The sequence below is a fragment of the Gavia stellata genome, chromosome Z (genome assembly GCF_030936135.1).
Source record: "Gavia stellata isolate bGavSte3 chromosome Z, bGavSte3.hap2, whole genome shotgun sequence".
Taxonomy (NCBI): domain Eukaryota; kingdom Metazoa; phylum Chordata; class Aves; order Gaviiformes; family Gaviidae; genus Gavia; species Gavia stellata.
In genome coordinates, this window is record NC_082637.1 from 57,815,072 (window position 1) to 57,958,832 (window position 143,761).

Consider the following 143,761-nt stretch of genomic DNA (forward strand, 5'->3'; position numbering starts at 1 on the left):
GGATCACACGCAGTGCTGGCACATGAACAAGGGATCACCAATATGATGAGGGTGGAAATTAGCAGCTTTTTAGCAACTGTAAGGCATCTTTTCATAACACCCTAAGAAGCCTGAATAACAGCAAGATGGAGCGTGACAAGTTTATGGAAGACAGCTTATAAGATAATGGGAATGGGATGGTTTCAGTGTCTGAGGGGTGCCCTCTTCATCTACTTTCCTGTGCCATTTTGCTTGAAAAAAGATACATGATTTGTCATAATTAGTTCTTCCTTGTAGAGTTCTGTCAGACAGCTTTTTGGGACTGAGCTTAATCACTGTTACAAGTAAAAACACACACAAAACAGAGAGAAAAACAAAGAAAAAAATCTTGACCTCCTGTTGTAGCTATTATACTCTCTGGTTTTGGTGTTCTGCGTATGCTGATAATTAAACTTGCAGTTCAGTCTGCTGCAATTGAAAATGGAATAGGTAATGGAAGACTTCTGTTTCCATAAAAGAGAATACTCAGTTGCCTGTCTTAAGAGTAGAGGCATACAAGGAATGGAAAATGATTCTTACTAAGGGCTGTATAGAAATCTCATCCTCTTGACGGTTCTTGATTCCTAGTTACAGTAATTCTTGTGTTCATTGAAAGCTTTCAAAAGTCATTAAAATGGACACGAAATATTCCTAACTTTTTTTTCTGCTATCAGAAACACTGGTGATCTTTGAAAATCTTCCAAAACCTCAGCCAATTTCAGTGTTTCTGTGATCCAAGCCTCATTGTCCATCTACACTTCGAGAAACCAGGCACTGAGAATAGCTAAAATGAGGGAGAGAGATCTTGCTTAAGCCTCATTTCACTTGATGGATGTGCCTGAAGCTGTTTTGGAAATGAAAAGAACAAACAAGGAAACTGTCAGTTTACTAGTGCAGATAAGCTTAACAGCCTGCAATCGGACATAAGGGCTCCTGGCCTGATTTCCTCTAGAAAGAGGTCTTACAAGCTCATAGTGTCTCTGTATGTCAGTGTCAGTCCATCTTAATGTTTTAATCCCCTTGTCAAGTACAAAGAAACATGGCAGCGAAGCAGCAACACTGCATGTCTTGAGGAAACAGGTGGCTGAGTAAAGTGGGGAGGACCTTTGAAAGGCTGGAAGCAGTGAAGCAAACTTCTGTCTTATTAGACCTTAGGAATCCATGAGACTTCATAAATTCCTCAATGGCAGGGGAAGCAAGAGGACCAGCTATCTCAAGAAATGAAACTGTAGAAAACCTAGGTGGTTTTGATTTTCTGCTTGGCAAATCACCGTTTTCTTGGCCTGGCTGCAGTGGGCAGGTGCAAACACAGGGACAAAACCCAGGAAGTCTCCTTGCCCAGGTAACATGCTCAAAAACCCTACCTCCTGGGTCTTGGTCCCAGACAGTCTACATTTACATGTATTTTGATTTGTTCCCAAGTTCCCTCTGGAAGTGAAGCAGATGTGGTGATGCAGATAGTCTGTTTTGGGGACTAGCTTCCATTGGGTGCCACTGCACCAGGCTTGGCTCCCTGCAACCATCCAGGCAGGCTGGGTTCCCTCTGCTACCCTACGCTCCTTCCCAGGGCGTGCAACAACTGGCTCTCAGCTTCATCCCCCAGAAAACGCAGCGCTCTGCCACTGCAGAAGTAACCTGGGAAAACCCCCACAGCAATGTTCTTGGAGTTCTAGTTGATTCGGCGCAGGGAGGAGAATGGGCCCAGGTATGAGGCAGAACGACTGGCCCATGTAGCAGCAGCTAGCCCTTCCCCACAGGGGAGTAAGTGGGTACATCTGACTGGCAGGATGTTAATTGGTGACGAAGCTATCAAAGCAAGAAGTTCTACCTACAGGGTATTGGAAGCGATTTGTCCTGAAAATATAAGCACTTGAAAACCTCTTTGAGAACGTACTGATGCCACAGTTTGACGATGCTGATTCATTACCTTAGGTGACTAAAGACAGCTAAGTTACTGTTTTTTCCCCCGTCACAAACACTTTTGCTTTTAATAATTTGCCACCCCGACACGTTCTTCTTTCCTGTGCCTACACAGTAACAAGCAGTGTTTCCTGACCTCTCTGCAGCCGCTGACACAACTTATTGTGGACCCTTGTGTAGGTTCAGCTTCTCCCTTGGTGATGGCTTGGCTATTAGGCATCAGATTTGACAAAGTGCACACTTCAGTTAGCAAATGGGCAAAGAGCCTGCACTCTTAATGCCTGCTAGTCATTCGCATTTTCTTCTTTCTTAAGCTAAACAGTTGAATAGTGCCTGAGCATTAAGAGAAGCAGGTTTACGATGCTAGCTTGGTACAGTATGGCATTTGCCAGCAGTGAAAAGCAACACATAAAGACCTCTCTCTTGGAAACAAGTATTCGCGGTAAGAAGCATCAGAGAAGAAGCTGATTTCTAAAACAAGAAGTGCTTACATTACACGTTGGTGTTCTTAACATAAAGAATGTGGTGTTTAGCTATTAATAAATATCTAGGCTTAAAGTAAATCAAAGACACTGTTACTGAATATCTGGCACCTGCAGGTGAATTTTGAAGTTAGTTCATTTTAAAATGAAGACTTGGGCTCAGAGAAGGGAGAGATGTGGGGCAAGAAGACTATAAAGATTAAAAAAAAGCTTGGCTAGGATTTCTTGCTTAGGAAGGTTATTTCAGTAAATTCATACGTCATGGAAGACTGTAACTACATTTTCTACTTCAGCATTGTAATTGTTTATCACCATTGTTCATAGGGACCCAGGAAAAGAGGATTTCTGCACCATAAGAAATTCTCAGTAGGACAAAGACCATGTGACTAAAGAAAGCCCTATAGCACTAGGCAGATCAGGCAAAGAAGGAGGGCTGGAGGGGGCTGAAGTCATCACTTGCATGCTAAGGATAAATGTACTAATGTCATGGAGAGGGAGTAGCTAAGCAGGAAAAAGGGCAGTCCCGTTTCTTACAGCTGCGGGCTGCTGTTGTTGGATTCCCTGGTGACCAAGATGCAAACATTATTGTTGTTGTGTGCGTTCTGGTTGGGACATTTCATATCATGCCCCTTTTCTCCCACTGCACTGTGGATTCTTTGGCACCTGCTAAGCGGCCAGCTTACACCAGAGGGTTTTCTTGGTGGGGGCACTGGTAGAGTCTGTTTGCTATTTCCAGGTTCTCATTAAACCTGGAAGAACCTAGTATCACCGGGACCCCTGTTCACTGCCTCTCTAGAAATGAGCTAAGGCTGTCAGGAAGAGCAGGAGAGAGACTGGCAAACACAGAGCATGGCTGCACAAGTTTTTTCCTTAGGAATAGGAAGCAGAGTAGGAAAGGAAATGGGATTAAAAGAGGAGACAGTAAAGTAAGGGGGCAAAATTACAGGGAGGAGGGATTTCTGGTCAGTTTTCATGTGTAAAGCAAAGCTGTTTCTTCAGCTATGCCCTTATTTGGCTCCTTCTCTCAGTCGCTGCCCTGAAGGCTAGATGGCTGGCATTACTCCAGCTGGTGGAGTCTGCTGACGTTTGGGGGGTTTCAGACACTTATACCACCAGAATCAGTCCATCTACTTAAGCGGTTTTGGAAGTTTTCCTTGGGGACTTACTTTTTAATTCGTGTTTTATCACGCCAATTTAGACTGAATGAAAAACTAACATTGGGTCAGAGCATCCTGAGATCTGTTCTAATGAGCAGCACATGTGGGCATCAGGCTCAGCGATCCCAGCCTATGCTCGCAGCTCTCAAAGAAGCTGCCTGGATGGGAGCACAAATTCAGTTCTAAAGCCAGGCTTTTCCTAAGCAGGAATGACTTGTTTACATCTCTGTGCGACCCTGTGTAGAGAAAGGGGGATAGAGATATTGCTACTAAGCAGTATAAGCTTTCAGTGCAGGGCTCGGGGGGAAACTAACGAGCAGCCCCTTCTTCAATTAGTTCTTGCTCTGCAGCTTTGCTTCCCCTTTGAAAGCAAGTAATTTCATACTGCAGCAAGAAGCAAGTCTGCAGTCTACAGAAACAAAACAGAGTTTGACTTCCTGCAGATCACCACCTCAGGGGTTATTGGGGTTATCTTCTTCAGTGATTCCTGGCTGCCTCAATCTCAAATCCCATAAGCTCTGCAAGCATGGTCTCCAAAATATCTAAACCTGAAGGTAGACCCTGTGCTTGTGTGTGCACGTGCTTGTGTGTGAAGTTAGACAATCAATTATTTCATGTGGGTAAAGCTACTGAATTAATTTTTAATATATTTTTGCTGTTTAATTCTCCTGCATGTGCAGAAATTCTCATTTCGTCTCAGAGTTGAGAAGCAGGGTTTATAATGACAGTGCTTCTGCACTGTCTTTTGCCTCAGCAACTACAAACCTCTGGACACTTTGCAGTGGACCAGAATGGAGAAGAGAGATTCACACTTCAGTGGACAGTCTTTGATAACCTTTTCTGATGTTTTACCATGGTTTAAAACCAGCAGAGACATTACATCCATTCAAATTGCCAGGCACTGAAGAATGGAGAAATGATAGGAGAGAAAAAATTACTACGCATCTTTCTGGATTTCTAACTACGTAGTAGTGCTTTCAGAGTGTCAGATCACCTTGGAAAGTCTTTTTTTTTTTTTTTTTTATTATAGCTTCACTTAACTGATCGTTACACACCCCTTGTATGCAAAAACAGTGGCTTTTACTTAGGCCGGTCAACTTTGCCACTGTCCCCATTCCTGCTTCTCTTGTCTGTTCCCCAATACAGTATCAAATGTATTAGGGACAAGTTTAAGAAGTATCACTCTGACTACAGAAAAGGGATGCTTGTGTAAACCACCAGCATGAGATGTTCACATACCTGACCTTGTCAAGTCTGGAAGAAATGTGGTTTCACGTTTCACGTAAACACACGCTCACATGTGAAATCCTGTTAAATTAGGATCAGAGAGGGAGAATACCTGAGGCAGTTCAAAGAGCAAGGTGGTAAGCTGCAGATCCCCGGAAGTTATTAACTAAACAGCAGGTAAAGAGACCTGAAGGCAAGACTACAAGGGATTTGGTCAAAATAAGGTTGAGTAAGAGAAGGGGAAAGAAGAAAAAGAAACTGAGGAAACGGGCTGCATATTAGCTGTATTTGAAAGTAGAGAAGAGGGGAAGATTGGACCTTTTTTCCCAGTCAAAATGTGAAACGTTAAGAAGTGAAAGAATCAGGAGAAAAGGAGCTGGGGAAGCAGATATACTAGGTACTGACTAACTTGTGCAGCATTTCATTAAATGCTGGCAGAGGACATGGAGACTGTCGGAAGGTGGTGTGCTCCTCTCTCACGGGACACACCAACTTTTTGTCTTACCTGTTTTTAATTGTTGTCCTAGTAAAGAAAAGCCTTGAGGGATGCCAGAGAGATTAACATCACCCAGCTGCTTTAAGTGTTGGTTGCAAAGAGCTTCAACAAAATGTGTTCCTACTGGTTTAGAGGAAACAGTGGTAGCCCTGGTGTAAGACAAGGCTTGGTTGGCTTTCTGTCTGCTGATTTCTCAGCAGGTTTGGGGCAATGCCTCTAGTGAGAGCTGGGCGCAACGCCTTAAATTCCTTCTCTTCCTCAAGACACAGAGAGGCAAGTTTGCTTGAGTGTCTCTTCATGACAGCAGCAGTAGCAACATGCTGCTCCTGCAGAGAAAGATGCAGATTTTTCTCCCAGGTGGATCAGTTGCACTGTGCTCTAAAACACTTGCTGGCTCTGATGAAATGACAGCCTTCTGAGTGGCATGAATTGCACTTCACTGCACAACCTTTCCTGACACTCTGACATGAACGTTAAACCTTCTAAAGGCTATTTAAGTTAGTCAGTACACCTTGGCTAAATTGGTGCACACAATGCTGGTCATGTGCTTACAAACTGGGGAGCACACAAACATTTTCTCCAAATTCTCATGAAATGACCAACTGTCACAGGGCATAAATCTGTTATGCACAACAGCAGAGCTTACATCCAAAACCTTGGAAAATGGCCGCAGAAACGCACAGAAGCAATTGTGAGTATATTATGCTATACTATACTTGTTCATAGACAATTATGCAGTCAGATCTAAAGTCTTGTGCAGCACTCAAATTTTTTTCCGAGATATTTGATGCCTGCAGTTAAGGGCAAGAATAATGAACTTGAAGGTATGTTGCTGCAAGAACTTGCCAAATGGTGATGGAATGAAATGGTGATGCTACTCACTAAATGCTCAGAGGTAGGTCCTGGGGAGTGTAAACTGCATGTTAGCTAGTGTATTTATGTCTGTTGAGAAATCCTTTTGCATGAACACAGAAATTACGATCTTAGGTGGGAATTTGAAGGTATGAACCATGGAGAAATTTGCAGTGTTTGGGGAATTTCCACCTTGTTCCTGAAAGGGAGAATGCTGTAATATTTGCCCAGGAAATAAAAAGACGACAGACATTTCTTAGTTGCTGTTCTGTGATTTATAAACACTGCCTACATTAGGGTGCTTTATATTTGTAAGTGGAGTTAACCTTTCTTATTTTCTGCTTGGAGAGTCTCACTCATTAGTTCAAGGTTTAAAGTAGAAAATGCTCATAGAAAGTAACAAATACAGCTTTTTTAGACATACAAATAATGTAACTTCGAGGCATGTTACCTAAAGACATTTTAGTGCTTGAAGCACACATACAATGGCCTGGCGTAAAAGCCAGAAGTTTCCTTCTGCCCCTTCCTACTGATTTAAAGCCTCCATGTTCTCTCTGAATTTTATTGCACTGTCCATAGTCAGCTGTAGTTAATTATTGAATACTAACTTTCATGGGCCTTGAAAGCCATGCTTCTGGAAAAAAACAACTGAACCGTATCTACAAATATGCAATTTCTTTTTAACACAATGTCTTTGCATCTTCTTAGGAAATGGAAATGTGAGAAGCAGTCTGGGTAGAAGCATAAGGTGGTTAAGAGGGACCAGAAAAAGCACTTACTACGTGGCCTTAATGTAGCACAGTGCTCAGGGATGTATTACCCAATCTGCCATGTAAGCAGCATGGCACACGGCACAGGCTCCTTCATTTCTTCTCAGTATTTGGAGGCCCTAGGAAAGACTTGGAGGGATATGAAGTTATACAAAGCTTTTATCCCCAAACCACTCATACATGCCTTTCACATCAAGGCAGCTTTGTGTAGTGACAGCTGTTGCAAAGTCCAGTATGAACAGCTGGCCAGTAAAAACTGTCAGTAAAAGCACAAACTGACCAACGTAAGTGGGAAAACACTCTTAAAAGCATGATACAATGCATTTGGCCTGTCTTTACACAAAACAGATCTTACTTTGTGTCAAGGGAAATGGCCCATCAGGAAAACTGCTCTGGAGCGCAGTTATATCGTTCTTGTACAGTCACATGAACATATACATAGCTATAGGATGACGGCTGTAAGCAGGTGTAGTGCTGCACTGGCATCAGGCTGTTGCAGTGTAGCTTTGTCTGGTAACAGACCATGATGAGCTAAGCACAGGACAGTGACTGGCACAGGCAGTCTGTGGCTACTGGCGCACTGTACTTGTCCGATTAGGGAACATACGCCACTCACAGCTAAAGGTAGGGAGTTGTTATGTACGCTGCAAAAAAGTACCACATTCTTCTAGCAAAGAGGTGGGATATACGAGAAACAGTTTTGTTTGGGGGAATGAAATTTTGAGCTTTGAGGCTATCTTCCTATATCAAGGAGCATAGCGAGACCAGTATCAACTCTGCTTCACTTTGCAGAACATCTTTTATTTCCTTTTTCAGGGAAGTAAAGCCTTTTAAAATCTCGTTTCGACTCCTTCCTATGCCATGACGTGCCTGCTACAGTCTGCTTCCTTCCCAATGGAAAGTAAAGGTTAAAAGGCTACTACTATTCAGTATTATTAAAAAGTGTGTGTGTGTAAGATTCTGCTTGCTGAACACCTGCAAGTCACTAACCTTGGTTTCCTTCCTTACCTGCCATGCACCCTTTGTTGCAACTTTACATAAAATCTCCTTGTCATCAGAGCTCAAGCTTCAAACCTGTGTTTTAGAGCAAGCAGCTCACAGCACTGCTAGTTTCGGAAGCAAACATCATCTCTCAGCATAGGCTGCACGAGCAAGCTGCCACAGCACAGGTTACTCTTGGGAAGCTGAGGCCCTGACACCTTGGCACTTTCCTCTTCCTTCAGCATCGCGGCTCCGAGGCGAGACGGCCTCACCCCGCTGTCGCAGGGCCGCAGAAGACCCGCACGGCAGGACAGCTCGCCAGGGCCTCGCCGGCCCGACGTAGCCTGCTGCTGCCATCCCTTAACGCTACGACCTTTCGTCTCCTGCTCCAGCGGCTGCCCGCCCCCCGCCCAGGGAAGACGGGCCTCACCCTCCGGCCAAGCCCTGCCGACCCTACGGCACCACAGGGGCTGCTGGGAAACTTAGCTTGCCCTCCCCCCCAGCTTCCTATTGGTGCGAGTGCGGGGGCCTACTTCCGGCTCGGAGCCACACCTCTCGCAGAGGGGTTGGCTGGACGCTAGCCAATAGTAGGGCTCGGCGGACAGGTATGGTGGCCTCTGGTTGGTCGACGGCAGGGCAGGGGCGGGGAGAGGGGAAAGGGGCGGAGCGCCGCGGGTACCGAGCCGGAGAGCCGGAGGAGCGGGGCCCGGTGGGCTTGCGTGCCGTTGGGGGAGGATGCGGCTGCGCTCGGGTGTCTTTGCCTCCTCCTGCCTCCTGGTGGAGGCCCTGGGGGTCGCGCTGTTCTTCCGCGGCTTCTTCCCGGTGCCTGTCAGGTCCGTGCCTCGCAGAGAGGCCCGCGGGGACTCTCCCGCCGAACCGGCCCCGCCCGGGCCAGGTAAGCCGAGCAGCCCGCCTTTCCTCTTGTCGCCGAGGCAACCCCCCTCCCCCGCGGCCCAGCACGGGCGGCTCCTGGTCACCAGGGCAACCACTCCCCCCGCCCGCAGCCCCGGGCAACGATTGCCGCGGTAGCCGCCCTGCCCCGGCCCGGCCCGGCCCGGCGCTGCTAGCCCCGGCTGTGCCCCGCTCTTCGGCCAGAGCCCGGCGGGGTGAGGGACGGGGTGGCGGAGCCCCGGCGCGGCTGGGGGTCTTGCCGCTCACCATTGCATCAGCCGCCGTGGGTTTGCGTTGCGACTCTTGGGTTGTGAGATTGCAGGGCAGGAGCAGCGGGTGCGAGCCCTGTGCCGTGAGGCCCTGTGGCCCTGCCGGACAGCGTTCTGTAGCGCCATCGTGTTTCCCTACCTGTTTCCGAAATAGTTTAGAACTTAACTAGTTTTACACGTAGTTATCGATCACTGCCAGCAGTATCTCCTCACGATCGCAAAAAGGCTTAAGCGTCAGCTGTAACATTTTTGGAGGGTGGGCTTTTCTGTTGGTTTAGTCCCCTTGTGCTATCTCAGAGGCAGCCGTCATACCCATTCTCTTTAATAGTAAGTTTTTTCCATTAAATAATGCCATTTCAGTTATGCATTAAATAATGCCACTTCACGTGCTTGCTTTGTTAGCTTACTGGTTGTGTTGTGCTTGAGAATCATTGTTTCCTTGATGCTCACTATGGTGTGTGCGTGTCTCAATGCCATTTTAGTGAGACTAACACTTAAGTAGTGAGGAAAGCAACTGTAGTAATATGGGTCTCCTTCACAGTCCAGTCAGATTGCAAAATGCACAATATTACTGTCCATTACTGTTTCTCTGAAATCATGGTCTATACACGTCCTGCTGTATTCCTTAGCTGAAATTGTGAAACCAAAGTTTTCAAGCATCTTTTTAATGAAGAGTCAGTAGAGGATGTGCTGATATGCAGCTGTCTTATATGTCCAGTCACAAGTTGTATTAAAATAATGTGAAGAAGAGGAATGTGTGCTTGAAGGAGTGTTCTTCACCAGTGTTTGGAGCTTGTGGGGTGAAACTTAAGGTTCAGTGGACAGCTGAATTGGGTAGTATTTTGCTCATGCAAAGCTCTTGCTGGGGACATCTACTTAGGGTTAACTTGGTGGAACAGGACTGTAACTGCCAAACTGAGTCTTTAGCTTCTTGTTATTGTTAATTCTTCTAAAGTATATGACATTATGCATGTTGGGACAGGCTTACTTAAACTGCGAGAAACAGTGGAGGGAAGAGAAGGTTGTGTAATTTAGAGTGTGATGTGCTGGTATCAGTTAGGCAGGAACACTGAAAGAATCTAATCTGGTAACAGACCTGAGTGGATGCTGCCAAATAGCAGATTGGTTTTCAGCTGGAGGTTACAAAGACTGTCAGAGATGTTTGATAGGCTGCTGTGAGTGAAATGTTGCATTCAGATGTGACTGTTAGCAGGATACTAACATGGAGGGAGACTGTTTGGGTGGGAGGGAAGTGTCAGTCAATTGGGTTTTTAAAAGACTGGTTTGAGTTGGAGAGTATACATATGTACCACAGGGCTCTACAAACAGCTTAAATTCAGGCATGCCACTAGTAATCGTAGGTATAGGTAGGCAAAAATGGAATGACAGTGCAAGAATACTTCCTTTCTGTAGTTCTTGGGCTGCAGTTTGCTTGTGGAGTGATCTCTTGGTCTCAATGATAAGCTCTAAAGGCGTGGGATTGCTTACTAAACCATGACGCAGAAGGCTCTCAGCCTACTTTAGATCTGTTCAGAAAAGAATGTTTCTCCAGTGCTTCTGTATTTCCTGAGTGTTTCACTTTGTGAGCCCTGACTGCCATTGAATCCATGCTGTCTTGCCTGTGGGATGACTGATAAAATTGTGTAGTTGCTTGAATAATAGTGAATCCTTGCAGCACATAATTGTGGTAAGTTTTTGGTAGAACCTCTGGTTTTGTTCACTGCTTACAGAAGTTCAGCTTCAATTAAAGTAACTTTTCTAAATAACCATAGTAGGGATAAATAAGCATGCCACATTCCAAGAGTTGTACAATGTGTTGCTTTAGCTATTTTATAATAAGTATTTTCAGAGGGCTTGTAATCGACTCCTAATTCCTTTGCACTTCTCAATACTTTGACTTACTGATGAATAACACTTTAGGAGGAGGGAGTTGTGAGTAGGGTGTATGTGTTTGTGATCTGAACTTTCTTGGTGTCCAGCAAGTTTTGTTTCCCTAAGCAAGTGGATAGGGGTAAGTTATAAGAAAGATTTAACTAACAGTACGTTACATTCAGTTGTGCTTTCTTGTTTTTCATTGAGTGCCAAAGCATGCCTGCTAAGTTGATAATTCAAGTCCTGGAAAAACATTATCATTGTAATCAGGGTTGCTGGCAGTTAGGATTCTGTTGTTGTTGAGATTTCCTTCTTCCCCCTGCTATGCCCCCTTCCCCAATTTCCTTATCTGGAAAAATCACTACCGGTAAGGAGTCTGTGAATATAAATCTATTGATGCTTATCTATGTACCCAAAAATACAGTTTCTGAGGTGTTTTTTTGAGGTTCTCTCATTAGACACAACATTATCTGTGACCTTTCCAAATTGTCAACCACTTATTCAGAAACACATTTTACTCTAAAGGAGTGTCAAAACCCTAACTTTATATAATGCATGTGCTGAGAAGTTGATTCACCACAGTGTTGTCTGAATAAAGATCTGTGGGTAGAATCCATTCTGCTTCCATTTTGTCCTTCTGTGTTTTTTCCTGGTAGAGATATGGAACCTGTAGAGGCTGGGCCAAAAACTGCTGCTGTAAAAGCTAAATGTCGCCATGTGGACTAAGCTCAATGCAAACGAAGAGTTGCTGCAGCCAGCATTAAGTCCATACAAGAGATAGAGGTGGGCTTGAAGTTGTGGCACTGCCTGCTACCTGATGCACAGCAGCATTTTGCTGTTCAGGGGATTCTGGAATTGGATTTTTGCCCTGTAGCTGCCATCACTGAACTATCCTGGCATACAGTCTTCTACTTTGTGCGCGAGCGTGCACAAATCTTTTCCCTTCAAATTTCAGTGAAATTGTGTATTTCTTTGTAGTTTTCCTGTTCTTTTATGGTGGGATTTGATTGAGAGGGATTGCTTGAGATATGTTCTGATGTGCAAAATTGGGTATTAACACAGGTGAATGCTGCATCTTTTTTCTAACAGGAGTTGTCTGTCGCATGTACGTAGTTCAGCTTTACTAAATTAACCAGCGAGAAGGTAGCAGCTATCCCTTCTTATTCCTTTGAATGATCTCCATTTTGTAGCTTTTCCTTAGTTCTCCCAATTTCACGTCATACATTCCATTCATGTTTTGTTTTCTATTCTAGATGCTGTCTTGGATTTTTTTGTTGTTGTTGTGTCATTCCTGTGCTGGATGACCTGAAAACTGAGCTTCCTCTGATTACCTCTCATGTTTGCTATTGTTTGCAACTTCTTGCTTCTGAATGTAAAGTTAATGAAGAAGTTGGAAGGACTCATTTCTGTGGTGAAGTTGTCCTTTAACTTCTGTCTAGCCATTGTTAAAATTTCTTGATGACTTTATATACCCTTTTTTGGTTGTTTAGGAATGGTTTCTAACTGGACCAAGATTCCACCACCACTTTTCAAAAAAGTTGTCATTGTGCTGATAGATGCTTTGAGAGATGACTTTGTGTTTGGATCCAAAGGTAAACAGTTCATGCCATATACTACACAAGTTGTTGAAAAAGGGACATCCTACAGTTTCATTGCTGAAGCGAAGCCACCCACTGTGACTATGCCTCGAATTAAGGTAAGTGGTTTTTTTTCCACTTAGGGTTGTTTCATTTGAGAAAGCTTTGAAGGCCGGGTTGTTTCTTATGCTCCGAGGTGGCATAAAGAGCAGGTTTGCTGTGTTATTGCAATTTGTGGCTGAAACTCGCTTTGCTGTAGTAGTGTATGTGATAGAGTACTGATTTGCCATGGCCCAGAGTTGCTTCCTGCAGGAAAGGTCAGGTTGGGGTTTGAAGGAAAGTAGAGAGACTGAGTAAGAGGGAGGGTTGGCAGCTTCCACTTAAGTCACTTTGCCTTGCTTTGTTCCTCTAATTGGTTACTCTGTGGTAGGAAGGTCTGTGAGAATCAGTTAAAGGCAATTAAGGCCCTAGTGCAGGCTTAAATGATTGACATAATCTTTTCATTTGTAGTCATGGGAAGGCAGTAGCTTCTCAGTCATCAAATTTTTCAGTTGTCTTCTATCCAAGAACATTTTTGTTGGTATTTCTCTGTGTTCTTGTAACTTCTGATAGGAAATCCAGTTTAGTGTAAATTTGTCTTGTCATAGGGATGTTTTTGTAGAGCTGAAAAAGAAAATTGTGCCAAGTTCCAGGTAATTGAAAGATGAATTGTGGCTGTGTCATTGTGGCTTGATCATCCAGGCTTCTCAGTGAGAGATCTGAGTGACATCTCTTACATTGAAGAAGCTGAGAGAGTGAGCTTTGGTAGGTTAGCTAGAACGCCAGTGAGAGAGGGAGGGTGAGACAAGTCTGGTAACTCTTGATTGGTGGATTTCATTGCATTTTCCAGAAGATTCTTAATTACTCTTTTGAATGTACTACCATTGTTATTGTTGTGTTAAGTCAGTTTACTTAATCCTTCTAAACTGTCTTTTTGGTGATTTAATGACCAGTAAGTGAAGCGAATTTCAACTGGCATACAAAGTAATTTTGCTGTCCACTGGTTAAGAAAATACTATTTTTACCTTTCTGTAAAGCAGTTATTATCTCTGACATCACCTAGCACTGTGTTGTGGCAGGTGATGTGGTGTGGCATGGCAGCTCATGTGTTCTTTTACTTTATTATGTTTCTTTGTTGAAAGTATAATTTCTCTGCCTTCTGCTTCATTGCTTCCTCTTACACTAATGCTCTCTTCTGAGTACGGGAAACTTTTTTTGGTTTCTGTTAATATGTCTCTTTTCGTTTCTTGTTTTATGTAGGCTCTGATGACGGGTAGCATACCTGGTTTCATTGACGTTATTGTGAACCTCAATTCTCCTGCTCTGTTGGATGACAATCTGATATGGCAGGCAAAAACAGCTGGGAAAAGAATAATCTTCTATGGTGATGATACTTGGGTTAAATTGTTTCCAAAGCATTTCGTGGAATATGATGGAACAACATCCTTTTTTGTGTCAGACTTCACAGAGGTGAGAGGCTTTGTATAATCCCAAGTTAAATAATATGAGTACAAACACGTAGTGGCAGTTTCTAAGAATGAATGAGTAAAACTGTCCTTGTTCTGAAGTACGAACCTGGCAGTTAAATAGAAATTGCATTTATAAGCGTTTTCAGTATTGGCAATGTGGAGCTAAGCATTTCAGTCCCTCATGCATATGCTGTGGGAAATGTTTGGATGATACAGTAACAAACACTGTGTTTGGATGATACAGTAACAAACACTGTGTTACTGTATAACTTGCCGAAACATATGATATCCTCACAGAACTTGTTGTGGTAGGAAGTTGGATTGCTTGCTTTGTTTAAAAATTCTGCTATCCGTGTTTCCAGTTTGCTATCAGATTTGTATTAGTATGTGCCATCTTTAAGAGACCCATTAATATATAATCTTGGTCTCTTAGAGGCATGCTTTCTATAGTATTGTATCGCTTTTTTAGTTGCGACGTGAATAGCGTTTCAGTATGTTATCAAAGAGGAAGCACAGAAAGTAAATGAAACAAGTTGTGAAAGTTCTTATTCTGGGCACGCTAAAAGAGTAAATGGTTCGGCAATTTTAGTTCATATTTTGAACCTCTTTGATTTGTAAAACCTCAGGCCATTGTCTTACTGCTACTGAGGTAAGTGTTTTAATATCATGTTTAAGGAAGTTAGATAGGTCTAACATGTGGATTGGAAGATACTTTTAATGGGCTACACTAATAAGATTTGCAGAAGCTTCACAATGGAGTGGAAAAATGCAAACATGATGCTGGGTCTGCGATTATATGGCTCTCAAGCTCTTTATGCAGTTTGTATGCTTTCTGAAGATACTCCATTAAACAGAAAGCTTTTTGTAGTTTTTTAGATTGCTTTGTTGACTCTGGATATAACTGTGTTGCATGTGAAATTTTGTAAGGAGTTTTAATATCCAGGGAGAAATATATGCAACTAAAAACAGGTTGTCACCCTAAGCAGGAGAACATGTGAGTTAGGCCCCAAATAGCACTTTTAAAATATTTTTTCTTTCTTGCTATGTTATCAGTTCTTTTCTTTTTTTTTCCACAGCAAGTACAATCCTTTTGTGCTTGCACAGTAGCAAAAATTGAGTTGAAAGAGCAGGAGTGTGTTTTTTTCCCCTGTGCTTCCAAGCACCAAAGAGAGGCTTTTCCCTGTACCTACTTCTTGTGAAGTGATAAATCAGGAGTATGAAGGATGAAAGTGACTGAAAATTTGAAACACTTTGTAAAAGTATTTGTGGAAGCATGACAACCCATTTTCTCTGTTTGTATGTAATCTGATGCCTCATAACCAGAAAAGAGTGAAATGGGGTGAAGAATCTGTTTTGTAAGATAGATTTTTTTTTTTTTTTTTGACTGCCTGGCATTGAACTAATCAGTCTGATTTTTTTTTTTTTCTTTTTTTCCTTGTTAACGTTGTGAGTGACTGTAATTCTCATCAGCTTCTACAGAATTTTCATGGTTAGTGTGATCTAATTTTTCTATGCTCTTTACAGGAGGAAAATAATTTTTACTTTTTTAATTGTTTTCCTTTTATTTCTGAGGTTGATGATAATGTTACCAGGCATTTGGATAGAGTGTTAAAAAGAGAAGACTGGGATCTCCTAATACTACATTACCTGGGGTTGGACCATATTGGACATGTGACTGGGCCAAACAGCCCCTTAGTGGGACCAAAACTTCATGAAATGGATAACATCCTGAAGAAGATTCATATTTCTCTTCTTTCAAAGGTATATAGCCCCTTCTTGGATCAGTGTCTGTTAGCTGTGGACTAACTTTAAAATGCTTGCTTGTTTGTGTGTGGTAGCTTATTTATTCCTAGACCAAACTGGGTATTCTGTTCTTTTCCTTCCCTGGCCATTCCCTGGTTAACAATATAGTGTAGCAGTTTTAAGGATTTACTGGCTGACCTTAGTAACATCTGTTAACAGTCTCTTCTGAACAGCTGTGGGAAATAACTCTGCCGTGGTGTGCGGGAAGAGGAGAGGAACGCATGCCAAAATTCTCGTACTACTCATGAATTAAAATGGTGGTTGGTGTGCTTTCTAGTAATGAAATTCAGCAGAAGGAATAATTGGCGTGTATAGCTAATGGCTCTGATTTCTACAATTGTGAGGGCATACCTAATTCTTAGATATTGAAAAGATTCAAATGGAAATGGTGGTTGTAAACAGCATTTTTCTTATGCTAAATGTAGCACATAAATTACCAAATCTGAATCTGTTTTTAGATTCAGAAATATATCATGTCACTTATCTAAATATATTGTCTGGATGTTGAAATACGAAGTCCTAATTCCAAGTGGCCTGAAGCTTTCTTCTTGTTTGTTTTTTTTGGCAACTGCAATTCAGAATGGCTGCTGATAAAATGTCAATAGTATTTTTAGACAAATGGATACTATTGTATGAAAAGAGAGATTAAATTCTGCTTTTGGAAGTTATAATCTCGTGAATGTTGCGGTGGTTTTACCACAGTTTGTTAGTATGTTTTGCTTTTTCCAACTATACGCAAGCCTTCATCTCAGTTTTAGTATACAGAAATAATAAAAGCACTTCACTTTTGGATACAACAGTTACTGGTCATAACTAGAGATGACAAAAAGCTGCTTTGTTACGAAATGACAATATTTATTTTATGCTGTCTTTGATTTATTAGCTCAAAATCATCGGACAGGCCTCACTTTTATGCTTCTGTTTCTCTTTCTTCAGAAAAATAAACATTATGTCAGATTTCTACCCCAAAAGTGCTTGAGAGACTAGAGACTTAGAAATATGGTTATCTTTTACACTAAATTTTGATTATGTTAATATAAATGCTAAATTATTAATATTGTAAATATTACATTAAAAACTCAATGAAGCTGAAGAAACGGGGGCGGAATACTTCTCTGTTAACACTACAGCTCCTGGACTCCTCATTTTTGTCCCACAGTATGATGACCTTTATTCAGTCAGTTTCTTGTGAATCTGTAAATGAGGGAGTTTTTTAAAGCTTTTTTGTGCTTTTTGTAACATACTGACAAGTACATTAGATACATATGTGTGCCTTAACTGTTAAAAGTGAGTATTACTCCATAACACTTAGTTGCAGACATCTCTTGTAATCTACCTCAGGTTTTGTGATCCAATTTAAAAAATTAAATTTAATTTGAGAAATATTCATGTGTGAAAATGATAAAGATAATGAAGCATTATATATATGCATCTTGTTTGTACAGTAACTTAGATTTATGTCTGTGACTTGCAGGAAGAAGCTTCTCTGCCCAATTTGCTAGTTGTTTGTGGGGATCATGGGATGTCTGAAACAGGTAGTCATGGCGGTTCTTCAGAAGGAGAAGTGTACACACCACTGCTGTTTATCAGCTCTGCTTTTGAAAAGAGAAGTGGTAAGGATCGAAGAAGCTTGACCTTTTTAAGAACACATTGCCATCTCTAACTTCTGTTAGGTCTAGAATTCTTCCTGAAAAGTGCTTTGGTTTGTTCTGCAGATATCCGGCAAGGCCGATTCTGTGTGACCTAAAACTCTGGTTTTAGCTGGAGTTTGCATCTGAGTCATGGTGAAACAATGACTTAAGCTTTGTAACCGCTGAGAGAATTGGGTATTTCTCAGATGATCACCTTTTGCAGTGCTGTCCTACTTGAGTGTTGAGGGCTAATGAGATCTGTTGTCAGGATCCTGGGATACTAGTAAATAGATAGGATTAGAAGTAAAATCCTGTTTGAAGTCAGGTTTAAGTTTTGTCTTTCTTGGCCAGAATATTACCCTGGCCTGCATTCTTCCTTCTCAGACAGCTGGGATGGAGGAATGAATGACAATTTCTCATGCTGAGAGTAATAGGAAAGAGGAAGAATTGCTCTTGTGAAAAGGTGAGAGATGACAGCAGTGAAAACATCACTACTGATTGCTAAGCGTTAAGGAAAGAATATGGAGCATGAGTGTTTTTACTGTATTGGCCAGCCAGTTAATTTTAAATCATGGATGTGAGTTTTCTGTTTCTGAAACTCATTTTCTACTTGTGTAATATACATAACCTTAAGGTAAGAGGCAAGAAGGGAGTGGTGTGGTAGGGAATCTTTAAATTGTAGAGTCTTGCTTAAATAAACTCCTTGACTGAGTGAATTGGTGACATGTAGTTATACCAGGAATGAATATTTTGTTCAAAATAATACTCCTCTCTGACTTTCATTCTGTCTCTTGCTCACTTCCATCTGATTTCCGTGATTTTTAAAGCCTGTTTGCAGAACCTCGCCTTGTTTGTCACGCTGGAGGTTCCTGCAGCACAGTGGAAGTACATTTATCTGTCTGTAATTTATAAAGCTGTTATCCAGCTGCATTAGAAAACATTGCTTGAGGAGTCATTAAACTCTTTCCAGATATAAAAACAAAACAAAGTCAAGAGCTGACCAAAGCTCTCAGGTAAGTTTTTTTGCTGTATAAATTTCACTGGTGTGTGTTGACAACCAGTCCACATGAGTGTAGGTTCTGTAAATGCAATCTCTTGTTCTTTGGGATTAGTTTCTGTTAGGTTTAAACTGAATGTGCAGTTTTTACAATACAGTGAAATATATCTGTTCACCTCTCTTTTGGGATAGAGTTTGTGATTTCTAATGTTGTCCATGTAAATATCCAGCACCTTGCTTCTCACTGCTCCAGTAATCTGAATTCTAGTGACTGCTCCTTGTGATCCTACTGTAAACAAAATGTACTGTGGTTAATTTGGTAGACCTCAAAATAGTAATCCTGTGGGCTTTTGCATTTAGTATGCTGTCAGAATATTACTTGTTTAGCCTTCTACAGAGATGGTCACCCGTGATTGGCTAAATGCATTTCGTAGTTTGGCTTTTTTTAACTGGTTAAGAACTTGCCTTTAAAGATAAAATCTGAAAACTGCTGACATACAGGCCTGACACAAAGAGGCTTTAGGGTTTATAGATGGCATTCTGTACAAGTATGGGATTAATCAGAGCAAGATGAGAAATGAGAGAAGTTCTAATGCTCTTAAAGGGAGCCTTGAGAGCAATAAACATTGTATATAGAATTCTTTCTGTACTGTACTTAAGTCAAAACACACAATGCCTGGAGATACAAAGAGAATGAAGTAGAAGCATAATAGAAAAACTGTTGTGTAACTAGTAAAGCACACAAAGAAACAATTGGCAAGACAATCTTAAACAAAAGGTTACTTACATTAGTGAAATCATTAACGTGTGTAGATGCCTGTGGGACTGAGGGCTAATCTTCATAACTGCAGTAAGATAATGGGATCCTGCACAGAACCCTTTAAAAATCACTGGGTTTGCCTGCATGGAGCCATGGATTTGGGCCTCAACGATCTTTACCTGACCTCTAATTCTGTTTGCCTAGCAACTTGATGTTAATTGAATCTTGAGCTGTTGTCATTATATCGAGAAGCTTCTAGAATGCTGTCAGCAGTATTTTAGATTCTCATTTTTCATTCATGCATTAAATTAGTCTACTGTAGTGCTTTCTATTCTTTGTAATGTAAAAGTTATTAAACCCTCTTTGGATGTAGGCTGCAACTTGATATTAAGGTGATCTCCTGGACCATCTCTTTTCTTGCTTGTATGACATTCATGTTGTGTTTACAGTAGTCACTAGGATTGAAGAGTGATACTTGCTGAGAATTGAATAAATTTTGGTTTTACAACAGCAGAGAACAGCAGCTGAGAAAGATCACTCAGCTCTCTGTAGACCATTTGAAATAGCTGATGTAACACCAATGAAAAAATTTTGAAACTAACAAGATGCCAGCTGTCTCTGCAGAAATAGAATGGGCCTGTTATTGAAGTAGTTTTTCTGCTCTCTCTTTTTTTTTATCTTTTTTTCCTTTTTTGTTGATTTTAGGTCCTCTAACACAACCTGAAATTGTGCAACAAACTGATTTAGCTAGCACACTGGCAGTAGGTCTTGGTCTACCAATTTCAAGAAACAGTGTTGGGAATCTTATATTGCCAGTTGTGGGAGGCAAGACAATGAGAGAACAACTACGTTTTGTGCACTTGAATGGCTTCCAGCTTAGCAGATTGCTGCAAGAGAATACACCTGCATATGAAAAAGGTAAGTCAGAAAAAAAAAAGTTACATATACAAAAGGAGATTGTTTATAACACAGTTTGGGCTTTTAGGTTCAAGACTATATCGCATGGCACTGCAAATTAGCCATTCAGTTGAGAGCAGTGTTCAGAGAAATGATGCTGAGTTCAGATTTGCTGTAACCTACTCTGGCACACCGCCTCTGAATAAAGGTGTGGTGTTTTTTTTTTTTTTTTTTTTAATGACCAGTACTACTCCTAGTAGGCAAAAGAGCAGAAATAACGATGCAAGAGTAAGATGAAAGTAAAACTGTCGGTGTAGTTAAATCTCAGTGGTTTCGTATCTGCTGTTTGCGAGGTATCCTACATAGGGCACTGATTCTGAGCTATTTGCAGGAATAGCGCAATGGAGTGAATTTTCTAGTTTAAATAAAAAGATGGTTCAGGTAAAGCTGGGAAATAATTTAGAGTAAGTTATCTTTTTATTTCATTCTTATGTATGAATTTAGTTGGAGTGAGAACCTAAAGAACTGCAAAGTTGCTTATTAAAAATACACATAGGTGTGCATATATATATGTGTGTGTGTGTGCATTTGGAGGAAAGAATAAAAAACAAGCAGAAAAAATAAACCAAATGTAGCAAAATGATCTGCTGGAGGTTCGGAAGGCTCTGCAGAGGGATCTGGACAGGCTGGATCGATGGGCCCAGGCCAATTGGATGAAGTACAACAAGGCCAAGTGCCGGGTCCTGCACTTTGGCCACAACAGCCCCATTCAGCGCTACAGGCTTGGGGACGAGTGTCTGGGAAGCTGCCCTGCAGAAAAGGACCTGGGGGTGTTGATTGACACCTGCCTGAATATGAGCCAGCAGTGTGCCCAGGTGGCCAAGAAGGCCAATGGCATCCTGGCCTGTATCAGAAATAGTGTGGCCAGCAGGAGTAGGGAGGTGATCGTGCCCCTGTACTCGGTGCTGGTGAGGCCGCACCTCGAATACTGTGTTCAGTTTTGGGCCCCTCACTACAAGAAGGCCATTGAGGTGCTGGAGTGTGTCCAGAGAAGGGCGATGAAGCTGGTGAGGGGTGTGGAGCACAAGTCTTCTGAGGAGTGGCTGAGGGAACTGGGGTTGTTCAGTCTGGAGAAGAGGAGGCTGAAGGGAGACCTTATCGCTCTCTACAATTACCTGAAAGGAGGTTGCAGAGAGGTGGGTGTTGGTCTCTTCTCCCAAGTGACTAGGACAAGAGGAAATGGCCTCAAGTTGTGCCAGGAGAGATACAGACTGGATATTAGGAAAGATTTCTTTACTGAGAGAGTGGTGAGACACTGGAATAAGCTGCCCAGGGAGGTGGTGGAGTCACCCTCCCTGGAGGTATTCAAGGAATGTGTGGACGTGGCACTCCAGGACATGGTTTAATGGGCATGGTGGTGTTTTTTTGGTTGATGGTTGGACTTGATGATCTTACAGGTCTTTTCCAACCTTAGTGATTCTATGATTCTGTGAAAATGTAGTATTCCGTTAGGAAGCATAATACGAACTGCAATATAAGTAAGCAAGATAATATGATAATTATGTGGAAAAAGATTGAGTCAGAGAATGAATGAGAATATTTTACCACGGACATTAGAAGGTATTGTTGTCTTAAAGTGACTGTGAAGCTTGAAGTCCTTGTCACTTGTTTTATAATCTGTTGAATCATTAAAATAACTGATGAGAATACAGAGCTGTGTTACAGTTATGAATAATTAAAGTGGATAACAACGTAAAGTTTGGTAAGATGATCATTGTAGGTCAAGAATTAATTATCTTTCAACATCATGGCTTATAATTAAACCCTGTCATGGAGTCTAACAAAACAAATGCTGCTTATGATAGTAATATGTCAATAGCAGGACCCATGTTCCATCTATTCTGATACTTTCTTCCGCACAGATTTCCTCACTTAATCCGTTTGCGTTCAGTGGGCAAACTTGCCCTGTTGGTGGAGTTGGTGGCTGTGTTACTGAAGATTCCAACACGAAGTTCCATCTGACAGTATTTCTGCAGGCACTGGTGAAACAGAATGAAGTTTCTACCAGCTTCTGGTTTATATCTTCACTTTCATTTTATTTTTGTCTGGGAACAGCTTAAGTTCAACTTGTAGCTTTCACCTGAGAAATGAAATCACAATTGCTGAGGATGGACATCTGAGAAATTTTTATGCTACTTGCTTGTGACTGCAAACTGCTACTGGAAAGGGGTTGGGGGGCAAAGCATCCATGATGAGCTTCTCTCCCTTCAGTAATGGAGAGTCTCAGTAACATGAAACTAGATCCAAGTCATGGTAGCTTTTTTTAGGGTCTTAAGGTGAGTTCTCCCTGTTGCTGTAAACTTCTTAAAGGGTATTGTTTTTCTTAGTGTCCTAGATGTGCAAGGCTGTAGCTTATTGCTGTAGTCAGGATGATTAAGATTGGCAGGAAAAAGGGATGTGCTGTTTGTTTAGGGTGATTTGATTGATGTGGATACTTCAGGCCCTAGAAATACTAAAGAAAATGTCACTACCTCAGTGACTAATGCTGCATGTAGTTTAAAAGCATGCATGAATGGCCCTTTATTTTGGGTGGCTTCTAAGTGAAGATAAAGACACTCCCACCTATCCTACTACGCATGTATGCGTATCTGTTGTGATTCCTATCTTCCTATTATCTTGCAAAGAAGTCGGACTTGTTCAGTCTGGAGAAGAGGAGGCTGAGGGGAGACCTCATCACTCTCTACAATTACCTGAAAGGAGGTTGCAGAGAGGTGGGTGTTGGTCTCTTCTCCCAAGTGACGAGTGACAGGACAAGAAGAAATGGCCTCAAGTTGTGCCAGGGGAGATACAGACTGGATATTAGGAAAGATTTCTTTACTGAGGGAGTGGTGAGACACTGGAATAAGCTGCCCGGGGAAGTGGTGGAGTCACCATCCCTGGAGGTGTTCAAGGAATGTGTGGACATGGCATGGTGGGGCATGGTGGTGTTAGTTGATGGTTGGACTTGATGATCTTACAGGTCTTTTCCAACCTTAGTGATTCTGTGATTCTGTGATTCATAACATGGACAGAATGAGTTTGATGGGCAGTAGCATGGGAAGAGGTAGATGAGGGTGAAATAGAAATGCTCAAAGGAATGAAGAGGGAGACTGGTCAAAAAGCATGAAAAGGGAACAGAACAGCAGCAGGAGATGTGGAGAGAATTTATTTAGATGTCAAAATACAACTTGAACTCTTTTCAATGTTCTGTTTAATTAAATGGTGTCATGTCAAAACTCAGTTTGATTAAAGCTCATTTTAGGTGATCCTTTCTGGATTTCCTCAAAAGTATGAGTATTTAACTCTTATTTCAAATATGCTGGAAGAGGAACTTTCTAGGGAATTCCCTGTTCAAAGAACTATGATAGGGAAATGAAAGTCTCCATGCAGACTGGCAGCTGCCTCAATATACAAGCGTTTGCTGGTGGCTGAATTGTACTTTCTAGCATATATCTGCAAGCCTCCTGCATAGAAGGATCAGCATGCTTTGGAGTCTGCTGGAAGTCTTGGGAGACCAGACTGGATCTTCTGAGTTAAAAATTGCTTTCTAAAATTCTTGGTTTGAATTCAGCCTCTAGTAGATCACAAAGTGTCTTGTAGTGATAAGAGACTTACAAATGGTAATCACAATTCTTTCATAACTGTACAAGAATTGTGACTAGAAATAGTTCATTCATCTTCTTTCACTTGAAATACAATTAAAAATGTTCCTGAGCTTAATAATATACTTTTACTGAAAAGGCTTAACAAAGAACATGTTGGTTTTTTCCAAGTCTGATACACTGTTGATCTACCAGGAGTGAAAATGAGCCATAACTTCAGTCTTTGTGACACCAAACTTACTTCAGTCATTGCTTTAACCCTTGTCATCTGAAACTGTACAACAAATGTTTTGCCCTACTTTTAGCTGAGAAGGTAAGGATTGCAGGTTGGGTAGCTAATGATAGGCTTGTTATATAAAAATTTCCAAATTGGCCTTTTTGTCCTTAAGTTGTCATTAACTTTCAAGTGAATTCACAGGGAAATAGCAAGGATTGTTGATGTGAAGTGAAACAAAAAACCTTTCTTGCAAAAAATATAGATATATCTGACACATAGCATAATGTCCAGTGACATACGTGTAGACATGGCATTGTGGGACATGGTTTAGTGGGCATGGTGGTGTTGGGTTGATGGTTGGACTTGATGGTCTTACAGGTCTTTTCCAACCTTAATAATGATTCTGTTCAATGATTCTATATGAGTTTCTGAAAGTTATGCTCTTGCTTTCCGTGTATTGTCAACTGAATTTATGTTGTGATTGCATACTATACTCCATGATTGATGTTTTAAGTATCATATGTCATAGTGGAGTATGGGGCGATGCACCTATAAAATGAAGAGGGAAAACATGTCTTAAGTGTTTTCAGGAACAACACCATTTTCCACATTTACAATAAAACACAGAAACAGACCTAACTGTTCTATTTTAAATAAATGTTCTTGAAACTAAACTTACATGAAGTGCCTAGAATGCTCTTCAGGTGCAAGTAGGACCCACAGTAATAATTTGGGCAGAAATTGTTTTAATTTTTTTAGCTTTATGCTGGTAGTGAATGTTTACATTTTTTTCATGTGTGAACAAAATGATGCTCATCTGTTTTCACCTGCAGAATCTGGTTATTGTCACTGCTGAATATATCTTTTGGGGAAGTAAGAAGCCTATGAAGACTCAGCTTTTTGTGTAAATATTTAGTAATGGGAAAGTTGATGATGAAAATCAACAGTAGTTGATGGGAGAATAAAATCATAGAGTACTTTCACGTGTCCTTTGAATCGACTTGAATCATTGTCTCTCCACACCTACCCTTCGGCGTGTATCAACCAGAACAGCTGGTGTAAAGTAAGGGTTCTGTGGAATAACCAGTGAGGGTAAATACATGTAGGAGAAAAGCTACTGCTGCTGTACTTGCAAAGGGCTTCTAAAATGTAGGATTTGTCTGTTTGCTTCTTTCCTGTGTCTTCTGTTGTCCTCACTCAAGCTTTTAAAATAAATTTAGAGAGAATAGAGTAATGCGGACATGTTTCTACAGTATAAGAGAGAAAGAAAAGAAACTGTGATGTCTCTGTACCTATATTAAAAAGCACGCTCACATTAAAACCTGAACCCACAGAATTCATTATTTATGAAATGTAAGGAGTTGATTTAAAATTACTTCCTTCGGGGACATAGTCTTGTCCTCATCCCCAGTTCTGAAAGCAGACCACAGTCTTCATATGTGTTGTCAGTGTTCACCTGCGATCCCATTTACACATATATTTATCAGAAGACATAATCAATACTACATTTCTACAAGAAGATATTACCTCGGTATAGACAACAGATCTGTGTTGTGGAGGTTGATATATTTTTTTTTTTCCCAAGAACTTTTCTTAGATTATTATTTGTTTGGGGTTTTTTTTATTTATTTTTCTCCAGGTCAGAATTTTTTTAGATGTAGATAGGCCGTCATGAAATCACCCTCTGCCACAAGAGTCTTGCTTCCATAGGTTGGTGGCAGCATCAGGTTTTCTCTTTTTTTAATCGAGTTAGACTGTGGGCCATCCTTACACGATAACAGAATTACTAAGTTTCATTGCCGAGGATTGCTTTACAGCAGCTTCATGGTCCAAATGCCTGAAGCCAAACTGTGCGCTTCAGCCATTAACTTTTCTATTACTGCTTCAAAATCTCACATCTTGTGTGTTTAACTTCGTATTACCAACTGACTCTCATTAGCTTTGCAGCAAAATCAAGGTCCCTAATACGGTGTGTGTGTCCTTTGATGTTTCCTCCAGAGATCAGCTATTTGATCACTTTCCCCGTGGCTTATACAATATGGCGTGGGTAATGAGTGGCTCCAGTGGAAAACACTACTTTTTTCAGGATTTAAAGCTTTTGAATAAGTTTGTCCTGGAAACCTTTTGTAAGAGTAAATGGATGTTTTAATATGTTTGTCACTTTTAGAGGTCTTGACATTTTATCAGGTTAGGGATTAATTGCTTTTATTCTCAGTAACTGGCTCATTATGGTCTTACTGCAGGAAGATAGTGTAGCTTTCTGGGTGTGAAAAAAGTTTCAACCCCCATAGCAATTTTTTTATACAAGCAAATATAAAACTATGATCACATCGCTAATCCTCCTTTGTTCATGGATCCTCTTACCTCTGATCTTTTTTTTTTCTTCCTTAGATCCTGGATATGAACATTTTAAGGTAGCAGAAAAGTCTCATGGTAATTGGATCAAACTGTATTTAGAGGGGAATAATTCAGAAATACTCTTAAATCTTGGAAAGAAGGTCCTGAAGCAATATTTGGAGGCCCTGAAGACTCTGAGTTCTTCACTAAGCAAACAAGTGGCGCAATATGACATGTATTCGATGATGGTGGGGACTGTGATCATTATGGAGGTACAAAAATACATCTTTCTATGAAAAAGCTAAGTGCACAAACATAAAAGTTTCCGGTTTTTTTGACTACTTAGTGTATACTCTTACTGGTCTTTAGAATTACCGAGTATGAACTCTTAGAGTTGGTTGACTTTTTGCTTGGCTGAGGCTAATATTCTTTTTTAAAGTATAACTTAGCCTTTAAAATGATTCAAGAGCTCTTTTGATATAAGCTACTTATGTTTTGGTGTAACTAGCTACAGTAAATAAGCAGATGTACTACAACTTAAATTACTCCCATATTAGTTAGCCTTCTACTTTTTGAGTATCCTTACTGCATTAAAAAAAACAGCCTGGCAAGTAAGTTCCTACATGTTCCTCTTTATCTAACAGTAAGTGTAGCTACTCAGAACAGGCAATACCTGTGTGGGCAATTTTCACAATTCCAAGAATTGTTCTTTGTACTGATGGGGCTAGAGCCCTGAAAGAAATACTTGCTGCGAGGTGCTAAGTTGCTACGTCATATCTCATGTAGGAATAAAGATAAGATATCCCATGTCTGGAATGTTAATTGGTTCTCTGCAGTTGGTATTCTGGGCAAATCTCAAATGCTGGAAATAGCCCCTGTGGTAATGCTTTGAGAACCATGCTGAAGGGATACTGTGCCTGGACACTGAACTTTTAAGTACAGAAGCTTGCGTTGAACTTTTAGATGACATGAGTGTCAACTTTTGTAAGAATAAATCATAGAATCACTAAGGTTGGAAAAGACCTGTAAGATCATCAAGTCCAACCATCAACCCAACACCACCATGCCCACTAAACCATGTCCCACCATGCCACGTCCACATGTTCCTTGAACATCTCCAGTGGTGGTGACTCCACCACCTCCCTGGGCAGCCTGTTCCAATGCTTCATCACTCTCTCAGTGAAGAAATTTTTCCTACTATCCAGCCTAAACCTCCCCTGGTACAACTTGAGGCCATTTCCTCTTATCCTATCACTTGTCACTTGGGAGAAAAGACCAACACCCACCTCTCTGCAACTCCCTTTCAGTAATTGTAGAGAGCGATGAGGTCTTCTCTCAGCCTCCTCTTCTCCAGGCTGAACAACCCCAGTTCCCTCAGCCATTCCTCATAAGACTTGTGCTCCAGACCCCTCACCAGCTTCGTTGCCCTTCTCTGGACATGCTCCAGCACCTCAATGTCTTTCTTGTGGTGAGGAGCCCAAAACCGAACACAGTATTCGACGTGTGGCCTCACCAGCACCGAGTACCGGGGCACGATCACTTCCCTAGGGTGGAAATACCTACTACCAGCTTAATTTAGTGCTTGCATGTGTGTGGTGCTGTACAAGACTGTGTAATTGCTGTAGCACTGGTCCTTTCAGTGCCTGGAATGGATAACAGCACCTGAGCAGCTATTCATTGTTTCAGTCTCCTTTGTCCTGGCTGGGCTCTATGCCTCGTCTTGTATGCACTGTTCTCTGTGTACAGAGTACATCTGAAATGTCTTTCTGGTAGACTGCTCAGTGGGGTTTATCACTCTGCTGACCACTTCACAGGAATTAGTTCCACAGTGCCCTTGGGAGCTGAAATGGTAGGTTCTGTTCCCACTCTACAGATGGCAGATCTGGAGGTGGACAAAACTCAGTGCAAAGCTGAAGTGCTTATATTTCTTTTTTGTTCCATTGTTTTGGGAACCTATGCTCTTGACGGTTACTTTGGACCTGAAGCATTGGATTTCTTTTTTTCTTTTTTTTTTTTTTTCCCCCCTGGAATGCAGTTGTAGGTGCTTACCGTTTCTACAAAACAGTTCTCAGGTATTTTACTCAATGGGCCTTCATGAAAAGAACCATGCATCTACTAACCATGTAAATTTTGGTTGACAAGAGCTTGCTCAGCATCACTGTAAGACTCTGTGCAAAACTGCTGGATTTTTTTCTTTTCTCCAGTGCAGTACTCAAGAAACTGCCTTGCTTTGCAAAATCTTTTTGTCTTGATAAGTATTTTCGACCCTCACTGCATAAATAAGGGTAGGGAATCTCACAGATGACTTCAAACTACACCATGCTGTAAATACCGTTTATCCTGTGTTTCAGATGAGGAGAATACCTCTGGGACACAAATTGCTAACAGTGCTAAATTTAGATTTGTACATAACTACAATTTGAGCATTTTCCTATCATGAGTGCTGTCTTTGTTTTAATTGTAAGTGCTGTGTTAAAAGGTAAGACCTAAGCCAGGCTGATGCTGTGAAACGTCATATTTTCATAACCACGTGAACTGTGTGAAGTAGAATATGAAGAAGAAGGAGGACTACTACAATACATTGGGTTTTTTGGTCTACTTTACTATGCATCACTGTATTGTGGGAAAAATTTTAGGCAGAGGTCTTCAAGTGACAGTGAAAGATTACAGGTTGGCAATGGTCTGATATAGTTGTTTTTATCTTCATTTGTTTTAGTCTTGCCCTAGCACAAGCTGATTGAGCTCAGTCGAGTCCTAGCTCCATCTGTGCCCCTTGCAAAACATTTTAGCATGTGGCTGGATTTTCCCTTTACTTGTAAAGGTTTGTACATGAGTAACAGAAATTATTCGTGATATTATTCATGTCCACTGCTACAGTTACCTGAGAGAAACCTTGGATTTCTGCCTGATCTGTGTGCAGGTTAGAGCAAAGTGAAAGGAAAACCAGTAAATCAAATTAAGATGAGGAGAGGTACAAAAAATAAATACCGTGAGAATTCATAAGCTTGAAATGCAGCATACACGTGTGTGATAGTATAAGAACTCTCCCTGGTCTGGGAAGCTATTTAACTCATCAGGATCTCTGTGTATGCATATCTCACACATTGTGAGATAAATGGCCTTTGGCAGAGTGTGTATGTAACTTCAGGCATTTACAGGTGACAAATAATGGGTGAAATCTGTTCACTTAGGAACTATCTTGATATTGGGAGTTAAAACTCCTACTTTTGCAGAGAATGAAGATCATGGATGTGATCAGTTACCACAGGTGAGGAGGCACATAGTAATTTATTAAACTGGTAACTTGTGTGTCTAAGCCCTTAATAGATGAAAACACAATTTTTGATTCTCCTATTTATATGGTAATATCTTACCGGGGTCAAAAAATCCAGCATAGTTCTTCACTATTTTTTTTAATAAACTATATATACTAGCAGAGTGACATGGATGACAACAGTATGATTTTTTTTGTGTGAATTCTCACTGTATGTTTTAGCTAACCCCAATTCTTTAAGTATTAATTCTCTTTTTTTTTCTAGGTTCTGCTGCTGCTTTTGCTCAGTGTTCCAAAAGCCCTGAGCAGCCGGGCAGAATTTGAAGTGCCCCTTTCCCCTCCACTATTCTCTTTGCTGTTTTACTTGATGTGTCTGATGCTGTGTGCAGTTCATGTCATTGTATGCACATCGACAGAAAGTTTATGCTATTTCTGCAGTATGTCCTGGTTAACAGCAGTTGGAGTGATGATGCTGATTTCCGCACTCATGTGCGGTATTTTGTCTGCCATTGCAAAGATCTTTGAGAATTCCAGGCTTCCGCTGAAGGTGAGAGCATGCATTAATTATGGCTCAAAATGTTTTGCTCTTTATGGCATACTTTCAGATAAAGTTTTATAGAAGTTTTCTCTGTGTGTATTTAAAGAAATTGTTATTTGTAATGTAATTTGAATAATTTAAAGTTGTAATTGAAATCTTGTGCGTTCACTGTGGCATGATACTGATTGCTATAATGAAGATCATAGAAGTGCTTATTTTCACATTACTTTAGGAAATGTTCTAATTAGTGCAAATTATTTTGCAGTTGATTTTATGAGATCAGAAACAGTTATGCTGTGTACTAATTTTGTGCTGTTACACAGCGATGTTTCACAATTGCAATTAAAGCCCCAACCCTGGAAGTGTTCAAGATCAGGTTGGATGGGTCTTTGAGCAGCCTGGTCTAGTGGAAGGTGTCCCTGCCTATGGCAGGGGGGTTGGAACTAGATGATCTTTAAGGTCCCTTCCAACCCAAACCATTCTAGGATTATAGAATTCAATGTATGATATTTTGCAACACATGCACTGGTGATGATCTGTCCTTTCCCAAATACCACAGACATTAATGCTTTGAGACTAATAAGAAAATACTTAGCCAGTACCCTTTCTTGCATTGGTATTCTTAATGCTTTTTTAAAAATAGTTTTGAAACTGTAACAGAGGGAGAAAATTAATCTGTCTCGTCCATTTTTTAGGTTAAACTTTTAAAGTTGTTTAAGTTTAAGAAATTGAGTTTGTTACAATCTTTGGAATGCTCAGAAATGTTCTCAGTTGTGCGAGTAGTTACCTTCTGTAAAGTACTTGATGAGTTTTATTGTTGTATTGAATAGAATTCAGGTAATTCCAAGGAAATAGAATTTTCAATGCCAGACTCTTCTTTCACTGTGAAAGTTAGTATGCCAATAACTGTCAGTCACACCATAAAATCAGCTTCTAACTGTTTTTTCTGATGCTCATTAGTCATATCTTTCACAGGTCTCTGAAATTCAGTAATGCTCATAGCTCTCTATTCAATGGTGCAACCTCTGTGCAGTACAGTCCTTTGTCAACCTGGGTTTCTTTGAATCACGTCTGGGGTTTTAGTACCTTTTTTTTGGTGTGTGACAAGTACATTGCTTTAATGATATGATGACATACTCCTTCAAGCTAAAAAGCAAACTTTCTGATTTAGAGAAACATTTAATAACTGCTATATTTCATATATTTCAGAAAATTCACTACTCCTGAGTGGAGATTAATACTGCACTCTGTGCAGCTATATGCTGTAATTCCTGAGCTTAATTATAAATTTAAATTTTTATAAGTAAGACTGCTGATTTTTATTATTCAAACTATACCAGTTTATAATTTTGTTTCTGTAATTTCTGAATTTGTGTTATTCTTTCTTGGAAATGCTGCTGTTCTGAGAGAAGCCTTGGACTAAATGTAATGCCCTTCTCTCCTGAAGACAGCTTTTTTTTTTTTACCTTTTCAGTTTTTTTCAGTGCGTTGAAAGATATTCAAAACTCACCTGGATGCATTGCTGTGCAATCTGCTCTAGGTGAACCTGCTCTGGCGGGGGGGTTGGACTAGATGATCTCCAGATGTCCCTTCCAACCCCTATCATTCTGTGATTCTGTGAAAAAGAGAATTGTTTATAGAACACAGTGTTTCATTCTTATGTTTATATTTATCAGCCACATAAGATTTAGGTGTGACTGTTGATTATTTAGATAGACTAAAACAGAGTAACAAGACAGCTAACGATGACTGCTTAATGAAATCAGGGAAAGAAGTTTCATCTCAGGTACAACTTCTAAGAGAACAGTCTTTGTAAGTATAAATCACAATTTGCTTTTGGTACTGAAAATTCTCGTGTCAAAGTAGTGTTTATGTTTTGGTGACAAAGCTAGTGATGCTTATGTGGGGTTTTTTTTAAAGGCAAATAAAAGAATAAAGTAAAATTAATGTGGAGAAATCTGCTGAATGACGTGTCTAGTTGTACAGTTTGTTAACACTGTTGGTACTTAGGGGCATGTTGGTCTTTAAAAGGACTTAGTTCACTTCTGCTGTTTCTGAGTTCTACTTAGGGCCTTTATTAGCTTTCTGTATTTTATTGTAAACGAGGTAGAAGTTCTTCTTAGAGAAAGTAAAAGAAAATGGTCTTGAAATAATAATTAATGATCCAGTGTGTTCTGTAGAAACTGTAAGTTTCTTTGCTGTGCAACAATAAACAAACACAACTATGGAAGACAAGCTCATTTTTCATCTTAATTGTTACCAGTTTTTCTAATTCTAGCTAACATTAAGAACCTAGAAATGATGACTGTCTAGACCTGTGTAAAATTTACAGACATTTCACTTCAGTAGAGTTGAGAGCAATGACAAAGGATTATAGATTTCTCCTCCAGGTTGATAGTCTCAAAGCAATTCACGCTGTCTGTGACCAGAAATCTTTGTTATGTGGCTAGAGATGAGTTAATTCCTTGTGACACCCGCTACTGTAGGAGTAACTGTAAAGTAACTTTATATGATTCAGGAAAAATGCTTTCCTACTAGATTAAAGACTGGAATCTAGAAATATGCTGCTATTCCTTGGCTATTACTAAATTTAGAATAGGCTGTTACCAGGAGTTGGTTGACGGGTACGAGCTCTGCCTTTTTAGTTTGGCCTGAGTCTTAGGGTTTCATTCCCATCTGTTCTTGGCATGTTTTCATCCTTGTTGGTGAGGGACAGCTGCTGGTGGACAGCTTCCTGCAGATGGCTTATATATTGCTAATACAGCTGCTCTGTCAATGATCACAGCAGCAATTGCAAAATATCTCTTCGCGTAGAAAACTTGAGTTGGGTGGAAAGGCTTTTATTATTATAAAGGAATGAATTGCTAGCTCCCTGGTGGAGGCAAATAATTCCTCAAGGAACACATAAAAAGAAGCACCCATATAATCCATGCTGTTCCACTTTTAGAATGAATCTTTCTGAGGAACTTTAGAGGAGGAAGTGCCATTTCCATACCCATAATCTGTTGGCCATTTCTCATTATTCCACCTAGTCAGTTATGCCTAGGGAGCATGGACAGGAGTATGTTTGAGAAGTCTTTATCTATCCCTTCTATTTCAGTTGTCTTCCTTCCCCACCTCTGCTTTGTCTGCACATCTGCCTTTGAGCACAAACTGAGCAAAACCAGACAAACTGATTAGAAATTATATCCAGGATACTGTATCCAGTTTCATGTCTTTGCCTCCAGCACCCCACATTCTGCCTATGAGAGACCACAGCAGCTTGAGCTTTCTCCCTGGTTGATGTTGAGGCTTCAGATTCAATCCCCTGTTGCTTGAAGAAGGATGTTTCAGCAGCAGCTTGTCTTCTTTTCCTCTTTGGTACCAATTATGAGACCATCTGGAATTCAGGAAGTGGAAAAAAACCCTTTTATTCACAAGTGAAATTTGGTGTCACTGGCAACACCACTTCTGTCATTTGAAGATGGGGGTCAGTTAGTGTCTCTTGGACATGAAGATGCTTATTTTCACGCCGCCTTTGAAAATATCTCCATTTGGCTGTAATGAAACGGTGATTGATTCAAGCATTTCCTGTTTGAACTAGAAAAGTGGGGGAATATCTGAAATTGTTGCATACATGTTTTCTGGAGTTTTACCTGGCTGGGACCTCAGGACATACCAACAGATTATCAGATCATCTGCTTCAAGTTGAGACATATCTGAAAATGTGGGAAGCTGAAGTATGTGTTATGAAGTGTAGACGATAGTAATTCTGGTTGAGGCAGACATGACTTTGTATCCAGACCTGTAGAAATCCTTTTTTGTCATCCCATCTTCAGTGCTATTCCATAGGTGACTGGATTGCTGGATATATATCTCATCTCATCAGTCAGATAGGCTGTGCTGTCTCGGTTCAAGTTCCAAAGCAAGCTTGAAATATTTTGTAGGTTTAGTTAGTAAGTTCCTCCATTCCAGACATGTATAAAAGCAGTGACCTGGATTTGATCTACATTTTTACCAGTCTCAGGGCTGTTGCAGAACAGTATTGGGGGGTTTTTTGTAGGTGGCTGCTTATATGAAGATAGAGCCTGGAGAATGTGAAAGAAGCAGTGGATAATCTGGTGTTGCTTGCAGTGTGGATGTGAGAGGTTATTTACTGGTAACTGGAGCACAAACACTATTATTCACAAACATTTATGTCCCACCTTCCATCCCCTTTTCCAATAGAATACCTAGACTTCGGGGGAGAAACTGGTTGTCTGTATATGCTGTATGTTGATCTTGAGGGGGCCTTCCATGTGAGTTAGGAGTATTACTTACGCTAAAATATCTCTGAATCCAAATGTCTGTGACCAGTGCATCTCCACAGTGCGAATCTGCTTATGGGCTCCGCTTCTGAAAGAGCTCTGAAACCCTGCTCTTCTGATGGCAGGAGTAGCATCCTGAATCAGCATCTTGCCAGTTAAAAAAGCTAAAAGCCTTTTTAAGCTTATGATACATGATAAAATGTAGGTATTTTAAAAGTAATGAAGATAAGTTCGCTTGCTAATGGCTTCAGAGCTTTTTTTCTTCAAATTGTTTCAGTTCACATCTAAAGATGTCTCTGAAGTGCTTCTCATTTGTAATGCTTTTTTCCCACTGTGGCTGAATATAGAAACTGATTACCAAGTTCATGAATTTTCTGAAGACCAGTCCAGGCAGTGTTAGCATCTGCTTCCTGACTGTTATTTATAGGATCTGATTACTATGTTTCTAGCAGCACCAGTCCCTTCTTTTAATGACACTTCAGGCTTTAAATAGTTCTGCAGCCCTTTACGAATTCCAGAAAATGGTCAAAAATTTTAGCTTCTTGTTCATCGCTTCACTCTTACTTGCTTGGTAGTTGATTTAAGTATGGTATTTACTACTACTACTAGTTGTGGGTTATTTCCTATTTCTGATAGAAATGAAAACCAATAGTTTTTTGAAAATGGAACACTAAAGTTAAAACCTGTCAAATACAGCTTTTGACAATTTTCATTGTGGAGAATTATAGTGTTTTTTTCATTACGTAAACAAAATGCCCCTGTTTCTGTTTATTTTAAAATACCCTGTTCATTTTAAAATATTTTTGTTTTTCCTTCTGTATGTGATTCTCTTTACTGAATTGAACGATAAAACATTTTTATGCAATTGTACCTAAATTTTTTTTGCATTTTTTGACTTGGGGGGGTGGGGGAAAGAAGTGTTTGGATGGTGCCTTTACTGGGTAGCTTTCAAAAATTATCCCAAACTGCTGTGAAAATGTAGGAGCAAGTGTGGTCTGTAGTACTCTGTCATAGGAAAGTTATCATCATTGGGAATCAAGACTGGGTGCAGGGAGCTCAAATATCGGAAGGGGACAGATGATAAGTATTTAAATTTTGGGCGATGATGAGCATGAAAAATAAAACATTTCTCATCTGAAAAGTGATTGTAAACTTCCTCAGGCATCAACTATGGATGGTTAATTTTTGTGAAAAAGAGTTTTATTCTCAACCATACAGAAGCCACATAACTGGAATGGGACCCAGAAGATAGGCTACAGGAGGTTTTGTTTCAAAGTGAAGAAAATATAAGTTTCGTGGGCAGAGATGCATATATTTTGTTGCTTATGTACCGGCACTTCTGCAAGCTGGCAAAATATGTTCAAATATAGGGCAAAGAGGTCAGCTTCTGTGTTACTTAATTACTAATGCTGATATATCAAATGTTAAAGCTACTTCGGCTTGGCACATTGTAGGCTTAAATCAAAAGCCTGCCATTTATAAATTTCTAAACCAAAGATTTTGTATTAAGTTTGCTTGCCGAGACATCGGTGCGAGTCATATGAGTCTTTTAGTATCTGGAGCGCCTACTGAGTTACTGAGGGTTGGAGGTGTTCAGCAGTGAGAAAGACAGCTGCGAATATCAGAGTAGGACCTACATTTCAGTGCCTGTAAACCAGATCTAAAAACTAAGTACAATCTAAGTAATCTAAGGTCAGGATGTATAAAAAAACCTGTAATGATGGCATTCCTACTATGGCACAGTTCATATATGAGGGATGACCAGTAAATTAAAAAAAACTTGATGAAGCTATTCAGTATTTCTTAGGTCATGAAGGCTCAGGAGATTATAATTTACTGGATAATTTTTCATTTTGCATAGTGACTAAGTCTGGTCTGAAATGTGGTTTATCAATAAATGCCATTGGACTTCAATCCTTTCATGTGAATATAGAGGCAAATTTTTTCTTTTTTCACTGGAGTTGTGAGAATGAGACAAGCAAGATGGATTTCTGACACCGGGACATTTCACACTAGTGCCATCATTTTCATGAAGCTTTTGAGTGTTCCCCATTGATAATACATTACTTCTTCAGTTTTCATATTAGTGCTGACAGCGACCAGATACAAGAAAGCAGTCCTTATATAGATTTTATGTTTTGTCTTATTAAGAAGACAAATGAACTGAAGACTGGTTCATTCTCATTTGTTGAAGATCTCAGATTCCTTTGTCTCTGCAAGCAGATGGTGCTTATGTTCTCACTCGTCATGTACTGGTTTTGTCTTGTACTGTTTTTCGTCTCAGCTTTGTGAATTCCATGGTCTTTGGTCTCTGCACGGACTCCATCTCTAACTTGTCTTTTCGTTACAGAATGTAGCTTATGGTATTTGATTTCCAGAGTGGAATACTAAACAAAAAGGAGTGATCTTTAGAGCACCAAAGAAATTTCAAATGCTAGTAAATTTAGATTGGGCCTGGGCAGTTTTTCAGATTATGACTGTTTTTATGCTAAATTTTTAGTGTTTTTTTCCCCCCATTATTGTTGTGTGTAACCTCATGGGGATTTTTTTGTTGGTTTTGTTTTTGTTCGTGTGAGGTTTTTTTAAGTGAAGTGACTTTGGTGTAATGTATTTCTTTAACAACACAAGAAATGGAGGTGATGTGAATAGGTGATAACTTTAACTATACCTCCTGCATTCTTCCACATACATCTTATAAAATCTTGCTTTTGCAAAAGTTGTTTTCCTCAAAGAAAAAATCCAGATAGTGTTAACTAGCTTCTTGCATCATGTGTTTGTTGTCCTCTGCATGCTATATGGTCTTGCTTATTGAACAAAAATACACACGCTGCTGCATGTAAATCTTAAGCATAAGGGAGAATTGCATCTAAGATGCTTAAGGATGTTTATATTGTTTATACCTACTTTCTTGTTACCTGCTCTAAGATTAGTGAGTTTCTATATTCTTCTAACAAATGATTTAAACAGTTTGGGAATCATAGTACACTGTGCATCTTTGAATGTGAGTATGTTCTCTGTGAGATTTATCTGTATGAATATTCAAGAGGGGTTTTTTTAAGTTCGTTCATAAGGTCAAATGTAGGAGGATGATGTGGTTGAAGTGTGTAGCTGAAGAAATTAACATGAAAGTGTGTTCAGAGATCTTTGTTCTGAGGTAAAAATGCCATGCAGTAGTTTTGATTTGGCTTTTAAGTTGTTGTTTATCAGGTCTTTAAAATACTGATACTCTTATATTCTCTAATAGAGGAAAAATTAATGAGAATATAAAATGGTAAAGGGTGATATTTTTTTTTTATTATTTATTTATTTATTTTTGACAGTGTCTTTCCCAAACTGCTTCACAAGTGTGTAAACCCATTTGTTAAGGTATGTTAGGAATCCCATGCTGGTTCTGGTGGCCTCCAGGGCTGGGGCATTTGTTCTGTCTTGCTGCGGGAGCCCAGCTATGCATGCCCAGCCCGGGGTCCTGTCCCCACCTCTGGCTCAGACTTTGACGAGAAGTTAAACAGAGAGAGGTCCCTCCAGCCTTTCACATGTAGGTGCACTCTCTGGGCCCTCTGGTTTCTGATGCAGATCTACAGGCTTGGTCATCCATGGTTGCTTTTCCTGTTGCTGACACCCTGACTGCTCCTGCATGCTGATCCCTCCAGCTGCTGGCACCTTGGGCACACAGCCCCAATGGCCTGTGGTCCCCACTCCGGTCTCTGGCAGGTGGACCCTCACACGCTGCAGTCACTGGCATTACAGGCGTACCAATGACCCATATTCCTGCTTGAGTTGCTGGCGTTTGCTTTTACTTGCTCTGGTCTCAAGTTGCTGGAATGCAGGCTTGTCCCTAGTTACTTGCAGTGAGACCTTGCAGCACCCACAGTTGGGACAGAGGGTGCAGCTGCACAGAAAGGTAGTTAGGAGAGGGTTTAATAAGATAGGATGGACTGGAGTGATCAGGCACAGGGCTCAGTCAGAGAAGCGTGCTGAGTGGTGCCTGCTTATATGTGACTCTGGCCCCTTTATCCTTCTTCCTCTCACTTTGCCCCTGCCTCCAGCCTGTTCTTCATCACCCCCTCCCCCCCCACCTTTGACACTTTCCTGAAGCATTGCTTAATGAGTTTGCGTAGATCCACAGGCGTCCTCAGGTATCCATAATACTCATGTTCTGTCACTTTCTCCTTATCTGTTACAAAGTCCAGGCTGGTGCTCTTCAGAGCTATGCCTGGGGTTTCTTAATGGACTGTCAATTAATGGCTGAAGAGTTTTAGTCGTTTTTATTATCTCCCTCAGTGCTTACTTACCAGGTTTGTGTCTCTGTGTGGCCTTTTTATGGCTTTCCCTGTTACTTTGTATTCCCTGTGAGCTGAAAAGGTCCTTTACCTGATAATGTCAATGAACCAGATGCTCTCACCTTCCACATGCTGTTACACTCTCTTTTTAGCCTTATCATTGAGGGCAGTGATGATAAGGCAATTCCAAGTAGCTGCCGTCAACAGGAAATCGAATTAATGGAGGCATTAGACAAAGAATATTATGGTTTTAGATAGGCACAGCATGTGAAGTAAGTAATAGATGGTAGGGTTTAAAGTAGATTTTATGATGAAAGATACATTTCAAGCTACGCAAGGTTAAGGGGTGTCACCAGACTGTCTGCAAGTAACTTTTGTTAATTTGAGTAGTGAAGGCTGTCACTGTACTGAGTTGAGGGTAGCACAGATATAAACTATTAGAAAATTACCTATTATCTGTATCTCAAGTTTGATTTCTGCAGTATTTCTATTTTTACTTCTACGAACATGCAACGGGGAGAGAGCTTGTTTCAAGCCTTCTGTCACAGGGTGGTAGGGAATCTCAATCTGTGCAGTTGTGGTGATTACGCATAGAGAAGTTTTTTCCCCCTAAACAGAATGTCATTTTAAACAGTATGATTATGTTGCAATGCTAGCTAAATAGGCTACATGAAAATGATCCTTTTATCGATTTTTGGGTTTTGTAAAGATAGAAATAACTTGTCTCACTGTTTATTTTGTTTTCTTAGAGGATATTGCTGTAAGCACACTTATGAATGCTTCAACAAGTGCAATTTCTATACACTTTCACCACTGCTGTATGTTTTTTTTTGTTTGCAGAATCCGGTTGTATCTAGTTCCAGCTGGTCAGAAGTAGATGTGCTGATTCTGGCTGGAACAATTGGCCATGTTTTGAGTTTGGGGGCAAGCAGTTTTATAGAAGAGGAACATCAAACCTGGTATTTTCTTATCACTACACTTTGCTTGGTGCTGTGTCAGGAACTTTGTAGAAATAATCTTCTTCTGAAAGACTGTGACCCTCAACATAGCACCACTGTGAAACAAAATTTTGATAGTACCGGGGAAGCCTCTGAGTGCAAGAATATAGACATTCCAGCAGCAGGTAATCAAAAAATGGGCAAGGCCACCTCTTCAGCTGAATTCGTAAAAGGATCAGATAAGTGGATAAGCTTAGCAAGTCCATGGATCATCCTTACTTGCTGTCGGCTACTTCGATCCTTGAATCAGACAGGCGTCCAGTGGGCTCATCGGCCAGACTTTGGACATTGGCTGACAAGGTGGGTATATGATTTATTGACATACTTTCTGTCTTATTTAAAAATTAATGTATGTTTTGTTTGGTGAAATAATTATACATTTCTATACAGTCACTCTTTAGAAAGTGCTGTAAATGTGCAAAGTGGGTAAATAGTGAAGCAACATAAGTTTTTCACTGCTGTTTCATGCAGGAGTAATTCCTTGTGTACTATCAATAGATTATAATCTTTGCCCTGCACCATGACTTATCTAATTAATGCCAATTATATACGATAGGTTTATCAGAGGCAAAAAGTAAATATTTTCCATGTGAAAGTCATCAGTGTCTGGTTTGGGAAATTAAAAATTGCTTAATAGAATTAAACCCTTGAAATTAAGGCAGAAGGTTCTGCTCAATTCCAAACTTCATGAAGTTGCAGGGTAAGATGCAGGGTAGAATTCTTGCTTGTCTGTCACAGACATTTAGTGTGCATGCAAAACTGAAGGAATTTTTCAAGTGAAGTATGATAAACAAGAAAGGGATTTTTTTTACAACTTGAAGTACACTGGAGAAGGGCTTCTACTTTTTGTACTACCTTTTAGTACTGTGAAGAACTACAGCCATAATTCAGTGATAAAAAGTACTTGATATTTGAACTGTCTTCTATACTTTAACTGGTGGATGGAGATGCAATACCTCGTGACTGACTAGTCAAGGTTTTGCAGACAGCAGATGGGGAGGCTGTGCTGTGTAAGAGAAAGAGATTTCTTTCCAGTATCTTACGACATGTAGATGAAATGCCATTCATCATTCACTAGTAGCAACATGAGCAAATGAACTAATATGAGACTTGTTACTTATTGGCAGCCTCACGGATAAAATGGTAATTGCTGTGACAGGCATGAGTGCTGAAAGACATGAGTTATGAGGGAATTTATCGCATTATAGCAGTTGTTCTATACCAAAGCTTTTGCCATGCATTCCTCCTCTTGAGATGAGGTGAGGGATTGAGGAAGGAATGTCGTATTCCCGACATTAAGTCCACATGACAGAGAACTCCTTCACTATGAGCTAAGACAGTGTGTGAGCAGGATTAGGTGTGATTTGGTGCGACTGGGAGGATTTTTATAATTAATCCTGAGCATCTTCCAAAGATTTATTTGCCCAATAACTTCCTGAGCCAGATGTCTTCTTCAGACTGTCAGCCCTTTTCTTTGGAGTGTACTAGTGCCACAATGTCATGAAACAAGGACTTGATATTCTTTCAGCTGAAAAATTGCATTTGTTTCAGAGGTGTGCTTTTGCTCATATTGTCCACCAGGAATGTTTACTGAAATTTGGAAATGTTACCAGCCTGTTAAAAATTGTGTGCGCATGCCTGGACTTAACTTCCACAGGTCCTGTCTTGGTTAAGTGTGCTCCCACCTCTGATTTCCTGGTGCTAGGTATGCCTACAGAGCATCAGAACCTGTTATAGCCTTGGGCTGTGGGGACTCAGGGAGATAGCACAGGTAGAACATAGTCTGCAGCTAGAGCAGGTGCTTCTAGGGCTTCCTGATTTATAGCAGAAGTTGGGAAATCCTGTATGCCCAGCTTTTAACACTATTGCCTGTCAGGAGCTTCCAAGCAACCCACTCAGGTAAACAAAGGTTGTTTACACCTGTTCTGGCTTAGTCTTTATTATTTTTTTTTCTGTTGTTGAGGGGGGAGAAGGGAGGAAGAAGGCTATTTTTGTGTTTCATTTTTTTTCTCCTGTGAATTGGAATTGGTGTATTTTGCAGAATTCCTATCCATCTTTGAAAACAACAGAATCACAGGATGGTTGAGGTTGGAGGGGACCTCTGGAAATGATTTGGTTCAATCCCCCTACTCAGAGCAGGGTGATCTGGAACAGATTGCTCGGATCCTTGTCCAGCTGGCTCTTCGACATCTCCAAGCATGGGGAGTCCACAACTATTCTGGGCAACCTGTTTTCTCCCCCCCACCCCCAATTTTCCTTCTGTTTAAACAGAATTTCCTTTACTTAAATTTGTGTCCATTGCTTCTTGTCCTTTGCTGGGCACCACTGAGAAGAATATGGCTTCATCTTTTTTAACACCCTCCACCTCCAGTCGGCCTGGTAAGATCCATGCTGAGTTGTCTCTTCTTGAACCTAAACAGTCCCAGTGCTTTGAGCTTCTCCTTCTATGACAGCAGATGATCCAATCCCATCATCATTTACCTAGTCCTTCACTGCACTTGCTCCAATATGTCCATATCTTTCTCTGTACTGGGTAACCTGTAACTGGACCCAGGGCTGAGCACAGGGCAAGAAACACCTTCCTCAACCTGCTGGTAACTTTTTTCATAATGCAGCCTCAAATGCTGTTGGTCATCTTTGCTGCAAGGGCACACTGCTGGCTGATGATCAACTCAGTGTCCACCGGGACGCTCAGAGCCATCTCTGTAAAGATGGTCAGCCCACAATCTGCCCTGATGTGTGTAGCTATTTATTCCAAGGTGCAGGACTTGCCTCTTCTCCTTGTTGAACTTCATAAGGTTCCTGTTAGGCCATTTCTCTAGCCTGTTGAGGTGCTTCTGAGTGGCAGCAGACCCATCTACTGTATCAACCACTCCTCCCAGTTGTGTATTGTGTGCAGACTTGCTGAGGGGGCACTCTGTCCCATTGCCCAGGTCATTAATGAAGATGTTAAACAGTACTGGCCGCAGTGTCAAGCCCTGGGGTTGATTGTTAGTGACTGGCCTGCAGGTGGACTTTGTGCTGCTGATCACAACCATGTGAGCCCAGCAGCTGAGCCAGCTTTCAGTCCACCTCACTGTCCACTTTCCTAGCCTGGACTGCATCAGTTTGCCTGTGAGGATGTTATGGGAGATGGTGTTAAAAGCCTTGTTAAAGCCATAAAGATAAAAAACATGGCCTGCTCTCCGCCCTTTCACCGAGCTAGTCATCTCATCACAGAAGTCTGTCAGGTTGATTAAGTATTACTTCCCCTTCATAAAGTCATCACAACCCTATTATTAAACCTGTCTGCCTCCCCCTTCAGTAAGGCTGAAGTACAGCAGCTAGATATCAAAACCAAAACTTCATAACTTTATAGATTAAGTGCTTCCCCAATGAATGATAGCCTCACATTGGATATATTTGTTTGAGGCTTGAAGCAAGTAGAAGAGAAAAGGTCCTACAGCTACAGTCTTAGGCTATGACTGCTGGTTTTGCTGTAATGGTGTATTAAAGGAGCTCTTGCCTTACAAGACAAGGTACCTGCTGCCTTGCTCCTCCCTTCACTGGCCCTGTATTCTACCAGCACAGCTGTTGCTTTGTCAGTATGGTGAACTGAATCACTGAATAGATGTGGCTGGAAAAGTAACCCAAGACGGAGTGGGAAACTCTTGGCTTTGAGATGGATCACTTCCCACTCTGATTTACCATCCAGCTTCACAGGCAAATGGGCTGGCTTAGTAACAGGAATGCGGGAAGACATGAGTGTGCAAGCCACCACTGCTGCTGTTGAAATTCCTGTAGAAACAAAATTTGGAAGTATCTGCATCTTTTGAAGTGCTGCAGACATAAGCAGTTTTTTCTTTCTGCCATTGTCAAACATTCCCTACAAAAACCCCCTTGCCTTTCAAATCTGATTGAGAAAGAAGCAGTGATTCTCAACCTTATACTTTTGGGGGCTTTAAAAAGATTGTGGAACAGTCAGGAGTGCCGTGCCATGGCAGGCTAAGAGGATGTGTCATTGGGGCTGCCACAGTTCTGCCTTCGCCCTTTCATTGGTGTAACTACTTCTAACGTGTTTAGGGAGCAGGAGAAAGAGCAGAACCCTGGCAGCCCTGGCACAGGTTGACTCAGACGGCTGTGGAGCTACATCCTGCCTTAAATCAATGGAGCAGTTTTTAGCCTAACAGGAGAATGCCCATATACGTCACCATGCTGACATATACTGCAGTTGCTTTATAGGATTAAAGGATTGCCCAAATAGCAGCATTTGAAGTGCTGCTAAGTTTTGGACTTGAGTGATGGGATGTAGGTGAGTTCTTGGGTCTGAAATGGTTTACTGGACAAGTTTCAGAAAGATCAGTCAACGATGCAACTAAATCTTTGCACATTCTGTGGTTTGTAGAGTATCTGTGAATTCCTATTTGGCAAGCATGCTTGCATTTTCTTTGGTTGGAGTTTTTAACTTCTTTGTTGCTTCTCCTTCACAAGAGAGCAGAGTGGTAGAGATGTCTGTTTCCCTAGTGTTTTGATCAGGATTGAGATGATGTGTTTTCCTTATACCATAGATTAAAAGTTGGTGATAAGCTGAGTTGCATAAAGCACTTATTCCTCTTCCCAAAATGCATTGCTAGTCTGTAAGGCTGATTGTTATTCTATTTTTAGTGTGTGTTTAATTTGCATAGTTATGTCTTAATAGCACATTTTTTAGTAATAAGAAATTAGAACCTTACTTAGATCATGTGTACCCTTGTTAGTTTGAGTTAAAGCTGCTCAGGCTTTTTCTAGCCAGCCTTCTATTTTGTCCAAGATAAACTAATGAACGAACTACCCTCTTATTTTTGCCCCTGTATTGACCTTTTAGACATCTGTGCTCATGCTCAAACTATTATTTTGCTTATCTGGACAGTGCTTAAGGGCCTTAGCATTTGAGACAGAGAGACTACTGTGCGGGTTTGTGCATGGAAAAACGTAAGCAGCAAAACACAGAAAATCTATCTACCTGTAGTGTGTTGAATTTAGCTGTTAGGGATGCATTCAAAAGTGCTTAAATAAGGAAAATGTTCTCTGTTATTTGTAGAGAGACTCTGTGAAACCTGCTACAAAGAGAAAAAAAAGACTTTGGTGGGGTAAAAGGGCAAAAGAAAATCAGACAGTAGATGAAGCAGGAGAGAACATGCAATCCCTCAATTTGCCTGGAAGTCAGGTTTTCTTTTTAATTAGTTGATATTCAGTTAGCTTCATTTGGCTGTTAATCTTGGTCAGAGCTGATACTTGGAAGGTGTCAGAGCTGCTACATGGCTCCCTGTGGAAGGGGTGAAGTTGTCAATGACAGCATCAGCTTGAAGAGAAGTTTTGAGAAGCAGCAGCATGGGAAGATGACAATAATTTCTTTTAATAATGTACTTAACCATCCCCACATGCCCTTCCCCCCAAAGCTAGCATACCATGTGACTCCTGTGTATTCTATTGTACATAGTAGAATGGAAGTAAACAATTAAAAAAGGCTTTATCCACATAAAATATGAATCATGCACATTTATAATTCCTTTCACTCTACTTGTATTTGCAGTGGTGAGGTGAGGTCAAAGCTGTGGAAGGAAATGTATTCAATCTTCATTCTGATATCAGAAGTATAAAAGTGTAGACCACAAGCTGTTACAGTGAGGATATATAACTGAAGCTCTCTTCCCTGCCTGCCCCCCCCCCCCCCCCCCCCCCCTTCTCCCCTCTCCAGGTTCTCTCTCAGAAACTACTGGTTCTTCACTTTCAATTCTGTGGTTTGGGCAAACAACCCCACTACATATCAGCTGAGATCAGAGTAGCACATTCATGCTTGTATTTCTGAGTAGAATATCAAAATCATTTAGAACTTTGCTAAATGGCTGGACTCTGTGTTGAGCAACTACAATCCCTTTTCAAAATACATGCTAATTTAATATGCACTTAGCTGCCTAACTAAGAACCTTGGCTGGAAAACCTTGAAACTGTAGATGATTTATGTTGACCTGACTTCACTTGCTACAAATCCTTTTATTGTTCAGCAAAATCTGTGAAACACTGGAGTAGGGGTTTTTTTTCAACAAATTTACATGGTTCAAAAAAATCCAAACCAGATACCACAGAAGACTGTTATCAGAAAACCTGGACATGAATTGGATACAAACCCCTGTGCTAGCAGTCAAGAATGCACCATTGGTGGCTGATGTGCACATAACTTTGAACATACCCTTTGTGCTGGTTTTGGCTGGGATGGGGTTAACTTTCTTCATAGCAGCTAGTATGGGGCTGTGTTTTGGATTGTATGGGGCTGTGTTTTGGATTTGGGCTGGAAACAATGTTGATAAAGCAGGAATGTTTTAGTTACTGCTGAGCAGGGCTCACACAGCACCAAGGCCTCTTCTGCTCCTCCACCACCCCACCAGCGAGTGGGCTGGGGGTGCACGGGAAGTTGGGAGGGAACACAGCCGGGACAGCTGACCCCAACTGACCAAAGGGATATTCCATACCATATGACATCATGCTCAGTATATAAAGCCGGGGGAGGAAGAAGGAAGGTGGGGACATTCGGAGTAATGGCGTTTGTCTTCCCGAGCAACCGCTACGCGTGATAGAGCCCTGCTTCCCTGCAGATAGCTGAACACCTGCCTGCCGACGGGAAGTGGTGAATTAATTCCTTCTTTCGCTTTGCTTCTCCGCGCAGTGTTCTTTTGCTCTACCTATTAAACTGTTTTTATCTCAGCCCACGAGTTTTCTCACTTTTACTCTTCTGGTTCTCTCCCCCACCCCACCTGGGGGGAGTGAGTGAGCGGCTGTGTGGTGCTTAGTTGCCAGCTGGGCTTAAACCACGACACCCCTTGCTGTCCACTGGGCCTTCTCTGAGAATTTTCTTTCTTTTAGGGGGAGTTAGAATATGATTTCAAATGTTCACTGTAGGAAATTGCAGCTGCTAGTGACTGTCTTGCTTTATATAGGACCAGCAATTAGTTCTTATACGTAGGAATGGGTTTTTTTTAATTTTTATGTATTGCTATGTTAGATTTACTTGCAAGAGTCTCTTAGCAGAAGTGCATTGACTTTTTTAGATAAAGAGACAATGATGATGACGATGATGTGCAGTTATTTATCCCTGATTTGTTTTATCTCACTCTCATACAATGAGCAGCCAAGGAGAATATAGCCTGAAAGCTTTTAGAATTTTCCACAAAGGTTCATTTGAAAGATGCAGTGTTCTTTGTGTTGATCATAAGAGTTGGTGCATGCACTATCTTCACAGGTTGCTTCAGCAATCCATTCACTGCTTCTACTGTCTCCTCCTGTAGAGGAAAAATAGTGAGAAGCATCAAGACTACATTTTCTCTCCCATATTGTTCTAGTTCTTATTCTTCTCCCTTTTCTCTACTGGCCTGCAGAGAGCAGTGCATCTCTTGAGAGTCTTGTTAAGTTGTATGAAGTGCTTGACTGGTTCCTGCAGGGAGGACTAACAGGGTAATTTTTCTGCCTCATATCCTTTCCTCTGTGACTTTCCAAGCACAAAAGCTGAAACAGCTATTGGTCAAATTCCTGATAAAGCATATACTAAAGAATAGGAAAGTAAACCTGTTTGAATTACTATAATTTTGATTAAATCAAAGATAAGACTGGAGTTTCCTAAGTGCAATCAGAGTTAATGGAGATAACAGCCCAGGCTCACTGTCAGTTTGCTCAAGTTAGTGATCTTTTATCATGGCATTTTGAAGTGTGGAAGACAGAAGATGGAGCCCTTGGCTCTCACACTCTCCATGATGTTCTTAACAGAAGGTAAATCTAACAAAATTAGCAGTTCTAGGTCATTTGGGAGACTGGAAATATTTGCAGTAGGCAAGTGTTAGCAATTCTTGGATTACAGTGGGCTTTCTGAAATTGCATGGCTAGCTATGGTAGGGGTTGAGTGCAGATCTTTACCTTACTCCATTACATTTTTGCAGTGCTAATTGATATCACTGTAGATTTAAATACATAACATTGACAGCATGCTCAATGAAATGCCCTTGATTCTGGAATGATTGTTACGTATTTAAGATGCAGGGGAACAAACAAACTGTATCTGTAATCTTCTTAGGCATGATGCATTTTTTGTGTCTTTATCGCTCATATGTATTGATCCAGTACAAGGTGCTGTAGTTGCATAAGGGAATCATATTGTGCTAATGTGTTTGCGTGTGTATGTTTTAAACTATGTAAATGTATTTCTGATAATTTTGGCTAGGTGATGTTTTGTATGTCTAAAATTAAACAAATCAAATACATGTACAGTTATTTAAAAAGGGAGAATAGTTCTAATTCCATATTGTAAAAATCTTTTCTGTCTTATGCTAGAAAATGAAATGCTGTAGTATAAGCAAAATGCGTGCTTGAATAGAAAACCTCATTAATAAAACCGCTTTTCTAAAAATACTGAACTATTTTACCATACCTCTTGGAAAGTCCATAACAGATGTCAGTGCAGTGATTAATTTGGAAATACAGTGCTGTACCTAAGGCTCTGTCAAACGTGTTAAGCAGTAATTACAGTGGTTTGAAGGGATTTTTTTGTTTGTGGTTTTTTTCTAGCTCTGAACATAAATCTGAACTCTCCTTCTTGGCTGCAGTCTCTCTACTTATGATCTTCTTTCTGGTTCAAAGAAGATGCTCCCTGGTTTCAAAAATTGCTATGGCACTTGGGCTCCTGGGAGTCTACAGTTACCGGGCAGCTATTGGAAATATCATATTTCCATGGAAACATGACAGCAAAGATATTTCAAAGTAAGTTAGTCAACAGATATGTAAATCTATTTCTAGAGAGGTGTTAAGACTTTGGATATCAGGGGATGAGGTGGGAGGGGACATTATGTCTAGGCTGGAATCACATTCTTGTGAATAAAACTATTTTGTAGGTGGCCAGCACTCAGTTTTTGTGGTGTGTGCATAATTTTGAGCACCATGAAGTGTCTTTCGACTATGACAGATCAAAAGCCAGTCAGATGAGAATTAGCATGAGGAAAATCTAATAGTCATACACTGTATTTTTGCTACAAAACCACTCCAAATGGTTTGCTACAAAACCACTCCTCTTGTTTTAGATGGACTTGCCACATTTAGCAGAACACATGCCAAGCTCATTTAGCTACTTCCTAGTTTTGAAAATGCTTAAGCGGTGATTGGGAGAGTTGCTTTTTCATATCTTTCTTTTGCAGGTGATCATTCTGTAGTGTATGACCTTTCAAGATGTAACCGAATCCTTCTTGAGGTCTAGGCTGTGCTGCACAGTGCATACTAAGAGTTTTTACGTAGATGTTAATTTTCTTATAGAACTAACCTGTAACTGTAATGAAGCTATTAGCTCTTTCACCAATAGTTACTTTTGGATTGTAGCTAAGTGGCTTTAGTTTTCTTATACTTTTGTAGGCTCTGTAGCGTCAAGTTTTTCAAAATGTCAAAGCGCTGTGGAAAACTTCCAGAGTCAGTTAGGACTTTTGATAAGTGGGAAGGGGTCATGTAAGAGAAGTCATAAAACAATTGTCTTCTGGATGTAACAGACTTTTTCTCACATTCATTTCGAATTCGATATGTATACAAATGGTTTCTGTTGGAGCTTCTTAATCAGGGGTCAGAGATTCACAAGATGTGCAGAGATGGAAAAAACCCTGCAGGAGAAGATCTTAGGACACATATATAAGATCAGATTTGCAAACTAGGCATGTTTTAGAACAAGTATTTTTTTGTATGTATATCTAGATATATTTACATGCATTCCATCTCTCCAGATCTTGAAGATAATTCTAGTTGTATACTAGTGTTAATGTTGTGTGCTAGTTCTGCTGGATGAGAAAGTAATGGTAATCTTTACTTAGTCTGCAGGATTTGTCTCTGTGTTTGAAACATGCCTGATTTCTCAGTGTGACGTCTAGTTTTGCTTTGTGTTTGAGTAAAATCCTTGGAGAAGAATACTGTCCTTGCAATAAGAAGAACAATATTGCAGTGTGGGACAGAACATTAAATACAGCAATTGAGCTGGAAATACAATGTGATTAGAGAAATAAATGGAGTACTTAAATACTAAAGGCAAAGCATTTACTGGGAACTTGTTCATTCTGTAGTCAGCATATTGATTGCAATTGTAACAAGAAAGAGATGGGCTTTTTGTGTTACTTCACCTTAAATAAATAGTGAGCATGGTGATTTGCTTAAATTATGTCAGACCATTATATATTTCTGATTATATACTGGTTTAAAAGTTACTATCATGTTTCAAAGCTTTAGATTGATTTAGATCCTCTGTAAGCTGTTTGGTGAAAGCTGGTAGGGTTAGCAGACACAGGCTCTGACCTTTGTGTCAGCATGTGTTCCGCAGCTGGGGCGGGAAGTGTGGTGCAGGGTTCTTTTCAGATCTCGGTAAGAAATGACCAACAACAAACGTGTAACAAAATAGCTGTTTTACTAAGATAAGTAAAAAGAGGAATATAGGTAGTGAGTGCTTTCAGATGCTGGGAACCCCGCTTTCATGTGGCATCAGACAAACCCCAGCTGAATCTTCCCATGGCATGCTGTGGCACATGGGTCCTGACTGTGGAGAGGTTGTGCCTCCCTCCTATAACATGCTGCCTTCTGTTTTGTGTAAAAAAAACCAACCAACCAAACACCACCACCACCACCCCCAAATAAACAAACAAAACCAACAAAAAACCAAACCAAAAACAAAACCCCAAAACCTGAAAAAAAAAAACCCAACCAAAAAATCCCAACAAAACAAAAAAAACCCAAACCAACCCATGTGTCTGCTCCTGTCAGGTCAGAAGTTTATCTCTGTCATAATGCCCACCAGTGTACAACACAGGCCAGCACAAGGGTTCCAGCATGGTCCCTTGCAGTGGCCACTCATGCTAACATGTGGGCTTCTCAAGCCTAAAGTACAAGGCCTGATAGAGCAGACATGGTTTGCCCAAGATCACTAACTCCCAGCATGTCAAAAAAGATTGTAGGCATATGGAAGTAGATTTCAGATGTTAGCTGATGTGTTGACATAGTTATCCTAGCTCATCTTTATTAGATGGCTGATGTGATAAATGGTGAAAGTCTATTTAAAATGCCACCAGGAACAAAACGAGGACTTTCTTTTAAATGTGTCTAGGGGTATTTTTAGTGTACTTATGACATGGATTACCTCCAGATCCAGGTGCAAGGTAGAGGTAGTTTTGTGTAACAAGAGAAAAAGTTGTAGGCAGCCACTGCACTTTTCATGCATAATGCTTTCTTCTGTAAGATGAAGCATCTTTGCTCTGAAACACCCGCTCTCTGTACCCTTTACTGAACATAAGTGTTTTCTCTGAATGTGACAACTGCTGGGAGGTAGATGAGCGAGAAGAAGCTGTTGAAGTGTGTCCCATCTTCTACGGCTTACACGAAGATAAACTCTAAATTAAAAAATGCAAGGAAGTAATTTGGCCTTCCATTTTCCATAGAGTTCTTTTTAAAAATGGTAGTTTGTGCAATGAAAAAGGTGAGTATATACCATACCGACACAAACAAAATAATAGTAGTGCATTTGCTGAGAAATTGGTTTTTTAGTTTGAATTTCCATCAGCTGGTTAATTTCAGTTTTCACTGAATGCATTTAATACTGACAAATATCCAAAGCTATTTCCTAAAGTTTTACTTCTAAGTCGCATGAATATATTTGAATATTTTATGGTAATAATTACATCAGAATTACCAGAGATACTGAAATAGGGCACTGAATTTCTGCATTAGCCAGAAACAGAGGAACTCTCTAAACTTTTTTTTTATTCCGCCCACCCCCCCCCCCCCACCCCCAGCCAAAGGAGAAAGCCAGTGGGCCTTACAGGAGATTTATGAAGGCTTGCTATTTAAAGGAATAAAACCAGTAAAGCCCCTTTGTATAGATCATTAGGTATGAGTTTGGACCTTTGAAAGGTAAGCCACAGAACAGAGCACTATATTCATGTTTAGGAAGGCCACATCACTATCATGTGGTGGTTTTGCCTTTTTTCTTGGTTCTGTGGGTGCAAAAAGAAAACCGAACATGTAAATACTCTTGCTTATTATTCCTCCTTGTACTTTTTGGTTCTTTCCTGCATGTGGAAAAGAAAGACTGAATTCAAGCTCATTCGTTAGTAACTGTTTGAGAAGGAAGGTGACCTTCCAAAGACTGAAAAAATATATAAATTTAAAAAGAGCAATTTATTTTTAGAAATTTTGCCAAGTGCTGTTTTCTGTGGTCAGCTAGTTACACTAGTTACACCAAGTGTAACTACGCTTTTAGTATTTTTTAGTGTCGTAGTCTAATCCTCCATAAGGAGGATAAGTAAGTCTATAAGTAAGTCCAGATGACTCAAGAATCCTCAGTTCTGAGTGAATTATATTAACTTTGTAGGAGACCATGTTCATTCACCACTCATGTATAAAGTGAGGTAATCACTAAGGATAGTGTATATTAAATTATGAATAAAGTGTGTAGATAATGTGTATTTTTATCTTTTGCAAAATGAAACAATAGATTTATAAGCACAAAATTTTTAATATGCTCATTTGGTGAGTTCATTGGATTATTATTATTACAACTTAGCTCACACTAATGTGATTTGTGACTTTTTTTGCCCAGTAAACATAAGAATATCAGTGCATTCTAATGGATATCTGCTTTCACTTTCTTTGTTCCTTGGGCCTTGCACTTCTAGAATAGCAGGTCATGGTTTTTAAGATTACTGGTTCTTGTCTTTGTCAGATTTATGGATGAGATGCTGTGCTTTCTTCAGAAGCCGACTTTCACTGGAAATGAAGAGGCCAATGAATTTATAGGTGTAATGAACATAGCAGTAGATGCTAATTACACTTACTACTTAAAACATTCATTTTTTTTTTTTTAATGGGATTGCTTAGGAATTTGAAAAATGTGTACTGTTACAAGGAAAAATGCGCTTGTATAAACCAGCATATCTGTGCAGCTGTGTAAGCTGAGAAAATGTCTGAAGAAGCAGAAATTTCAGACTGAAATAAGGATTTTCAAATACTATCACTGTCTTTTTGGTTGGCTAAAAAGAAATACATGTTTGTGTGAATGAGTTGTGAAAAAATCACTGAAGAGCTTAAAGGGAATAGTTCTTTTTAAGTCAATTTAATTCCTGAAATAAAGTTTCTGTATCACTCTAAGGAGTATTTTTGGGCAAATTCATTATGCTATATAAATGACATATTTATATGACTATATTTATGGATCTAGACCTTGAATAGTACTAACATTATTTTGGTTACATTAATTGGCATACAATTTTATTTTTATGTTTTAGGTTAGTTTAGTTTTTAGCACAGGCCATTTTCTTTGCTAAAGTTGATTTGGAGGTGTTGTAATTTGAGTATGAACCATTTTTAGAGGTTTTTGTCTTTCATGAAATTGATCAGCACTAGCCTTAGAATTTAACCTGTTTGGCAGAACTGCATTGGTCTTGCACCTCTCTTGAAAGACTTTTTGACCTGTGAAATAGATATTTGTAAGTAGCTCATATTTCTGTTTTCTTTATTTATTAATTATTATTACTTTTTTTTTAATTTCCTCTTTAGGGGGATTACTGAAGCTCGTTTTGTTTATGTCTTTGTTCTTGGCATAGTCTTCACTGGCACTAAAGATTTACTAAAGTCACAGGTTATTTCTGCAGACTCCAGCGTGAAGAGTACAGGATTATGGGAAGTGTATAGTGGATTGGTTCTACTAGCAGCCCTTCTATTTAGACCTCACAATTTACCAGTCTTGGTGTTTTGTCTGCTGATTCAGACAATGATGACAAAATATATCTGGAGACCTTTGAAATTTGATGCAGCACAGATTACTATCATGCACTACTGGTTTGGCCAAGCTTTCTTCTATTTTCAGGTAAGCTGAATACTCTCCTTGCTACAGGGGTGGGAAGGGGAATAGTTTTTGAAAGAAATATTGTCCATTGTGAGTAAAATGCCAATTAAATCTTAGAGAGGAAGAGTTTACTGAGTTCTCAGAAAGGTTTTGTTTCTAACTGTATTATTAATGTTTTGTTTTCAGAATCAGGGGAAGATGCATACCTTAATAACTTATCCTCAATATAGAATTCCAAAAGTGTTAAAAATACCTATACCAGGGGTGATTTTGGTCTGTTAGTGGGCCTCCTAAGTACTGTTCTGGTGATAACAAATACAAAAATTTCAGCTGAGTTGATTAATACCAATACAAGGCAGATGGCTTTTTGTCCCTGATTCTTGAGGCTTACAAAACCTTTGGTAGCATCACAATAGGTCTACGTACAGTTTAAGACTGAAGGAAAGTTCTGTGACAAATTAATGCCTCTTACGAGAATCAGAACTAGTTGCCGTTGTTGTTATATCAAATGTTATCTTTTTTCCTGGGGAGCCTTACTAATTTCAATAACATAGTTCTCTGCATTGCAAATAAGATTGCAATTCCACAAAAACTTTCCTTGGCTTTGAAGCTGGAGAGGTTCTTTCCACTTCTAATAATGCTGGAAACTTAGTGTAGCAGACTATCTTAAGAGGGTATTTGTTAAGCTGGGAATCAGGTTGTTTCTGGTTTAGGAGGAGAGGCTTGCTGATTTGTTTCAGAATTTCAAGGTGAGATCTGCATTGCCTTTACTTTTGAGGCATGGCTAAGGATGTTAAAACTGTGGTCAAGCTTAGGGTACTTCCTACTTCGTTTCTGATCCTGTTACTTCTGACTGAGGATTGGTTTGACTTTGCTCTGAGAGTACATGTTCAGGATAGGAAATTGCTGATGGGGACAAGATCGTCATGATTCATCCCTTCCTACCCAGTTTTCCTGCTCAGAGGAGGTAACGTTTCTTGGTTGAATGGTTTTTGCATGTCTTGAATGTTACTGTTCAGGCAGTAGACTCTGATGACAGCCTTCTGAGAGCAGCCTTTAGTGGGGTTGGCAAGCAGGTTGGCCCTGAAGACAGGGCCCTCTCGGTACTGAGGTACCAAGCAAAAGCAGCTGCCAGAAATTTAATGGTGGGTAGGCTGGCAAGAAAATCCTAGTTATGGAAAAGGTACTAATAAAGAATGCTTTGAATGTTTTCATGAAGCACCCATTTTCAGTGATGATGAATTCTTGGTACAGTTGGATGAGAATTTCACAGAACCAAATCACAGAAGAGCTGAGGTGGGAAGGTGCCTCTGGAGATCATTCAGTCCAACCTCCCTCTGTCCAATGGCAGATCAACCAGATCAGGTTGGTCTGGACTGTGTCCAGTGTGGTTTTAAATACCTGCAAGGTTGAAGACTCTGTGATGTCTCTGGGCAGTCGGTCCCAGTGTTTGGCCACCCTAGCCAGTAAAAAAGCTTTTTCTGATGTTTAAATAGAACTTGTATTTCAGTTCGTGTGCATTGCTTTTTATCCTTTTGCTAGTCACTACTAAGTGACTGAGAAGGTTGAAGTCTGGCTACGTCTTCTTTACTCCTCCTCATCAGGTATTTATACACATTGTTATGATCCCTGATGAGCTTTCTCCTCTTAAGAGTAAACAGACCCAGCTCTTTCAGATAGATGTTTGTATGACAGATGCTTTGTTCCCATCAGCATCTTTGTGGTGCTTCGGTGGACTTTCTCCAGCACACCCATGTCTTTCTTGTGCTGGGGAGCCCAGAACTGGACCCAGGAGCCCAGATGTGATCTCGCCACTGCTTCGTGGAGGAAACGGAGCATCTCCCTCAAATTGCTAGTGATGCTTTCCCTAATGCAGTCCCAGGTGCTGCTGGCCTTTGCACAAAGGGTAAATGGCTGGCTGATAGACAACATGGTGTCCACCACCACCCCCATGTTCATCTCTTCCAAGCTGCTTTCCATAGGGTTAGCCCCCAGCCTGCCCCAGGGCATGGATTTATTCCTCCCCAAGTGGTGGGTTTGACATTTCCCTTTGAAATTCATGAGTTTCTTGTCAGCCCATTTCTCTAGCCTGTTGTAGTGCCTCTGAATGGCAGCAGACCCATCTGCTGGGGTATCAGCCACTCCTCCCAGTTGTGTATTGTGTGCAGACTTGCTGAGGGGGCACTCTGTCCCATTGCCCAGGTCATTAATGAAGATGTTAAACAGTACTGGCCACAGTGTCAAGCCCTGGGGTTGATTGTTAGTGACTGGCCTGCAGGTGGACTTTGTGCTGCTGATCACAACCATGTGAGCCCAGCAGCTGAGCCAGCTTTCAGTCCACCTCACTGTCCACTTTCCTAGCCTGGACTGCATCAGTTTGCCTGTGAGGATGTTATGGGAGACAGTGTTAAAAGCCCGCTTGTGCGGTGAAAGTGCATTAGATACATGTAGCCCGTATATCTTTGGCCAATATGGTAAAATGGAATAGAAGATAAGGAAGTTTTGAAATAATACATTTGCTGTGGAAATGTAATTGGGCAGGTTAAATTTTGTGTCTTCTCTGGTCTGAGTGCTGCAAAAAATTGGGGAATAACTTTTCTGGAAAAATTTCCATGTACTTTGGAAAATGTGTTCAGCTGCTTCAGGAATAAGCTATCGGAGGCTATCAAGAGCATGATACCTCTTTCCGCTTGACTATGCTATGCCAAAGTTTTTTTTTCCTATACCAATAAAAATGTATTTATTCAAGACCAGTAAAAGGTAACAGTTAGATCTGATAGCATGTGTCAGGTTTTTCAGTGGTTTTATACTGGTGTTAGTGGGAAGATAGAAGTATGTTTTAATATTTTTCTTTTTAATGACCAATTTTTTGCACTTTCAACTACCCTTGCAGTTGAGAAGTTTTTTGGTTTTTAGAAGACTGGAGGAAGTGATTTCCATTTTAATTGGCTGCACATTGTGCTGTTGGATATCCTGCATTTTCAGGGCATCCACCCAGGCCCCATCACCCCACTGGCAATTTTGACATTTCTTTTAGATGTGCTTCCTTTGGAAGTAAAAACTTCGAGCATGATACAGATTTCAGCAAACTTGAGGATATTTTAAAAATTAGCTCTGACAAGGGAGTGTCTCGCCCATACACATGCTGCTGAATCACAGCATCCAAAGCTCAGAAGGGAGAAGTTCTCCATTGTTTCGCTGTGAGCCAGATTGATTGATTGGTCTTTGTGCATCTCCTGCCACTCTAAGATCTCTATCCTTCTCCTCCATCCTTCCGTTGGCAGGGAACAATGAGGGAAGAAACAGGAAGTGCCATCTGATCAATACCTGGCTCTGAGACTGGTGTAACCGCCAGGATTTTGGATTCTTTGATCATGGGTCGCTCTATACGGCACCAGGCCTGCTGGCAACAGGCGGGGAACACCTGCCTCTGAGGGGTGAAGGATCCTGGTGCAGGAGTTAGCAGGGCTCATCAAAAGAGCTTTAAACTAGATTTGAAGGGATAAAGGGGTAAAACCAGGCTCGCTGATGATAAGCCTGGGAGTGGCATGCCAGTGTTTGAGGAGAGGTGTGCTGGCAAGGATCTTTGGACTGCTGTCTCAGTGGAGGTAGGGGATGGGGACCTATGCGGCAGCAAAGGTGTTGTTGGCATGCTAGAAACCAGGGAATCACCTGAGATCAGTCACATAGGAATTGGGGCTTCTCCTCCCAAAAAGGTGGCAGGATCAATAGCCTAACTAAAGTGCATCTATACCAAAGCACGCAGCATGGGCAACAAACAGGAGGAGCTGGAAGCCATTGTCCAGCAGGAAAACTGTGATATAGTGGCCATCACAGAAACATGGTGGGACGAGTCACACAACTGGAGTGCTCCACTGGATGGCCACAAACCCTTCAGAAGGGACAGGTGAGGAAGGAGAGGCAGTGGCGTAGCCATGTATGTCAAGGAGTGTTTTGACTGTCTAGAGGTTAACAACGGTGGTGATAGGGTTGAGTGTCTGTGGGTATGAATCAGGGGGAAGGCCAACAAGGCAGATATCATGGTGAGAGTCTGTTATAGACCACCCAGCTAGGATGAGGAGACAGATGAAATATTCTATAAGCAGCTGGGAGAAGTCTCACAATGGCTAGCCCTTGTTGTCATGAGGGACTTCCACTTACCACATGTCTGCTGGAAATAGAATAAGGCAGAGAGAATACAGTCTAGGAGGTTCCTGGAGTGTGCGGAAGATAACTTCCTGACACAGTTGGTGAGTGAGCCAACTAGGGAAGGTGCCCCACTGGACCTGTTGTTTGTGAACAGAGAAGGACTTGTGGAGGATGCGATGGTGGGAGGCCGTCTTGGCAGAGCGATCATGAAATGATAGAGTTTTCATTTGTCAGAGAAGTAAGGAGGGGGGTCAGCAGAACTGCTGCATTGGACTTCTGAAGGGCTGACTTCATCCTGTTTAGGGGCCTGGTGGCCAGAGTCTCCTGGGAGGCAGTCCTGAAGGGCAAAGGAGTCCAGGAAGGCTGAACGCTTTTCAAAAAGGAAGTCTTAAAGGTGCAGGAGCAGGCCGTCCCCATGTGCTGGATGACGAGCTGGTGGGGAAGAAGACTAGCCTGGCTGAAGAGAGAGCTTGGGCTGGAACTTAGGCAAAAGAAGAGAGTTTGTGACCTCTGGAAGAAGGGGTGGGCCACTCAGGAGGACTACAAGGTTGTTGTGAGTGAGGTTTTTCAGGGAGAAAATTAGAAGGGCCAAAGACCAACTACAACTTAAGCCAGTGACTGCCGTGAAAGACAATAAAAAATGTTTCTATAAATACATTAGCAACAAAAGGAGGGCTAAGGAGAATCTTCATCCTTTACTGGATGCAGGGGGAAACATGGTGACAAAGGATGAGGAAAAGTTTGAAGTACTTAATGCCTTCTTTGCCTCAGTGTTTAATGGTAAGACCAGTTGTTCTCTGGGTACCCAGCCCCCTGAGCTGGAAGACGGGGACGGGGAGCAGAATGAAGCCCCCCCAATCCAAGGGAAATGGTTAGCGACCTGCTACACCACTTAGACACCCACAGGTCTATAGGACTGGATGGGATCCACCCAAGGGTACTGAGGGAGCTGGTGGAAGTGCTCACCAAACCACTTTCCATCATCTACCAGCAGTCCTGGCTAACTGGAGAGGTCCCAGTGGACTGGAGGTTAGCAAATGTGACGCTCATCTTCCAGAAGGGCCAGAAGAAGGATCCAGGGAAATACAGGCCTGTCAGCCTGACCTTGGTGCCGGGGAAGATTATAGAGCAGATCATCTTGAGTGCCATCACGTGGTACGTACAGGACAACCAGGTGATCAGGCCCAGCCAGCATGGCTTTATGAAAGGCAGGTCCTGCCTGACTAACCTGATCTCTTTCGGTGACAAGGTGACCGCCTAGTGGATGAGTAAGAGGCTGTGGATGTAGTCTACCTAGACTTTAGTAGAGGCTTTGATGCCATTTCCCCCAGCATTCTCCTGGAGAAACTGGCTGCTCATGGCTTGGACAGGCATACTCTTCACTGGGTAAAAAACTGGCTGGATGGCCGTGCCCAAAGGGTTGTGAATGGAGATAATAATCCAGTTGGCGGCTGGTGACAAGTGGTGTTCCCCAGGGCTAAGTATTGGAGCCAGTTCTGTTTAATATCTTTATCAATGATCTGGATGAGGGGATCAAGCGCACCCTCAGTAATTTTGCAGGTGACACCAAGTTGGGTGGGAGTGTTGATCTGCTTGAGAGCCGAAAGACTCTACAGAGGGATCTGGACAGGCTGGATCGATGGGCCCAGGCCAGTTGTAAGCGGTTCAACAAGGCCAAGTGCCAAGTCCCACACTTTGGCCACAACAACTCCATGCAATGCTACAGGCTTGGGGATGAGTGGCTGGAAAGCTGCCTGGCAGAAAAGGACCTGGGGGTGTTGGTCGACAGCCGGCTGAAGATGAGCCAGCAGTGTGCCCAGGTGGCCAAGAAGGCCAACGGCATCCTGGCTTGTATCAGAAATGGTGTGGCCAGCAGGAGTAGGGAGGTGATCGTGCCCCTGTACTCGGCACTGGAGAGGCTGCACCTCGAATCCTGTGTTCAGTTTTGGGCCCCTCCCTACAAGAAGGACATTGAGGTGCTGGAGTGTGTCCAGAGAAGGGCGACGAAGCTGGTGAGGGGTCTGGAGCACAAGTCTTATGAGGAGCAGCTGAGGGAACTGGGATTGTTCAGTCTGGAGAAGAGGAGGCTGAGGGGAGACCTCATCACTCTCTACAATTACCTGAAAGGGGGTTGCAGAGAGGTGGGTGTTGGTCTCTTCTCCCAAGTGACAAGCGATAGGACAAGAGCAAATGGCCTCAAGTTGTGCCACGGGAGGTTCAGACTGGACATTAGGAAAAATTTCTTTACTGAAAGGGTTGCCAGCCATTGGAACAGGCTGCCCAGGGGCGTGGCAGAGTCACCATCCCCGCACGTATTTAAAAGACATGTGGGTGAGGCACTTAGGGACATGGTTTAGTGGTGGACTTAGCAGTGTTAGGTTTATGGTTGGACTTGATGATCTTATAGGTCTTTTCCAACCTAAACGATTCTATGATTCTGTGATCTGGAGAATGAAAGGTAGTAGTTACTTATCAAAACTTCTGGTAGAAGCAGACCAAAGCTTGTTTTTCCCTATGTTGTTTCCCATGCCGGTTTATTGTTAAGTTTGAGAAAAGAAACAGAGCAGTCCCAGATGAGGAGCTGCCTTTTTGTGTTGCATAACATGTCTGAACTCCAGCTTTGAAGAGATTCTTCTGAATTTAGCAACAGTGTAGCAAAAACTCTGACAAATTCTTACTCTCTTTAGCACAGGGCCCTTTAAAAAATGTATCGATTTTTGAAGAACCTGCCAACAGTCTTTTACAGATATTTTTGGCTGTCTACTTGGAAAACCAAGGTGTGTGCCTATTCAGCATGCCCAAGACAGTATAAAATGATGAATGAATTGTAATAGAACAGGAGGGATTTTAGAAAGAACAGTTTTGATTGTGGCCTATTTGTGTATTTTCTCTGTTTTTCTCTATTTATTGCTATTTCTCTATTTTTTCTATTTTCAAAACATCCCAGAAATACTTCAAAAATAGAGAGAGATCAATTCTGCTAAGGGAAAAAGTGCTTTTAAGAGTCAAGACAGATGGAATTTTTTCCACCCCCCACTCCTTAGAGAACAAGTTTTCAGTTCTCTTTTAAAAATGCTGTGAGTACATTTACATTAGATGCTCTTTCTAGAATGAAGATTAAGAGTTTGACCAAAACACCACTCTTCAAATGTTAGCTTTGTTCTTTTATTCTCTGATGAAAAAACTCTTGTGCAGGTATGGAAAGGAACAAATTGAATTATACAAGGCTAGGAGGGTTGGGGATTTTTTTACCCTTCACAATTGAAAGCAATTATCTGATGTGCAAAATATTAGTGTAGAAAAGTAGAATGGACAAGCTGGTAGCTCATAAAATTACAGAGGCTAAAAAAGGTGCCTCAGAATCTAATTAATGCACTCTCTTCAATTGGTAAATTTCTCCCAGTTTGTTCTGAGAATAAGTTTTCTTGTCTGGGACTCTAGATCCAAGGATGGAAGAAACTTCTTCCAGAAATTATGTTTAATTTCATGCTCTTTGTATGTAGGTTTGCTCACTATGTAACATTCTGATCTGCACTACCAGTGAAAATGAAAAACCTGACAATGTATAAAATCCACTTATTCATTAATTATTTTTCCTGGATATATTTAAGTTTCTCCTTCCCTTTCCCTTGAGTTCAGAGTCTAGAGCATAAATGACTTGTTGCAAGGGAAAAACTGCTCAGTTTGTGTAGCTTAAAATCAGGATTGATGTGTTTTATTGATTTATTAGTGACACATAATTAACTGGCAATCGTATATTAAAGGCTCTTAATTAACTGGCAGTCACTGAACTTTAGATGCAGGATCCATACCAGATATACAACAGATGAACACTCACCAATTTCTATGCCATTTTGTATACCTGATTTGAAAAAGATGTAGCCCCCACCCCTGCACTGGGATCTCCCTCTCCCAAAAACATAGAGGTAACCCCCCCTTCAGGTGTGTTACAAACACTCTCTTCTCATGGCAATGAAGGTTCCCCTGTTTACTCACACATCTTGTGACAGACGCAGGCACTCAAGCTTTAGGTCTTTATGTGTATCTCAAGAGTACCATAGATGAGTGACCTCAGGAGAAGCCATAGATGATTTTGGGTGGTTATATACAGTTTTCAGCTCTTCCTTACCTGAGTGATGGAAGGTGGAACTCTGAAAGTACCCATACTTTTTGTGATGTAGCTTTCTGGTTTAGAAACAGATTTTAATTGTTTGAATAAACCATTTATTCTTTTTCCTTTACCTTGTGGGAAAGACAGGAAGGTCTTTGGTGACAGCTTTCAGATCCCCCTCCTTACTTCTATGCCTTCCATTGAAGATACACCGTTCTTACTGAGTTAACTGCAGATGTCCTAGATTTAGCAACTACCTGTCTTGGCCATGACCATCAACACTGAGGTCTTACATTTTGACTGACTTAGGAAAGGGTTGTATTTCAGACTGAGTATCTATCATTTATTCTCAAAAACTGAATAAACAATGAGGAAGTGCAACTGAGCTGTTTCTGCTGGAGAAGTCCATCATGTTCTCTACTTCAGTATTGACCTCTGTTCAGCCTGCCTTGGTACCAGCTATTCATTCATTTACTATGTCTGGAGTGAGCGATATCTGTGCTTGAATGCTGGGGGAGAGATATGAAAGGAGCACAACTGTATTATTAGGTATGATGTGCACTGCTGGCATTGATATAAATGTCTTCCCTGACTTATCCTCAAGTTTTGTGGTTACTAGAGCTACCGCTGTTAAACTAGCTGGGTTCAGAATGGTGCTAGGTTTTTAATTTCCGGACGGGCATAAAGATCTAATGTAGCATACAAAAATAATAGCAGGTTTATGGTTGAAACACAGAAATTGAAAAACATGGAAATTCGTTGTTGATGCAGATCAGATTGGATACTAAATTTAAACTGTGCTAGCTAAATGAGGCAGGAGAAGAGAAATATAAACTAAATATAAAACCTTTCCATCTGGAAATAGGAGAGAGATTTGGAGAACTACTTTTTGCACATCCTGGTGTGATTATGAGGAGAATGAGACTTCTTGCCCATATTGCTGAGCCTTTATTAAATCTTGGTAGGCAAAATGGTGTGTAATGACAAAAGCAGTAACTCTGTCTCGCTAAGTGTGGAATGTAAGTGATGGCCTTTTGAATATGATAGTGAGTGAAAATAGCCTTGTTCAGGATAGCATATTTAATGAATGAGGCAGGGTTCTTTCAAAAAAATTTTGTAGGGTCCTTAAAGACTTTGTGGAAGTATAGCAGTGAAAATCCTAAGTGTACAAAGTAAGCAAGGTTCATAGGAAAAGGTACTGTTTTTCATTAATGAGTTGGTATAGTTGATGAAAGTGGGGGCGGGAAAAATGAAGTGCCTGAGTGTGGAAGCTGATATTTTGATCTTCAGTAGAAGCAGAAAGAAACCCCAAATTAAGTATGGGTTGAAAACAAATGCCTTGAGCTTACACTTGGTTTTACATTCTACACTTCATCTGTGCCAGGGCACTGAGTGCATCTCCTGTCTAGGAGTTTAGTTTAGTGGAGTTCAAGCTCATCTCCTTCACTGAGAGGAGCTTTTGGGAGAAAAGCTAGAAGGAAGGGCCTGGCCCTCCTTTCGTTTGGGAGCTCGTTTTATTCTGATGCTTTAATGCCTGTGCTGTGTCACAGCTGTGTAAGCAGGTATGTCTGTTCCTGTTTTGTACCTTCTTGATCCTGATCTGGACCTGCTGGCTGGGCTTCCTGGCCTAATCTTGGACCTGCCTTGTCACTATAGGCTTGCTGTGTGATCCCTGGACTGTGTCTGGCCCTGATCACTGTCTCTGGATCCAGTTCTGACCTGGACATGCCACTGAGCATTCCCAGTCCTCCTGACTTACTGTTCTCACCTGCCTTGTATACATGCTCATTTCCCAACTTATCTTCCCTTACAGAATTAGCTGGCCCTTGCTGCTCACTGACAATGTAAACCTAAAAGGCAAATTTATTAAACAGTTGTAAGTTACATGGAAAGACTACACATTAACTTGTTTTTCCAGCCCTTTAGCAAGATTTTTGTAAATAGTAAGCAGTGAAAAAGGTTGCTCGCACAGTTTCTACAGTCTTCATGCTTGGAGGTTTTTAGAGCTTGGCTGGATAAAGTCCTATGTTATTTATGTGGGGCTGGGTAAAACCACTTTGTTTTTAGCCTTGTTTTAGTAGTTAGGATCTTTGCTTTATTTATTGCTTTGTGTAAATCAATGAAGAGAAACAAAGTTAAAAATACTCCAGTATTGTCAAACTGATACAAATTAATACATTTAGTCAAAACGCTACTTATTTGTCAGGATATTATTGCAAGCTTGAGAACTTCTTGATGAATTTTTCAACAAGCTTGAATGATTGATTGTTTTCTTCTAAGCTCTGAGTTGTCCACATCTTGTAACACATCAGTCACTACCCAGAAGCGTACTATACCTTTATCGTTGCTACTCGCCCTTCAAATGCAGTGAGAATAGAAATAAATATCTTGGTTGTTTCTCTTTACTATATCAGCTCCTAAAAAATCTATGTTGTTGTAAATATTTCTTAAAATATTTCAGTTACCTTGGATGAAAGCTCATAAATGAATAAAATTCCATGGTTTTATTTCTTAGTCTTGTGGGTTTTTTGTTCCCATCATTAGAGCAGTATAACTGCAGAAGAGGAGAAAGAAAATACAGTCTCAAAACCTTTAAGGCTTGTTTATACTTTCTGGTATTTTTATCAATCACTGGAGGAGAACAGAATAGGTTTGTATATTTTCAGAATCATTTATATCCAATTCATCTTGCCTTTAGGTAGAGGAATGGACTGAGTGACATTTTAAAGTGGCTTATAGCTTTTTCTTCTTATGGTTTCAAAGCATTGTAGGATAATTTGTATTGGAGAGGACCTCAGAAGGCCCACAGTTCAGCACCATTCTCAGAGCAGCGTCAGCTGTGAAGTCAGACCAGGTTGCTCAGGGTCTTGAAACCTCCAAGGATGGAGACAGCAGAACCTTTCTGGCCAACCTTTTCCAATTACTTTGTTTTTTTACCTTCAATTACTCGCTTCAAATAATTAAAATAAATTCCTCATTCTATGCTTGTTTATAGAATTCTGGTTACTAGAAAGACGTACAATTATTTGAAGGGCTCAGTGGAAGTGTGGTAACAGTCTGCTGTGTTGAATCAGTTGTTAAACAAGCCAGAAGCATGTCAGTTTTGTCTTACACCTCTGTACTTCTCAGTTCAATGAGAGTCATTGAGATACTGCAGGTAGTAGCTCATATTCAGTGAGTGATGTGGTATCTGAAAAGTTTTCAGAAAAATCATTGCAGCTTTGAAGAGAGTTTTAAATTGTTTTCATTACTGTCTATGGAGGGATTCTCCTGTGTTACTGTAGAAAATATGCTGGGTAGTTTCTCTAGCCAATGTTCTTATATTTGTGCTTCATCGATCTAGATCATGACAGATTATCACGGAATGCTTTTCTGCAATAGTGCACTGTCTCCTGTCACTTTCTGCCATAACCACAAAGCTATTGCACTGTTTGAAATAGTTGAGTGATACTTTAAAATAAAAGCAGGCACTCTGAATTGTCAGTTATTTATGCATTGTGTGGAGTATTAGAAGTTATAAGCTACGAAAATTCAGTTCAAATATATGAATTAGTCATGGAGAAAGATATCTAACATGAAGGAAAAAATGCTTCTTACTGCTCAGCAGGGCTCTTCCAATAGTAGCTGTGGAGCCATCCATGGTGCTCAGCAGATTCCTCGTGAGAGTGGGGTGTTTGGACACTTAATATCCAGTGTGGTTGGAGTTGTAAGTGTGTGGATGCAAGTATGCACATCCTTGCTCTCCTTGTGTACAGCTACATCACTTTAAACAAAGTCAAAGATAGCTGGAGTTAGGGAGAAGGTGGAAAGCGCTGTTCCTTCCTCCTGGTTCCTTTCTCTGCCCTCACTACCTCCCAGAGAGGAGTACATCTTTCTGTCCTGTTGCACACGACCAGTGACATGCACTCCCAGGTGCTGCATTTATTCTTGCTCCTTCTCACATGCAGTGGGATGGGGAGTTGCCCTGAGGTGCCAAGGATCAACCATGTGTTATGTGCAGGTGGAGTAAACAGTGTGAAAGAGACCTTTCAGCTCTTCATGAGATGAGCGGGATTGCCTGATGTCTCAGCTTTTCTACTCTGCACACATTGTACAGAAGAGAAGGAGGGGAGAGAAAATAAGTAGATGTGGCGGGGAAAAGACTTGTTGCAGTGGACAGGGAGTGGGGGAAAAGAGAGCAGGTTCTCTCCCTACCTGTCCCTGTCAAACCTTTGCTTGTTGAGGAGCAGCACCCTGCCCTGCTCTGAAAGTGCTGCACCGGATGTTTCTGCTCTTGCCATGTCCTCAGTCTATACCCCTTAAACCTGAGGAGGAGCCTTGTTTTACAGCTTTTTTTTCCAGTCTCATCTTACAGGTTCTAGGGCACAAATACACTTTTTCTTTAGCTGCTCGTCATTAGTTATTCTTTGCTCTGCTCCTGCCGTTGCTGTATGTTACGCTAAATGCATAACAATAATTTATTACACTGGTGGAGCATAACAATAATTTACTACAACGGTGTGTGGTGAAGGTCAAAATGAGGAAGACTGACAGTCATAAGTCAAGATTTTTCTGCTGTATGATGTCTTGGTAAAATCCATACCTTACTGCCTTCTTACAACTTCAGGCTCCCCTTATATTCTGGGGATATCTTCATGGTAGGATTCATGGGGACAGTGGGTACTGATGATGAGCTCTGAATGGTTCTGTCAACATGGATGGCTTTGTTCTCCTTAGAGAGCTGTTTGAGGAACAGGGTTTTTGCTGTCCCTGCTGCCTAGTTACGTATGCACCCGAAAAAGCTACCTATTTTTCATGCTGCTGGTTTGACCTTGGCTGGATGCTGGGTGCCTACCAAAGCCACTCTATCTCTCCCCCTCCTCAGATGGACAGGGGAAAGAAAATACAATGAAAGGCTCGTGGGTCGAGATAAGGACGGGGAGAGATCATTCATCAGTTATTGTCATGGGCAAAACAGACTCAACTTGGGAAAAATTAATTTAATTTATTACCAACCAAATCAGAGTAGGGTAATGAGAAATAAAAACTAAAACTTAAAACACCTTCCCCCCACCCCTCCCTTCTTCCCGAGCTTAACTTTACTCCCGATTTTCACTACCTCCTTCCTCACAAGTGGCACAGGGGGATGGGGAATGGGGGTTGCTGTCAGTTCATCACACGTTGTCTCTGCTGCTCCTTCCTCATCAAGGGGAGGACTCCTCACTCTCTTCCCCTGCTCCAGTGTGGGTCCCTCCCATGGGAAACAGTTGTCTACAAACTTCTCCAACGTGAGTCCTTCCCACAGGCTGCAGTTCTTCACAAACTGCTCCAGCATGGGTCCTTTTCACGGGATGCAGTCCTTCAGGAACAGACTGCTCCAGCGTGGGTCCCCTGCAGGGTCACCAGTCCTGCCAGCAAACCTGTCCAGTGTGGGCTCCTCTGCACTGGTCCACAGGTCCTGCCAGGAGCCTGCTCCAGCGCGGGCTTCCCACAGGGTCACAGCATCTTTTGGGCATCCACCTGCTCTGGTATGGGGTCCTCCATGGGCTGCAGGTGGATATCTGCTCCACTGTTAACTTCCATGGGCTGCAGCGGGACAGCCTGCCTCACCATGGTCTTCACGAGGGGCTGCAGGGGAATCTCTGCTGTGGTGCCTGGTGCACCTCCTTCCCCTCCTTCTTCACTGACCTTGGTGTCTGCAAAGTTGTTTCTCTCACATATTCTCACTTCTCTCTTCTCCGTCTGCCATTGTGCAGTTGTTTTTCCCCTTTTCTTAAATATGTTATCCCAGAGGTGCTACCACTGTCGCTGATGGGCTTGGCCTTGGCCAGCGGCGGGTTCGTCTTGGAGCTGGCTGGCATTGGCTCTGTCGGACATAGGGAAAGCTTCTAGCGGCCAACCCTGTAGCCCCCTGGCTACCAAAACCTTGCCACACAAACCCAATACACCCTGTGTGCTCTGGATTTTGCGGGCAACCCAGACGTGTATTTGATGATAGCACTTCCTCACTGGGGTAACTTGCGCTTCAAGAAGACTGCAGTCACTAAGGTGAGAGGAGATCAGGTCGGAGGGAAAGGGGGAGACACCACTACTGATGCTCTGCTGGGACTGGGTCTGAGGCTGTCAGTGGTGACAGCCCTTACATTTGGGTTTTTTCTGGGATTCTGCAGGGGGGGAAGGGTTTGATGGCTGTTAGAATACCAGTGCTGTAGAAATCGATCAGGTTCTTTCTCCAGGTACAGTAAGAATATCTGAAAGCTTTCGCGCTAGTCTGAGGAAACCTGTCTGTGACCTGCTAAGCTAAGAAATATTCTGCCTTAATCACAGCATGTGTTTGCTGCTTTAGGTATTTAATTAAAGTTAAATACTGGGCATTTTCAGTGGAAAGTACTTCCTTCAATTTTATATTATCCCTTGTTATTTAGCGGTCTTAGTCACTGAAAAATAAAACTAGGTAAAACATACGAGTCTTGGACAGCTCTTGGTACTTTCATTGCTGTATGTTCCTTGTGTTTTTCTCTTTCTAGGTTTTAAGTGCCTTTTTTTTGATGATTCAGGCTATCGAGGCTGACTTTTGGTCTATTTCAATGCAATCTATTGTGATATAAAGACTTGGGAAGCAGAAACCTCTCTGAATTTGCCTGTCTTAATCCAGTAACACGCAGCAACTTGTGTTGTGGGACAGGCAGGTGGGCGGTGTAGTATTCCACTACAGCTCTAAATTAGAGCCCTGTTGTCTCTAAGGGCAAGAAATATTTATTCCTGGTGTAATCAGGCCTAAAATCTTGGATTTGAACCATGTGTGATGGAAAATGCATTTTTTTTACTGTGACTGAAATCAGCAAGTGTAGCTGCTTGCTTTAAACTCTATTTTTGATGTAATTTATTAAACAGGCATGTTAATTTACAGACAAAATAAGACAAGCAAAAGATCCTGCTGTTTATGCCTTCATTAGTCTGTAAATCGTAAATAGAAACTCTTGTTTGGTAAGCTGCTTTATTGAAATTCCAAGGTAAAGAATATGGCTGTACTGTAAAGTAGCTTAAAGAGTAAGTCTCTAACTGGTGCAATAATTAATATTATTCTAATGTATTCTAAATGTTTCCTTGGAGATATTTTAATCTTTAATTTTTTATTCCTATTTTCAGGGAAATTCAAATGGCATTGCTACTGTGGATGTTTCAGCAGGTTTTGTGGGACTAGAAGGCTATGTGGAGATAGCAGCTATCTTCCTTACAGCATTTGCAACATATGCAGGACCTTTGCTTTGGGCCATTCATCTGCTGTGCTACTTGAGTTCTGAAGTTAGCAGGTAATCATGTTTTGAACTAACGTAATGATCCTTTATGTACTGCAGATATAAACACCATCCTCATACCTTTTCAAGCAAATAGTTTCATTTACATCATCTTTTTCCCTGGAAGTTAGTTTTCTATTAAGAAAATGCATGTTCTTTTTTTGGTATGACTCTGTATCACTTCACTCTTCCAGTTTCATTTTCTCTGCAGAAGTTTTGCACTGGGAATATAAATTTATGTTTTACTAATTTTGTTTCTTAATGAGTGCTCAGTTTGCTGTGCTAAATTACTTAAAATTTTATTATGCTTTGTTGTAACAGCATGTGCTGCCTAAAAGCATTCTTCTTAGAACCTATTAAGTAGGATACCTGAGAGGGACTTTTTAAAGTAGTAGAATAGAATTTGAACTTAACTAACATGCTATTCTTTGAATGTCTGTCCTTGTTTGGCATAGTAACATACAACGTTTTATAAATAAAATTGATTTATTTTATTGTATGTTACTGGTTATTGCAGTCATTTGTAGCTAAAATATTTGTACTTTCGGGTATCTTGTGTAGCGGACGGGTTAATGTAACATGAATTAGTGTGTTTGGAATTTTAAGAAGACATAGTTAGAAAATGCTTCTGTAACTTAGAGTGTGCATGTAAAATCCGATTGGACTCTCTAATATTGCATTTGACTAATCATACGGGGCATTCAAACTGAGAGATGCAGTATGTTAAAACAGCAGAGCTGTAAACTCCGTATCATATAATATCAATGCACAAACGGAAAAACTTTATATATTTTCACAGAAGTAACATCTGACAGTGACTAAATTCTTACTATCCCAGAGTCTTTTCTCTGTTATCTGTGGAATTTAAATACATGCTTTTTTTTTAAATGAGGAACAAAATGTTGCAGCAGGCTTGGCAGGTGGGATTTTAGAGAGTATTTAGTTTATCACAACTCTTTGCCTCATGCATTGCCATCCTCTGTAAACCTCTGACTTCCCTTTATCTACAGACTATCATCCGGTCTCATCCTCTCAGTGCTCTTTGTTTTCTGGCTTCTCTCTTCGCCTTTTGCTTGTTTGTTTTGGGCAATACCTACACTGTGAACTTGTGTTGGCATGTGTGTGTTTTCATCAAAGGCATAAGGAGATGGGATCCTCAGCTGACCATACTCAGTAGACTAGTGGAGGTTTTTGAACCAGGAAGGACCTGTTCTAATAGGCTAAGTCCCTGCACAGTTATTGTGTCCATTGCTCCATATTAACAGGCACCTTTAACAGGTAGAGTTATTATTCATCTTATTCACTGATTTGCCTGTCTGCCATATTGCTCTCTAAAAGTGTCTAGCTGTCTCTACTTTATTGGAGTGGAATTATGCAGCCCAGTGCTAGGCCACTGTATTGCTCTAGTAATGCACTCCTTAGTGTAGATTGATACTCACTGTAGAACATTACCTCTTAGTCTGAGGCCAGCTACCTTGAAGTCATCTTTGGTCTTATATAGATTCATACTGTCTAAGTACTGGTCTTTATGTATAATGCCTCTGAAAACCAGCCTTTTCTATGTTCATTCTGATTTTTTTTTTTGCTTCAGGAGGTGTAGATGTGGAATACACTAATTATTAGTGTCTAGAGTTGTATAACCACAGAAACCCCTTTCTTGAATTTTCCTTACTACCTGGTGTCTGGACACCAAACTCAGTTTTAACTCTCTGTTTCTACTGCTCCTCAGTTTAGCTTTAGTTACTACTTTGCTCCATCAATAAATCCTCCCAGTATCCAAGCTCTTCAAGTTTTCTCCATTCTTTCTACTCTCTTTAAAAAGAGTTACCATGCACATATAAAAAGCCTCGCCTCTTGTCTTCTAGTAAATATGTGACCCATGACCCTGGTTATTACATACATTCTATTAATCTACTGTTTTTCCCAATTCCTTTATACCTCTGCCATGCTTTGTTTAAAATAGTGCTAGACAGTTTCACTGGTCACATCCATGTTCCGTGTTTTTGGTTTTTTTAGCAGTCCTACTTCCCATTCTTCATTATTACACTGTAGGTGCTTTGGAACTGGAGCTTTTTGCTTGTGCTTGGAGGACTCTGAGCACAGTGGAGTAAATTGCTTCAGTGCCATTGTCTGGGGAGGGAGAGGGAAAAAATAAGAGTCCCATAATATTTTTAAAGAGCTGAAGTTTAAATGTTGTTTAAACCCTAGACTGCAGACTGTGATGAACACTAACATACAATGAAGAGAAAATGATACCATATAGCATGTTTTTGAAAGCTCTTCTAACAAAAAAAAACCCTTCTGTAACAAAATCTTTGAGGATCTGTACTTGTTTAGTATTGTTTCAAATAATGTGCCTCTGTTGTAGTGTTGGTTGTTGTTCTGATGTTTTCTTGGTTGAATTTTTGCAGATTAAAAGTTCAGCTAGTAGTGTTGCCAGGTACAGTGCTGGTTTAAACTGCTCTCAAGTGGGTAGCTGTGACCTGTAATACCCACATCACTTATGTAAGTAGATTCCATCAAGCAGCTTGTGTCTGTAGCCATTTTAAGGTTCATTTGGGTCAACTGGTAAGGTTGTTTCCTCTATGAAACAGTGAATAACTCTGGACTAGAATCTCTTTAGTCACTGAGACTTGTTTAAATTGATATGTTATGGTGTTTGGAACTTGATCTGTATGCTTTTTATTTTACTCTTGTGTTTTGCTGTTGCTGGCCAAATGGTTGTCTCATTACTTTGTCGTTATTCCTTGGAGCCAAAGCTGTAACTGCAGACGGCAGAGGTCAGCTGCTTCGTGTGTTTTCTTAAATGTGTGGGAGACTGAGCATTTTAAAATACTGCTGGATGCTTAAGAATGTTCTTTATAAAGGCTTCTTATTAACTGTTTTATAAGCAATATGCCTTGGTCAGTGAAATTCAAACCCTTTCCTTTTTTTTATGTGGTCTTGAGTGCAAGATGAAGATCCTTTTCCTGCTTCCTACAGCTAGGAAGGTCTGAAAGAATCCAGCTGCCCTGTTTTTTTGGAGCATGCTGAGTGGGTCCTGTTAGATTGCCACAGGGTGTTGTTGGGATTCCTGACCCATCAGCTGAATGGATGTGCCCAGAACTACTCAGCAGTGCCATTCTTAGCAAAGTCCCCAGCATCCTGCAGCCTGTTTTAGAGCTGTTGGATCTGAGGAAGTTGATCTGGACAGGGAAGCCTGACTTCAGTGCTATCTTTGTTTATTCCAGCCACTTAGCAGAGCCCACGTAATTTATAGTTGCAGTTGGGCTGGCTTACCAGAGCCTCTTGCTGGAGTTCTTAGAAGCTGAGCTCCACTGAGGCATCACTTCCTAGGGACGTGTACACATGCATACCCTTCCCTCTCTCTGCACTTTGCATTTAAGAAATCACAGAATACTTGAGTCTGGAGTCCAATCCTCCTGTCCAAAGGAGGGTCAACCAGAGCAGGTTCCTTAGGGCCATGTCCAGTTGGTTTTTGAGTATCTCCAAGAGTGGACACTCCAGGGTCTCCTTGGGCAACCTGTTCCAGTGTATGACAACTCTTGCAGTGAAACAGTTGTTTTCTGATGTTTAAGTGGAATTTGTTGTATTTCGGTTTATGTCCCTTGCCTTTCATCCTTTCACTGGGCACCTCTGAAAAGAGTCTGGGTGCATCTTCTTCTGCCCATCGGGTATTTATGAACATTGGCGAGATCCCTGCTGAGCCTTCTCTACTCAAGGCTAAACAATCCCATTTTTCTCAGCCTCTCATTTTGTGTCAGACGCTCCAATCCCTTCATCATCTTTGTGACCTTTCAGTGGATTTGCTCCAGTACACCCATGCCTGTCTTCTACCGGGGAGCCCAGAACTGGATCCAGAACCCCAGATGTGATCTCACCACTGCTCAGCAGAAAGGAAATATCACCTTCCTCAAACTGCTGGCCTTACTTTTCCCACTACAGCCCTGGGTTGGCTCAAGGGAACATTGCTTGCTCGTGTTCAACTTTTTGTCCACCAGGAGCAATCTATGCCCTTTTCTGCTAAGCTGTTTTCCAGATGACCAGCCCTGAGCCTTTCCTGGTGCATGGGTTTATTCTTCCTCAGCTGTAGAATTTGGCATCTCCCTTTATTAATCTTCTTGAGTTTCTTGTTAGCCCATTTCTCTAGCCTGTCAAGGTGCCTCTGGGTGGCAGCAGACCTGTATCAGCCACTCCTCCCAGTTTTGTATTGTGTACACACTTGCTGAGGTGGCACATTGGAATCTGTGTTTTAATTGGTTTAATGAGTCAGGTGTCAGGGTCAACTGGTGGATGTTTCCTAGCATTAGAAGGCTGCATGCTTATTGGCTTTTCTTCCTTAGTGATCAAAAGTTGTAACAGTGCTTTCACGTTAGCAAATGGCTTACAGATGTTGAAAATGGAAGTTATGCCCAACAGGTGGGTGTTGATATTTGCCCAGGTCATCAATGAAGATGTTAAACAGTACTGGCGCCAGTGTCAAGCCCTGGGGTTGATTGTTAGTGACTGGCCTGCAGGTGGACTTTGTGCTGCTGATCACAACCATGTGAGCCCAGCAGCTGAGCCAGCTTTCAGTCCACCTCACTGTCCACTTTCCTAGCCTGGACTGCATCAGTTTGCCTGTGAGGATGTTATGGGAGACAGTGTTAAAAGCCCGCTTGTGCGGTGAAAGTGCATTAGATACATGTAGCCCGTATGTCTTTGGCCAATACGGTAAAATGGAATAGAAGATAAGGAGGTTTTGAAATAATATGTTTGCTGTGGAAAGGTAGTTGGAACTCCTTAAACAATTTGCTTCCATCTGATTAAACACATGAACTATGTAATAGTCTCCTCATATGGAAAGGTAAATATGTTTCTAAAATAATTGACTGGCATGTGATAGACAGTCACATGGATTTTACTGCCACTTTTAGTCCTTCAGGCTCTCCTAAGAAACTTGGCAGCTTAAATGCGATGGGACTTTCAGAGACAGAAATAGTAAGAAGAACTCTTTGGCTTCAGTCTCCATGGAAACTGCAATAACTCTTGAAACTATTTTTGAGACAGGGATTACTGATTAAATTGATGCCTAAACTTAACCAAGTATTCTCTGTGTGACTTGCATAAATCCAGAGAGCGCCTGATTCATGTAAAGGGTAGTTTTTACAGTGTCCGCTGTATTGCCCTGATCTGCAGTAGAACTTTGGATTTTGGGATCATTATGACCAGGAAAAGGGCCATGTTGTTGGATAAGCTGACCTATATTATATGACCTCATTGTGCAGTATATACCAGATGGATTCAGTTTTCAAGCTCCTACCCAAACAAAATTGTTGTCTGGGTGATGTTCACAGTGTTGTGTAATTGTCACTCTTTAGCTAGGCATCGTGATCATTTTCAGATTACTTGCACATTGGAATCTGTGTTTTAATTAGTTTAATGAGTCAGGTGTCAGGGTCAACTGGTGGATGTTTCCTAGCATTAGAAGGCTGCATGCTTATTGGCTTTTCTTCCTTAGTGATCAAAAGTTATAACAGTGCTTTCACGTTAGCAAATGGCTTACAGATGTTGAAAATGGAAGTTATGCCCAACAGGCGGGTGTTGATATTTGCAAAACTTTAATGTTACGCTGTGACTTTGTTAATGCAGAATGCCAGCGCAGCAAACTTAAGTGTTGCTGTGAATTCTTTTATAATGCTCATCTAAACAGAATTAGGAAGGCGTGCTAGCTAAAAGAATTTCAGCAGTTAAAATCAGCTTTTGCCATCTTCAACCTAATGTGTTTGATTCATGGAGTGCCCCATACACAATCCATGTGATTTAATACTTTTTCTTTCTGACATGCAGTCAGTGTTTCAATATACTTTTTTTCTTTGAGTCCCAGGTAGAAAATGCAGCCCTCCTTAAAGAAACAATTCATTTTTCTCTGAACGCCTCAGTATTTTGCATAAGTAGTTTTTAATTCTTCTGGTTTTACTCCATTCTCTGTTCCTTAGCTTAATTAAAGCTGAAAAAAATGTTTGCAAATAAGAATATACTGCTGCTGCATTCTCTAGAATGGTAATACCTGTTATTTATTGTGTTTACCAGCAGCCCTATTCCCTAAATAAAGAAATGAATAAAATTTATAGAAGAAGGTTATCTACTTGTTCACTGATGTGTATGGAAGTCTGGAATTGGTTTGATAAAATTGGAATGGGGTTTTATTGCCACAAGCTGGAAGAGTATTTTACTCACTTAGGTATTTCCTGACATGCTGTCATTGCAGTGATGGCTGGAGATTTCTTTTAGACATCATTAGTGCTCTGTGATGGGTACCTCTTCATTCATTCCTTTGTCATGCTGGTGAGACACTGACTTTTCCTATGAGCTTTCCTTCAGGTAGTCATGGCTCTTAGTGTTGAAAAGTATTTTCTTAGTAGTGAAAAGTGATCCAGCCAAAGTAGGATTGCCTGCAGTTGCCTCTGTTATAAACAAATGACAAGTTGCTTCAAAGCCATTTGCAAAATAAATGTCATCGTCTTGCTCCATGGACCAGCTGTGCAGCTGTGTTTTAGGAGCTGAAACACTTTCTATGTAAATGTTAAAGAAAGTTGTGTGCACAGAATTTATAAATATACAGATTTGGGGTGGGTTAGGTTATTTTTGCTTTGTGTCAATAGATGCAAGCATCTGAACAGATTTGGAACTTAAAAAATTATGATCTAATTTTTGGTAGAGTTAGCATATCCAACATGAGGTTTGTTTTCTCTTAATGACTGATAACCCTAATAGAGAACTTGTGCTCCAGTGTGCTAGTTACTGCACAAATGCATTGTAGAGTTTTTAAATGGTCGTATTGATGCTGTGTACTGCCATTGCTATGAGATTGTTCTCATCGACGGAACTGCTGGCTTAGGTAGAGGCCACTTTAAGCACATCAGATACCCTTTTTAATTTTTAAGTCGTCTATCACTTTTTCTTTGTGGGTAGTCTTGAACTGAAAGGAAGGTGTTCTGAAATTGTTTTTTATTTCTGCCCAAGCTCTAATTTGAGGTTTTATGGTCATATTGTCTTCCTCCTCTTGCTCTTCTGGTGTTCATCTAACTTACAGAAGAATGCTCAAAAGCACGTAGCTGAGTTTGCTGTACAGCCTTCCAGTTCTCAGTGTATCTGTAGAGCTACAAGCTTCTTACTCTACCTAGACTGTAGCTATGCAGTATCACTTTGCTGTACAAAAGGGTGCAGTATTTGACCTTTATTCTTGTTTGGAACCTCTGCATTGTGAGACAATATTTTTCTGCAATCCTGTATGGCTAGATATACAAATGCTGCTTACACAAAATAGTTCATTAAATTCAGTACACACATTACCTTATTGAATCTATTGGGAGAATCAACATTGATGACATTGAGCATAAGTAGCCTAGGGGACATCAATTTCAGGCAGAAATTTTGGGATCCAGTGGTAAGCAACCAGAATTTCTTCAAAGTATAATGACTATCTAGACAGGACCTGTTAGCAGGGCTCTATAAAGACTTCAAAAGCCTCTGAAAATATTAAAAAAATAATGAAAGAAAGGTTGGTTAAGTTTTGTGTCTGTAATTAAACTTCTGGTAGTCCTTCTATTGTTAGTGTACCACGGCTGTTGGAATTTGGCAGAGGAAAGCTAACTTGCATCAGAGTTGGAGGATAGCAAGTGGTCATATGGCATGTTATTTTCAAAAATCATAGGCACTGGGGTCAATAAGAGGGATTTTAGTGAATTTTGATGAAAGGGATTAGGTTTGTCTATACTGACATCTAAGAAGATGTCTTTGATTAGTCCACATAGCTGTTGGAGGAGGAAGGACCCTGAAGCTTGGTGCTGCTATAAAATGAAGTTACACTTTCCTATGTGCTTCCCTTCTGTCTCTCACTGTCCCTCATTCTCTTTTGTTTGCTGTCCCTCTCTCTCACTCACTTGGTATACCTCTCTTTACCTGGCTTGGTATCCTCCCTGTCCCTCTCTTTCTTTTGCTGTCTCCTCACCACCATCACCCCCACCAAGCTTCCCTTCTCTCTTGGACACACTTTATACCTCTTTAATGTGCTTTGCCTCTCTCCCTCTCACACTTCCCTTCTCTCTTGTGCATTTTCTGTCTTGTTATAAAAATTTGTAACTGGCCTGTGCTGGCTGAGGAGAGAGGCAAGGACGCAAAGTATAGCATTACAAGAGTAAATATTTATTCATGCGCATGAGGTCTCCCAGCCAAACTGGGGTTCCAAGAATGTGGTTTTACACAGGGTTCTTATACCTTTGCTCATGCTTTTCTCTTGCTATCCCTGTCTCTCTCTCTCTCTCTCTGACTCTCTCTGTCTTGCTATACACCTGTCTTCCCCTCCCCCAAGCTATTCCCCTCTCTCTCTCTTGCTTTTCCATCCTCCCACAGATGCGTCCCCTCCTCGTGCGCTTTCCCGTCTCTCATGCCTGGGCTTTCACCATCTACATGCATGGATGTTCCACAACTCTTTTTTGTATGCAGTCCTTTCCTACCTCTCGTGCATGTGCTTCCCCTCCTTGCACATGCTTACTTCTCTCTCATGGGCTTCCCCACTCTCGCACTCTCCTCCCCCATGCACTTCTGTCCCTCTCGGGCTTCTGCCCCTTTGCAAGCATGCTTCCCCATGCGCTTTCCTCCTCACACGCTTCTTCTCTCACACTTCCCCCTTCATGGTCCCCGGTCATGCTTTTCCCCCTCTCTCACACACACTTTCTCCCTTTCCCTGTTGTGCTTTCTCTCTCTCACGCATGCATTCTCTCTGCCTTGCGTGCGCTTTCTCCCTGCCTCGCATGCACTTCACCTTCTCTTACATGCTTCTCCTCCTCACATACATGCTTCCACCTTCTCTCATGCACTTATCCCCTTCTCACATGCGCTTATGCCTTCTCTCACGTGCCTCTCTCCCTCTCTGTTGCCTGCTTCCCTCTCCTTTGTGCTCTTCCCCTGGCTGGTAAGCTTCCATCTCTTTTGTGTGGTCCTCCCCTCTTTTGTGTGTTCCTCTCTTGCATGCTTCCTTGTCTCATGCGTGCACTCTCCTCCTTACGCATGCAGTTTCTCCTTCTCGCAAGCATGCTTATTCTCACGCATGCTCTCCCTCTCTCACTTGAATGTGCTTTGTCTCTCCCTTGCCTTCTTGCTCTCTTGTGCACTTTTGCTCTCTTGTGTGTCTGTTTTGCGCATCCTCTGTCTTTTGCTTTTCCTTTTTCTATCTTTCTTTTGCTTCTCTAGATTTTCTCCTTTCTTGCATGCTTTCCCATGTCTCACACTTTTCCTGTCTCTCACACGCACACTCAAATTCTTCCAAATTCAAATTGCTTGCACTTTCCCTCTCTGTTGCATATTTAATCTCTTACCTGGGTCCTCCTTCTCTCTCCTACCTTCACTCTTTCACATGTGTTTTCTTTCTCTTGCACTTCCCTCCCTCATTCTCTCTTTGCCTCTTTGTCTCTTGCTTTCCCCTCTCCTTTGTATGCGTTCGTGTCTCTGACAGACTTTTCGTTTATTGCATGCACTTTCCCTGTCTTAAGCTTGCAGTCTCTCACTTGTGATTTCTCCTTGTCACTCACTCTCTGTCCCTTCTGTGTAGTTTTTCCTCTCAACCTCTCTCGTGCTTTTTTCTTCTCCTTCTCTACTTCCTTATTTCATAATTATGTCACTTTGCCCCTTGTGTGCGCTTTGCCTCTTCTGTGCACTTCCCTCCACTCGCATGCTTCCTCTTCTTGCATGCACTTCCCCCCTCTTGCACACTTCCCCCCTCACATGCATTTCTCTCCTTCGTGCATGTTGTCTTTCTTGTGTGCATGTTGCCTCTCTCACACACTTTGCGTCTCGTGTGCTTTACCTTTCATGTGCTTTGCCTCTTCCTCATTTGTGCTTTGCCCCTCACACGCATGCACTTTGCCTTTCTTGCATGCATGTATGCTTTCTCTCTGTCTCTCTCTCGCACTTAGTCTCTTGTGCTCATGCTTCACCTGTCGTGCACAGGCTTTGCCACTCTCCCTCTCTCGTATGAACTTTGCTGCTATGTCTTATGTGCTTTGCTGCTCTTCTGTCAGTTTAGGCACTTTGCTCTCTCATTCTCTCTTGCTTTCTATCTAACATTCTTTGCTGCCCTCTCATGCATTTCCATCTCTGTTTTTCTCTCTATTTACATTTTGTCTCACTCAAGCTTTCAGTCTCTCACTGTCCCCCTCTGTCTCACTTGCTATCCTGCCCTCTGTCTTGCTATACATCTCTCTCTCTTGCTCGCTATCCTTCCCTCTCAGTCACACCCCCCAACCGTTCCTCTCTCTGTCTCAAACTTTCCATGTCACTCTCCATCTCTTTCTTCCCCCCTCCCCTGTCTATCTCTGTCTCCAGCTCTCTCTGTCCTCTCTCCTTTGCTCCCTCCGTCTCTTTTGCTCTTTCTGTCTCCCATCTTTCCCTCTCCGTCAGCTGTGCTTTTCCTCACTCAGTTGTGTCCCTACCTCCCAGCTTTCCTTCTCTTCCAGTCATGTTTTGCCTCTCTCCCTTACACACTTTGCTTCTCACATGGATTTTTTCTCTTGTGCTTGCCTTTTTCATTCTCTCTTCTGTTGCCTGTCTAACTTTCTCCATCCCTCACGTGTTTTTCCATCTCTGACATATTCTTGCATGCACTTTCCCTCTCACTCATGCTTTCAGTCCCTTGCTTGTGCTTTCCCTCCATTGTTTGCTGTTTCTCTGTTACTCCCTATCCCTCTTTCTTGCTCTTGGTATCCTCCTCTTTCTCCCCCTTGCTATCCATCTGTCTTGGGCTTTCCCTTTGTCTCAGATGCTCTCTTACTCTCTCACAATTATGCCCCCCCCCCCCCCCCCCCCCCCATCTCACTCTTACGTTTCCTTCTCTCTGTTTTGCTTCTGCCTCTTTGTCTCTGCCTGTCTTGGGCTTTCTCCGTTCTCCCTCTCTCTGTCGTTCCATTTGTCTCTTTCCCTCAGACATGCTTTCCCTCTTTGCAACGTGCTTTCTTGCTGTCTCAGTTCCCTCTGTCCCCCCAACCTTTTCCTCTCTCTTGGTCAATGTTCTCCCTCTCTCACAGGAACTCTTACCTCTTTCTTTCAGATATGCTTTCTTTCTCATTCTGATCAGCTTTTCCTTTCACAGGCCCTTCCCCTCTCTCACAATCTTAAACACACTTTGCCTCTCTCTGATGTACTTTGCCTCTCACACGTGCTTTGCCTCTCTCTTGGTTTCCTTATCTCCCATGTTCTTGTAAGCATTCGTACTCTTTCATGTTTCTTTTCTATTTCTTCTCTGTTCCCCGCCTTTTCACCCCACCCCTGTCTCCCTATTGCTTTCTCTTTCTCTTGTTCTCACTTTCCCTATGGATTTCTCTCTCTCCCTCCCTCCCCCTCCAAGTTTTCCCTCTTTCTCAGGTTGCTTTCCTTCTCTCTGAGATATTTTTTCTCTAACATGTTCCTGCTTTTGCACTTTGCCTCTTTTGCTTGCACTTTCCCACTTGTGCTTTTCCTTGTGCTTTTCTTCCCTCACTCTTGTGCTGTTCCTTGCTATCTGTTGCTGTCCCTCTCTTGTTTCCCTTTTTTCTTGCTTTCCCTCTCCCTCTTATCTTTCTCATTCCCTTTTCCTCTCACCCTTCTCTCTCTCGGCCTTCCCTATGTCCCATGCCCTTCCCACCCATCTTGTTTTGCCTGCTCTTCTGTCTCCACCCGCCTTCCCTCCCTGCCCCTTTTTCCCTCTCTCTTGGACTTCTTTGCCTGTGTCTCACATGCTATTCCATCTCTGACAGTTTTCCTCTTTCTTGCGTGCACTTTTCCTCTCATGCTTGCGGTTTCTTGCTTGTGCTCTCCCTCAATTGTTCACTATTTCACTCTCGATTGCTCACGTCCTCCCTCTCTTGTTTTGCCTCTCCTGAGCTTTCCATTTGTCTCAGACATGTTTTCTCTCTCTTCTAGATGTGCTTTGCTTTTCTCTTGGGCATGCTTTCCCACTCTGTTGCATGTGCTTGTCTTCTTCCTCTTGTTTTCCTTGTCTCCCTTGTGCGCTCACCCTCACTAGCACACCCTCTAGCATGTTTCTTCTCTCTCATGGTGTCTCACTTTCTCCCTGTCTTGCATGCTTTCTCTCCTCTCTTCCATGCACACTCTCCAGCTCGCTCACTTTTCCTTGTGCTTTCCCTCCCTCTTCCTTGTGCTGTCCCTCTCTATCTCATGCTGTACCTCTCTCTGACACACTTTTTCTTTGTATTGCTTCACCTCACATATGGTTTGCCTCTCTCTGATGTGATTTGCCTCTCTAAGAGTGGGTTTTTTCCTCTCTCTCCAATGCACTTTCCTTCTCTAGCCCCCCCTGCCCCTTGCTTGTCTTCTCTATTGGACACACTCTCCCTCTGCTTATTCTTCCTGGTTTTTGCACTTCTCTCTCTTCTTCTACCTCACTTTTCCTCTCCCTCTTTCGCTTTGCCACTCTGTCTTTTGTTTTCCCCATCCCTTACATGTTTTTCCATCTCTGAAACATTTTCTTTCTTGCATGCACATCCCCTCATTTATGCTTTCAGTCTGTCTCTCGTGCTTTCTTCTCTCTGTGGCTCATTATTGCTCTCTCTATTGCACAGTATGCCTGCCACGATCCCTATCTCTCTCTCTCATGCATTTTTGCTCTCTCCCGCATGCTTTGACTCTCTCTTATGCTTTCCTTTTGTCTCATGTGCGCTTTGACTCTCTTGTGTTTCTTTTTTCTCGTGTTTCTCACTTGCACTCTTGCTTTCCCCTTCCCTGTCTTGCTTTCCCATTCTGTCTTTCCTCATCTTGCATGCTTTCTCCCTGTTGCAGTTTTCATCTCTGCTGCTTGCAGTTTTCCTTTTGCTCATGCTTCCTGTTCCTTGTGATTTTCCTCCATCTCTTGTGCTAGCCCTTGCTAACGCTTGCTATCTGTCTCTTTCTCTTTCTCTTGCTTCCCCTTCACTCTCTTACTTTCTCCTCCTCTCTCCCGCTCTGTTGCACAATCCCTTTCTCTCCTGCTGGTACTTTCCCTCACTCACGCTTTGTCTCTTGTGCTTTTCCTCCCCCTTTTCTGCTGTCCCTATCTCTTGCTATCCTTCTTTCTCAACTTCCTTCTTTCTCTCATTTCCCTTCTCAATCTCTTGTTCCTCTTTCCTTCCCTCCCTCTCTTTCCCTTCACCGTCCCCCCCTTCCACCCTTCCATCTCCCCCATCTGTGTCTCGCTTCACCCTCCTTGCTTTTGCTCTTTCTCAAACACTTTCCTCTTTCACTTTCACTCTCACATTCTTTCCCTTTTGTCTTACGGCTTTTGCCTCTCTCAGACTGTTTCTGTTGTGTCCTTTGTCCCTCTCTCACACGCTTTGCCTCTCTTGTGTGCTTTTGCTTTCTCTTGCACTTCCCTCACGTCACTCTCACTTTCTAGCTCTCTCTCTCATGCTTTCCCCTCCCTCGCATGCTCTTCCATCTCTGACACATTTTTCTACTTTCTTGCATGCACTTCCCTCTTGCTCATGCTTGCAGTCTCTTGCTTATGCTTTTCCCTACTTCTGTTGCTTGCTATCTCTCTTTCTATTCTATTCTATTCTTGCTATCCCTACATCACAGAATCACTAAGGTTGGAAAAGACCTGTTAGATCATCAAGTCCAACCATCAACTAACACCACCATGCCCACTAAACCATGTCCCACAATAGCTTGTCCACACGTTCCTTGAACACCTCCAGTGATGGTGACCCCACCACTTCCCTGGGCAGCTTATTCCAGTGTTTCACCACTCTCTCAGTAAAGAAATTTTTTCTAATATCCAGCCTGAACCTCCCCTAGTGCAACTTGAGGCCATGTCCTCTTGTCCTGAGTGACATTTCTCTCAGTGTGTCTCTTTCCCTTGCTATCCCTCCCTCTTTCTCTCTTGCTTTCCCATTGCCTCAGGCGTGTTCTCCCTCTCTCTCTCTGATGTGCTTGCTCTCTCCCATACCCCAGGTTTCTCTCTCAAGCTTTCCCCCTGTCTTGATCACTGTCTGACATGCTTCATCTCTTGCATGCACTTTGCCTTTCTGTGCACATGCTTTGCCTCTTCCAGATGCCTACCTCCTCTTGTGGATTTGCTTTGCCTCTCTCACATGCTGTTGCACTCTCTGGTATACTTCCCCTCTCTCTGGTGTGATTTCCTTCTTGCTTGTGCTTTCAGACTCTTAGTTGTGCTTTTCTTCTCTCTCTCATGATACCCATCTGTATCTCTTGCCACCCTCTCTGTTTCCCTCTCTCTTTCTATCTCTCTCCCTTTTCCTCCCTCTTCCCCCGTTCTCCTCCCTTCCCTGTCCCCCTTACATTCCCTCTCTCTTACACACATCACATATGTCTGTCATTCCATTTGCATCTCTCTCTCCTGTTTTGCATCTCTCTGTCATGTGTTATTCCCCTTTCTCAGACACACTTGACCTCCCTCTTTCTAGTGCTTTCGCTCTTAGAAGCTCTTTGCCTCTGTCTCGTTTGCCGTCTCTCATGCGCTTTCGCTATCTTGCATGTTTATTCTTTCTTAGGTGCTTCCCTCTCTCAATGTCTATTGCTTTCAACTTCTTTATCTCACAGTCCCCCTCTCTTACGTGCTTCCTACCTCTCCTACACAATTCTCCTCTCTTTGATTGCACTTTTCCTCTTGCTTGCATATTTACTTGTGCTTTTCCTCCCTCCACCTCCTGCTATCCCTGTCTTGCTTTGCTGTTCTGATGCTTTGCCTCTTTACCTCTTCTCCACCTCTGCTAGTTTTTTCTCTCACAATTTTCGTCTCTGTCTGTCTCAGACATACATTTCCTCCATATTGCTTTACTTCTCTCCCTCACACAATTTCCTACTCCCATGTCTCACACGGTTTGCCTCTTTCACCTGCTTTGCCTCTCTGTTGTGTGGCTTGCCTCTGTCTCTGTGTCACCTACTTTGCCTTGGTCTCTCGCACATGGTTTACTTCTCTCATGTGCTTTCTCCCTCCCGCTCCCATGCCCTCCCGCTCTGGCATGTTTCTCCTCTCTCTTATGTGCTTTCCCTCTCAGGTGCTTTCCCTCCCCCTCACTTTCCCTCTCGCACACTTCCCACACCCTTTTCCTCTTTCTGTCATGCCCTCTGCCTCTGTCTGGTGCACGCTGTGCCTGTTTCTCTCAACAGCCTGCCTCTCGCATGTATTCTCTCTCTCACATGCTTTCCATCTCACATGAATTTTGCCTCTCTGTCATGCTTTCCTTATCTCTCATGTGTGCTTTTCCCTGCTTGCTGTTTTCATTCTCTTGTACTCCTCCTCTCTCTTTCCACTCATGAGTCTTCTTACCCCTCCTCTCTGTGTCTTTCTCCCTCTCTTGCATGCATTTTCTCTTACACAGTTTCCCTTCTTGTTTGCACTTCCCATCTCACTCATGCTTTCTGTCTGCTTTCCCTCTCTCGTTTCCTCTTTCTTGTTGTCCTCAGTTCCCCCTTCCATCTCTCTTCCTTCAACTCCCACCCTGCTCATCTGTCACTTTCCCTCTCTCCCTCACACACTTTCTCACTCAGTGTCATACGGTTTGCCCCTCTCTCACCTGATGTGCCTCTCTCCATTGTGTGCTTCTCCTGCGTGTCACGTGGTTTGCCTCTTTCATACGTCCCCCCCCTCACTCTCTCACACTTTCCCCATCTCCACCTCATGTGCTTTCCCTCTCTCACACACATCTTCCCTCTCACTGTCATGTGGTTTACCTCTCTGTCATTATGTGCTTTTCCTCTCGGACATGTAGTTTGCTCTCTTTCACATGCTTTGATTCCCTTGTATGCTTTTTCTCTTTTCCTGTTTTACTGTTTCCCTTTTTCTCTCATGTTGTCTCTTCCTCTCTTGCTAACCTCCGCTCACAAGCTTTCCCCCCCTTTCTCACTCTTATCCTCTTTCTTGCATGCTCTTTCCCTCTCACTCATGCTTTCAGTCTCTTGCTAATGCTTTCCCCCCTCTAGCGTGCCACCTCTTTCTGTCTTGCTCTCTGTCCCTCTCCCACTTGCTACCCCCTCTCTTGCTGTATGTTTCCCTCTCTGACATATGCCCTTTGCCACTGTCTTAGATGTTCATGCCCTCTCTCTTGAATGTGCGTTCCCCCTCTTCTGGATGCACTTTGCCACGTTCTCTTGCTTTCCATATTTTTCTTGTGTGCCTTCACTCTCTTCTTGTGTGTGTCTTCTTTCTCTTGCACATCCCCCTCTCTCTGTGTCACTTTGCTGTTCTGCTCTCCGCCTCTCTTGCATGCTCTCCCAGGCACACAATTTTCCTCTCTCATGCTTACACTTTTCTCTCTCACTCCCACTGTCAGTTTTTTGTGTTCTTTTTCCTCCCTCCTCTCTCATGCTGTCCCTTTTGATCTCTTGTTATCCCCCGCCTTGCTTTCCCTTTCTCATTTTCCCTCTCTCTTTTCCTGTTCCCCTCCCTCTTTCTCTTCCCCCCCCTTATTCCCATCTTTTCCCGTCTCTGCCTTGTTTCTGACCTTTCCCTCTTGCTTTCCCTCTTCTGTCCCTCTCCCTTGCATTCCCTCTCTCTCCCTTTCCCCCTTTCTCACAGACTTCCTCCTCAAGCACATACTTTGCCTCTCTCTGCTGTCCCTTTTTGCTGTCTCCCTCACATACTCCAGCCTCTCGCGTATGCTTTCTCTGGCACTTTCTTTTCTTGCTCTCTCCACCTTTCTCTTACCCCCCCCACCCCCCCCCCCCCCCCCCCCGGCAATTTCCTCTCTCTCTCTACTGTCTCAAGCTTCCCCACACCCCCCCAATTCCCTCAAATGTGCCTTTTGTCTGTCTAATGAGCTTTCTCACCTCATCTCCTCAGTCCTTCCCCCTCTCTCTCTTCCAGCCTCTCCCTGAGCCTTCCACCCCTCTCTGCTTTCCAGCTCTCTTGCATGCTTTCCAGTTCTCTCAGACACTTGCCCTCACATCTTTCTCATGCTCCCCCTTCTCGTGTGCTTTTCCATCCCTCATACCCTTTTCCTGTCTTGCTTGCACTTTCCCTCCTATGCATGCTTTCAGTCTCTTGCTCACTACCACCTCTCTGCCCTGTTCCCCTCTCTGCCTCTGTTGGTCCTCTTACATTCTCTCCCTTTCCCCCCCCTGCAGTGTCTCTCTCCCCAACAACTTCTCTCTCCCCTCTTGCTGTTCCTCCCTCAAACCCTCTCCCTCTGTCTCCCTCTCTCCTTCTTCTTTTCTGTCTTCTCTCTGACTCTTTCCCTTCTCTCTTCCCCATCTCTCTCCCCTCCTTTCTCTGTCTCCCTCTCTTGCTTTCGCCTCTCCCCTCACTTCCCGATCCCCCACCTCATTCCCATCTGGGAAGGTGCTTTCCCCCGCCATGGAATACACTCACCCCCACTCTCTCACATGCTTTCCTGATCTCTTTCACGTGCTTCCCCCACTCTCTCTTCCTCATGCTCTTTCCTCTCTCGTTCTCTCTCTTGCTTTGCTGTCTTGCAGTTTCCTCCCCTCTTTTGCAAGCTTTTCCATCTCTCACTTGCACTTTACCTCTTGCACATTCTTTCAGTCTCTCACTTATGCTTTCTCTGTGTCTCTTGCTCAGTAGCACTCATGCCTTAATTGTCAGCGCTCTCTCTCTCTCTGCATCCCTGTCTTTCAGTCCCTCTATTTTATTTGTCTTGCTGCCTCCCTCACTTTCCCTCTCAAGCACCCTCCCATTTCCTGTCTCCCCAACACCTCATTCTCTTGCTTCCCCTCTGTCTCCCCCCTTCCCTGCTCCTCAACCACCCCCCCTCCCCCCGCCTCTCGGCTTTCCTCCCTCGCAGACAGCCTTTCCCTCTTTCTCATGCTTTTGCACTCGCTGTCACACACAGTTTCTGTCACTCTCACATGTCGTGGTCCCTCCTTCTCTCTTGCAGTCCCCTCAGCCCTCACTCTTCCCTCTCACTGCCCCCACCCCCCCTGCCCTCTCTGGCTTCCCCCCCGCCCCCCCCCCCGGTTCTGACCTTCCCTTGGCTGTCCCCCTATCGACTACCCCTTCTTGCTGTCCTCATCTCTCTCCCTCCCCACCCCATCCTCTCCCCTCCATGTCTCCCCTGTCCCTCTGTCTCACTTGCTGTCCCCATCTATCTCACTCACTGCCCCTCCCCTCCGCCCCCACTGTTCTTCCATCTCTAGCTGTTCCTTGGTCCCTCTGTGTGTCTCTGTCTTATGGCCCCCATCCTTCTCACTGTTGCCCCCCTCCCTGTCCCTTTGGCTGTCTCTCTCCCTGCCCTTGCTGTTCCTTCCTCTCTCTTGCTGTCCCTTCTCCCTCTCAGTGTTACCTCCCTCCCCCTCTCTCTTTCTGTCCCTCCCTACTCTTCCTGTCTATCCCCCTTACTCTTTCTCTCCCACTGTCCCTCCTGGTCTTTTTCTCCCCACACCTCCACACCCCCAGCCCCTGCTGTCCTCTACTCTCTGCCCACCCTGTACCTTCCTCTCTTTCTCTCTCACTGCCCCTACTGCTCTCCCTCTGCCTCACTGTTCCTTTCACTCTCCCTATCTTGCTCCCCCGCCCCTCTCTCTGTCTTCTTGTCTGTACATGTTTTTTATCTCTCTCTCTCACTGCCCCTACATTTCTTTCATGCTTACTGTCCCTCCCCTTTCTAATAGTTTCCACACATTTATACTTTTCCTCTCTCCTCTGTCACTCTCCCTTTCTCTGACTCTCTCATGTTCTCTCTTTTGCATATTTTTCTTTCTTGGACACTTTGTCTCTCTCACAAGCACTCTCCCTGTCTTGCACATACTTTGTGTCTCTGGCATGCTCGTTGTCTCTACTGCATGGTCTTTACTTTCTCTTGCACACTTTTTGCCTCCCTTGAATAAGCTTTGCCTCTCTGCCTTACAAGCTTTTTGACTCATATTCACCCTGTTACATCCTTTCTGTCTCAGTTTCTCCATCTCATGATGCTTTCCTTCTCTAATGCATGCTGTTATGTGCAACCTGGCATGCTTGAGCTCTCTTGCACACTTGCCCTCTCTCACACTTTCATTCTCTTACTTCTGCAACCTCTCTGTCACATTTGCCCTGTCTTGTGTGCTTTCACTCTCATATGCTATCCCCTCTCATTTGTCCATCCCATCTCAGGCACTTTCCTTTCTTCTGCCTTCTCTCCAGTGCTTTCTTTCTCTTGTGCTTTCCCTCTCCACAGGTGTGCTTTCCTTCTCTCTTGCATGCATGCACTTGCCCTGTCTTGCATGTGCTTCTCCTCCTATGTGCACTTTACCTCTATTGCATGTGCTTTTCCTCTCACTCACTTGTATGGTTTACTTCTCCCTCCGTTCCTCACTTACGAATTCCTTCTCTCTTGCGCACGGGCTTTCTCCTCTGTATCTCTCACACATTTCCTCTCTCCCTCTTGTGCACTTCTTGTCTTTGACCCCCCGCCTCGTGGACTTTTCCTGTCCCCCGTGCTTGTGCTTTCCCTCTCTTGTTCTTGCTTCCCCTTTATCTCGTCACACCCTGTTCCCTCTCTTTCTCTCACACACTTCCCTCTCTCACTTTCTTGCATGCCTTCTCATGCTTTCCTCACATGGCTTCCCTTTCTAGCATGCTTTCCTTGTCTCCTACTCTTCTGCATATGCTCTTCCCTATCTCTACTGCACCCTTTTCATCTCTTATATGCACTTTCCCGCTCTCATTTTTTCTTTTTTCTGTGAGTTCCCTCTCACACATTTTGTTTCTCTTCTGTACTTCGCTGCCTTTAATGCTTTCCCTTTACCGCATGTAGTTTCTCTTTCTGTTGAATAGTCTCCCAGTCTCTCTTGCTTGTACTTTTCCTCCCTCATGCACAGTCTCTCTTCCCCCCCTTTCACTTGCTCTTTCACTTCCCTTCGTCTCCTCTCTTGCTTATGTTTTCTGTCCCTCTTTCATACTTTCCCTCCTTCTCCTTTCTGTGCACTTTCCTTTTTGTGCATGCTCTCAATTTCTGTTGTGCTTTCCCTCTCATGCATGCTTTTAGTTTGTTCTGTGTGCTTTTCCTTTTGTCTGTTGCAGTTCTCCTTGCTCTTTCTTGTACACATTTCTCTCGTGTGTGAATACGATTTCCCTCTTTCCCACACAGTCTATTGTTTTCTCCTCCTCTCTGAAGTTTTCCCTCTCTTGCATGCATGCTTTCCTTCTCTCTTTGTTGTGTGTTTGTCCTTTTTTGCATGTGCTTTTCCTCTCTTACACGCTTTCTCCTTCTCACTATATTGCACTTTCCCTCTATTGGTTGTGCTTTCCCTCTATCTGTCTTGTTTGTACTTTCCCTCTCTTGGGTACACTTTCCCTCCCTCATGCAGCCCTTTTCCTCCCTTCCTCCTGCTGTCTTTTGCGCTTTCCCTCTCACTTGTGCACTTTCCTGTTCTGTCACATGCTTTCCCTCTTTCATGTGCGCATTCCATCTCTAATGAACATCTCGTCTTTTTTCCATACCTCCCCTCCCTCATATCTTTCATCTTCTTTAGCGTGCCATTCCCCTCTCTGACACCTTTCCCTTGCTCTTTTTGTTGCATCTTTCCCCTCTCCTGTGCATGCTCCCTCTCCTCTCTCTCTCACTTTCTCATATGCGCACTTCCTGCCCCCCCAACCACCACCCCCCCACCCCCCCACCCCCCACCCCCCCCCCCCCCCCCGCCCCTTTGCTTTCCCTTTCTGTCTCTGGCATGCTTTCCCTCTTTCTCTCACACACTTTCTCTCAGTCACATTTTCCTGCTCTGTCATGCATGTTCCCTCTCTCATATGCTTTCACTTTCTCATATGCTCTTTCCCTCCTGTTTGCTCAAGCTTTCCTTGTCTCTACTGCGAATGTTTCTCACTTTCATGCTCTCTTGAGCTCTCTCATTTAACATACGTTCCCCTCTTGTGACTGCTTTCCCTCTCAGATACTTCCCTTCTTGGTTGAACTTACCTCTCTCATGCTCTTTCACTCCTTCTCGCATGCTTTCTCTTCCTCCCTATCTTGTAAGGTTTCCTTCCCTCTCATGTGCTTTACCTCTTGTCCCATGCATCTGTTCTTTCTCAGACACTCTTCACATTTTTCAATTCTTTCTTGATTTCTCTTCCCCTCTCTCTTCTGCATTACTTCTTGGTCATGCACTGTTCCTTTATTGTGTGTGCTTTCCCTTCCTCCCTGATACACTTCCTCTCTCTCTTTCACCATCCCTCTCTCATGGATGCACTTTTCCTGTCTTTCTCTCTTGCCTTTTTTCTCTTAGGCACATTTACCCTTTCTCTGTCACATGCTTTATCACAAGTGCTTTCTCTCTGTCTCATCATGCTTACCCTTTCTCCCTTGCCTGTTTTCCTGCTCTGTCTGCACTTTCCCATGCACTTCACGTATCTTACATGTGCTTTTCTCTTTTTCTTGTGCATTGTCCGCCTTGCACTTTCTTTTGCTAACACTCTCACTTCCCCTCCTATCTTGCACACTTCCTCTGTCTCAGGCTTTCTCTATATCTCATGTTTACCTCTTGCACACACTTTGTCTTGCATGCGTCCCCCTCTTTCATGCATGCTGTCTTTACCTCTTTGTCATGTGTCTGCTTTCCTTATAGATTCTGTGTAGTTTCCCTCTCCTGCTTACTCTTTCCCTTAATCTCGGACATTTGCTCTCTCTCGCGCATTCACACTGTCCCTTTCTCTTGAATGCACTTTTCCTTTTTTTCATTCTTATGCTCCCCCTCTGTTGTGCCCTTTTGCTCTTTCTCTCATGCTCTTTCCCTCTTTCTTGCATGTGAGGTCTTTCCTTCTCTCGTGCACGTTCTCTCTCTTGCATGCTGTTTCTTGCTGTCCTGGGCTTTTTGTGTCTCTCTCGTGATATTTTCCCTCTTGTGCACTCTTTCCCACCCTCTCTGTCACACTTTCTCATGCTTTTTCTTGCATTCTTTCCCTTTCTCACACGCTGTCCCCCCAGCGCATGTTTTTCCTCTTGCGTGTGCCATTTCCATATCTGTTGTGTGCTTTCCTTCTTACTTGCATGTACTTCATCTCTTTTGCATGTTTCGGTCTCTCTCATCCTTTTCCTCTCTGTTGTGTGTAGGCTTTCCCTCTCTCATGCACTTTCCCTCTGTTGTGGGTTAACCCCAGTCTGCAGTTAAGCACTGCGCAACCATTTGCTTGCTCCCCTCCCAGTGGGATGGGGTATAGAATCAGAAGGGCAAATGTGAGAAAACTCCTGGATTGAGATAGGCAGGTTAATAAGTGAAGCAAAGCTGTGTGTGCAAGCAAAGCAAAATAAGGAATTTGTTCACTGCTTCCCATTGGCAAGCAGATGTTTAGCCACTTTCCTGGAAAGCAGGGCCTCAGCATGCATAATGCTTACTTGGGAAGACACACTGTAACCAAAAACATCTCTACTTCCTCCTTTTTTCCCCCAGCTGTTACTGCTGAGCACAACATATGGGATATCCTGTTGGTCAGTTGGGGTCAACTGTCCTGGCTGTGTCCATTCCCAACTTCTTGTGCACCCCCAGCCTACTTACTGGGAGGGCAGCATGAGAAACTGAGAAGGCCTTGATGATATGCAAACGATGTTCAGCAGTAACTAAAATGTCAGTGTGTTATCAACACTGTTTTCAAGACAAATGCAAAACACAGCACCATACCAGCTGCTATGAAGAAAGTTTACTCTGTCCCAGCCAGAGCCAGTACATGCTCTCTCTCATGCTTTAGCGCTCAAGAATTCTGACATGCGCTTTCCTTTTTTGCGTGCTTTTTCACTCCATCTTATGCTTTCCCTCTTACTCACTTGCTTGTTCCCTCATGCTCTTTCACTTTTCTATCTTTGTCTTTTTTTTGAGTTCTGGGGCTTCTTTTCCTTGCATTCAATTTTTCTCGTTTTCCTTCTCATGCACTCTTCCCCTCTCTCTTGCAGCACTTTCCCACTCACTGTCTCATGCTTCTTAATGCTCTTCCACACTCTCTTGCAGACATGCTTTCCCTCTTTTTCTCTCTCACCTGTTCTCTACTCCTCTTTCATTCTTTATATCCCTTTCATGCTTTCCCTCTCTGTCTTGCACATTCTCCCTTTCTCTCTAGCGTGTTTTCCTCTCTGTCTCGCATATGGCCTTTTTCTGTCATGTGTACACCTTCCCTCTCTCCCTTTGTCACTGATGCTTTCTCTCTCACACACGCTCTTCTGCTCTTTCATGCACTTCTGTCTCCATCTCACATGTGCTGTCCTGTTCTTGGGCTTTCCTTCTCTCACATGCTTTACCACTTCCTTGCACATGCTTTCCTTTTGTTGCTGCAACATGCATCCTCTCACATGCATGCTCTTCCTCTTTCTTGCACACACACACTCACTTTGTGTCACATATGCTTTCCCTCTTACTTGTGGTTTCTCTCCTGCATGTCCACCCGTGTGCTTCTGCTCTTTCACATCCTCTTTCTCTCTTGTGCGCTTGCTCTCTGTCTTTCTTGTTTTCATGCTTCTGCAGGCTTTCCTGCTTTCACACTTTTTTCTTACTGTGTGCTTTTCCTCTCTCGTGTGTGATTTTTTTTCCTGTCTCATGTATTTTCCCTCTCCCTTGCAGTTTCCCTCTCTGTTTTACTCTAACCATGTCATTCCCTCTCTCTTGCTCTTTCCCCCATCTTAATTTCTCAAACTTTCCCACTTTCTCTTGTATGCTTTTCCACTCTTGTGCTTCCACCTTTCCCTCTCCCATGCTTTTTGTCTTGCATACTTTGCCAGTCCCATGTACCTTTTTTCTTATGTGTTTCTTTTGCTTTCCTTCTCACACTAGCTTTCTCCCTTGTGCACTTTTCGTTCTCTTCTTGTTGCTCTCGTGTTCTTCCATCTTTCTGGGAGTCTTGAGCTTTACTTCTCTTTTGTGTGCTTTGCCTCCCCCTCTCACTCATGATGTCTCTTCCTTGCTCACACTGTCCCTCTCTCATGCTTTTCCTGTGTATTGCATGCTTTGCTTATCTCACCTGTTCATGTTTTCCCTTGCTTGCTCTTTCTTGTGTGTTGTTTTCCTCTTATGCATGCTTTCCCTTTTTGGGGGGCATTTCCCATCTCTCTTCCCCTCACATGCTCCTTCCCTCTCTTGCGTGCTTTTTCCTTCTCACTATCTTGTGCTTTTCCTCTGCCTCTTGTGCTTTTCCTCTCTCACTGATGTGCTTTCTCTCTCTCTTTCCCTCTCTCTTTCCCCCTCCGCTGCCTTCTCTCAAATGCTTTGTCTGTCTTGCACACTTTCCTATTCTGTCTTGTCTGTGTTCTCTCACACACCCCTTTCCCTCTCCGGTACTCTCTATCTTATGGTTTCCCTCTGTCTCTCAGTGATGGACTTTCCCTCTTTCTTTCTGCCACACTTCCTTGTATGTGTGTTCATGTCTTCTCAGGCATGTCCCTGCTCTCTTGCATGTTCTGTCGCACTTTCTCTTTTCCCTCAGGTGCCATTTTGCTTTCTCTCTCTGTCACGTGCTTTCTCTGTCTCTGTTGCAGCCTTTACCTCTGTCTTGTGTTTTCACTTTCCCATGTGCAGATGTGCTTCCCCCTCTCTGTCTTGCTTTTCCCCTTTTTTCCCCTATCTTGAGCATCCTTTCCTTCTCTTGTGAACACACAATTGTTCTCTGTCGTTCTCAGTCTCGCACGCTTTCCCTCTCTGTTACGCTTTCCCCCTCTTGCATGCTCTTCTTATACACATGCTCTCCTCTTCTGGTTTGTGCCTTTTCTCTCACAAGCTTTCCCTCTCATTCTCATGGGCTTTCCCTCTCTTCGCCCTTTCTCTCTCTTGCATGCACCTCCCCCTGCTCCTGTGCATGGTTTTCCACACTCATGCACACTTTCCCACTTGATGTGCTTTTTGTTAGTCTTGCAATTTCTCTCTTGCTCACTCTTTCCCTCAGTCTTTCACTCTTTTCATTTTGCTCCTCTGCTTCCTTTCTTTTGCTTTTTCCTTCTTCTTTGATCATCTGAGCTTTCCATCTTTCTCATGTGAGTATTCTGTCATGCATTCTTTCCCCCTTGTTCAAATCTGCCTCTCTTGTACATGCTTTCCCCTTTTCTCACATGCTTTCCCTTTCTTGTACTTTCCTTTTCATTCAGTTTCTTGCATGTGCTCTTCCCCTCTTTACTGCATGTTTTTGCCCTCTCTCTTATGTACCCTTTACTTTTTTTCACATAAATGCTTACCCTTTCTGTCACACACTGTCCCTCTGTCGTACATGGTTTCCCTCTCCTGCACATCTTTCCCTTGCTCTTCTCTTTTTCTTCATCTCTTGAGCTTCTGCTGTCTGGTTTTTCCACTTGCTTTATCTTACACACAGTCTTTATCCCTTATTGTGTGCTTTCTTTCTTAAGCATGCTCTCTGCCTTGCAGATGCTTACCCTTTCATGTGCTTTCCTTTTTCTCATTGCTCTCCCTCTTTCTCTCATGCTCACTCCCTCTTAGTTACTCTTTCCTCATACCCCCCCGCAACGTGCTTTCACTCTCTCTCCTTTCTCTTACTCCCTCTTTTCCCTCTCAATTCCCCTCTAGTCTTCTCTCACACTCCACCCTTGCTGGCTCTGTGTCCTTTTCTCTCAGTCATTCCCTTTTGCTCTTGCACTCTTGCTTACTTTTCCACCTTTCTTTCCTTCTTTTGTTTGCTTTCCCCTCTCTTTCCCTTGTTTTCCCTCTTTCCCTATTGTTTGCTGTCTTTGCCTCTTGCTTTTCTTTGCTTTCACTTGCTTTCCATCTTCCTCTCCCTCTCATAATCTATCTTATTCCCTTTGCCTCCTGTTCTTTGTCTCTTTCCTTCTGCCTTTGTGTCCTTCTCTTTTTCCCACTCACTGAGTTTCCCTCTGCCTCTCTCCTTGATCACTTTCTTTTTCCCTCTCAGCTGCTCTCTTTCCTTCTGCTTGTCTGCTTCTTGCTCTCTTCTATACCCACTTATTTGCTCTCTTTCACTCTTCCCTTCTTTCTTCCCTGTCACTGTCTTATGCTATCTTGTCCCCTCTCACTGTCCCTCTCTGCCTCTCCTTTCTTCTTGCTTGATCTCTTTTGCTTTCATGTGATATTTTTCTCTTTCTTTTTTTTTCCTCTGTCTCAGCTCACCTCTTGGCCAGTGTCCTTCCCTCACTCTCTTTTTCTCACTTTCCTTCCTGATTGCTCTGTCTGCTTCTCGTTCCCTCTTGTTCCTTTTGTTTACCTCTCACTCTCTTTCCTTTGTGCTCACTTTCTCTCTTTCCTTCTGTCTCTGTCCCTCTTGCTGTCTCACTTTCTCACTCACCGTCTTTCCCACTGATTTTCTTTCACATCCATTTTCACCTTCTCACTTGGCCTCTTTCTCTTATTATCTCTTTCCTTCTCAATTCTGTCTTTCCTCCACTCTGGCACTCTTTCCTCTGTCTCTCTTTCCCTTTCTATCTCTCTTTTCCTCCCTGTCCTGATCACTTTTCCCCTCTTGTTTGCTCTTTCCTCTACCTCTCTTCCATTCTTGCTCACTCTTCCCCCTCTAGCTACCTTTTCCTATTCCTGTCTTTCAATCTTGATTGCTCCTTTTGACACTCAGTCCCTTTCCCTCCTGCTCTTCCCTGCTGCCTCTTTCTCTCTCAATTTACAGAATCGAAGAATAATAGAATTGTTTAAGTTGGAAAAGACCTTTAAGATCAAGTCCAACCATTAACCTAACACTGCTAAGTCCACCACTAAACTATATCCCTAAGCGCCTCAGAATGAATTGCTTCCTTTCCCTCTGCCTTTATGCCATGCCCTTCTCTTTCCCTCTTGCTCCTTTCCTTTCATTCTCATACCTGCTTCACAGAATCACAGAATGGCTGAAGTTGGAAGGGGCTTCTGGAGATCATCTTGCCCAACCCCCCTGCTCTAGCAGGGTCATCTAGAGCCTCTTCCTGAGGACCATGTTCAGATGGCTTTGAATATGTCCAAGGATGGAGACTCCACAAGCTCTGTGGGCAACCTGTGCCAATGCTCGGTCACCCTTCAGTAAAAAGGTGTTTCCTGATGTTCAGAGGGAGCCTCCTGTGTTTGTGCCCATTGCCTCTTGTCCTGTCACTGGGCACTACGAGCCTGGCTCCATCCTTTTTGCAGCCTCCCTTCAAGCAAGCTTGCTGTTGGCACACTCTGCCCTGTCATCCAGGCCATTAACAAAAATGTTGAACAGTATTGGACCCTGTGTTGATCTTTATAGCACTAGTCACTGGCCTCCAGCTAGACTTTGTTCCACTGTTCACCACCCTGTGAGCTTGGCCGTTAAGCCAGTTTTCAATCACACTCACTTTTCCAGCCCACACTTACTAGCTTCTCTATGAGGGTCTTATGGGAGACAGTGTCAAAAGACTTACTGAAGTCTAGGTAAGCTATATCCACTGCTCTCCCCTCATCTACTAAGCCAGCCATTTCATTGTAGGAGGCTATCAGGTTGGTCAAGCATGACTTCCTCTTGGCAAATCCATGCTAACCACTCCTGATCACCTTCTTGTTGTTCATGAGCCTGGAAATCGTTTCCAGGAATAGTTGTTCCATCACCTTCCCAGAGATCAAGGTGAGGCTGACTGGCCTGTTGTTCCCTGGGGCTTCCTTTTTGAAGACAGGAGTGACAGTTGCTTTCCTCCAGTCCTCAGGCACCTTTCTCAATTCCCTTGGTCATTCAAAGATTGAGTGTGCCCTTGCAATGACATCAGGCAGCTCTCTCAGTATTCATGGGTGCATCCCATCAGGGCCTGTAAACTTATGTATGTCCAGTTTGCTTAACTATTCTCTAACCTGATCCTTTTCCACCAGGGGTGAGTCTGCCTTGCTGTCTACTTTCTCTGGGTCTGTGAGTGCTTAGATTTCTGAAGAACAGGCTTATTAGCAAAGACTGAGGTGAAGAAGGTATTCAGTACCTCAGCATTTTCCATGTTTTGTTTCACCAGGTCCCATGCTGCCTTTAGCAGGAGGAACACATTTTTCCCAGTCGTTCTATTCCCATTCATGTACCTGTATAGAAGGCCTCCTGGCATTTGTGCCTCAATTCTGGCTCACTGGGTTGAACTGCTCTTGAGCTTGGAGGAGGTGATCCTCAAATATCAACCAATTTTCTTGGACCCCTCTTCCAGGGTCTTGTCCTATGGATTTTCAAGCAGATCCCTGGAGAGGCCAAAATCTGTTTCCTGAAGTCAAGGGTTGTGATTTTGCATTTTGCCCTCTTCCCTCCTCTCAGGAGTCCCCATGTCATGGTCACTGCAGCCAAGGCTGCCTTTGAATTTCACAACCCCAACAAGTCCTTCCCTGTTTGTGAATATGAGGCCCAGCAGAGCACCTCTTTTCATAGGCTTCTTTATCTGTTGGGTCAGGAAGTTGTCACTGATGCTCTCCAGGAACCTCCTGGATTGCTTATGCCCTGCTGTGTTGTCCCTCCAGCAGATGTTGGGGTGGTTGAAGTGTATCATGAGGACCATGGCCTGCAAACATGAGGCTACTCATCTGTAGGAGGTCTCATCTACTTGTTCTTCCTGGTCAGGCAGCCTATAGTAGACACCCGTTACAATGTCACCTGTACTGATCTGCTCTTTAATCCTTACCTGTAAGTTCTCTCAAAAGCACACCCAGGTTGTCCTCACCTTTCAAGACAGTGAACCTGTTGCATAGTTGAAAGCCTTCAGGTGGAGCAGGAGCCTTCCTCTTGGTGCCAGAAGTCGCCGCCTTCCAGCCTTGGCCTTCCACAGAGTTTTCACTTACCATTCTGCTAGGGACAGACTTCCTGTGTCTGCACTGCAGTGGGGGTCCAGGGTCCTTGAAGCTATTGCGTCTCTGAGAAGATCATATCTCTCTTTCATCCTCTCTGATGTTGCAAAGCCTGATCCCTTCCTCCCATAAATCCTCCGCTTGGTGACACAGCTCTTCAACAACAGCATATCTGCTGCGGGAAAGAAGACGATCTCTGCAAGCCTTAGGGAGAGGGCCTGCGCAACACCTGCAGCTGGGGACTTGCAGGCCTGCATCTGCTATCCGAAACTCAGTCTAGGACAGCTGCTCCAAGAGCTGCTGGAGAATGTGCTCTGGTGTGTCACTACCATGCCTGAGAATGTTTAGGCTAGTCTGAATTGAGAAGAGGATCCATTCATTGCACCCTTCTGCACAAACTGCTGTGTCTCTTAGCTGGTAGGCCTAAAGCACAGCTATACTGGTGCTTGACCCTTTCTTAGGCGGCAGCAGCTGTAACAAAGGCTTCAGGCACCCTGGGTCAAGGGCAGCTGGCTGAACACATTAGAAACTGCTGGAGCTTCCTCAGGCCCACACCCGTGTGGCTCCCTTACCTTGTCCTTACCTTACAGGACCTGGACCCTCCAGTTCCTGGATCCTGTCACCAGAAGCTCCCAAAGGAGAACACAGAAACTGTTGTGCAAGCTGCTTGCTCTCTTGCTCCTTCTCTCCTGCTAGTTGTCTTTCCCTCTCCTCTCTCTGTTGCTGTTTGTTTCTCTTGCTCTTCCCTTTCCTCACACTCGTTCCCTCTGCCACTCTTTCCTGCTCTCTTGTGCTCTTTCTCTCTTTTGCTCTTTCCCATTCACTGTCTTTTCCTTTCTCTTTTTCCTTTGCTTCTCTTTTCCTGTTGCTGTCTTTCCCTCTCCATTATTTTCTTTCCTTTTCTCTCCTAATCAATCTTTCCAAATCATACTTTCCCTTTGTCTTCTCTCCTTTTCTCTTCCCCCCGTACTCTTTTCCCCTCTCCCTCGTTGTCCTTACCTCTGCCTTTTGCTTCCTTGCTCACTCTCTCCTCCTCACTTGCCTGCTCCCGTCTCTCGTTCTCGCTCTCTCTATCCCTGTTGCTGTCCCTTTCTTCCCCTGTCACCCTGAATCTGTCCCACTGCCTCTCTTTCCCTTTTGATCTCTTTACCTCATGTGCACTTTCTCTCTGCCTCTTTGTTTCTACATCCTTCTCTCTTGTTCACTCCCTGTCAATCTCTGCCTATGCTTGCTGTTTCCCTCTCCCTCTCCTTTCCTTCTTGCTTGCTGTCTTACCTTTGCTTTTCTTTCCCTCTGCCTGACTCATTTTATTTCCCTCTCACTCTTTTCTATGTGCTCTTTTTTCTTTCTCAATTACATTCTGGCTTTCTTTGCCTCTGTTTCTATTTCTGCCTCTGCGTCTCACTCAGTCTGTCTATCCTGCATGCTCCTTTCCAAGTCTTATCCCTCTCACTTGCTCTCTTTCTCTTTGCCTGTCTTTTTGCCTTGTTTGCTCTTTCTTTCTGTCTTTCCTCTCTCACTCCACCTTTGTCTTTTCCTCTCTATTCCCCTCTTTCTCAATCCTGTTTTCTCTCGTCCTTCCCACTCAGGCCCCTCATCTCTCTCACTCCCCTTCTGCTCGCTCCTCATCTCTCCCGATGTCACTCTGCCCATTGTGCTCTTTTTTGTTCTTTTCCCTTTCTTTCTCTGCCTTTCTGTCTCTTTCCCTCTCCCCTTGTGCTCCTTTCTTTCTTGGTCTCTGTCTCCACCTCATCTCTCTCGCATGCCAACATGTGCTCTTTTGCTGTCTTTCTCTCTTTCTCTCTCCAACCCTCTTCCCCCTCCCTCTCTCACTTGCCCAGCTTCTCCCCTTTCCTTCTCTTTGCACATGCAGTTTCCTTCATGCATGTTCTCTTTCCACCTTTGTCTTTTCCGGTTTCCCACTCTTTTTCCCACTTTCTTCTCTCTTCCCCTTTTCTCTTTTTCTTTCTGACTCCCTTTGTCTCTCTCACCCTGTCCCCATTCCCTCTTTCCACTTTTCTTTCCCTATTACTAGCCCTCTTTCTCTCTCCTTCCCTCTCTCATTCTCTTCCTTTCCCTTTCTCCCTCTCCCTCACTTTTCCCTCTCTGCCAATTTTCTCTTCCCCATTCTCCCCACCTTCTCTGTCCCTCTTTCTCTGTCCTCTTTGTCTTTCTCTATTCCACCCCCCTTTCTTGATCTCTTTCCCTTTATCACGCTCTTTGCATACTGTTGTCTTTCTGTCTTCCTTTTCTGTCTTCCCTCTTTCTCATTCTTCTCTTTCTCCTTTTCTCTTTTTCTCACTTCTTTTGTCAGTCTCTTTATCTCTCAATTTCTCTCTTGGTCTCTTTGAGGGTCTCTCCCTGTTGCTCTCTCTCCCCCCATCTCTTTCTGCCTTTTCCCTTCCCTGTCACTCTATTGCCCCTTTTCTGTATTTTTTCACTCCACGCCCTTATCTCTTTCTCCTCTTTTTTCTCCTTCGCTTTCACGCTGTCTTTCTCCATAAAGCCCCCTGTCTTTTGTCTCCTGTTCTCTTTCCTGCTGCTCCTCTCTCTTCCTACCTTTGTGTGTGTTTCTCCCTCTGTGTCTGTCCGTCTCTTTAGGCTTCCTTTCTGTCTCTCCATGTCTCTCCCTTTTTTTGCTCTTACCCCTCCTCTTTCTCTCTTACTCTCTGTTTCTCTGCTTTTGTCTCTCCCTTTCTCTTTTCCTCCTCCCAGGTGCTCTCCTTTTTCTTTCTCTCTCTGTGTCTCCATTTTGCTCCATCTCTCCCTCTTTCTCCTCTGTTCCCTCTCTTCCTGTCTCTGCCCTTCTCTCTTTCCCCATTTCATCCTGCTTGTTCCCCGTATCTCACACCCTGTCTCCTTACTCACACTCCCTTTCTCTTACTTTTGCTTATTTTCTCCCTTTCCTTTCTCCTACTTCCTCCCTCTCCCTTAGCCTCCCCCTGCTGCACTCTCAGCTGTCTCTGTTCTTCCCTCTCCCCTTTTTGCTCTCAACCTCTCCCTTTTCCTTGCTATCTCTCTCATGCTTTCTGTCTCCTTTTCTCTCTCTCTTCTCAGTCCAACAGGTGATGTCCACATTTTCCTCAGAGCTGTCTTTTTAGGTTCCTTGGCCACTGAACATACTCAAACTGCAAAGTAACATCTACAATCTTCCGAAAGTAGTGTCCTGTCTGTTTACTTCACATTTTCTGTGTCAGAGCCAAGATTAGCATTACAATATCACCAAAGCTATGGCATGAAAAATCCTGTGCTGATTTTTCTGCGTTCTCGTCAGCTAGAGTCCAGTGAGGAAGAGGGTCTGCAGCTAGTATACCAAGGTATCTTCCTCAAAATTCAGATTGGTCTTGCACCTAATTTCTTGCCAAGGTGAAACCATTTTTGTTTACTGTTCCTTTTGTGCTTCATGGTATTAGCATTGTCCCATCTTTTGCAGAGATCCTATGGTGTGGGTTTACAGATCCTGCTGTAATCCATTTTGCTTGCAAGAGAAGGCATGTGGGGCTCTGCAATCTTTATCCTAATGTTGAGTATTGTTGTTTTTAATTATTCAACTTCATGCAAATTATTTGTAAGTCCAACACTCCTATAAACTTACCAAAATAGAAAGTATGTATGATACTTGGGCTCACTAAGAGTATCCTTGCATAATCCCAGAAGTCATCTCATTGCACCACAAGGAATAATGAGTCTGTGAAGATGAATCCGCTGCACATTGCACCAGAAAAAGCTGTGAAGAAAGTTGGGGGCCATATTCTGGTACACTGCATGAAGTCTACACAGTGCACTGAAGGAATTCTTCCCCTTTCTCTTCAGTACTTTGGATATTCCTTCGTCTTAATTCTGAAACAGAAATCTTCAGATTGAAGCATGGTACCAACTTTGTTTCCTCTCTCCAATTAGTAAGGGCTGTGTGATGGTGCTGGGTTCTCAGTGGTTTATATTACTGCTTAAGCAGGAGCAGAGCCATTCAGAGGGGCACTTCTGGAAAGAGAGGACCATATTTATAGACTTTTGCTTACATCTTCATTGTAGAAATGTTTCTAGATGTAACCTGTACACTTTGCTGCTAATGGCCTTGTCTTACTGTTGTTACTTGCAGGTTTTTTCTTTTTCATCATTAATTTTATGTTCTTCTCTGTTCTGTGGCCAACATAAGCTGACTTCTTGGTTCTGGTAGCTGTGGATAGGACTGTACATGGGATACTGTCCTCCTGCATTTCTCCAGGATTTTTCTATCTTCTTTTCTCACACCTTTTCTTGAAGTACACATGTTCTTCTCAAATGTGTAGGTTATTGGGGCAGCAGGAGTAATTTGAGGAGGGAGCTGTTATTTTAGTTAAGTCACAAGTTTAAAAATGGTTACTGTAATGGAAAAATACAAGAAAGAACTGACTGCTCTCAGTGCAGAAGAGCGAGCATTGCTTCACAGAAGGACAGAACAGCCCAGGTAGGAAGGGACCTCAAAAGTTCATCTGGTCCAACCTTTCATGGGAAGAGGAGCTTTGATGAGATTATCTAGCATCCTGTCAAGTCGCATCTTGAAAACTTTCAGTGATGGGGACTCTACCACATCCCTGGGGAGATTGTTCCAGTGATTGATTGTTCTCACTGTAAAAAATGCCTTTCTTATACTGAGATGAAACCTCTGCCAGTGCAACTTGTACCCATTGCCTCTTGTCTTCTCCATGTGGTACCTGGTGAAGAGAGCACCCCCCGTCCTCTTTGTAGCCACCCTTTAAGTTCTGGAAAACTGTGATGAGGTCTCCCTGAGACTTCTCTTCTCCAGGGAAAAGAGACCTAACTCCTACAGTCTCACCTTGAAGGGTGGGCTCTCCAGTCTGGACCCTCTCCAGTCTGTCCATGTCTTTTTTGAATTGTGGGGACCAGAACTGAACACAGTACTCCAGGTGTGGCCTGACAAGCACTGAGTGGGATGATCACATCTCTATCTTTGCTAGTAATGCCCCTGTGGATGCAGCCCAGGACCTGATTTGCTTTTGTTGCTGCAGCAGCACTCTGCTGACTCATGTTCAGGTGGTTGTCCACCAGCACGCCTAGGTCCTTTTCAGCAAGGCTGTTCCCCAGCCACACAGATCCTAGCCTGTACTGGGCCCTTTGATTATTCTGTGCCAGGTGCAGGACCTTGCACTTGTCTTCCTTAAACTTCATAGAGTTCTTGCTAGCCCGCTCTTCTAGCCTGTCCAGGTCTCTCTGTAAGATGGCTTTCCCTTCTGATGTGTCCACCTTACCACCCAGTTTAGGGTCATCAGCAAACTTGGTGAGGGTGCTTTCAATCCTGTCATCCAGATCGTTTATAAAGATGTTGAACAGCTTGGGGCCCAGTATTAATCCCTGGGGAACCCTACTTGTGATAGGCTGCCAACCTGAGTAAAAACCATTGATCACCACCCTCTGAGTGTGGCCTTGTTGGCCAGTTTCCTACCCATACTTAAATAATTTCCTACCCATTACTTAAATAATTTGTGGCCCACTTCTCTAGAAGTGCCTTGTGACACTGTTCATGTGTCCTGGTAGACTGGTATATTCTAAAATGGTAAGTTTGAATTTAATTAAATAACATGGTAACAGTCTATTTTAAGTCTCTTCAGAGCCTGCCTGTCCAGAACAATTGTTGGATGCAATTTTTCTTTACCCCTTTAGCTAGGATGATGATGACGAGCTGGTTGTTTACAAAGGTGGGCAGGAAAGCATGTAGATGCACCTTAACAGAAAATCAAGCTATAGGTTTCCTTGTTATTCCCTGCATGTATGATGCTGATGTAAAATGCTTCAGGCTTTTTTCTAACGGAAGTCTTCAGAACTGCTAAGTGGATTTTGGAAGAATACTTGCAGAAAATTGACTAATGCTGGGCTTTGAAATAATTATGATCCATGTTTTGCTTGTTAGGAATTTTAATGATTTGGTTATAACTTGTTGCTTTAAAGTCTGGCCCAGTGTCAACAGGAATAGACTGATTTAACTTTTTTGGTTTTCTTGGAGCTGAACAGAGTAACACGTGCTAAGGTTTAACCTGAACAGAGCCTTATGAGAAAGCTTGAGGCAGTGGTAACAGGCAGGAACAGTCACTGCTTATGTACCGGTATGGCCCGCCTCTGAAGTAGCGAGGAAAAACGTATCAAGCAGAGCACTCGGGATTTCATGCAAATCCTGTTTTTGAAGAATGGCTGGAACTCTTCCATAGCCTTCATAGTTTTCATGGAGAAAGCTGGTTTCCTGAGACAAGGGTACCTACTGAAAAAGCGTAGTTTTTTTGTGGTGAAGAAATCTAGAGACTACATGGCCATGTTGCCTACAGTGTAGTTCAGCTATCTCTTTGCCTGCAGTCCTGAAATAGACACATATGTTTGAGCTTGTGAAGTGTGTTCTCTTTTCTGTAAGGGAAGGTGAGGACTGCTCAAGTGAAGCTGAAAAGCAGAGAGTTTCCAGTCCTTTATAAGTTGATTGCCACAGTATCAGTATTTGGAGAAATGAGCACATGCAGGGGATGAATTGGATCTAGTGGAAATCTTTCCAGTTAGGTTGCCAAGATTTTTAGAAGCCGTTACTAAAGGTACAGTTGATTCTTGCCCTAGCAGTAAAATGATGATAGTAGCCATTCAGAGTGGTGTTCAGATTTTTTAGCCTAACGCCAGCATAATTGGATTCGACTTGCAATCTAATATAAATCTTTGTTAGGTACCCATTGAGGGAGTTCCTCTGGAACTGTTTTCAGGGGCCGAGCCTGACTATCAAAGGGAAAAAGGAATCTGAAACTTAATCAATATATGCCCTGTGTTTTAGATAGAGCTGTGTTCTAAGCATGTTAGCTAGTATTGGATGCCAGTGAGAAGAGTTACCGCTGCTAGGTGACTGAGACTACTTCTCTTTCTGACAAGAAGCTCCCAGCACAACTGGTTATGCCAGCAGTGAAAACAGGCAAAACCGTTGTTACGATTCTATTTTTGCTGTTCTTGATGCTGAAATGAAGAGAATTAAAGTTTCAGGTCTTAATAGCCTTTTACAGCTAAGTATGAGAACCTGCTGAACCCTATACTACATTCAACACATACTACTGTCCACTGTAACGTACTACCACGGACACTTGCTCAGGTAGTTGTAGCTTCTCCACCTTTCTTACTGGGAAAGAGGATACACAGGAAAATCAATAGTCATCCCCAAGTTCCTTCATTTCCCATTGTTGTAGAATGTACTAGACAACCCTTTTAGCTTGCTTGGCTACTGCCCTTTTTGACATCTGTGCATTGATAGGGTTTGGTGTCAAAAATTGTGAACAGAATTAATATATATAGAATTAATGCTATTCTGATTGATAGCCTTTACCGGAGTTGATCACGTAAATTTCAAAAGGACTCTTGATTCCCTTGGATCTGCTAAAAATATAGTGGTTTTCCATGACAATGCAGGATTGCATGCTATAATCTAAAATAGCACTGTAAGTATTATACTAGGTGAGAGTAGAGCATGTGGGAGAGACATAGTAAATTTGTGCTTGCTGCTGAACTAATTGATACTTGCTTAGATCAGAGGAATTTCTTATAGATGGCAGATACTCTAAGGTGTCACAGACAGATACTTGGAGTGCTCCAGGGTTTGCTTCTGACTGCAACCCTTTATTAATATATACAGAACAGATTTGAGAAAGTGCCAACTATTTTTCAGAGAGCACTAAACAGGGAGATCTTGAAAACTGAAACTGCAGAAAGCCTAGAAAGAAAAGTGCCACTAATACGGTAAAAAATGTAATACAGTAAAAATTGCCTCCAAATATGCAAATTCAGTATCCCCAATAAGAGGTAATCTAGGCAGTGATATTCAGCTAGAAAAGAGAAGCTGAAAGGGCAGAAATGCTGGAAGATAACTTTTGTTGAAAGAATTCGGCACATTTCATACTGAAACCTCCAGACATGACCCCCCTCCCCCAATCCCAGAAAAATGACAATCCTGGGGTATTCCTCACTCATATGCTTGCATATTTCTAAAATTTTTATTTAATTTGGTGGTTAGAACGAGGGTTGGAACAATGTAAAGTAGTGTATTTTAAAATTCCTTGTGGAAGCATTTGTAGGGCTGTCTGTGGAGGTTTTTTGCTTGATTTTTAAACTACAAAACTTGTGCCACCATCAGTCATGTATTCTGTGTAACTGGGAGACATGGCTTCACAAGAAAAGAGTTGTTTTTCTTTCCTGTTTTTGCATCATCATAATATTTTCATTTTATAAACCTTGTATTACCCATTTTAATAGCACCTTAGAGACAGATTGAGAGTTGAAAGATTTGTTCACAAAACATTGGCAATTAGGATATAGGAGATCTGAGGAAGCAGAAAACCTATTAATAGCACAATTTCTTGGCCATATTTTCCTATGTATTAAATATTCAATTAAAAAAGGGGATTTTTGTTGAAGGCCAATATGTGCTATAGACTATATTTAATGTTTGCATGTTCAGTGATGTGAATCTGTAGTGTTCTTTGCTTCAAAAGTCTCTGAAGGCATTGTTTTTTCTGGATCTAGCAATCTTCAGCATCAGTCCCACATTAAGTTTGGATATGCTTTGTCATCTTTAACGCATTTGGATTTCTTATTGAAGTCCCCAGAAGCTAACTTGCCAAATGAGCTCAGTATTAGAGGCTGGGTACTTATTTTTTTTTACTCCTGCATTATGCAGAGGCCTTAATATTGGGTTGGTTCTGTCAGAACACGGAGGTAGTGTGTACAGTTTACATCCCTCTATGCTCCTATCCTGAAGCATTAACTGCTGCAGAGACAGTTTGTTATGAAGTAATTACAGGTTGATGCTTTAGATACTTCCTGGAATCTTCCATTGTTTTCAGTGAAACAGCACTGAGAGGTTGCAAGGTTATTATTCATTACTGACTGATCCAGCTGGGAAATGGTAGGATACATGAGTGGCATGCCACAGCCAGCTTTCTGTGCTCTCCTGGTGACTTCTTTTGGAATAATTCGGGAACCAGCTGAATTACCTGGATTGTCTTGGTCACGTTATCAGCAGCAACCTGATCCCTGGCCACCACGTTCCTTGTGGCCTGGTGAAGCCCTGTAGCCTGTGGTCTCTCTGTGTGTAGAATGAGCAGAAGGAGTGCACAAAGTCATTATTCTTAGCTATTCAGCAAATTGGGTGCCTGGCAGAAGCAAGAAGAAAGAATGGTGCTGTGCTCGAAGAACTAGCTTGAAGAACTCGCCTTAGCATAGAATAGCCGAGTAGGTCTAACTGCTTGTGCTCAGTCATTCCAGTGCTGTTTCTGCAACAACGCACGTGTGAACTCTTATACCAGCTCCAAAATAAACCCAATTATCCTGCTATTGAACCCCACTAACAGTTTAACTTTGTGGATACAGTGTGCTTCTCTGCCTTCTCTAAATTGCACCGCTGCATTATACTGTGAAACTGTCCCAAGATTTCCCTCTGCAGGTAGGTATCTGTTTTGTTGAGAGATGAAGCGAGTGCTGAGACCTTTTGGAAGTAAAAGTATTATATAAGCAGAAAACAGTTCTTTATTTTTACTATATCAGAATGCAGAAAGAATTGTACCATTTACTTATTGACTTGGGATTCTTTGCTAGTAATCATAATGTGAAAATGCAGAATTTAAATGTTACTAGTAAAGATTACTGTATGTTCTCATTCCAGTATAAAGTGCGAGTATCTAAAATACTATGTCTACATAATTTTTGAGCCAAAGAAGTAAATACACCCAGATTCAATTCAAAATAATCTTCCAGCCAGTTTCTTCATAATTAAATAAGTAGACATTTTAAAAAATTTTAACACTATCGATTTACGATTAGGAGCTTTCTTGCAATAGGGTACTAAAGTGTGTTGTTAGGTGAGCAGAAACTAGGGGAAAAGATATGAACTGAAATTCAAATTTAAAATGCAGGGCTCTTGAAAGACCTGGATGTATAAGTTTGTGGACACTCTCACTTTTCTCTTTTAGGATTCCCTTGAAAATTCCATCACTGAGTTTAATAAATGTGATAGCCACAACCACTGATAGCCTTCATCTAGCTGGTCTATCAAGTGCATTTTTTTACTCTTGAAAATGGTTTAAAAACTGCCTGTTTGCCTATCTGATTCAAAACCCATTTCCTCTGTTTATTCAGTGGTATCATCTAAATACTACAAATACTGGGTTTACTCATATCAGCATGAAAACAGCTAAGACTGAGTGAACTGCAGTTTGTTTAATCCATGTCAACAAAATCAGTTATTAAACATAAAGCTGGTTATTTACACAAGCTCACTGAAGACTAAGATAGTTATGCAGAAGCAGAGATCAGCCTAGTTCACTCCCAAGTCACAGTTTCCTTGACTAAGCAGTGAGGAAAATAGTTTTCTGTGAACTGAATATATGTTTTGCGATCGTTCACACATGCTGTTCTTAGCTGATTTTCTCAACTCTCCTTTCATGACCTGTTCTTCCTTCCACTGAAAGCCTTGGGAATTTTGCTCTTGACTTCACTGGAAAACTGGACCTTATCCTAATTATATTGATTTAAAGAATAATAAGTTTAATTGTTTATGTAAAATGATACATTCTGTAGCTTACTTAGTCGTAAGTGACTAATTTACATCTCACAGAAATGCTAGTCATCTTGAATTTTTATTACTTGGAACAAGATCAGAATTAAACACCAGGAGGAGCAGAACAGATTTTCAGATCAGGATTTCAGTGTACATAATTTCTGCTTTTTGCTGATGTGTTCTTTTGGGAACTGATGATGTAAAATATTTTGATGGGGAGAGGAAAATGTTCTGCTGATTATTGCAGTGAAATAGCTTTATTCCTTCCTTTTGTCTGAACAGGTAAGCATCTGAATTTGGAGTGAATTAGTCTCTGCAGATGTGGTTTGGGGAAGGTGGACACATGCCAACCCAGCATCATTGCTGTGAGTTGGCACCTCAGGGGAGGGAGAACAATTGGAGTGTAGAAAACCCTTTCACTTCCATTTTCATCTGACTCCTGTCACCCACCAGAATACCTCAGTGTGGCAGATTTGGACCATGTAGGTTACATATGGGGCAGACATTTTTTGCAATACAGTGGGCCCAGCTGAGCTAAGCTGCTGTGACAGGAATGCAATGTATTGCTCATGTAAGCCTAAGAATATGGTATTTTCTGAAAAGTTTTCTAATAGCACCATTTTTATGTTGCTTTGTGCAGTGTTGCCGGCTATGGCCAGCAGTGTACTCTGGCAAGTTTTATGCCCTTTACAAGGGGAGCAGACTCCATCTGATTATCCATTGTACAGGTTAGGCAGCTTTGTGAAGAGTACTGAAGTCTTTCTTCTCTGCCTCTTACCATCCAGATTCTGTGGAAAGGCACTGGAAGGCCTACAAGAGACGAAGCTATCTTGAAACTGCTTAATGGAGACTTTAACAATTAGAACAAAGTATATTAAAGCACAGAAACTTCTAAGTTTAAGGTGAACTACTGGGTGACTTTATTGCAGTGACAGTGCTATGCTTACACTTAATATATTTACACGTTATAGGATATATAGAGGTGATAAGGACAAGCTTTATTAGTTACATCGTTGCATCAATAATCAGTTTTCTAACACAAACTGGAGATCCGTGAGTATTCTCTGTTGTGAAATAATGCTAAAGAGTGGAGTAACTCGTATGTCTTTACTAAGTTTGCCTGAGAATGAACTCCTCTGTTTTTGTTACCAGGAATTCAGCAGCAGTGGGTCACGGCTGTTTCTGCTACGCTCTAATGCGTTCAATTCCAGTTGCCATCTACATTGTTTTGGTAACAGGTCTGCGTTACCACCTGTTCATATGGAGTGTCTTCTCGCCAAAACTGCTTTATGAGGGAGTGCATGTATTCATCACAGCCGCTATCTGCCTATTCTTCACAGCCATGGATCAGAACCACTCTCACAGAGTGCAAGATTGAAAATAAGTGTACAGTATGCAGTTCTACATTGCAATGTCCAGTGTGTCACTGGAATGGAAGAAGGAAAATCATGGTTTTAAATTGTTGTGCAGAATTTGAAGAGTAACCTTGTTTATTTTAGTCAAGATCAGGATTTGAAGGGCCTGTCCTGTTTTAAAACTGAGTTTGTTTTAGAAATGTTGACTTGAAATAAACTTTTTTCACGGATAACTTTTGTTTTATAGCTGTCATTATAGCACTCTCCAAATAACAGAATGGCAATATTACATGATTTAAATTTTAAAACGTACATCTTAATATAAATACAGACCAGTGCTTTGTGGGCACTGAAAAAATCTTTTGCACATACAATTTTTTTACCTTCTTAGACTACAGAATCCTAAAAATATTCAGGATTTCTTGGTGCTGTTCACAAGATCATTAGGCTTGGGATTTTTTTGTTTTGTTTGTTTTGTTCCTAGTGTGTGCATTGAAATTATTATTAAATTATTGAATTATTGTACAAATACCCCAGGTAAGAAATTTTTTTGTTTGTTTTGCATAGGCAGCATTTCTATTTAAAGGCAGTATTTTCTTTGTAAGATGAGTGCAATCACTATCTGTAATGGATTTCAATCTGCGCTTCAGGCACTGGATAAGAACTGTGAATGGGCTAACAAAATAATGAATCTTCTGTAGAGTCCATTCACTGCTAAAATGTTGTGTTTCTTTTTATTAATGTAGAAATGTTACATCAGGTTGGTGGCAGCTGCACTGAACATTTGATCATGTTTTCCACACGAGCGTAGAGAGTTATGAGCCATGAGCAGGAAAATAGTTTAATGGACTAACTTAGCAGCAGAATAAAAGGTGTGTTTGCATCATGTTCCCCCTAGTGACCTCTCTAGCCACCTCACTTGAATGTGCTATAATTAATTCCTAACAATGTTGTTTTCCTTGTTTCTGTCCAGAAGATACACATTGATGACTATTCTGAGTATCATTATTCTTTATGTGGGGTTTTTTGCCTCTTGTTTTTGTCCATGTTAGCAGCCAATAGGATTTAATCTAAATGTATTAGAGGTGTAGCAGAAGAGAAGCATACAGGGAACTTTAAGTTTTGTTATAAATATGAAAATAAAAAGCTTTTAAGCCCTATGTAGCTGACAGCACATTTGTTAGGATCACTGATACACTTTTCATCTCGTGTTTCAGATAGAGCAAATCTCAAAAAGTAGGCCTTTAGTTTTTATACATTAATAATAGGCGATCTTGATCAGTAATAAGGAAATATTTTTCAACTGTAAACCAGCAAAATTTTCAGTACTGTGGCCATGTATTGCTGTTCACCTGGAGAAGAAACTACTGGATCTTAATGTCATTCACTGTGACCTGTTGGAAGTTTGAAAATTAAATACTTCTAATAAATTGGTTTTCACTGCAAATTATGGAATATTTAAAACAGTTTGTGAATGTTGTACACATTTACCATTTTCATCATTCTCAGTATTTTTCTGGTTACCTGTTGCCTAGCAACCATATGGGGATTATGGATATCTTCCCTGTGTGCTTACTTGGTTAATTCCTAAGCAATCCTCCCTAACGTTCATACAGAATATGTTTATAAGATATTTGACTCAGAGAGAAAGGGTGCTAATAAAGAGACAGAAGGGGTGGAGGGGAAGTTGCTTCTGGGGTACAGAATCCTAAAACAATGTGGGGTGACATTCACAAAATCTTTTATTCCTTCCTTCTGGTATTTTTTGCTTCTAGTGGACATTTTATCAAATAGTAGAATCTAAACTATTGTGTGTATTAAGGTTGCATTTCTTCAGATTACTTAGTTAAATAATCATAGTGTCCCCTTTATTGTCTGAAGTTGAAAGATGTCCAGATTGAATCCAGGAGAAAATAAGTGGCTTGGAAAAACTGTTATTCAGGTCTTCAAGACCAGGAAAGGAAGGAAGAAAGAGGAACTTAGACTGCATCTCTGTCTTAACACATGCGTTTGGGTGATATCTCAAGGAAACATGGCGCTTTCAACTTCAGAATTTCCATTTTTATTCTTTTTCACCCTTTCTCTGATACAGGCAAATAAAATACTATTTTAACCTCATCAGCTTTTGGGCTATGGCAATGCAAAGCTGAGGCAGTGAAGAAATAAGTTCATTCTTGCTGCAGGCAAACAGACTTGAACTGGGGAATTATGTAAAAATCATTTTATTTTAAATCAACATAAGTTTTGGCAATTGATCTGAATGTATGGAGAAAGCAAATGCCTAAATGCAAATTCTCATCTCACTAGTTAGCTGCTCCCCTTCCCTCCTCATCGCAACTCCCTTTGTCATATTCAGCGTGTCGCAAACCCTCAGACAAGGAGACAAGTGACCTGGGAAGCAGGAATGGTACATGGAATGGTTTCTGCAGTTCTGAGCATACTGGTTTCTTCTGTCCCAAGTCCTCTGTGGTGTCTGCTCCAGCATGGTATCAGCCTGGGCTGCAGCTTCCCCAGGAGTACCCCATGCACAGGCACAGACTGCTTCTTAAATACATTCTGAGCAGGGATGTTCTGTACTTCTCTGTTTGGATAAAGTTTTGACACATGGTAAACTTTTCCACTCAACATCTTCACTGCTGGTCAGAGCCAGGTTCAGCCAGTTACAGTGGTCTATAGCTTCCTTTAGTAGATTTCACTAGATCACCATTGATCAGTGCAGCTCAAAGCTTGTAACGTATGTCCAGTATGGTCCTGAAGATCCAGAGTGTGATGAAGCTTGCGTTAAGAAGAGACTCTTGTAAATCAATTCAGGCTAAGAAAAAAATAATCTATTCACATTTCGGATACTATATATCTGTATTTCTGCTCTGTAGAAAAAACCCTCAAGTATTCCTTGGCTCTATATAAGCCAGCAGAACATCCACACCTTTACAGCAGGCGATGAATGTGTACTAAGCCACTGCTCCTGTGTGGTGCTGTCTGTAAATGTCAGGGCAATTTTTGGAATTCCTCACTTACAGCATTTGCAAATTAAACAAGATTTATCTCCACAATTGCACAGTCACAGGGGGAGGGGCCACAGATGCAAGTTGCCATGAAGGGCTTCCTCTGAAAAAACAAGGCTTCCCTGAGTGCTTCAGCAGCACAGGGAGGGGAAGGAAACCATGGTCCCACTGATCAGTGGGGCAGGAGAGGGAGCTGGCTTATCCCATCGTAGGCTGCCCTCTCTAACTGTGAAAGGCTGTGATCAGGGGATGTTCATGAGGCTAGCATTGCACCATCTTCCAGAAGTGTAAGGAGGGTCTGGGGAATGACTGGCCATCAGCTTCTCCTCCGTCCCCAGGCAGACGATGGAGAGGGAGACTATTTCCCAAGAACTGGGTGGAGGGGAAATGTCCAAGAGGGATTTACCAGGACAACTTGTGCCCAGCCCACTGGTGCCTGATTGCCTTTTCTGAAGAGATGACAGACTCTGTGGAGAAGGGAAGAGCGCTGGATGTTGGACAACTTGACTTTAGCAAGGCCTTCAGGATGATGTACTTGGTGCCCAAGTGGTGAGCTATGGATTAGTGGGCTTGCAGGTGGAGAGGATCACTGGGCTGTGAGGGTTGTCTTCAGTGGTCTGGGGTGCCATGGTTAGCTCGTGAGCAGTGGTGTCCCTGGAGGGCAATGCTAGGGCAAGGCAATTTAAGATCTTTCTTAAGTTAGATGAGGGGATGGCAAGACCAGGGCAAGTCTGGAGGTGGTACCAAATTGGGGGAGCGGTGTATATGCAGGAGGGGAGGGCCACCCTTTGGAGGGACCTTGGCAGGCTGGAGAAATGGAGTACAGCCTGGGCAAATGCCAAGTTCTGTCGCTGGCTGGGAGGAGCCTGGTAGTGGTGCAGGATGGGGGCTATGGGCTGGGAAACAGCTCTGGAGTCCCAGTGGGCAGCACTGACAGTCTGATCCTGTTCCCCAGCTGATCAGTAGTCAAGGAACACACACGCACACGCGCACACATACATGTGTTTGCACACATAGTTTATCCAACACCTGAACCAAATCCCAGTGGCCTCCTGTGCTGCTGGTGCCCAGACAGGGGAACCCCAGAGATTTGCATACATGCTCTGTTTCCTGGTATCCAGACCTCTTATCTTACTGGTAAATCCAGTTTGAGGTTCACTGGTATTCACACATACTTACTAAGAGTAGAGACTGCACTCATGAAGAAGAAAGAATGAGAGGATGGGGCACACAGTGGTGATGAAGTCAAGGGCTCCATCAGAGAAATATACTGACTAGCAACCTGTTTATACTCAACCAGCCCTTGTTATCCACTGTTTCCTCTGCTTTCCCATGTTTGTTCCTCCCTGAGCCATCTCAGTCCTTCTTTTTCCCCTCCTTTGGTCCTTTCCCTAAGCACAATGTCTTACATGCCCCATCAATCACCTTAAAAACATCCTGTTAGTTTTACAGAATCCCCAAGTGCTCTTCCCCATTCAGTCCATAATGAGTCTTGTTCTCCTGCCGGCAGTAAGCTCCTTCAGTTTGCAAGGTCTTCCAGGAGAGGAGTTTCTTTGGTTGTCTAATCCTGGTGGGATCACACTGGGGACAATTGTCTAATTGCTTAGTGAGTGATTAGATTATCATCTAAATAAATTACTATAAATTACTGATTAAGCGTTTAGGTTAGTAGAGATCATCAGCATGTCCTTGTTGATCTGAGCCTCTCCAGACCTTTGTGTTAACCATGAATAGTCTTTAATCACGTAAGTTCAGAGTGATCAGTGCCTTGTTTCGGCCTGGGGATGAGAAAGCATCAGGGAGCCCTTTTGGCTGTAGTCAGGTCCCAGGAGGGAGGGCGTGGAAGCGATGGAGGTAGACTCTTCTCAGAAGGGCACAGCTCCAAAGGCAACAGGCGCAAGTTGCAGTACAGGACATCATTGCCAGGAGGTCAGAGGAGCCTTTTCCCCTTTAGGTGTTTACTGTCGGGGATGGGGCCCAGACCTCCACCCTTGGAGATCTTCCCACTTCGGAACAACCTCATTTAGCTGGCCGTGTTGTGGGCTGGAGGTTGTATTGGGTAAGCTCCAGAGATCTCTTCCAAACAACATTTTTCAAGGATTCTGTCATTTTGTTATTTTTAACGTTGACTCTGCCATTTTTTACTCACAGTTTCACAGGCTATTTCCTGAAGTCAAAGAGCTTTTTCATTGATTTCATAACAAAAATAAAAAAATCTAACCAACAGGAAATGAAACAACTCTGCCACTGTTTTTTTTAAGAGAGAAACATCGCAGCTGAAAACTGTTAATTTTGGTTTTATTTTATGTAGACATGTATTTTTACGTTAGATGAAAGAAGTAAGCATCACTGGAAGGAGAGATTTAATGCTATCTGCCCTTACCCATGCCAGCTTCAGTGCCTCCGTAGCTTGAGGATTTCCAGGTTCGATGACAAAAGGGTCCATTGCTTCTGTTATGATTCAGATGATTCCCCAAAACGTTCAGCTAGCCTATCAGGCCTAAAGGGAAAGTTGTAGCCTTGCTGTGATCTCTGCGGGCCCATGCTGGGTACATTTCGTAGGACACATACACAGAGGTGACCTACTTTCTGAAGTTGTTTTTCTGGCTTCAGACTGAGAACTAGGCCTGTGAACATTAATTCCTGCATTTTGCCTGATGGCGGGTATAGGTTTATCCCAAAGGACCTGTTATCTCCCAATATTTGATAAAAAGCTTGGGTTTCTATGAGGAGTAGCCCTGTTCCTTCAGCAGCTGTCTCCCCCACTCAGTGTAACCCGTTGTCCTCCCCACTGGCAGGGTGTTGAGGACACATTCTTAGCATGATACTAGCTTAAGGTGTAACTCAAGTTCGACCTGTAGCTCAAAGCACACCCTTTTTGCATGACGCTGTTGTCAACTTAGGAATGAGGGTGCTAGCCACTAGAGATGGGCTTCAGCATAATGGTTATTCTCAGGACTGACTATACGTGGTAAAACTTTCATCACCTATGCCTTTTTGATGCCTCTGATTATACCACTCCAGTGTGTTATATTTGGTGATGTCTACTGCAAAGACCACTGGTAGTGCAGAACGTGACACTGCAAAGACCACCGGTGATGCAGAACATGACACAGCAGAGCTCAGACAGCAAATGTTCACCCAGTACTACATGGTCGGTGTATTGGTCACCAGCAGGAAGACATGAGGTTCAAAACACTCAAAATCCCCTGCAGCTGTTACCCTGAGAGTTGGTTGTATCTGGGGAGATAGGAAGACTTGAGCTGAACTTTTCCTAGTATAAAAAATGAAAGCTGCTCGAAGAGCACTGCCTTTAGAGGCTGTAGGACTTCCCACGGGTCAAAATAGCCCTACCTGGTCCCAAGCTTTTGTCGAGCTGCAAAAGCTGTTTGTATGGGGTGGTCCCCTGAAAAAGCTGAGTCTGTGGTCCCACAGATGTTGCTGGAGAACAATGTAGTGTCTGCGGTTGTTTAGGCTTGCTGATTTGGCGCAAGTTAGTTTGTCACTGTTTGTGTACAGCAGCTGCTGAGCAGAGTTAGTCTGTAGATCCTTTGGATGGCTGGGCATAAGCTCAAATCAAAGAAAACATGCTGCTGAATCATACCTAAGGCAATGGAAATCAACATCTTATTCTCTAAAAGTGGACTTTTAAAGGGCAAGTGACAAACAGATCCACTGGCCCCAATTCTGCCTCGGTCCCTGCATGTAGTACTTCCTACAGTCAGCTGTAGACTACCAGAGGTGCTTGACTGATGCGAAACACAAGGACAGAAGGGAAGTTTGGGGGCAGCATTTGCATGTATCGTGGGTAGCTTTTTGTTTTGAAGAAATGCTTAAAAAGAGACTAACATGACTGGTGCAGCTTTCTTGGCTGGAGTCAACAGCCCAGAGCAGCAGCTTAGGAGTGGGTGAGCAGCCTCTTGCATTTTGGCTGTACATGAACCCCCTCTGCATGTCACTGCTCAGCACTTTTGGCAGTGACACTGAAAGCCTAGTTCCTCCACGAAAGCCATGCTAGAGGTGCCTTGTCAATGGAGGAAGGTCCTTGGTCCTCCCCTTTCTCAACTGGGACACAGCTGCTGAGAGAAGACAGAGGCCTGATAGAGAGGAGTGCCACAGCTGGAGATGCAGTTATGACTGGGTTTTTGCTGTCTGCAGCGCTGCCAGTGACATGCTTGTGGGGGTGTGGACATCTCCTTTCTGCTGTGGGTGTTGACAGAAAGTATACAGCATTGCCAGTTTAATCCTGTTAGGCAGTGTGCCACAGCACAGAAGTCCTAGGCTTCCCTCCTGCTTTCCCATAAACTGGGCTAGCCTGTGGAGATAGATACGCCACCGGGGGTAAACACGTGCGTACTGCCGAGGAGACTACGGCACAGCACTTCATGTAGGCACTTGCACCGAGATGCCTGCATGTGATAAATCCTTCCGTGAACAACAGCATGGGACACAGCTTTGGTTTACAAAGCACAGTGTGATGTGTGAAGCATGTTGAAGATCAGTAAGAGGAGAACCACTCTCCTCTCACTCGCCTATTCGGCCTCCTAGAAGCAGGTTCCTGTGGGGTAGTTAGGAGCTCCACTCTCTTCAGGTCTGGGCGCACGGAGGTGAGTCTGGGGAAGTCCTGTGAGGGCACTGGGGCTCCTTCCTCAGGCTTTCAGTAAAGGGCTGAGATGATTCCCAGGTGGGATGGAAAGAGCACTTCAGGGAAGGTAGAGTTTGTGGTGTTGGAGGTACAGGGGCAAAACAAAGTAAAAGTTACTGGACACAACTGAGAGGAATTTTCCTGCTGTGGGGTAGTTTCTGCAAAGAGGGCAGGGCCAGGGGAGAGCGCTGTAAATCCCATCTGCTCTTGTAACACATGCAGCACCTCTGAGCAAGTGAAAATGAAGCCATTTTATGAAATCCCCAGGGAAAAAAAACCCCACAAATTCAAGACAGTTGTCTGACCGGGAGCGATAGCTCACCCACACATAAGCTCACAATAGCTGACTTCCAGTATGCTTTCATCTCAACATCCTACTCAGAGAAAGAGTTTTACTGGTGGGGGAGAAAGGGGGTATAAGGAAACAAAATATGTGTGACCTTATTTGTACTGCTGACCTGTTTCAACCAAACCTGGAGCAAAGCAGAGGTCTTAGAATAACCTGACTTCCCGTACCTCTCTGCTAAGCATCTGCAATGTGTCATAGACAAGCATCTCAGGGCATGCCCCACTAAAGACTGGGCAGTCAGGACTTAGCTAGTGTCCGGTCCACATAAAAGCAGCTGTCTGATCAGTCTGTGCATGTATACTTTGGGCAATGGATGGATGTTGTAACCAGGCTTTACTAGTTCCCCTGGTCCTGGAATAGCTTTCTTTAAATGCATATTGAAGAAGCTCCTACAAGCTCCCTTCTTATTCACTCCAGAGGGAGAGTGGTAACTGGAATCACCTGTGAAATATGCCTCAGTAGCAGAGTTTTACTGGGCTTTTGATGTAGGCTTCTTATCTCGGACGATGGTCAAGATCTGCAGCTCTGCCTTAGCATCTTAGCAGTGGAGTCTGGACAGCTGTTACCTGTTTTGGCTCCTGATAACAGGTGCAGGGCAGAAATGAGACACCCCTTCCATTCTTCTCCGCATTGCTGCATCTGTCAGCGTATGTGAGACCGGCTGCACTGGACTCTCACCTCAACAGAAAGGAAGCCAGAAGCACCACACAGCCTGCCTGGGACTTGGACTGTGAGTTGGGGGTGAAAGCCTTTTCCCTTTCACAAAGTGTTGTGGGGACACGCCTGGGGGCTGTCTGCTACCAGAAGGGACACACAGTACTCTCCTAGCTTGCAAATTAGCACAGACACACAGTTAAAGAACAGTCAGTCTTTCCCTCAGCATCCCCTGGAAAACTCTTGTGTAGAGCCTGCTTGCTTGCCCTAGGGTGAATTTGGCAGAGCCAACATGATGATACCAAAAGTATACCATGTGCTATACCATGGCTAGCAGACAGGTATAGCACAAACAAGCTATTTAAAGCCTGAAATTCTGGTGATAAAATACTAGATGATTAGCAAAGTAATTTCACTCCATTTGCAACAAATGCGTTCATTTGCATGAAGAGTGCAGTGAACGTAGATTAGCTGAAACAAAAGCACAGAAATTGAGCAGTTTTCCTCTTTGATGCAAAGATTATAATTAGTTCGTATTTTTGTATGTGATGGTTTGAAAATGTCTTAGCTGAATGCAGAGCAAGTGTAACTTCTCTGGAAGTGCTTCACCTGCTGTTGGATGCTTAAGTCAAATTGCTGGATTCTATTCATCAGATCAATATAGATTTTCTTACAGTCTTACATGTGACATCCCCCCCAAAAACCTTCAACGATACTGTTTGCCTAGAATGGGCTTTTTAATGTTATTGTTTAACAGCCTTGCTCCATTCCCACTGAAATCAGGGGAGTTTTGCTCACACTGCCAAGAGAGCCCTAACTTGCAAATCATTTCCAGTTCCCATCATTGAAATCTTTTGCTTGCTTGATGCTGTATTGTTTAAAACGTCTTAAGTACTCTTAGAAAATAAAGGCCAAATCAGTTTAATTCTGCATTTGAAATGTCAGTGTCATGCTGCTTTTATGTAGGCATATGCATATTGGGTATTATTTTCTGAGTGTAATTGCCTTAAGTGCTGTTGATCATGCAAAGAGAATGATGCATTCTCTGACTCAAGGGTCTGAAAATCAAAGATCCAAATCCTGCAAATGCTTAAGCATGTGGAGAAAGCCCTCTCAAGGGACAACACAGACGTGCAGCTATTCTTGTGTTCAAGGCTGGGGTCCACATTTAGCAAACCGAAACCAGCAGAAGCACACAGTGTCTCATCCCTGAGCAGCACTGGTCACTGGAGGGAGAGGCTTGGCAGGACAGATGGAGAAGGACTGGTGAGGATAGGTGCAGGTAGAAGAGCAGTGTGGGTGGAGTGTTTGGAATCAGATGGAAGTGGCTAGATGGGGCAAAGAAAACACCAGGCAGACAAAAGAACAGAGGAAAAAGAAAGGAAGACTGGGAAATGTGTGAATACAGGGTCAAGCAGTGATCCTTCAACTTACTGGTGGTAACATGAAAAAGGTAGGTTGAAATCTGTTTTTGAGGTCTTTATAGAGGGCTTGTTGTGACTAGCCTCACTCCACTCTATTCGTGAATTGAAATACCAAGAAAATAAAGGGGGGTTTGGAAAGATAGGCTGGACAGAATGAGCAGTGCTGGAAAATGAGACCAGTTTGAAGACCAGTAGCATTTACAAGCATTGCCAATTCAAATTGCCTGCTTTTACTGACCACTCTCCCTCTCCATTTTGAGGAACATTTATTCTGTTCTACATTGCATGATTTCTCATGAGCAGCGTCTCACATTACAAGCTTAGGGTGCTGAGATCTCATAATCCATAGTGCTTTCTGTTGCCTATTAATCTTTAGCCTGGTTTACTGACTAGCCAGCACTTCATGGGATCCTGTCATGGTCATCCTTGCAGCTACAGATGTGTTCAGAGCACTGTGTCTTGATGTAGTGGAAGTAGAAAAACAGTTAAAGAAAGACATGGACTCACTGGAGTGGGTCCAGAGGAGGGCCACAAAAATGATCAGAGGGATGGAACACCTCTCCTGTGAAGAAAGGCTGAGAGAGTTGGGGTTGTTCAGCCTGGAGAAGAGAAGGCTCTGGGGGGACCTCATTGCACCCTTTCAATACTTAAGGGGGGGCTTATGAGAAAGATGGGGAGAGACTTTTTAGCAGGGGCTGTAGCAATAGGACAAGGGGTAATGGTTTTAAACTAATAGAGGGTAGATCCAGACTAGATATAAGGATGAAATTTTTTACGATGAGGGTGGTGAAACACTGGAACAGGTTTCCCAGACAGGTGGTAGATGCCCCATCCCTGGAAACATTCAAGGTCAGGCTTGGACAGGGCTCTGAGCAACCTGGTCTAGTTGAAAACGTCACTGCTCATTGCAGGGGAGTTGGACTAGATGACTTTTAAAGGTCCCTTCCAATCCAAATCATTCTATGATTCTATGAAAAAAAGGGATGGGTTGGGAAAGCTGTAAATGTAATGTACATAGACATTACACCTGAGCATTGCTAGAGTTGATAGTACGGAACAATTTCCTTTTTCATGTATGAATGTTTTACAAAACACTCATTTGATGGCTCTTACTTCACTGAGTTGCTTGCTCCCTGAAGGTAATGTGTGAGGAAAGGCCCATCGCACAGCTTGTAAATGAAGGCGGGAAGCTTGTTTTAAGAAGGGCCAAGCCAAAAGTCTTGAAAATGGCTGGGAATTTCTTTGCTTTAAAGAGAGAGAGTTTTGCTGGTGAAAGAAAACCACAGCAATCTACAAAGAGTTATTATATCTGGGAAATCCATTCTTTTCTGGACATGCCCTCTAACAGGAACATGCAAGATCACTGCAAGTAGAAGACAGCATGTGTATTTGCTTGTTTTGCCTATTTCTTTGACAACACTTCCACCTCCCATGCATCTTCTACTCTCTCTTGCTATATCTACTGCAGCTGCTGAGTCCTTGCACTACTCAGCTGCACACAAGCCAGCTTGTGGGAACACCACTATCATGTGCCTCTTTCAAGGTGCACCTCGCAACTTTGTCCATGCCTTTCTGTGTATGTGTTTGTCCATCTCTGGCATTTCACATAGCTATGTTGAAAGAAACCCAGCTAGGTTTCAGGAGGGGGAAAATCTCTTTTAGATAGTGGTCTTGTGCCTCTACCTACACATGGCAATTACTGCCTTGTTGGTATGTACACACATGGGCTGCGGCGAGAATATCTGGGATCCTGTTCCAGTAAGTTAAATCACAGAGATCAAACTCAGCCTCTTCTGCATGCTTCTTCATAACTGTTGTCTGTCCTGTGAGACAACACTTAAGAACACCCGAGTATTTGAGCCTGGTAACTGATGAGGCCGGTGGCATACTACTGCCTCGCAACCGTAGCTGGTCCAGGCTCTGGTCTTGCAGCAGGAGGCGGGAGGGTGGAAAGGGAAGAGTTAGCCTTTCCTTTCCTCTGCCATGTCTGAGTAACATATTCACAGGAAAATGAGCTGCTAGCTGTGCTCAGCTTCCCCAGTTCAGGCTGAATTGGCCACATTGATTTTATAGTTGGAGGGGAAGTGGAGAACTTGGAGATCAGCCACAAAATGGGGCTGAAAAGTGGCAGTGGGAGCTCTTTCTCCAGAGCCCTCTGATTAGAGCACCCAACATGGGGAAGATGAAGAGACAGTTGTCTGAGTCTCTCCAGCTTCCAGGCAGTCAGGAGCACTTAACCCAGTACCACTGGTATGTATCTTTACCTTCTTCTGTTGACTCTGTTCTCCTTTGTATGAAGCAGCTGGGTGTCCATTGGAGCTGAGGTCCCTCCTCACCAGTTAGTGAGCTGCCTTCTTCGGCATGCTATGAATATTTACATGTATTATGCAAGCTGAAGAGCTTTGTGGGAAATCAAGGAGAGCTGCCCTCAGCACAGCTCGCATCATGACCTGCAGAGATCCAGGCAAGATGTCCGTGTGCACAGGGACAGGCTTTGCAGGTCAGATCTGGAAAGGGCATGACCTCTTGTAATGTGGCTGAGAGAAATAAGGCAAGGCTTGCAGGAGGAGAGAACAAATTTTATTAGCTAAGGTAAAAATCAGGCAAGTTCTTGTATGCAGGCCTTATGAGGAGCAGTTGAGAGAGCTGGGGTTGTTTAGCCTGGAGAAGAGGAGGCTGAGGGGAGACCTCATGGTTCTCTACAATTACCCGAAAGGAGGTTGTGGAGAGGTGGGTGTTGGTCTCTTCTCCCAAGTGACAAGTGATAGGACAAGAGGAAATGGCTGCAAGTTGCGCCAGGGGAGGTTTAGACTGAATATTAGGAAAAATTTCTTCACTGAAAGGGTTGTCAGACACTGGAACATGCTGCCCAGGGAGATGGTGGAGCCACCATCCCTGGAGGTTTTTAAAAGATGTGTGGATGAGGCGCTTAGAGACATGGTTTAGTGGTGGACTTGGCAGGGTTAGGTTTACAGTTGGACTTGATGATCTAAAGGTCTTTTCCAACCTAAATGATTCTATGATTCTATGATATGCATGTGAGGGAAATACCAGTGATAAAAGTGTGGGGGGAAGCCAAAGAAAAACATGGGCATCCTTCCAGAATCCCTGAATAATATCTCCTGATGTGTGGCCTTCTGCAACGGCTTGTGGTAGAAGCCACTTGCTTCACTGCAGATGGGCTGGACAAAGTACTGGAAACATACCCCTGCCATTTGACGTGCAGGAGGGAATGACTGTGTCTGCGATCCCTGCGGCTCTGCGGAGAGCTTTCGACTGGTGTCCTTTGAGACCGGTGTCCTTTCAGATAGAGCTTAGCAGTCCCATCTAGACTTGTCAATGTCCATGTTCAGGTAAGTGTCTAGACAGGAGTGATTTCTCTGGTGTGTCTGCTCCTCTGGTGTGTGAGAGGTGACATTTCAATGGTTGCCTCCAGCTGCTGAGACCTTCCTGACTTCAAGACTAAGTGTTTTCATGACCTCAAACAGGATTTGTGAAGAAAAGGCAGAAGTTTTTCTCTAACTGTGTGGACTGAGCAGGGACATGTCTGGTCCAGAGGGAAAGCCTGAAAGAAATGCAGCACAGCATTACAATGGGCTTGCAGCCTGTTAAAAACAGAGTTATCTGAAGGTGTGCAGTGCACAGACCTCTGGTGTCTAATCTAGCCAGGTAAGGTGCTGCTGAGCTTGCTGCTCTCTGGAGTGCAGCCACTGAAAGCAAGGAGTCATTCAATGATGTGAGTCAATGGGGACATTGCCCAGAGGACCCCAGGGGTACCAAAGGATGAGACTTCCCAACTGAAATAGCAGATGGGGAGCTCTTAATGTCTGCAGCTGGCTTCTGCAGTACAGAAAGCCACCACTGGTTTCCCACGTGTATACGTGCTGGTTTGGGAGATTCTGTATACCGGGGGCCTCACATAGCACTGCACAATTCAGCTTGAACATGGCAGGCAGGTCATGGGAACTTCTGAAATCCTTGGTGAGAAGGCCAGCCTTTGCAGACGTGGATGGCCAAGGTCAGGTTTTGGTGCTTATGCCGAGGCAGCATATATGAGGGTGAGCAGCTGCAGTGTCTGCTAGAGTGGGGTGTAAAACTCTGCCCTGCGTCAGTGAGGTCTCTCCACAGGCTGATTTCAGTGGGTTTTCACTGTGTCCTTGAAAGTGCGTGCATGCCCACACACATTGCTGAATCGGGACCCCAGTCCCTGGCCTCCTGTCTTACAAAGGTTGCTTCAGGGTCTGAGCAGCTGGAGCTCTCTGCATGGAGCCTGTGCTGAGATGACTTCTGGTGAACCGAACAACAAACAGAAAACCAGCCCTTTACGTTTGGTTGTCTGCTATCTGCTGCCATTAATCCACTTGAGATAATTTGGCAGCAGTGATCAGAATGAATTAATTTGGGATTTTCAGGCTGTCGACTATTTTTCCTCAGGCGGCTTTCTATTGAGTTTGTGGAATTTGGGGATTAGCTGCTATTTAAATCAGCAATGTATGAACTTCCATGATAACTTGTGCTCTCTGTCTGTCCAGCTGAGCCGGAGGAAGAAGTGATGCCTGTGGATGCAAGCTTGAAATTCAGTGCTTTGCTGCTCTGCCTTGGCTCTTCCAGTCCTGGTGGGATTGATCTCACTGAGTTTTTAGCATCAAGGTGTAGGCTTTGAAATCTTCCTGCATGCTGGGCTCTGCTCTTTGGCAGCTAATGTTGCACTGGAGATGGGTACAGCCTGGACCTCTTCAGGAAGGGACTGTTAGTGCTTGGCAGCCACTTCTTTGGTGCTAAAGCAGATGTTATTCCCTGTTTGCTTCTTGAGACAGGCCATTCAACCTGCTGCTTCCACTTGCAGAGTTCATCTTCTGCCCCAGGGAGACCAATCTTCAGTGCTGGGAGTAAAGCAGCTAAGTAGAAAGAACGAACTATGAAAAAGGGGCAGAGGAGTTTGCGGAGTGGTGCAGGGACATGGTGAACTGCTGTGTGAAGGGAGCTGCCCCCCCAAGCAGTTCAGAGCAGAAGCAAGTGCCCACGGCCGGGAACCTGGACACACCATGCAGGGGCTGCCATCCCCCTGGCCCAGCCCAGCAGCAGCACGGGCAGGAGACCCAGCAGCGGCAGCGCTTCCAAAGAGGATGTGCCACATATCCCTGCCTGCCTGAGCATTTAAGCACATGATTCATACCTTTCATAGCTGGACATCCATACCTTTTCTTAAGAGACGCTTTGACTTGGGTGGACACAGTGAGGGCAACTGGAGTCACAGGAGGCTGTGGCAAGAGCCTGGAGTCTGGAAACCACCCGCTGAAAGGCAGGTGCTTAAAAATGCACGTAGAGGCTGAGATCTGCAGCCTGACTTTCAAAGGGGCAGAGAATATGACATTTCCCACAGGCTTTAATAGCAACCGTTTGGAAACAAAACAGCAAAACTGCCCAACAGATTTGTCATCGGTGTGCCTGACATCAAATTTTCACCTTCTTTTTATGTCCAGGTCCACATTTTCCTCCTGTTTTACTACAAAGAAGCTTTTGCGTGCTTTGCAGTGGGAATTTAAAGGAGAAGCCAGGATGAAAAATAGAGTAGGTGCATTGGGTCTTCTGGTCTTGACCTTGCAAAGGCACTTATCTGGGATGCTGCAACCTGACACAAGGTCTGTGAGATCCAGGGAGAAGGCTGTGTTTGACCATGATAGGCAGACCATCCAGAAGCCTGACCATCAATCCTGTGTTCAGAAGCTATAGTTCCATTTCTCCCAGCAACTGCTGGAGCAAGCCTTCTACTAACTCCTAGATAGACTAATTCTTTGATCTTCCCTGTAAGCTGTTGTTTAAAAACATAAAGACATTTTTTAAATGTTTTGATAAAAATCAGTGCTAAGCTCACACCTTCCTGTTTTCAAACTAGAAATTTTTAACTGGACAGAAGTATAGATCTTTGACAAGAAGAGATGGCAGCTAGAACTGTCTTGGTGACTGATTTTGCATTTGCAAGTTGCTATAGAAAACTTCTCAATCCAGAAATATTTTAGCTGGCACTTGTTTAAATTGGATCCTCTTAAAATAGCATGAGTTATTTTAGAAGCCTTTTCTGCCTTGAGCTTCTTAGTCCCTATTAGGAAATATTAAGTGTGTATTCACTATGCTAAAAAGAATAATGGAGATCTCAGAGCAATCAATTCTGTGTGGGATGCTTAAAGCGTTAACATATTTTGAAATGATTATTTCCAAATTAAGATACCTAGAGTTGGAAGTGATCATAATGTGACTTCTGCAGTTGAAAGACATAGAGTAGGAAATACAGAGAGCTGGCCGTGTGTATGTATTCTCAATTAGGATTAAGTGTTTATGTGTGCACTCTTTCAGCCCATTGCTATAGCATTATTAATATCCATCCATATATAATTGATTTAAAAGCTATTCACTCTAAGAGTCAGTTTCTGTGATCTGAAAACTTCACATGGAGCTACTAATCTCAGCCAATTTAAAGCAAATAATGTCGTTATTTGTTATTGTACAGCTGTTTTTATTGTTTCTTTTTTTTGTACATAGGAAGAAATTTTCTTTTCAATGGGAAAATAAACACTGCTGCCGCAGCAGAGAGAACAACCTTTTGCCCGCATCTTCATTTTGGATGGGTAGGCAGAGAAAGCCACATGATGCCAGCCCGGCATGCGCAGCGGTGAGCTTCTGCCAGGCACAGCTTTGGCCATGCTGCTGCCTTTTGGGACCCTCGTGATTTTGGGAGCACTAATATTTGCTTTTCTCTGGAAACCCCAGGGAGTTTAAGGATCCCCACCCGATCTGGGACGGGAGCCCCGGGTAGCGACTACAGAAACTTTTTCAGGCTGAAGTCATGAGGAGGTGGCAAATGCATGACCCAGGGGAAAGCAGAAGGGTGATGCCCGGGCGAAGCCACGGTGCAGAGAGGATGGCGGGAGGAGGAGGACCCGCACCTCAGACCAGCATGGTAAGGCTGGGGCGAAGAGGTGTTGGGAGGCAGGCAGGGGGTAGTTGTGTTACAGGCTGAAGCAGCTGCAGTTTGCAAGTGTATTTTTGAAAGCTTTTGGGGCCTATTCTGATGAGAAAGAAGTATCGCAGGGTAGAAACAGCCTGTAGCGATCATAAAACTAGTGCCCATTTTCCCTGCTAAGTCCCAGGGCCGTTCCTGCAGCTCTGCTTGCAGCATGCAGAATGGACCTTCCTCTGTTTATGTGAGCACATTCCCCTTTCTGGCACTTTTTTCTGTAATGTGTGCTAATTCCCCCCCAAATGTGTGCTAATTCCCCCCAAAAAACATAAAATGGTGCATGACTAAAAGTTTGGCTTAAGCTACAGCATGATAAAAATGTCATGCTCTTCCTTCTTGTTTGTTCTGGAGCTTGGAGCCAGCAGTTTAGGCGTATCACTCTGTAACTGCACAGTCCTGAAGGACAGAGGTTTCTGTCCACTGCTTGGGCTGCTGCAGGTCTTTCTGAGTCCCCTCCCATCCCACCCTGCCCCCCTCCACCCACACCCCCATTGCTCTTCATCCAAAAACCAAAACAAAATATGTCTGAAACCAAAATAAAGTATGTCTGGTCTGCATTTATTCTAAAGAATGACCCCTAGTCTACTGAATTTAACGATTTCTCTTCCTTATGCAGTGTGCTACCAGCTATGCTGTTAGAAACAAAGGGTAATGTCTGAACTTGGGGTTTTCTCCTTACAGAAAATTGCCTCAGCCTTCAAGCTCCTTTGTGTTGTGTTCAGTGCCCTGCAACAGTGCCTCCATGTTTATCAAAGGAAATGCTAGGTTTTTCAGAGTGTCTTGAGTAATAGTGGAGCCAAATAGCTTCTGGTGGGTGTTAAAATACTTTCCTAGTTTGAAAGGTTCATAGAGCAGACATTTGTTAACAAACAAAAGCACTGGTTGTTGGCACCTGCTGGAAAGGCAGTAAAGATAATTCAAATGAAACTGAAACCCATTGCACTCATGCCTTACCTGGACCATGTTAAATAGACCTCGAGAGGGTGTTTAAATACAATTCCGTGGAACTTTTCATCAAAATGTCTTCTAAATGAAAAGACACTAAACAAGTGTTTGTCTAAAAGATGTTTCCCAGTGCCCTTCCTGCTCCAATGCCTCTGAACATTTTGGGCTCACACTTGTGCTACGCAAAATCTTTAAATTTGTAGTAACTGCTCAAATGAGTACTTTGGAGAAAACACGTCATGAGGAAGAAAAGTGAGACAGTAACTGGATTCGAGCCCTTCAGGGAAAGCCATCTGGGGTCTGCATGTGCATAGTGGGAGCTTTAGTCCTGGTTGGGATCATGGAGTGGTCTTTTTTTATAACACTCCCTGATGACAGCCCAAGTGCCTCAGGCCAGCTTTCCAAGCACAGCTTCACTGACATAGGGGCCCCCTCCTCTTCCTCTTGGCAGGACATGAATGTGGGCAAAATCCTCAGTACAGGTCAGAGCTGGGGCAGACCCTTTCACACATTAAACTCACAAACAGCTCGAAACACCTTCAAGGTTAGTTCCAGCAGCTGGGCACAGAGAGGGAATGATAATCCACCTTCTCCTCCTCCCCCTCTGCAAGGGACTACCCCGAACTTTGCAGCAGTGATTGTGGCGTCGCTGCAGATGTATGCTGGGCAGAGGAATGGGACAGGTTTGGAGACCAGCAGCCTGCCACCTTGGTCAAATCCTGGTTGCCCCAGGTGCTCAAGTAACTGACAGCAGGAATGTACATTGGCCATGATGCAGTAACATAAAATGAGGTGGGAGCTGGGGGACTCTGTGTCCTTATGTGGACAACAGCACTCACGATGATTTGAAATTGCTGGGCTCTGTCACTGTTCAGTGAATGGCTGCAGCATGGCACAACAGACACGTCAAGGGGACAGGAGCATGGATCCTACCTGCAGTGCTGCTCCTCTGTGGTGGTGAGGCCTTGACCACAGCACATTGCCCATCTTCCTTTTTTTTGGCTTTTGCTAAACAAGGTGCAGAGCTGGCGACTGAAGTCCCACTCTGCCCTGGAGTGCCTGTGTCCTCCAGGAGGTTCTTCTGCCCATTTTGGCATATTTCAGCCAACCATAACATGGGCCTGCTGGTGACATCCCCCCAGGAGCCCCTCTCAGCCTGACAGCTAATGGGACAAAGCTTGCTGACATGGCCTGGGATGGGTGACAAACCATCAGCTATTGCTAGATAAATTTGCCCTTGTTGTTAGGAAGAGAGGGAATCCTGCTGTCCACTGTAAGGAGCCAGATAACTGGGGGGCATGATGCTGGATTGGGTAGAGGCATTAGGGGGGCATAAAAGGAAGTTACAAAACAAAGGTTGTGGTAAACACAGATGGGAAGAGGAAATAATTACTGAGATACGTCACTTCTTTATGAAATAACCTGGAACCTGTTTGTGCTGGGTGCAGACAAACCAGTTGGACAAACAAAGGTCTTTCAGCTGGCAGTGAAGAATGCAGTCCATATTGAGTGTGACAGAGCTGATCCTGGGCATTCATTCTTGTGGAGGAGTGTCCCAGAGCAAGGCTGGGACACAGCAGCATTGGAATGGAAGTGGAGTGACAGTGTCACCTCTGTGCTTGCTACTGGAGTGACTGCAGCAGAAACGCTGTGTCCAGCCCTGAGCCTGCAGCTTAGAAACACACTGCTAATTCGGATGAGGCTCTGAGAAGAGCAATGAGAACAATTAGGAGACCAGAAAAATTGCCTTTGTAATGAAAGAGTTGGGAGTTCAATTTATTTGACTTATCACCCAGGAGGCCAGGGGCTGACTTGATCCACATCTGTGAGTACCCGCCAGGAACGGGGATGTGATGACCAGAGGGCTCTTTGGTCAGGCAGGCAGATGGATAACAAGACCCAGCCACTGCAGGTTAAAACAAAACAAATTCAAAGCAGAAGTGAAAGGTAGCTTTTACTAGCTGGGTTAATGGAGGGCTGTGGTGGGATCTCAGTCTTCCTCCAGAGGTTGCCCTTGAACCTCAGCACTCCTGCCAGCTGGCAGGGGGAGTTAGCAATCCCTGCCTTGCACTTCACTTGGGAGAAGGCTGGCAGTGTGGCGTGGGCTTGCTTTAACCCCCCAGGGCCATGCAGCTGGGATGGCCCCACTGGGGTTTAGTTTTCTTCCCCACAATAACTTGCATGTGTTGGGTCCTACAAAGTGGAGGAATCGCACAGGAAGGCAGCAGCAATGCCTCTCCCCCGCTGGCTCAGCTCAGGTCTTGCCTTACTGCTCTTCAGGGGCGCAGGGCAGGCTGGACCACTGGCACCCTCCATGGTGTTGGCGCTGCAGGAAGCACTCCTCTGGCACAGGTTGCTCAGCCAGGGGTTCCAGGTGAAGGTGCTGCCTCTCTGCTGACAGGCCCCCAGGGTGCCCAGGCTCTTGGATACTAGGGAAAGGACTACCTGCAGATTGGGGATCTAGCACCATGTCCCTTCACACCTTTACCTCGGCATAACCCCCTCGGGCCCCAAACCTGGCTGATCCAAGTGCAAGGCAAGTCTGTCCTGCTTTGGCTTATGCTGATGGGAGCAACACGGTCTCTTCTAGGAGTAGTCCAGCAAGGGAGGGAGGGAAGGAGGAAGGGAGGGGAAGGGGCCACAACTGGATGCCAGCTCCCCACTTTCCTCCTTGCTACTTCAGGGAGGGAGGGACCATGCAGGTAGTACCTCCTTAGTCTAAGCAAGGAAGGCCAATGACACAAGAAACAAGGGCAAGGGACATGTGATTACCAGACTAAAGTCAAAGCCTTGCTTTGGTAGCATGTATGTTTGGGCTGTCTGTGTTGTCACCACTCTAGGTGCAGAAAAAACAGCATCTCAAGCTAACTGAGGTGGATGGACTTGTGTCTTTCCTGCTTGGGACTAGCACATCCACATTTCGTGGCAGATGACTCTCTAGTCCTCTGGATCCCACGCACTGTCTGTGTGCCCCTGAAACAGGATAACCTTTTGGGCTGGAGGTCTATAGAATGATCACAGGGAGCTGTCCTGGGCACAAGGCATCCAAGAATCTCTGTCTGTCTGTCTGGAGAGGACAATGGAAAAATTATCCTGTCATCTGTGCACAGATTTCCTGCAAGAGGGAGTTAGATTGCATTAAATCATTGCTACCAGTCTGGGATCAGAGTCTTGGAGTGAAACAGACAGTCCCTCAGCTGTTTGACATGGCTTTGCCTACTGCTGCATTGAAGTACTACTTCACTGCTATTGCTACGTCTGACTATGTTTTATAAGACCTTGCACAGTAGCTCAGAAAGGTTTTCCTTGCTAACTGAATGGCTGAATTTTCATTGTTATCCCAAGGATTAACTCTAGTGCTCAGACACCTACACAGTTTTCTTTCCTAGCTATGGAAATAGCTGATACTGTCTCTGAGAGACTGTATGACTTCTTGAATGGAAAGAGAAAGCACAGAGATTTTCTGCAAGCTGCTCTGCTCCACTACTCAGCAACACACAGTATTTGTTCATTAAAAACCCCTTCTCCCTAGAAGAGGATTTTCTGCTCTTCTTGGTGAAATACATACTGTAACACTGAAGTCCTCTAAAGAGGACATTTTCTGCTTACAAGGGAAAAGCTTTAAAAATCAGTTGGATTCAACCTTTCCTCCCTTGGAGGAGGTGAGAAGAGTACTGCATGCATGATGCGAGTTGCTTTTATACCCAATTTTCTTCCCTTTCTTAACACATTCCAGTGAGATAACAAGAAGGGACTATTTATTTCCCAAGGCTGTAATGCTCTTCTAACCAGAGGTCTAACGCCAGCTCTCCCTCTCTCATAAACATTTCAGGCTAGAACCTGCAGATCTGGGTGATGTCCCCTCAGCATGTGCACCTCCAGTGGCCCCACAGCTGTGTGTGCCAACTTTTGGTCTCTTCTCCCAAGAGACTAGAGACAGGACAAGAGGAAATGGCCTCAAGTTGCGCCAGGGGAGGTTCAGGCTGGATATTAGGAAAAATTTCTTCACTGAGAGAGTGGTGAAACACTGGAATAAGCTGCCCAGAGAAGTGGTGGAGTCACCCTCCCTGGAGGTGTTCAAGGAACGTGTGGACATGGCATTGTCGGACATGGTTTAATGGGCATGGTGGTGTTAGTTGATGGTTGGACTTGATGATCTTACAGGTCTTTTCCAACCTTAGTGATCCTGTGATTCGTGTTTTGGAGGAAAACCCATTCCCTTTTTTCCAGGTTTCTCTTGGGATTTGGGCTGTGGGGAGCCTGGCTGCAGCTCCTGTGATTTCCTTTCTTTTTCTTTACTCCTGGCATTTCCCATAGTGGCAGCCTGCTTTCCCCATGGGCCTGTGCATGTCTGTACTTCCACAGCAAGCAAGGAGGAGACAGCAAGTGCTGGTACAAAGTGAGCCTCGGAGGACACTTGCAGCTTCCTTTTATTGACTCCAGAGGCCTCTCTTGAGTTTGCAATCTAAATGGCTTTGGACTGGATAAAGGCAAATCCTTCCCTGACAAACTCTCTGGAGACTGCATGTGTGCTTAGGGCTTGAATCAGCAGAAGAAGTTCTAGTGACTCCATTGGCTTTGAACGAGGCATGGGAAGATAGGCCAGTGATGAAAGCTAGGAAAAGCAGAGAGCTAGTACGTAAGCAGGAGAGGGCGAAGGGAAAGAGAGGCGGGATTGCTCTTCTTCTCTCCTCCATATGAAATTCTGTAATAAAAGCCAGAAAGACTTGTTTTCTGTTAGGAAAACTGATTTTATAATGAGTGAGTAGGAGATTTCAGTTCTGACAGGATGGGCTGGCTCAGGGCTCATAAAACTGTTATGCTTCCAGCTCTTCCAGGTATGCCATCTTTGCTGGAAATGGTTTGGCTGAAATCTGATGTCTTTGGATGTTTGCCTGTAATTCCAGATGTTCAGTGGCCTGGTGAGAGTAATTACGCAGAAATTTAGAGTCCGTGCACTGCAGATGGACTGGTGTGTCCTGTGCAGGTGACCTATTTGCTACACACTGGAGTGGATGTGTTGAACTTTTTGTGAATGGTGCAGAGAGGGTTGTGGGCTCAGGAAGCCAGGGGATCATTGCACAGGCTTGTCTGTGGTGGGACTTGTGCTGTGCAGTGAGCTGGACATGCATGTGCCTGATTTCTGTCCTGGAAAACCCTCTGTGGGGAGAAATGTGGCAGCCCTTTTTGGGGGGAAGGTGTATGAGCCTGAATTAGGAAAGTGCTAATGGTTAACAGGCTGTTGAAAACCTCCACTTGGCAAGACGAGGGAGATTACCTTCCTCCTGAGGCTAAGACCCCCCTTTTGCAGGTGATGTCTATAAACATAAGTGGAGGAGTGATTGATGGGACAACAGACCACCCAGCTCCAGTATCCAGTCTCTGGCTATGATCAGTGACAAATGCTCTACTGGGCAAGCATAATACGGGAGATAATATTTGGTGACAGTTTGGCAATTCACCTAAAATCCTGGTCTCAACACCTCTGACAGCTAAGTTGCATAGACAGAAAGACTTTTTTCTGTGTTGGAGGTAGGCTGCTGCAGAGCTGAATGATGGCTCCCATTCTGTGATGTGAGTCATTTCCTGACTGTGGCTCCATGACTGTCCTCACCTCCCCCAGCTGTCCCTCCTTGGCTGAAGTCTATGTTACCTGTCCTCGTGCAGGGGACCTGTCTTTCTCTGGCCCCTCCATCTGCCTCTGGTCCTTCTGCCCATTACGGCCACCACTGTGGCACTGAATGGCAGGTTGCTTTGTGTGAGCACAACCATTTCCTACCTGCTTTCCCAGCTCTTAATCTCCGATCCCCATAGCACAGCATCTCAAGCATCTTCTTGTTACTTCCAGTCGTGGCTCTCTTTGCTGACCTTTGGGAAGTGAGCTTGAAAATGTCCCTGGTTCGCTGTGAGCTGGAGGTCAGAGAGTAAATTTTAATTGCTCCCTAAATCCAATGGGTTGGACAACCTCTCCCTGCAGCCTGAAAACGCTGTGTGTTCTGTTCTGTAAATCAGGTGCTTTATTAGATCCACTGTAGCAGAAAATGCAATGTAAAACTGAGCATAGACTTATTTTAGACACAGTAGTAGCAGGATTAAGAAGGGAAATATCTTTGACTTACTGGGGGAAGTCATTTAGGAAGAAATTGGAATGGTTAATTAGAGAAAATTAATCTAATACTTTAAGGCTAATTTAAATGCTCCAGTCTCTTTCATGTAAGGAAAAATCTCTTTTAATATCTTAGACGGTTATCAAGGGAGGTAAGTTTAGCAGTAGCAACAGAGTTTTATAAATTTTCCATCTAGAACTATTGTTAAAGTGGTGCCCAAAATATTGCGACAGAGATGTAAAAATCATAGTGGACTTCTATTTTTTTTCTTTTTTTTTTCGTGGAGGGCGGGAGGTTGGGGATAGGGAGAGGACAGGGAAAGAGATTTATGAAGCTTTTCAAGTTCTGATGTACAGCGTAAGGGTTAGAAGCTTCAAGATCAAAAGCCATACCTGTGTAATTCCTGAATTTCAAGCTATCAAAAGAAACACTTAATCTCCTGACAAATCCCAGGTTTTATAGGGGTGCCAGTAAAAATGCTTCTTTTTCACAGTAGGTATCATATTGCAAATTCCCAAAACATTTTGTTTGGTTTAAACTAAGAAATTAAAAAAAGCCTCGGGTTTATTACCTACCCTGAATCAATTTAATCTTTTACCCAGGCTCTCAGTTGTTAAACTAAGAGCTTGGGAGGGATGTTTGACAACTTTCCCAAAGCAGAATTCTGGCTTTCACCTGCCAAAGTCCTGAAGTTTTGCAGGTTGTGCTGCCTGTGCCGCCTGTGAGGTGGTAGTAGACAGTCAGCTTGCAACTGTAGAGTTGCTGCGAAGGCATGACCCAAGTGGGAGAGAAAACCCACTTGTCCCATTACCGCTATGTTCCAGTCTCCCTTGCCCTGGTTGGGGTTGTCTGTCTTTTCCTTTTATTTCCTTTGCTTTCTAATGCCATAGTTTTCCAGCTGAAGAGACTGCTATCCCAGGACACCTGGTACCTGATTGCTTGCTAAAACTCTGATGGTTCAAGAGAAGCCTTGGTTGGATTTTAATGATTTTCTGGTTAGAGGAGGACATTACTCTTTTTTTCTATCTGACTAGTTTCCTGTGCTGCCCAGGCAGTCCCACCTGATGCAAACAAGGCAGTGTATTAGAGAAACAAGGACAAAACAGGGCCTGGAGGTGGACTGTGACTACCGCTATCCTTGTGAGAGTGCCACACTGGCATTTGTTGCTGTCAGCACTGTACTTTTTCTCTAACAACATGAAGCATTTGGATACCAAATTTTTAGTTCCTGCTTTCATTTACCTTCATCCTCACAAGAGCTAAAAGCAGGCCAGCCAACAGCTCCTCCCTCACTCAGAAAACTCCCTTCCTTCCAAAATGAGTAAAAACCTGTTGCATAGTAACATGTTTAGCATGAGTTCAGGCACCAGCCTTTGTATAGCCATTAGGCTGTGCGTGAGGGAGAGTTTGTATGGGAGACTCCAGAAGATTGCCTTAATGAGTCAGTACCGTACAGCCCACACAGGAGTAGCTTTTTATTTTCTCCTGAGAGGTGGTAACCTATTAAGCTACTCTAAGATGCAGCTCTACCCTCACAGCTTAGGGAAAGATGAATGCCATTTAGTCACTGGGTAGATTAACACATGTCTCATGACAGTATCTGGAACTACCTAATGAGAAGTTGCAGGATATTTTGTCCCTTTGGGAGATACATTTTCAATGTAATTATGCATCTCCTACACCAGGGATGCTTTACTTCAGCTAGTGTAAATTCTGCTTTTCACTGCATTTTTTGCAGAGGAGTGGGATGGATTCTGCTATGTTCGTCTGGAATAAATATGCAGTGATTCATATTTTCAGTAGAATAATTCCATTATGCCTATGTTACTATAATAAACTTGTCATTATTTTTTTTTGTATAGCACAGTTCTGACAGTGTTGTGTTTTGAAAAACATTAGAAGAGTGGATTAATTTCTGTAAAAGTGGTCAGCACTCCACTTCTTATATAAGCATGATGTGGCAGCTTTGGGACCAGAATACAAATGGCTCCTGAAGGTATCTCTGTACTCTATGGATTTTAATATTAGGAACTCTAATAACAGTGAAATGCCACCATGGCTCCTTTCTTCCACGCTGGCACAAAGCTGGTGAGCCGGGCGTGTTTTGAGCTGATGACTGCATTCCCAAATGTTCATTAGTATTTAGCCCACAACTTGTAAACAGGACCAAAATGGGTGTTCACCTTAAATTATGAAAAGGAGTTATAAGAAAGCAATCAGCACATTCATGGATGGATGTATGGTTTCAGCCATAGATCAACCTTCACCCTCAATGGAGGCTGGGAATGATCAACCTACAAGCATGTTACTTGGTAATAACCCAATACCTAAGACTTTTGTGTCTTTCCATGGAGCAGCTGATTCTGGCCAAAGGATTTTAGCTGAATATACCACTGGAGTTTTCTAGTATCACAGATGCTGTGTTTGCAAGTGCAATTAAAGACTTTTGGAAGGGATGATGTAATAGCACACAGAGCAAAAACTGAAAAGAGGGCCAGATTCTGATCTCATTTGGATTAATTTTAATGTGGAGCAAATCCAAGAATTTAAGCAAAATTAGTTCCTGTACAGCTACTGTAAACTGAGCCTGAGTTTGCTGCAGTCTGCATAACGCCTCAGTGCATCCTCATCAGCCTTCCTCTCCAATGCTCAGGCAGCATGCTAGCTCGATGTTGTGCTGGCCACAGGGAGATGGTTACTGTGGGGCTCATGCTCCACAGTGCCTCGCTTGCTCTATGACTTTGCAGAGGTTGGGAACCACTGGCCCAGATGCCTACACCAGACCTAGGTTCCTGCCAGCTGTCTCCATCAGAAACATAGGGCTGGGAAGTAATGAGGCTGTACTCAAAATGACGGTTTCATATACCCTCTACCTGCATGTGATGCCCTAAACATGCCAGGACGAATCCTGATGGTGAAAGGGAACTTGAAAGGGTAGGATGCAGCTGCAGAAGCAAGGGAAAAGAGCAGAGGCTGAAGTGGCATGGTGGAGAAGAGGCGGGGAGGCTGGGCATGAAATGTATGGGCAGAGAATGGCAGGTCAGAGGAGCTGGGAAAGGCTGGGGAAGGAAAGAGGCAGACAGCTGTTAAAGAGGCTTGAATTAGTGTGGAGAGCTTTCGTTGAACAGGCCAAAGGGAGAAAGGGGAGTCTCTCCTCCTATTTTTAGCTAAGCAGCTGAATTGCTCCACTTCCCTGCCTGCGGGGGTCGGGCGGTAATGGAAACCACCCTCCGAGCAGCTGCCGAGCAGGAGCAGGGCTGTGCTTTGCCTGCAGGTACGAATGATTTCCAAGTGCTGCGTGATGGCATGTGCTGCGGTGCAGACCTCCCCTGAGCTGTTCAGGAAAATGAAAATGCTAAGGGACCCAGCCATGGATGGGCACGTGCGTGCTGCTGGCCATCCCAGGGGACCGAGGGTCATCAAGTGCTGCGGGTGGCCCTCCCCTCTCGACTGCTGGGAGACCACGGCTACGCCTGGGCAGAGGTGTGTCCCATCCTGCAGGCGAGCTCCCCATCAACCTCGTGTGGAGTTGCGGTCTCCATTTCAGCGCTTGGCACTTCCCCTGTGCCTGTGAGCTTGCATGGCACAGAATTTTGGGCATCTTTGGTAAATCCTCAGCTATCCAGGGAGGTTATCTTCCTAATTTATCAAGCAAGCACCTTGTGCTTTTCCAGAGGGCAATTCAGTGCAGCTGAATTAGGTTTCTGCCTTGCTTTGTGCTTTGAAAGAGCCTTTATCTCTGTCTAATGACTGCAGAGTATATGCTTCCAGCTCACATGCTTGAGTTAGGTGATGCTGCATATATACTACTGATTTCCACTGGTCCATGTCCAGGAATTAACACCATGTATTCTTGCCCTTGTGGGAAGACATCATCTCAGAAATACAGATCAAGGGTGTGCCTAGCAGAGCAGGTAGGATCAGAGATGATGTGTAAGGTTGAGGGTGATAAAGGAAGAGAGATAATCAGGGCTGTGCTGATATGAGTGTTAGTCACACTTGCAAAGACCTGCCTGGGTTTCCTTCTCCACATGGAAATCTGGGTGACGTATTCTCAGGAGCTATTTTCATCAGTGGTGGTCTGTGGGGAAGCATAAAAAAATCAGTTCCTTGTGCAGATTTTTTTTTTTAACTAGCATTTTTGTTTCTACTGTAAGATTTTTTCTGCTATCACAACCCTGAAGATGGTGTTTGAAGAAGAAACGGATGAACTGACATCACCTTTTTGTCCTCCAGGGGTTTGTGAAGGGAAGAGGAGATGAAATGTAGCAGTTAATTCACCAGTGCCAGGATCCTATCTTTTATGTAGGACATGGCCAGCAGGTTTAGTTTTTGTTTTTGCAGTTTTGAGTTATTATCCACAAAGGGCCAAAAAGGATGGTGTTCTTGTGTCTGTCCATGGAGGTAATGCCTCGCAGCTCAGCTTGTGGCTGGTGAAAAGCCAGTCTTTGGTGGGGCTGCGTGGTTTGCCAAATGCAGGCAACAGCATGGCTTGTCTCACCATTGCTGGTGGTGCCCTAGGAAAAGGCAGAGCTGGTTCATCCCTACAGATTAAGAGTGGCATGAATGTAGCGGCCATAACCTAAAGGGACAGAGCCTAATAAAAAAGGTTGCTATCAGAATCACAGGGCATCCATGGCCACAAAACACGCTATCTTGTCCTGCTGTATCTGCTGTCCTTGCTTAGTTTACACTGGTGGGATGTATGGCTTATGGTGAGGAGAACAAATTCTCTGGGAAGAAGCTGGCTGGAGGGAAGGAGGATGACCTGGTGCTGAGGTACAGGCAGCAGCAGCGATCCTCTGGGTGCCTTTCTTCCCTTCCACTTCTGTGTGGAAATGAGAAGCTCTGGCAAAGATTAGTGTTAAGTCTCTGTCTATTCTGAAATCGGTTTAGCCACTTTAAAGATATTGTGTGCCAGTAGCTTAGGTTCATTAGTTTGTCTAAGTGTCTCAGATCAGCGTGTTGAGGAATTGGCAACAGTGGGAGCACTCAGTACTCGTTTCACTCTGACACAGAGGAGGCAGCAATTTGTATGATGTGTCTGGCTAACTGTGGCATAGGTCTGGTGAATCCTTTCCTGCCCCAGGTGCCTTGCAGAAGCAAGGTATTGATGGCATAGTGCTTTCCACCTTTAATTACCTTGGCCTGGGGTGGCTGATCAATGTTGTCACCAGCATGTATTAAGCTCCATGTGCAGTCTCATCCTGCATTTTCCCTCAGCTGTCCCAGGGAATATCCTCATGTCCTTGTCCCAGGACAGAGCATGTGTGAGGACCACATGCTCTTCTCCAGCTCCTGCAACAGATACCAGAAAGATGGGATGCTGCTGGCGGTACCTTCTCCTCCCATGCAAAATGGCTGCACAGCTCTCTTTGAGTTTGCTCAGGGCAGGGCTGTGGGTCGTTTGAGCAGACAATGAAGTCAGAAGTCAGGCAGGCAAGACGGAATGAGTAGAGACACCTGGGCAATTTCTGGGATGCTTTCTGGGCACTTGGTATGTTTGGACACGGGCCTGGGAGTCATACCTCCCTTCATGCCGCTTTTACTGCCCTGGCTGCTGATCTGGATGAAAAGGTTGTTAGGAAAGGAGAAAAGCTTGGAAGCAAAGAAACTGCCTTTCTGTACATATGCCCAGTCTTTACAGGGGCTGCGGGAAAAGCCCGTTCAGGCAGGCTTGGGTTCCGAATAAGTCTGTTGGGTTGGATTTGGGCAATTTAGCCCAGTTGCTGCTCTGGGTCTTTCAGCTGGTGGAAGGGACTGCCAGAGCCTGAAGCGGATCTGAGTGCAGTGGGCAGATAGCTCCTGCTGAGCTCAGAGCTGCTGACTGCCTGCTGGTCCCAGAGGAAGAAGGGTAGCACACCATGGTCCCTGCTAGGCTCTACTGAAATGTGATCTTGCTGTAGCAGCTGCCTTTTATTGCTGAGAGACACCACTAGGCTTCAGGTGGTATCTCACGGCTCAGGACCTGCTGGGAGCTGTGACCTGGCACTCCCTTAGCTTCTGCACAGAGGCAAACCAGCCTGCTCTGTCTGGAGTGCCAACAGGAGCTCAGTGGGTGTTATAGGCAACAGTCAATAAATAGGCAGAAGCTGGGCACACAGCATACTGCTGCATCCCACCTCTGCTCTAAGGTCTGGGCTCTGTGCTCTAGTGCAGTCCCAAGGTGGGGACTGGTGTCACGCTTCTGCAGGGTAAGTTGCTGCAAAAGGAGAACCACAGGCACTCCTGTCACAGGTTTTCACCAAAGGAAAACAGATGCTAAATTATGTCACTCAGCATCTCTGTCCTGGCTTAGAAAAATGCATTGAGTGAGATGTCACACTGCCTTGGTCCCCATCCACCCTCAGGCTGATCTTGAGGACTCCAAGGAAGTTCACTTCTCCTGGAAGAGAGCCAGGAAATTAATTTTCACTGGGGAAGCCAGGCTTTGAGGGTAAGCAGTGTGCCTCCCATTGAATGGCTGGAGATGTGCTTATCTGCCTTCAGAAAAGGGCTATGGGTGGCCCCAGAAGCAATGGAAGAGTATCAAGGAGTTTTTGGAGGTGGCTGCTAAAATTATTTTAATATTGCTGAGATTTTAGTATACCTGTGATGTGTTAGGGAACTGAGAGCCTTGGGCAGACATCTTTTTATTATTGTTTAAGCTGACATAATGAATCGCCATTGGTACCTGATCTCAGCTAGATCTGACACAGTGGCTGGCTGTACTTGCTGTTTTGGTCTTGCAGCTTTTTCCATTCTGCAGTTTCTGCAGATAAGATCTGTGGTGTGATTTGAATGTGAGATATTGGGGGTACAGAAAAACACTGAGATTTCCAGGAAGCTGAAAGGTACACGAACAAGATTTCAGTGATGCTGCATGTTTGACTCTTGTATCATTTGGAAATCCAACAGACAAAACCATCTTCTTCAAATTTTGCTGGCAGAGGAATCACAGATGTATCTGGAGTACTTTCCCTTTTCTGGCATTACTTTGTAATTCCAGCCAATTTGGCCTTTCCTCTTCTGCTTCAGGCCTGCTGTTCCCCAGAGCCTACTTCAGCCTGAGTCCTCACAGGCAACACATGGGTCACGGTGGTTCACAAGAAGACATTTCGCTCTTTGGCTTAATTTCAAACACTAATTCACTATGCACATTTTGAGGTGCACGGCAGCAGATACCTCAGGCAAGCAAGGCAAGTGACTAAGAGGTAGTGATGTGCTGTGGATGCACCCTGGAAATGCTGCTGTGTTGTGTAATCATGGAGGATCTGGGCTTGATGTAAATATTTGAGCACAGCCTTGAACACATCCCTGCCTCTCCCAGCAGGTTCAGACTAAGCTGCTGACATGCTGTTGTGCAGCTTCAGTTCAACAGGACTTAATACTCATGGGTTTAATGCTTTCTTGCCTATGCCAACCCTAGGCAATACCCTTGTTTTTGGAACAAATCAGGGGTAAAGCAAACAAAGCCAAAAGGAGAGGATGCAAGATGAACTGCTGATAGCAGCTAGTGTTCAGTTCAGGCAGATGAGAGCATTTTATTATCCTTTGCACAGTATCCAGGGGAACCTCAGGAGCTCCCTAGCAACAATGCAGGAGGAAAAGGAAGTGTCTTAATTCCTTGAGCAAGTGAGTTTGTGCAGGGCTATTGGCCCATGGGCGCTATATGTCCTGGTTGTAATGGAATGGAGAGATACTACCTCCTTGCACAGTAGTGCCAGGCAGCAAAAATGGCAAAGGCTGCAGTTTCTGGAACTGAGCAAGAGGAAAAAGAGCAGTCATGGTCTAAAGGACCATGTGGTTGCTCCACGAGGAAATTCTTCTCCAGTCATTAGCTGAGATGCATGGCCAGTCTCCCCATCTTATAGAGTAAAGCTGTTGTGACCTCCCCATTCCCCCTGCTCTTATAAAAATCCACTTTTTCAAGTTCCTTCCCTCCTTTCCTATCCCCATTTAATCATCCCTTCATCCAAATCTAATATTTCCTTGTTTCTGAAGAAGGCATACCTGATCTTCCCATTGTTTCTCTTACTCCGCTGCTATAAGTGGATCATTATGAGAAAATGAGAAACTGTACCCTCTCTGTTCCCTCAGGATTGGCTTTATAAAGGATCCCAAATTTCCTTGATGGCAAAACTTTCAAAGACAAAATGCAGCCCTCTGCAACCAGCAGGTACTGAGGTCCTTTAGGAACTGAAAGACTACTGACACTGGAGACAAATGGCTCCATGCGTAAATGTCACCTTAAAAGTTTGATTTTAGATTTTTAATTTTGAAATTTTGCTTAGGTACATCCCCCCTTTATTATATAGGCCACCACAGCATCTTTAATTTCCTCTGCATCTGGGATTTGTTCACCTGATGCAGTTCCCCTGAAAGGCATGACAAGGTACACTTTGCACGTTTCAACTTTAGATGAAGGCAGTATCTGAGAGTTGGTTGTGCCCCTCCAGTTCTTCCAGCACAGTGCTTCGTTTCACTTGGCGGGACTGGCACATAAACATCTGTAACCAAAACTGAGCTGTTAACAAAAAATCTCACTCTTGGAAAGAGTGAGATTCTTCATAAAGTCTTGAAAAAACACCATGTTGCACTGTTATCACCACATACAAGCTCTGTTCTTGGTAGGCACAGGTGTGTTTTCTTCCAGAGATGGGATTGTTGGAAAAGAGTTCATAGCTGTACGCAGGGGTTCATGGGACTCATAGCTTCTTTCTGTTGCTCATTAGGGTGTAAATTCCAGGTATCTTGTTCAGGTAAGAGCTGCAGACACCTGGAACAGAGTTTGCCTTTCAGCTTGGGGAATGCATGAGGCATTTTGTCCAAAACGTTGTGGTTTTTGCCTAGATTGTTCTGAAAGGGATGGGGTTAGAAAGGGTTGGGGTATTCTCTTCCCCCCATGCCTTCCCCTGTCTTGACATGAAGAGTTTTCCTGACAAAAGGAGGCATGGCCATAGCTGGGTAATTTTTCTGTTCTCTAGAGCACTCTGAGTAAAAGGGAATAAAAGTTGCTTTACCACTGATGCACATTGCACTGCAGACACCTTGTCATGGTGAAGGCACCTGTCCTTTATTCAACTCTGCTACGGGTATCTGTGTACTATGCCACTTTCCACATCAGCAGGGTAAAATTTTGCCAGCTTCATAGGCATCCAGCATCCCCTGTGCTTGGTCATTTGGGGATGAATCCATGTCCCCTGCAGTTTAGTGCTATTGCAAGCATTTGCAGCCATGATGAGCTGAGCAGAACATGGGCAGATGATTCATTACTGGAAGAGTGTTGAGCATACAAATGAGAGGGTACAATCAGCAGTGGAGCTTGTTTTGCATATTTCTGCTCTACTTTGCTTCACCAGCAGGAACATTTCTAAGACCGGCCTGCAATCCTCTGCAGCCCTGATGGCCTGCTCTCTGGCAACGTAGCGCTGTAGAGACTCCTCTGACATGCACAGGCAGTGAAAGGAGTCTTGTACTTACTGGATGTGAGGTGCTGCTGGCACGCACCTATGCTAAGCACCTCCTCTCCTGGTGGCCTCTATTACTGCTTTTTATTAGTCAGGCAAGTGAGCAGTTCAAACAAACACGCACACACAAAAATGGACATATGCATCTCACTTCCCTCCTCATACAAATCAGTGTGCAGTGATGAACCCTTATTATTTGTGTGCTTCTAGCTACTTGTAGATGGCCACAATCCAGATTAGATTGTCTGTGCCAGTACATCTGATTGTCAAGAAGAGGTAGCTTGACTCAGCTGAAGCAAAAGCTTTTTCTGCATATGACAGAAGAGTGTTGCTAAAGTTGGCTGACTCCCGGACTGTGTAGGATATATTCCAACTAAAATGGGGTGGTTTTTTTAGCTAAACATCTTCCAGCTTTTATTTTGAAGAAACACAGTCAGAATTTCCCATAAGGCATTTGGCAAAGCTGACAGTCAGCACTTTAGGTGCTCTGCTCACCTTCTGGTGAAAATAGGCAGT

General features: G+C 43.2%; 1 protein-coding gene across 5 annotated transcripts; it reads left to right on the forward strand.

Moving 5' to 3' along the window:
* Positions 1-8,638: 8,638 nt before the first annotated feature.
* Positions 8,639-111,021, forward strand: PIGG (phosphatidylinositol glycan anchor biosynthesis class G). 5 transcript variants are annotated; one of them, XM_059833697.1, is made up of 14 exons: positions 8,639-8,798; positions 9,125-9,130; positions 12,426-12,631; positions 13,812-14,021; positions 15,593-15,781; positions 17,298-17,436; positions 19,917-20,129; positions 26,358-26,575; positions 29,843-30,124; positions 39,522-39,979; positions 48,251-48,442; positions 53,255-53,564; positions 68,932-69,095; positions 109,447-111,021. In XM_059833697.1, the coding sequence occupies exons 1-14, from the start codon at positions 8,639-8,641 to the stop codon at positions 109,670-109,672; spliced, it is 2,973 nt and encodes a 990-aa protein (XP_059689680.1). In that variant the 3' UTR covers positions 109,673-111,021. The 5 variants fall into 5 exon arrangements, with proteins under 5 accessions (XP_059689680.1, XP_059689681.1, XP_059689682.1 ...); XM_059833698.1 differs by having other exon boundaries at positions 26,358-26,551; XM_059833699.1 differs by lacking the exon at positions 9,125-9,130 and adding an exon at positions 96,783-96,784 and having other exon boundaries at positions 26,358-26,551; positions 68,932-69,087.
* The last annotated feature ends 32,740 nt before the right edge of the window (positions 111,022-143,761 follow it).

Excerpts from the sequence above, each read along its gene's own strand:
- PIGG (XM_059833697.1), top strand. The coding sequence starts at position 8,639 with ATGCGGCTGCGCTCGGGTGTCTTTGCCTCCTCCTGCCTCCTGGTGGAG. Across the intron at positions 26,576-29,842 it reads GGACTGTGATCATTATGGAG|GTTCTGCTGCTGCTTTTGCT; the intron begins GTACAAAAATAC and ends TTTTTTTTCTAG. Across the intron at positions 69,096-109,446 it reads TTGAGTTCTGAAGTTAGCAG|GAATTCAGCAGCAGTGGGTC; the intron begins GTAATCATGTTT and ends TTTTGTTACCAG.